Here is a 144,179-nt window from a genome sequence, read left to right on the forward strand (position 1 = left end):
GCTGGGTAAATCCGTGACAAAGTCCAGGGCCACCCTCTCCCACGGTTCGCTCGGTGTCTGCAGCGGTTCGAGCAGTCCCGCCGGTGGTTTGTGCACTGACTTGGCCCTTTGGCAGGTGTCGCACCTCGAGACGTAATCCGCGACTTCCCCCCGCATCTTGGGCCACCAAAAATCTCTGGCTACTAATTCTGCCGTCTTCTCTTTGCCAAAGTGCCCGGCGGTGGGTGCGTCGTGCAACTGCTGCAGTACTTTTGCGCGGAGGTCGTCTCCCGGTACGTAGAGGGCCCCTCTGCGGATGAGCAATCCGTCGCGTATCTGGAACTCGTTGTCTTTCGCCGTGCCCTTGTGCACCTCCTCCATCTTGGCTTGTGCGAAGGGGTCTTCCTGCAGCGCTCGACGGACAGCATCCAGGTCCACGGTTGCTGAAGCGCACGCCCACGCTTCCGGTGCGAAAATGTGCTTGGCCGCTGCTGGTGCCGCCTCTTCGAGGTATTGCGGCTTTCTGGACAGTGCATCTGCCATGATGTTGTTGTCGCCTGGGATGTACTCTATCCTGAAGTCGAAATCTGCAAAGAACTCCGCCCATCGTATGTGCCGCTGGTTCAAGAGCCTTGCCGTACGCCAGTACTCCAGGTTCTTATGGTCCGTGCGAACCTGCACTGTGTGTTTGGCTCCGATGAGGAAGTGCCGCCACGCCTTGAATGCTGCATGAATGGCCAGCAACTCCCTGTCCCAGATGGTGTAGTTCTGCTCTGACTTGCTGAGCTTTCGAGAGTAGAAGGCACACGGTCTCCAGTCCCCCTGCGGGTCTTGCTGCAACAGTACTGCTCCCACGGCTCTGTCTGAGGCGTCCGTTTCCACTCTCATCGGTCTGCTGGGATTCACATGCAGTAGCTGCTCTTCGGACGAGAAGAGACGCTTGAGGTTCTGAAAGGACTGCTCCGCTTGCTCCGTCCAGATGAACTTCTTCTTCTTGGAGCTGAGCGTGTCGGTAATGGCCGCTGTCTGCATCGCGAACCCCTTGATGAACTTGCGGTAAAAGTTGGCGAAACCCACAAACCGCTGGACCTCCTTCCGATTGCGCGGGCTCTTCCAGTCCAACACTGCGCGAACCTTGGCGCTGTCCATGGCGAGCCCCTTGTCCGACAACTTGTAGCCCAGGAAATCTACCTCCTTCCGGTCGAACTGGCACTTTTCCAGCTTGGCGTACAGCCTATGCTCCTGCAGTCTCTGCAGAACTTCCTTGACGTCTCCCTCGTGGGTCTCCTCTGATTCTGAGAATATCAGGATGTCGTCCAAGAAGCAGACGCATTTCTTGTAGAGGAGACCCGCCAGTACGTGATGCATGAAGGCTTGAAAACAGTGGGAGCCATTTTGTAATCCAAAGGGCATAACTCTGTATTCATAGGTGCCCAGGGGCGTGAACATGGCAGTCTTCCACTCGTCGCCCTCCCGTATGCGAATCAGGTTGTACGCCCCTCGCAGATCCAACTTTGTGAAAACGCGTCCTTTCCTCACCGTTGCGAGCAGGTCGTCTATTTTGGGCATAGGAAAGGCCGTGGGCTTGGTCTTGGAATTTAAGATCCTGAAGTCCACCACAAGTCTTTTTTGGGGCGTGTCCTTCTTCTTCACAAAGAATACAGGACTGCCCCCCACTGCCTTCGACTCCCGGATGAAACCGCGCTTCAAGTTGAGGTCTATGAACTCCCTGAGTTCCTGCAGCTCGTCTTCAGACATGGAATACAGTTTCCCTGTTGGCAGCGTCGCCCCTGGCAGGAGGTCAATCTTGCAGTCATAGGGCCTGTGGGGAGGCAGCTTGTCCGCTTCTTTCTCGCAGAAAACCTCCAAAAACGCTGCATACTTGAGAGGCACTGCTTGCAGCGTGCCTAATTGTAGCTGCGGGTCATCCTCTTCCCCTTCCGGGCTAGGCAGAATGCAATGTTCCGCACAGTAGGAGGAGCCGAAGGTCAGTTGGCGCTGGTACCACGCCAAAGCTGGGCTGTGCCTGTGCAGCCAACTCATGCCCAATACTACAGGCGTGTCCGACAGGTGGGTGACATTGAAGCTGATGACTTCTCGGTGATTCCCAATTTGCATCACCATAGGAGGCGTTTGCTGCACCACCTGCCCCCCCAGCAATTCCCTGCCATCCACCGTGACAACCTTCAGAGGCAGCGTGGCTGGCAGTAGTGCTATGTTGTGCTGTTGAATGAAATCCAGTCCTATAAAGTCTGCGTTACTACCAGAGTCAATGGTAATCGGCACTTCCATAGTGAGTCCATTGGGCAGTTGGAGCGATGCTGTAAGCTGCACCACTGGTTTGGGCGGGAGGGGGTCTGTGGGCTGCAAAATCTCTGGGGATTGCTTCACTGACTTGTCTGGCTGGACCCCAGTGCCTCTTCCTCCAGCCACACTCTGTCGTTTCCCTGCTGTGGTTCTCTCTGCTGAGTTGCGTCTGTGACTGTTGCAGAGGCTGCAGTGTGCTTATGGAGCCTCTGGGGACACTCTTTCGCCATGTGCTGAGCACTGTCGCAGATGTAGCACTTCCTGTTCCCTCTAGGAGGCTTCGCTTTGACTGCTCCCGGTGTTAGGGCTCTGGTAGCTGACTGAGCCCTGGCGCCTCCAATCTCCATCGGTTCTTCTCCCCCTCCCTGGGAAGGTGTGGATTGCGCACGCGCTGCATCCTTGGGAAAGAGGGGAGGTGCTCTCGCTGGCGTACGTCCCCAACGTCCTTCTCTGTTCCATGGACGTTCTTCCAGACGCACCCCAATCTCCAGCGCCCGCTGGACCACTTGCTGAGTGCTCTTTGGTCTCTCCCCCCTTGCAATCTCATCTTTCACATTTGCATTCAAGCCTTCCCAAAAAAGGTCTCTGACTGGAGCAGAATCCTTCTCCCATCCCAGCGCATGGACTAATCCAAAAAAGCGGGAATGGTACTGCCTCACACTGGCTCTGCCTTGTTTGAGCCCATGTATGTCTTTTCTGGCAATATCGATGTCTATCTTTGATAAAAAACACGAATCCATCGCTTTAATGAAAGCAGCCGCATTTTGGAGCGCCGGATCCTTATCTCTCCACAAATTCCTCAGCCACGCTTTGCCTTCCCCATGCAAATGGGACAAGATAAACCCCACTTTCTCACGCTCATCTCTAAAGTCTTTTTCCAGCAGATCCAGCGCAAACAGCAGGTCTGCTCGGAAGTTAGGGTACTGTTGGGAGCAGTAATGAGTTAGACTGCTGTGCCTCGGCTCTAAAGGGGAGGGATTTCCTGGGACGTCTGCCAGGAAATGACGTGAGCAGACTGGAATGTTCTTTGTGTGCTGTGAAAGCGAAAGTGCCAGTGTGTCAGCAGCTCGCTCGGTGAGAGGAGCTGGCAGAGATGGAGCTGAACTCTGATGGATTTTTGCCAATGTTATCGGAGCAATAAAAGACTTTAAGGAAAGAATCTGCCTTCGTTTAATTTAAGCCTTTATCACACTTATGCTGCGCTTATTCTGCTAAGGTGTTTTACTGCTGTAGGAGTGAAGCAAGAGTTCACGCAGCGGAGCGTGCTGGACTGAGGAGCCAATAAATCAATCAGGGAAGATTTATTGGCAGCACCGGACTAATTATCCTAACAAAGGTTATGGACTTCAGCACGTGTGGAAAAAGGCTTTGAAGCTGCGGAGGGCTGAGATCGCGTGTCAGATCTTCAAAGGTACAGCGGAGAGACTCAGACGCAAGGAGCCAACAGCCACACAGACTCCCGGTTTTGGCTGAGTGAGTATAAGCCGACAGAAGGGAAGGGCCATGGCTCAGGCAGCTTCAGAAAACTTTAATATCCCCTTTGAGAGACTGAGTGAGTAGAAAGGGGCTGAGAAGGGCGGAAGATGGCTCTGAGAGACAGTTTTGGCTGTGAGCCTTTAGCATGTCAGAAGCTTACCCCCAGCACGTGGCTGGCGTGGAGCTTTCATGTGGAGCTTTCCCTAGTGGGGGCAGATTTGTGGGGTGTTGTCCAGAAACCCCAGAAGGCAGCTGAAAGCACAGAGGTGCAGAAAGAAGAGGAGCAGCGTGTGCTAGCGTTTCTAGCAGAAAACGTGGACGTACACCGGTTACCCCTGGTCTTAGAGGCTAGAAGGCCTAGTGCAGCGTGGCGAGCACTCCAAGAAGCTTGTGAAGCAGGAGTGAGCCGAGACGTGGCCGCTGCGACGCCAGAAGGTGCAGAGAGCCAAGATGGCGCTGAGAGTCCAGCTGAGAGCAGCTGGGAGAAGCTCCCAAGAGAGGGGGGCAGTAGAGCTGCTGTGGTTGCTGCAGAGAGCTGCTTTGATGCTGAGATGAGTCTGTTTGAGAAGCCTGGAGAGGGGCCAAACCCAGGCTGGAACCCCAGACCCACCAGACCCACCAGAGAGGGTGCAGGTTATCGACCTGGGAGCCCCAGGGCTGCTGAGAGTGGGGGGGCAGAGGAAAGCAACAGCGCAGAGAAGCCTCTTTCTCCAAAGGCTACTACCAAGAGTTGTTTACTCCAAGGAGCACAGAAATCTTCCCGTGGGAAGCCGTCTACAGTGGAAGCCGTCAAGGTCGGACATCTGGCGAAAGTACAGATAAGGGCCCTGGACTTGCGTGAGAGAAGTCCAGTCTCCATGGCAACTGAGAGAGTTGCAACAAAGGCTACAGTGAAGAAAGTCAACACAGGCCCCAGCCAAGGGGGCAGTGAGAGGAGGGTTGTTGCTATGGCGACCCAGGAATGTCAACAACACAACTCTTTGACTGTTGTGATTGACAGTGGTGCCTCGAACTCGCTAGTGACATCTGGCTGTCTGCTGAGAGATTGCAGGCCAGTTGAAACTGAAAAATATGTGACGTTTGCGGATGGAAGCCGAAAGAGACTGACTGCGACTGGATTGTTTTACTGTCCTTTTCTTAAGCATGAAGTTAAGGCTTTTGCAGTGCCTGGTTTGACCAATTGTCTGTTAAGTGTACATGATTTGCTAACAGAGGGCTTTCAAGTTTCTTTTGCAGGTGACAAGTGCGAATTCTACAAGGATGGCAACCATGTCTATACAGTGCATGCCAAAGACAATTTGTTTACTGTTAACCTGTCTTTGTCCACAGGAGAAGAAGACGCAGAAGACGCCAAGGGGCAATGTGTGAATGTAGCGCCCCACAATGGTTGTGCTCATATTTGGCATAGACGCTTTGCTCATTTGGGGTGGGCATTTCTTAGAAAAGCACCAAGTTTAACCGAAGGGTGTGACTTTAAGAGTTGTGACAAGTTTTTAGATTGCAATGCATGTAAGCAATCTAAGATTGTAACTTGCTCCTATCCGAAATCAGAGAGACGTACCACACAACCTTTTGAGTTGATTCATGCAGATTTGTGTGGGCCAATGGCGGTGGAATCTTTGGGGAAGTCAAAGTATTCTTTGATTCTGGTTGATGATTTTTCGAGAAATTCTTGGACCTTTGCTTTGAAATCCAAAGCTGAGGCAGCTAAAGTGATTAGAGATTGGATCATAGCTGTAGAAGTGACATATTCCGCCAAAGTTAAGGCTTTACAGAGTGACCGAGGTTCGGAATTCACTGGATCCGCTCTGCAAGATTTTTTCAAGGAGAAGGGGATTAGCCACAGACTCACTGCTCCTTACTCTCCGCAACAGAATGGTGTGGCAGAGAGGAAAAACAGGACAGTGCAAGAGGCAGTTTCTGCGATCCTGTGGGATGCTCGGCTACCCCAAAAGTTCTGGTCTGAAGCTTGGAAGTATGTGGTACATACACAGAACAGAGTGTACAACTCTAGTGTGGGAAATACACCGTATTTCTTACTGCATGGAAAAAAGCCCAAGGTTAATTACTTCCGTGTGTTTGGTTGTGAAGCCTGGGTGCTTATTCCAAAGGCTCTACGCAAAAAAGGCGAGCCAAGGGCAAAGAAAATGATCTTTGTAGGGTATGAACCTGGCTCAAAGGCCTGGAGGTTTGCGTACCCCAGTGGTGATCAGTCAAGACTGGTTGTGAGTAATAGTGCAGAGTTTTGTGAGCAAGCAGGCTGGGAGCGTCTGCACGCAAACCCAGAGGTGGTTATGCAACAGTCCTATGACTCAGACGTTGAAGAGGAGGATGATGAAGTGGTTGCAAGGGACCAAGGTCCAGAGCAACAAAGTCCAAGACAGGGACAACTTAGACTCCCTCAGAGGGGGGAACCTAGAACACCTCCTCTGACAAGAGTCAAGCTTGAACCAAAGAGTGAGCCTTCTTCACCCGTTGAGCCAGCTGTGAAGCCCAAAAGGCGCAGCAGGTCAGAGGGGGAAGATGCTGAGGTTGAGGAAGAAAAAGCAGTGTCACCAAGAGTCACACTGAGGAGATCAGCGAGGACAAGGAGACCTCCTGATCGGTATGAGGCTTCAGGTGTCTGGGTAGGTTCAGCTAGATGTGAACCTGAGTCCTTTGAGGACATTCAGAGTTTACCTGAGGAAGAAGCAGCTGAGTGGCACAAGGCAATGGACAAAGAGTTGAAGTCCATGAAAGATCTAGGTGTGTTTTCACTCACTGAACTGCCACCGGGCAAACAGGCAGTAGGTTGCAGGTGGGTTTACCGTTTGAAACCCACAGAGGCTGGGCAACCAAAGTGTAGAGCAGAGGCTCAGAGAACGCTTGTAGCTTGTGAAGCACTGAGAGTTCGGAATGTGTGTCAAAGTGTTCAAGAGGGATTAGTAGCACTGAAGTATTGTCCCTCTGCGAAGAACCTAGCCGATGGCTTAACGAAGCCACTCTCCTTCCAGAGACATGGAGAGTTTTGCGTAGGTTTAGGTTTGGGACGACCAAGGGTCGATTCTACCCTCCGATCCGAGGCAAGAGGGGGTGTTGGGAGCAGTAATGAGTTAGACTGCTGTGCCTCGGCTCTAAAGGGGAGGGATTTCCTGGGACGTCTGCCAGGAAATGACGTGAGCAGACTGGAATGTTCTTTGTGTGCTGTGAAAGCGAAAGTGCCAGTGTGTCAGCAGCTCGCTCGGTGAGAGGAGCTGGCAGAGATGGAGCTGAACTCTGATGGATTTTTGCCAATGTTATCGGAGCAATAAAAGACTTTAAGGAAAGAATCTGCCTTCGTTTAATTTAAGCCTTTATCACACTTATGCTGCGCTTATTCTGCTAAGGTGTTTTACTGCTGTAGGAGTGAAGCAAGAGTTCACGCAGCAGAGCGTGCTGGACTGAGGAGCCAATAAATCAATCAGGGAAGATTTATTGGCAGCACCGGACTAATTATCCTAACAGGTACTGCTGTAAACTCCCGTCGAAATGAGATACAAGGCTGCCTCCTCTTCTCCCCAGCCCAATGCCCTCTGATTTGGGTCCCGGTTGCCCCTGTTTAGAAAGCACTTCCAACCTGGCTTGGAGATCCCTGCAGGCGGTATCCATTTCCTCCTCCCTTTTCCTGGACGCAAGTACCTCCGCGTTGAGTTGTGTCACTGCATTTCGCAGGGCTGTTAGTTGCTGTTCTGTAGTCATCTTGTCTGACTTGTGTGAGCTCGCGAAGCACCAATCCTCTTCCCTCGCTGCGTCGACTCACGTTACGAGGTTCTTGGTGCAAAACTTTTCCGGAGATGGAGCTTACTGTCAGAGCTGGCTCCAGGTCCCAGCTCACAGAGGACCAACGCTAGCCGGTAGTAATGTACAAAAGTCTTTATTGAAGTACAGTTTCCATTTTCAAACCGGAGCGCCCCAGCTCTACGTCTAGGGTTTAGACCGGCGAAGCTCCATCTGAATCTCCGCCCCCTGTACACCAGTTTAAGACTCTAGCCTTACTCCACCTCTTCCGTCTCTCCTTTCTCCTCTGGGTCCTGCTACCCCCCGGGGTTCCTTCCTTCCTGGATTCTTCCGACGCAGACGTGGACCCCCCTGACTCCTCCCGCTCTCTTCGGCGGGCTTTAGGACCTGGCTCCCTATCCGGGCTGCCAACTGCTGCACCCTCCTGTACATTTGAACTTGGCGCGCGCGCCCAGCCTTCAACCTTCCTCTCGACCGTTTCCTCGCTCCCCAATGGAGGCGTGGCCAATCCTGCCTCATGTCCTCCCGCTGGCAGCGCGCCGCCTGATCCCGATGCCTGGGACTCCTCCCCCCTACTGCACTCTGGTGTGGACGCTGGTCCGGATTTCCAACTGCTGCTCTCTGAGTCCCCTCTGGTCCCTTCTTCCTGGGGTGTCCCCCTAGGCACCCCCCTTCCCCTGACCATGGGAGCCCCTTTCTGTGAATCTTCCGATTCGCTGGAAAGACTCAGAGACCTCGGACCGCTGTCATCGCTGACATTTCCTTCGGACTCCTCCTCCTCGCTCTCCATTTCCTCCCTTTCCTGTGCCTCTGCTCCTGAACCCCTGACAGCGGGAAACAATTTACTTCCCGGTTCTGGAGGAAGCTCATGAGCTTGTTGCAGGTCGAGGTGGGGTTCTCGACGGCACGACACCCAGAAACCAACGGGCAGGCAGGAAGAGCGAATGGGATCCTCCAACAATACCAACGGTGCTACGTGGGGGAAAGGGAGAACGATTGGGTAGAGAAGTTGGCGCTGGCGGAGTTTGCATATAACAATGCCGGGCATGTATCCACGGGTATGAGCCCATTCATGGCCAACTATGGGTGCCACCCCAGGGCCTTCCCGGGGAGGGGGGAGGAAGGATGGAGTGTACCAGCGGCGGAACAGTTCGTGGAAGAAATGGAGGCCTTGCATCAACAACTCAGGTGGAATTTGGAGCGGGCAAAGGAAGTCTACAAAAGGCAAGCCGATAAGCACCGCAGGGAGGGCGAAACCATACGGGTAGGGAGACCGGGTGTGGTTGTCAACCAAAGGGTTACCCCTAAAGGGAGGATGCAAGAAATTGCAACCAAGGAGACTAGGGCCTTTCGAGGTAACACAGCAGGTGAACCCGGTGGCATTCGAACTCAAACTGCCCAACAGCATGAAAATACACCCTGTGTTCCATAGGTCCCTACTCTCGCGGTACAGGGAGGGGCGGGAGTTTCCAGGGCAGAGGGGAAGGAGCACCAACCACCCGCAGGTGGAGGAAAGGGAACACCAAATGCGAGCTATGGAAATACTCGATTCCAGGTGGCGAGGCCGCCAGGTGGAGTATTTGGTAGCCTGGGAAGGGGAACCCGAGTCAGAGAACACGTGGGTCCCGGCGGAGGCAGTCGAGGACGAGTACCTTGTGGAAGAGTTCCACCACCTGTTCCCGAGGAAACCCAAACCGCCAGTGAGGTTCTGGGAGGAGGAGTTTGGCACCACCAACGACGAGGAGGACTTCGTCGGCTTCCCGGCCTCCGGGGAGGAGGGAGGGGAGGTGTCCGAAGAAGAAGAGGCTAACTGGGGGGCTCCACCCACAGAGAGGTGCAGAGGTGGGTGGGAAGCAGGGTTAGAATCGTCGGAGGATGACGACAGCTCCTTTTGGGGATTCCCCACATCGTCAGCCGAGAATGGGGATGAGGGTAGGTCAAAAGGTCGGGCCGGGGGTGGAGGGGGTCCTGGGGGGGAGGTGGATGTCAGGGAACTGCCATCGGAGGAGGAGGAGGAGCTGAGAAGGCTCCAGGATGATGGCAGAGAAGCTTCCAGCAGAAGGAGGGGTAGCCCACAAGCTGGGGAAGGAAATCAGCATAGCACCAGTGGAGAAGGGGAGGAGATAGAGGAAGCGGAGAGGTGGCTCCAGGACTCTGCGCAAGAGACAAGCGGAGAAGGAACCAGTGCTCCCTTGCCAGCTTCCACATTGCGCAGAAAGTTGTCGCGCAGGGAGAGAGGGAGGAGACTGGGAGTAAAGGAGTTCTTATGTTGGAGAAGGTTTAAGAAACGCCCACTGACGGATTCTGACAGCGACTGAGGCAGCCACGAGATAGAGGCTCCTCTGTCAGAAAGGGTTCAACCATGCCAGACCACCACGAGTGAAGGCAATTTACGCACAAGCAATCCCTAGAACCATAACAATAATGGTTCTGGAGATTTTCCTAAATTCAATAAGGAGAAATGAAGCAATAAAAGGTGTGTCAGTAGGCCGTAATGAATATAAAGGAAAAGCCTTTGCTGATGCTCTGGTAATAACAGTGGAAGAACCGCCGGAAAGTTCAAAAGTTGTTTTGGAGGAAGTTGAACAATTTGGTCAAGTGGCAGGGTTTATATTGAATAAGAAAAAAACTAAAATGTTAGCAAAAAATATGGATCAAGGTATGATAGAAACAATACAACAACAAACAGGGACAGAAGTGGTGAAAAAGGTTAAATACCTGGGAATCTGGTTAACCCCCAAGAGTATTGATTTGTTTCAGAATAATTATGTGCCAGTATGGAAGGGAATAAAGAAAGATCTAGAGGTGTGGGGCCGAATGAAGTTATCCTTTTGGGGGAGAATTTCAACGATTAAGATGAGTGTGCTGCCAAAGATGTTATTCTTATTTCAGACAATTCCAATAATTAAGGGGACAGCAATATTTAAAGAGTGGCAAAGAGCAATTTCAAGATATATCTGGCAGGGTAAGAAGCCAAGAGTTATGTATAAGTTATTAACGGATGCGAAAGAAAGAGGCGGCTTCGCCCTGCCAGACTTGAAATTATATTATGAAGCTTCATGTCTCTGCTGGTTGAAAGAATGGATAAAGTTAAAAAATACTGAGTTATTGGACTTAGAAGGTTTTGATAACAGATTTGGCTGGCACGCATATCTATGGTGTGAGAAAAAAAAGATTCATAAAGGTTTCGAAAACCACATCTTTAGAAGATCTCTCATAGAAATATGGGAAAGATATAGAAGTTTATTAGAATCAAGAACTCCCCACTGGCTATCTCCGTTAGAAGTTATGAGTCTTAAGAAAGTCAATATGAGGGGGAACTGGATTACATATAAAGAATTGATTATAAAGAAAGGAGGAAAATGGAAACTGAAATCCTATGAAGAAGTGAAAGAGTATGTGTATGATTGGTTGCATTGTTATCAGGTTAACGAAATATTTAAAAAGGACTTAAAAGAAAGAGGTTATGAGGTAAAAGAATTGAAATTTCAAATAGAAATAATAAACAATGAAAATAAAATTTTGTCCAAGATGTATAAAATCTTGCTAGAATGGTATACAAAAGATGAGGAAGTTAAATTGGTCATGATACACTGGGCCAGAGATTTGGGTTATAATATACAGTTTAATGATTGGATAAAACTGTGGAATGAAAATATAAAATTTACGGCATGTACTGCGTTAAAGGAAAATGTTATGAAAATGATTTATAGATGGTACATCACACCTGTGAAACTGGCAAAAATGTATAAAACATGTAATAAGTGTTGGAAATGTAAAGAAAAAGAAGGAGCATTTTATCATATGTGGTGCGATTGTAAGAAGGTGAAGGGCTTCTGGGAAATGATATATAATGAGATGAAAAAGATGTTGAAATATACGTTTGTTAAGAAACCAGAGGCTTTTCTTCTAGGAATAGTAGGAAATGAAATAAATAGAATGGACTGTAAACTTTTCCAATATGCAGTAACAGCAGGGAGAATATTATTTGCCCAAAAATGGAAACAGGAACAACTGCCGAAGCTCGAAGAATGGAGAATGAAACTGATGGAGTATGCTGAACTGGACAAACTAACAGGAAAGATCAGATATATACAAGATCAAAAGTTCATTGAAGACTGGGGAAAATTTTCAGACTATCTGAAATGTGTATGTGATGAGTAAATAACGCTAGTGGGATTTCAAGAAGTTCTGTAAATGATAGAGGACTATTGTATTGATGAAAACTAAGTGTGTGAAGGTTTATAAAATGCAATATAAAATTAGGAAATGCGTATTTAAAAATTTGAATAATGGATGATTGTCAGAGAGGTTGAAGGAAGTCTAAAAGAGAAAATATGTGATAAATTTAGATTGGATACTATAAATGTATGTTGGAAAATTTAATAAAAATGAAAATGGGTAAATATTCCACATTATGTCCACGCCCTTCCTGTAAGCCAAATCGTTTTCCCCCAACTGGATGACAAGGGCATCCGATGGACCATATTTGGCAACTCTGGCCTTCACTGCTGGCAGAAATTCAGCCCAACGCATTCGACGCCGAGAAATCCAGGAGAGTTCTATGTTCTCAGGCAATTCCAGCGCCCTTCCTTGACCTTGATTAAGAGCATGAATTCTGGCCCAGTGCACAATACTATGGCCAATGATCCAGACACGCACAGCCCCACCACCTAAAAGAAAAAGCAGAACAAGGAGAGATCAGGGGGGTGTTGAATATCATCACAACGGATCACTGGACATACCCTTTAAAGGCATCTGATTCCCAACGCCCCATATCCTTTCTTCTTTCGGCCGGGAGGCCTAAGTGTACCGCTGTTGTGGCTGCCTCAATCCTAAATGAATGAGCCGCAAATTCCGCAGGGGGGAAAACGCATGCAGCAATTGCCTTGCGCATAACGCGTGTAAACTGATGCCTTGTGAGGCGAGAGCCATCCTCATGTATGAAGAAGGGGCCGGGGGCATTTGGTCTCAAATATAAAAATCGCCTTGTATCCTTTACTGGGCAAGGCCCCTTCTTTTGAGTTGCTATAAGGCGAATTAAGGCCCCTTTTCCTAGCTGATCCGTTTTGGAGCTTCGTATATGGAGAAGTAGGTCTGAGGAAGATAATGTCACATCCTTCAGTAAGATCCCTCGAGAAATAAGACTGGGCTGATTGTCGCACACCACCTCACCAATGTGCAAGGCGGCGAAAAAGGCGACGGAGTACGCTGCCGAAAATAGGCGTGCTTCATACTTAGACCAACAAACCACCCTTAGCTTTTTATGAATTGACTCAGGATGTCGAAGGTGATGGGTCTCCTGCCATCTGTGCTAGGAGGCTGGAGCCTACGCCAGCCCTCCAGCGCCTTCAGGACTAGGAAGTCGGCGCAAGGATCAACCGAGTAAAGGGCCTTACAAAAGGAAGAGATCGCAGAAGACTGAATATTAAGGGTCTTGGGTGCACGGCCCATTCCCCATAAATGCACTAAATATTTTAGCACCTCCGCCTTTCTCGGGGGAGTGTCCTCAGTAACAATGCCTAATTTAATACGGAATACCAAGAAACCAGCCCAAGCTTTCTTATAGGATCTAAGCGTTGATGGGGCAACTGAAGCTAATACTCCCTTTAGGTCTTCTCGCTCCCAAGGCTCCAGAGGTGTTCTGGAAACGGTTGAGGGAATTGCTGAGCATACGGCACCAACGAGAGGAAGCAATCCTTCTGGAAGCTGGACAAAGCATCCGTGATATCGTTATTAATTCCTGGAACAAACTTGGCTGAGAAATAAATGTTTAATTTCAGGCACAAAAGAACAAATAACCTCAATAGAGTTGCCACCCTCGGTGAACGCGAGGATTGCCTGGCGAGTACGGAAATCACGGCCTGGTTGTCCGTCCAAAAGCACACCCGGTGATCCTTGAACTCCTCTGCCCACAAATGCACAGCCACCGCTATTGGGAAAAATTCCAGAAAGGTAAGGTCACGTGTAATTGGTTTGCCCTGCCAGGAGGAAGGCCATGGTTGCGCGCACCACTGTCCCCTGAAATAAACCCCGAAGCCAAGAGAACCCGCTGCGTCTGATTGAATTTGAAAATCGGCCTGGAGTGACAGGTTGTCCTGCCATAGTGAAATGCCATTGTACATGCCTAAAAACTCCAGCCAAACCTCCAGATCAGCCTTAACTGCTTTTGATAATCGGACCCTGTGATGGGGAGAGCATAAGCCAGTTGATAATCTCACCAAACGCCCACAGAAGGGGCGGCCCGGGGCTGTAACCCGGCAGGCAAAGTTAAGGTGACCTAGGAGTGACTGGATTTGTCTGAGTGTAACCTTCGTAAGGGGAAAAAGCTGTACGATGAACTCCTTAAGCGCAGTCAATTTCTCCCTGGGTAAGTGAGATGTTTGGGCTAGGGTATCAAGTTCAATGCCTAAGTATGTCATGGTTGTGACTTGTCATTCGCTAACGGCACACCCAGCTCCTGAGTCAGTGATGTAAATGCTTGGAGCAGGGCTGGGCAGTCAGGCGCGTTACTGGCCACCAGAATAAAGTCGTCCAAATAATGCCCCACCCCCTCCGTACCTGTCCTAAAGCGGAGGGCCCAGTCCAGGCAGGTGCTAAAGGTCTCGAAGGCTGCGGAAGCCACTGAGCAACCCATGGGCATAGCCTTATCAATGAAATATGCCCCCTCAAACTTAAAGCCCAGCCAATGGAAGTCTTCCGGATGAACTGGAAGGAGGTGAAAGGCCGACTTGATGTCATACTTTGCCAGCATAGCTCCCCTCCCGAATTTGCGGACCAACTTTACCGCTTGATCAAAGGAGGCATATTTAACAGAGCATAGCTCTTACGGAATTGAATCATTGACTGAACTCCCCTTAGGATAGGAAAGGTTATGTATCATACGGTATTCACCTGGGGCCTTCTTGGGAACAATACCTAAAGGTGAAATATGCAATCCCTCAAAAGGAGGCTCCATGAAGGGGCCAGCTATTCTACCAGCGGCAATTTCCTTGTGTATTTTCTTCCTAGCCACTTCGGGTATGTCTTTTACTGATTTCTGATTAGGTGGGTTTCCGGAGTTAGGTGTGACTGAGACAGGAATTCTGAAGCCTAGGGAAAACCCCTCCCAGAGGTACCTAGCAGCTTGCCTATTAGGGTATAAGTCAAGGAGAATTTTTAATGGATGGAGTTTAATTGGAGAGAAGGAAGTACCTGATTCCTCCTCGGTGTCGGAATGCTTGCTCTTCTTGGTCTTTGACGTGTGTTTCTTCTTCGCCTTCTTTTCCCTCCCTGTTGTTCGGTGGCTGCTGGGGCCTGTCCTGCATTTCCCGAAGCTTCAGCATGCAGCTGGGCCTCCTCCTCCGAGGATGAAGCTGAACCGCCTTCAGAGGGCGCTGTTTGAGAGGAGGGATCCTGAAAAACACTAGGGACACCTATGTCTTCCCGCTGTTGGGCAGAGCATCTACGCCTAGCGGAAGAGGACCTACCCTCAGCAGCACTGGGTGTATAATTTTTGTTGCGTGCTGACTGAGAGCGCATGTTGGGTAGCTCACCTGTGCTGCCACCAGGCTGCGCATTACTCAGGTTAGAGGCAGAGGCCGAAGTACCTGGTTGCTCCAGCATGCTAGGTGGAGTATCTGGAATACAGTCCTGAGAACTTAAAATTGGCAAAGCGGACCCAGTGACCCTTGGCCTACATTGCAAATAGAAGGTTTCAAAGGCTGAGAAAAATTGAGCGAAAGCCTGAGGGTTGCAAGGCATTTAACGTTAATCAGGAATGAATTATACATAAAATAGGAATGAATTATACGGGCCACTAGTTATTTATGAATTTAAATACTGTATGAATTAATTAATCTCAGTAAACGTAATTTAATAAACGCTATATCAACAATTGCACTGTTTGTTAAATATCCAATCTATGCCAAATAAAATATTTATGTCTTAGACCACTGTATGAATTAATTAATCTCAGTGATTGAAATTAATGAGGCGTTGTATCAAACCAATGCAATGTGAGTAATGTATCTAATCCCTGCTGGATAACGTATTTATGGCTCAAGATTTTCAAATTAATTAAAGACAGTAATTGCAATTTAATTTATAAAACACTGCTTAATTAATAATTGTTTATTTTATTCCCTTCAATTGAATGTAATCTATGGTCTCTAATATTCAGTACAGAGAAAGCAACTCTCCCCAAGCATGCTCCACTTTAAAACCAGCCACTTCTCCCTGCACTCAGTACTTTGTTACTAATCCTCCGGCAGCACTAAGCATATGTTACAATAGCCAATGATACAATGAAAACGATGAAGGAGATACAGTCCTGGCACGCTGTAGAGTTTAAACTCTCTCTAAGCCCGGTAGCTAAAGCTCGATTTTGATAAAATTACCTGGCTAGTTAGAACAGCAAACTACAACTAAAGCGGCAGGGGAAAGGAGTGAAACCACGGGTGTAAACACAAAGAAAAATAGCTCCACTCAACCCTGTGGGGGGGGGGGGCTTGCCTCACCTAAGATGGCGGCTGCCCCTCGCCCACGTGGTCGCTCTAAAATGGCAACAGCACGACGCAGTAACCCTGGCAACCAGAAAACAGGACTCCTTGCTCTAAAACGTGAAGCCAACGATCTAGCCCCCTAAAGGCACTGGCTTGCAGAGATTTACAAAACAGTGGCTTTCATTAAGCCGCTAAAACCCCCACTCCGCAGCCAGGCTGCGCGTAGTTGATCAAAGGTCCCCTTTGTTAAGAGCGCACAGCGAGCAATCCAGTGATTGCCCAGGGAGGCGCTGGCTTACAGGGAAATTTAAACAGTAGCTTTCACGAGGCTGCAGGCGAGAACTCGGCTTTAGCACCTCAATCTCAGGCAGAAATGAAGCCCAAAGCCTCCCACCAAATTATCACGAAAGGAGTCAAACCTCCCGCAGGCGCTGCAGCACCCCGCGTTTAAAAGAGTCCCACAAGGCAAAGGCACTTCCCTTCCCTGAGCTACCCAAATAGCTCCCACCTCGAGCGGTAGCTGAAGCAAACCGCGTCTCCGGAGTCCTCCAGTTGAACAGCTGTGAGTGAGGTGCAGGAGCAGCAGTAGCGGGGGAAGAATTCAACGTGGTGAGGAGCTCCAAGAGGGGCAACAGGGTCACCCTAGGTGGACTTTACAGAAGGGAGCTTGGCACAGAAACGGGTGGACTGGCAGAAGGCGAAAGGCAGGCTCGATGTCACATTTGGCCAGGAAGGCATCCCTACCAAAACTGCGAACAAGCTTTACCACTTGATCAAAGGATGCATATTTCACTGAGCACAGTTCCTGGGGAATAGCATCGTTAACTGAGGTACCCTTTGGGTAAGAGAGGTTATGAATCCTCCGGAATTCCCCAGGGGCCTTTTTGGGCACGATACCTAGTGGTGAAATGTGTAGGTCTTCCGGGGGGGGGGTTCCAAAAATGGTCCAGCTACCCTCCCCGCCAAAATTTCCTTCTGTATCTTTTTCATGGCAATGTCAGGCCTATCTTTTACTGATTTTTGATTAGGAGGGTTACCTGAATTAGGTGTGAATGTGACCGGAATTCTAAAACCATGGGAAAACCCTTCCCAAAGGAGAAGGCCGGCTTGCCTATTAGGATATGAATCTAGGAGTCTTTTTAAGGGTTGTAGTTTAATAGGTGAGTAGGCTAAGGTAAGAGACAAATTAGTAGTGATTGCCTGTTGCACCCTGGGAGGGTCCGGGGGCACCTCGGTTTCCCTGATGGAGGTGACCCCTGCTGCCCCGAAAGGGCTGCTTACCTTTATAGCAAGCCGTTGCTGGATGGCTACCCAGACACTTTTCACATTCGTGTAAGTACTTACACGATGGGCGCAGGCAAGATCCCCGGTTATACTCCCCACACTGTTTACGGCGTTTTGCTTCAACCTTACTGGACTTAGCGGGGTCCTGCGTTTTCTTCTCCACGTAAGGATCCACGTGCTCCATCCAATAGTTCTGGTCCCTCAGGTCCCAGTGGGTGGTCAGCAGCAAGGAGGCGTTCCTACGGAAATCCTCATCATACGTTAGAGCGGCTGCCTCCCCAGCCAATTAACGGGCTCTTCTTATGTGCGCCATGTAGGCCGCCAAATGCATCCCGCGTTTGGGGTAACATGCTGAAACCACCCCCATGAAGACCTGGAACCCCTCCAGCCAGTTCTCAAAGGTGTGCTCCGCCCGGGGTGACCTATACCTTCTCTTACCGTAAGACCGCCTCCTTTCCCCTTTCCCTGACATTTTAGCTGGTGGGAGCAAAGTTGTTGTTGTTGTTTAGTTGTTTAGTCGTGTCCAACTCTTCGTGACCCCATGGAACAGAGCACGCCAGGCACTCCTGTCTTCCACTGTCTCCTGCGGTTTGGTCATACTCATGTTTGTAGCTTCAAGAACACTGTCCAACCATCTCGTCCTCTGTCGTCCCCTTCTCCTTGTGCCCTCAATCTTCCCCAACATCAGGGTCTTTTCCAGGGAGTCTTCTCTTCTCATGAGGTGGCCAAAGTATTGGAGCCTCAGCTTCACGACCTGTCCTTCCAGTGAGCACTCAGGGCTAATTTCCTTAAGAATGGATGCGTTTGATCTTCTTGCAGTCCATGGGACTCTCAGGAGTCTCCTCCAGCACCATAATTCAAAAGCGTCAATTCTTCGGCGATCAGCCTTCTTTATGGTCCAGCTCTCACTTCCATACATCACTACTGGGAAAACCATGGCTTTTACTATACGGATCTTTGTTGGCAGGGTGATGTCTCTGCTTTTTAAGATGCTGTCTAGGTTTGCCATCACCTTTCTCCCAAGGAGCAGGCGTCTTTTAATTTCATGACTGCTGTCACCATCTGCAGTGATCATGGAACCCAAGAAAGTAAAATCTCTCACTGCCTCCATTTCTTCCCCTTCTATTTGCCAGGAGGTGATGGGCCCAGTGGCCATGATCTTCGTTTTTCGAGCAAAGTAAACATGTCTATATAGTCTCCATTGAGTATCTTAGTCCTTTTTCTATTAGAAAGGTGATTTCCTAAGATGAAGTTGGTAGACACGTTAGTGGAAGTTTTAACATCTTCCACTAGTGCACCACCCTTCCATTCCAGGGTCCCATTAAAGGTTTTTCGGTGTGAATTGGCCCTCCTCTCGTGCACCCAAAGTGGGACCCCAGCAATATTCTCCCCCTCTCCCCAGTAGCTTTCCATGGGGGCGTTGCTATCATATTCTGATGAAGAGGTACCTGTTTCATCCTCAGAATCTGACGGCTCGCTTCTCTTACTCTTCTTAGCGACGTGCTTTCTCTTAGCTTTTCTCTTTCCTCCCTGGGTTCCGCTGACCTCTGGGGCTGGGTCAGTGGATGCTGGTGTTGACTGCTGAGGAAGTACCTCTTCCGAGGAAGAACCCGAGGCGCCCTCCAAAGGCATAGGCTGGGATGGTGTTTCCTGAAATATACTAGGTATATCAATTACCTGCTAGTTAGAAGTAGGGTGAACAGGCCTTGTTGATTTGGCGCTGGCCCCTGGAACGCTGGTTTTTGCGGCACCGGATTTTGACTTCTGAGCACACAAAGACTGGGAACGCGTTTGGGGCCAGTTGCCTGACCCACCCCCAGGTTGCATCGCACTGGGGGCCGAGGCTGAAGGACCAGCACAGACCTGCTCACTGGGAAGGGTGTCCGGGATGCAATTCTGGGAGGCCGCCACAGGAGTGGAAGTATTGGCAGCCACTGGCCTGCATTGTAAATAAAAGGTTTCAATCGCTGAAAAGAACTGAGCTATGGCTTGAGGGTTGCAAGGCATGGCGGGGTTTTGAGAACCACCCTGCCCCGCATTGGGTGCCTGAGAGTTGCCCCTGTTAGCCATAATAAAAGGAAATTTGGAAGCAAAAACAAATCACAACTGGGGAGCAAAGCAGATCACAATGTGAACCAAGAAAATGAGTGCGCCACAAAAATGTGGAAGCTGGTAATTGCACCGGAAATGCCCAGCCACCCGTGAGAAGACCAATTGAACCAGCCTTCGAATGATCCCTAATAATTAAGCATTTTAAATTAAAGGTATTTACTCTAAGCTAAGCCCAAAGGATAGTGCAACACAAATGAGCCGAATGAATTATGAGCCTTAAATAATACCTATGCACTGTGGACTTTGCCAATAAATTATTAAGAAGCCCCACTGATTTATAGACTATCTCATAAATTATTCACTGTGAGGATTATGTACTGTGAAATAAGCCCAAATGAATTATTGAGTACCTTGAGTAACCTTATGAATTATTGATTAACTAGGGCAACCTTATGAACTGCAGATATCAGATTGCACCACAGAGCTAAATCCCCTGTACCAACAGCGTAACTAAAGATGATAAATCCAATGCACTTTGCTTATGAATTACAAAATATGCACCTTAATTATGAGTAAATGCGCTTATTATGAGTCGCAATTTAATATGTACTTTAAACAAGCCCCAATGAATTAAGGGTGAAGCCTCTTAACTAAAGATGTTAAATCCAATGCACTTTGCCTGTAAATTACACAATATGCACCTTAATTATGAGTAAATGCGCTTTAATATGAATCACAGTTTAATATGTACTTTAAACAAGCCCCAATGAATTAAGACTGAAGCCTCTTAACTTAGAACACCTTCAGAGCAGACTGTAATGCAACGTTTTTACTGAGAGCGATCCCTATTGCAGCCCAACAGTAACTATGTAATATTAGTCAATAACCGGCACAGCTACAAATCAATGCCCAAGTAACTCCCATGGGAATCGGAAGCTCTGCAGGCACAATGCTGGCAACACTGTAAAATGTATCCGTAATAGACACAGAGTAACCCGAAAAGCGGATACGATGTAGCCCTTACGCTAGGAAAAATAATCACTAGAAAGCTGGGGGGTTGCCTCACTTAAAATGGCCACCGTAGAGTCACCACGTGGTCAACTCAAGATGGCAGCGGTGCGCGTGGCTGTAGCCTAGGCAACCCTCAACACTTTATCCACCACAGAGGCTTTTGAATAAAATCCGCCTGTAAAAGCAATAGAGAGAACCCCAACGGCAGAAAGCAATTCAACACCGCATACACGTTCCCAGTTAGCCCCAAGGAGTGAGTTTTAGGCACACCGGAATAAACGGGGAAGCCCACGTGCCTCCGTAAGCTTAGTAACCAGAGCTGCTGCACTCCTGAATGCGTAAAACCGCTTGCCAGTGAAGCCTTCCCGTTGGGCGAATTGATTAAATAAAGGGCAGCAAATGAACGTGCACGGCAAATAAAAGTACGCGCAGCAATGAGAAGCTCCCCCGCAACCCCCAATGACAGCCAACGCCGCTTAAAGCTAGCTCGCTCCGAAGCGATCGCGACCCCCAGCTGCTCTCAAACCCCGGTAATTTCAAACCTCCCGTGAGCACCGCAGTGGCTCACTACCACGGATCCGCTCCTAGATTCCTTGCTGCTGAATGGCGAGGTCAAAAGGGATGCCGGGGGGCACAACGACAAGGACCCAGTTAGCAGCTGCGGAGAGGAGACGAAGTGGAGGTTCAGGAGCTGCACAGCTGCGATGAGCTGACTGGCCAAGGTGCTGGTGATCCTCTGTGAAGCGTCGCGCTGTACGAGTGAAAGAAGCCCAAACAGTTTTGAGGCGGAGAACTGGAGCGCAGCGCACCGGGATGTGAAGCTGGACGGACTCGCGGCGAGCGCTGCAAGAAAACCTGTGAAAAGATCACCCGCAAAAGCAAAAACAGCAAGAAAACGACCAACCCAGAGAGCCAGGAACAACAAACTGAATCAGCTGGGACGAAAAGGGGAGATCCCGGGGCCGCGTGAGCCTTAAATGACCCAGGCCACGCCCCTGGCTGGCTCTGGTGCTGACGCGGCCCAAGGATTCCCCTGGTCGCGTGGGGCTGCAGCCAGCCCCGCACGATTGTTGGGGGCGTGAGCCCGCAACACCACCTCCTCCTTATGCTTTGCGAAGCACAGATCCTCATAGATCCTCAGGGCTTATGCACTGGCGTACCCCTAATTCACCATCAAATCACGCATTAAGTCCAGTAGCACAACCGGCACCACAAAAAGCACGGATTCAAGGCTTTCTGGGCATGCCATGGCCCCAAAACTTGGTTTCGAAGCACGGATCCTCATTGATCCTCATGCTTTTTGCATTGGGCCACCCCTACCTTATTGTCAAATCACACATCATAGCCAGGGACACAGACTGCACCTCAAAAAAGTAGGATCCAAGGCTTCCTGACCAGTCCATGGCCCATAAACATGGTTCTGAAGTACAGATCCTCATGGATCCTCACACCTTTTGCATTGGGCCAACCCAAACTCACCGTCAAATCACACATTAAGTCCAGGGGCACAGCCTGCACATCAGAAAACTCGGATCCACGGCTTCCTGGCCACTCCACGGCCCCAAAATCATGGTTTCAAAGCACGGATCCTCGTGGATCCTCAGGGGTTTTGTATTGGGGTATCCCTAACTTACCGTCAAATCACACATCATGGAAAAGGGAACATCCTGCACCACAAAAAGCACAGATGCACGGCTTTCTGGCAACTTCATGGCTCCAAAACGTGGTTCCGAAGCACGGATCCTCATGGATCCTCACGCTTTTTGCACTGGACCAACCCAAACTCAGCGTCAAATCACACATCATATCCAGGGGCAGAGGCTGCACACAAAAAACCCTATGATCCATGGATTCCTGGCTATACCGAGGCCCAAAAACGTGGCAGCGAAGCACAGATCCTCATAGATCCTCAGGGTTTATGCATTGGGGTACCCCTAACTCACCGTCAAATCACAGATTAAGTACAGTGGCACAGGCTGCACCTCAAAAAACTACGTTTCAAGGCTTTCTGGCCATACCATGGCCCCAAAACGTGGTTTTGAAGCACGGATCCTCATGGATCATAATGCTTTTTGCATTGAGGCAACCAAAATTCACTGTCAAATCACACATCATAGCCAGGGGCACAGGCTGCCCCTCAAAAAACTCGGATCAACGGCTTCCTGGCATACCATGGCCCAAAAACATGGTTCTGAAGCAGGGTTCCTCATGGAGCCTCACGCTTTTTGCATTGGACCATCCCAAACTCATTGTGAAATCACACATCAAGTCCAGGGGCACAGCATACCGTGGCGCAAAAACATGGACCCAAAGCACAAATCCTAATGGCTCCTCACGCTTTTTGCATTGGGCCAACCCAAACTCACCGTCAAATTACACATCAGGTCTAGGGGCACAGACTGCACCTCAAAAAAGTAGGATCCAAGGCTTCCTGACCACTCCATAGCCCAAAAGCATGGTTTCGAAGAATGGATCCTCATGGATCCTCACACTTTTTGCATTTGACCACCCCTGAATCACTGTCAAATCATACATCATGTCCAGGGGTACCGCCTGCAGCACAAAAAACTAGGCTCCATGGCTTCCTGTTCATACCATAGCCCAAAAATGTGGTTTCGAAGCACGGATCCTCACACTTTTTGTATTGAGGCAACCCAAACTCACTGTCAAAGCACACAGCATGTCCAGGGGCACAGTCTGCACCACAAAAAACTCGTATCCACGACTTTCAGGCCATTCCATGGCTCAAAATGTGGTTCTGAAGCACGGATCCTCATGGATCCTAACGCTTTTTGTAATTGGGACACCCCAACTCACAGTCAAATCACACATCAAGTCTAGGGGCACAGCATGCACCTCAAAAATCTCGGATCCACGGCTTCCTGGGTACTCTATGGCCCAAAAACGTGGCTACAAAGCAAGGATCCTCATGGCTCCTCATGCTTTTTGCATTGGGCCACCCCAAACTCACTGTCAAATAGCACATCATGCCCAGGGGCACAGCTTGCACCACAAAAAACTAGAATCGAAGGCTTTCTGGCCATACCATGGCCCAAAACGTGGTACTGAAACACAGATTCTCATGGATCCTCACGCTTTTTGCATTGGACCAACCCAAACTCACCGTCAAATCACACATCATCGCCAGGGGCACAGCCTTTATCTGAACAATCTAGTATCCACGGCTTCCTGGCCATACCAGGGCCCAAAAACATGGTTGCGAAGCACAGATCCTCATGGATCCTCATGCATTTTGCATTTAACAACCCCAAACTCAATGTGAAATCACACATCATAGCCAGGGGCACAGCCTTTATCTCAACAAACTAGGATCCACAGCTTTCTGGCTGTACCGTGGCCCAAAAACGTGGTTGCGAAGCACGGATCCTCATGCATACTCACGCTTGTACTGGGCCAACCTAAACTCACTGTCAAATCACACATTATGTCCAGGGGCACAGCCTGCACCACACAAAACTAGAATCCACGGCTTCCTGGCCAGTCCATGATCCAAAAATGTGATTTCAAAGCTCGGGTCCTCATGGATCCTCTTTTTTTTTTTTTTGCATTGGGCCATCCCTAACTCACTGTCAAATAATTCATTAAATCCAAGGGCACAGGCTGCACCACAAAAAACTCGGATCCACGGATTTCAGGCCATACCATGGCCCAAAACATGGTTCTAAAGCACGGATCCTCATGGATCCTGATGCTTTTTGTAATTGGGCCACCCCAACTCACCGTCAAATCACACATCAAGTCCAGGGGCACAGCCTGCACCTCAAAAATCTTGGATCCACGGCTTCCTGGCCACTCCATGGCCCAAAAATGTGGCTACGAAGCATGGATCCTCATGCTTTTCGCATTGGGCCACCCCTAATTCACCGTCAAATCAAATTTCATCGCCAGGGGCACAGCCTTTATCTCAACAAACTGGGATCCACGGCTTCTTGGCTTATGTTGTTGTTGTTTAGTCGTTCAGTCGTGTCCGACTCTTCGTGACCCCATGGACCAGAGCACGCCAGGCACTCCTGTCTTCCACTGCCACCCGCAGTTTGGTCAGATTCATGTTTGTAGCTTCGAGAACACTGTCTAACCATCTCGTCCTCTGTCGTCCCCTTCTCCTTGTGCCCTCCATCTTTCCCAACATCAGGGTCTTTTCCAGGGAGTCTTCTCTTCTCATGAGGTGGCCAAAGTATTGGAGCCTCAGCTTCACAATCTGTCCTTCCAGTGAGCACTCAGGGCTGATTTCCTTAAGAATGGATGCATTTGATCTTCTTGCAGTCCATGGGACTCTCAAGAGTTTCCTCCAGCACCATAATTCAAAAGCATCAATTCTTCGGCGATCAGCCTTCTTTATGGTCCAGCTCTCACTTCCATACATCACTACTGGGAAAACCATGGCTTTAACTATACGGATCTTTGTTGGCAGGGTGATGTCTCTGCTTTTTAAGATGCTGTCTAGGTTTGCCATCACCTTTCTCCCAAGGAGCAGGCGTCTTTTAATTTCGTGACTGCTGTCACCATCTGCAGTGATCATGGAGCCCAAGAAAGTAAAATCTCTCACTGCCTCCATTTCTTCCCCTTCTATTTGCCAGGAGGTGATGGGACCAGTGGCCATGATCTTCGTTTTTTTGATGTTGAGCTTCAGACCATATTTTGCGCTCTCCTCTTTCACCCTCAATAAAAGGTTCTTTAATTCCTCCTCACTTTCTGCCATCAAGGTTGTGTCATCTGCATATCTGAGGTTGTTGATATTTCTTCCGGCGATCTTAATTCCGGCTTGGGATTCATCCAGCCCAGCCTTTCGCATGATGAATTCTGCATATAAGTTAAATAAGCAGGGAGACAATATACAGCCTTGCCGTACTCCTTTCCCAATTTTGAACCAATCAGTTGTTCCATATCCAGTTCTAACTGTAGCTTCTTGTCCCACATAGAGATTTCTCAGGAGACAGATGAGGTGATCAGGCACTCCCATTTCTTTAAGAACTTGCCATAGTTTGCTGTGATCGACACAGTCAACGGCTTTTGCATAGTCAATGAAGCAGAAGTAGATGTCTTTCTGGAACTCTCTGGCTTTCTCCATAATCCAGCGCATGTTTGCAATTTGGTCTCTGGTTCCTCTGCCTCTTCTAAATCCAGCTTGCACTTCTGGGAGTTCTCGGTCCACATACTGCTTGAGCCTTCCTTGAAGAATTTTAAGCATAACCTTGCTAGCGTGTGAAATGAGTGCAATTGTGCGGTAGTTGGAGCATTCTTTAGCACTGCCCTTCTTTGGGATTGGGATGTAGACTGACCTTCTCCAATCCTCTGACCACTGCTGAGTTTTCCAAACTTGCTGGCATATTGAGTGTAGCACCTTAACAGCATCATCTTTTAAAATTTTAAATAGTTCAGCTGGAATACCATCATTTCCACTGGCCTTGTTATTTGCAATGCTTTCTAAGGCCCATTTGACTTCACTCTCCAGTGAAGGGGTGGCCCAATGCAAAAAGCATGAGACTCCATGATGTGTGATTTGAAGGTGAGTTAGGGGTGGCCCGATGCAAAAAAATTAGAGAATTTATGAGGATCCGTGCTTCACAACCACGTTTTTGGGCCATGGTATATCCAGGAAGCTGTGGATCCGTGTGTTTTTTTTGCGCAGGCTCTGCCCCTGGACTTGATGTGTGATTTGACGCTGAGTTAGGGGTGGCCCAACACAAAAAGCGTGAGTATCCATGAGGATCCGTGTTTCAGAACCACATATTGGGCCATGGTATGGTCAGAAAGCCTCAGATCCTAGTTTTTTGAGGTGCAGGCTGTGCCCCTGGACATGCTGTGTGATTTGACGGTCAGTTGGGGTGGCCCAATGCAAAAAGCGAGAGGATCCATGAGGATCCATGCTTCAGAACCACGTTTTTGGGCCATGGCATGACCAGGAAGCCCTGGATCTGAGTTTTTTGGGATGCATGCTGTGCCCCTGGCGATGATGTGTGATTTGACAGTGAGTTACGTGTGGCCCAATGCAGAAAGCTTGAGAATCCATGAGTATACATGCTTCGAATCAATGTTTCTGAGCCATGGAGTGGCCTGGAAGCTGTGGATCCGAGTTTTTTGAGGTGCAGGCCGTGCCCCTGGCAATGATGTGTGATTTGAGTGAGTTGGGGTGGTTCAATGCAAAAAGCATGAGGATCTATGAGGATCCGTGCTTCGGACCCACATTTTTGGGCCATGGTATGACCAAGATACCGTGGATCCCAGGTGTTTGTGGTGCAGGCTGTGCTGCTGGACTTGATGGGTGATTTAACGGTGAGTTGGGGTGGAGAAAACGTGAGGATCCATGCAGATCCATTCTTCAAAACCATGTTTTTGGGCCATGGTGTTATGGTTCCAAGGGGTTGCTCGAGAGCAAGCAGGCAAATGCCTCCCTGCTCGGCTATGAAGCCTTGCTTTTGATGCCAAAATAAAATTTGGCTTTTTTTGTAATATTTTTTATTAATTTTAGCATACAAAAATTTTAAGACATACCACACAAATTATTATACATATATCCTTATTTGGACTTCCTTCAGCATCTCTGATAGCCTTCCGTCTTAATTATTTCCCCTGCAATTCTTAACTTAATATTGCCTTTACATTTTCTAACATTTATTGCTAACTTTATACATTTTTGCTAACTTAACTGGCGTGATGTACCATCTATACATCATCTTCATCACATTTTCTTTCAAATGCATTACATGCAGTAAATCTCAAACCTTCTTTCCATAATTTGACCCAGTCACTTAATTGAATATTATATCCTAGATCTTTTGCCCAATGAATCATCACTGATTTTACCTCCTCGTCCTTCAAGTGCCACTCCAGCAGTAATTTATACATTTTTGACAGAATTTTAAAATCGTTATTTAATATTTATTGTTGAAACCCCGATTCTTTTTCACAGAAACCATTTCTTTGATATCTTGTTTAAACACTTCATTCACCTGATAATAGTGTAACCAATCATTAACATACTGTTTCACTTCTTCGTATGGCTTCAATCTCCATTTTACTCCTTCTTTAATTACTAATTCCCCATATGTTATCACTTCCCACTCATATTAACCTTTTTTACACACATCATTTCTAATGGAGACAACCAATGCAGTGTTTTTTGTTCCAATAGGTTTTTATACTTATCCCAGATTTCAATAAGAGATCTTCAAAATATGTGGTTTCCAAATCCTTTATGGACCTTTTTCTTGTCATACCACAAATATGCATGCCAACCAAATCTATTATCATGACCTTCTAAATCCAACAGTTATGTATTCTCCAATTTCATCCACTCCTTCAACCAACAGAGGCACGATACTTCATAATATAATTTCAAGTCCGGCAGGGCGAAGCCTCCTTTCTTTCTTTCTTTCTTTCTTTCTTTCTTTCTTTCTTTCTTTCTTTCTTTCTTTCTTTCTTTCTTTCTTTCTTAATAATTTTTATTAACAGACCAATCAAATCAAATCAAATCACATAAATTCCAAAGTACAAAGCTGAATTTTAAATTTTTGTTCGGGGTACCCATATTTCAAGTTCCAAAAGGGATCCAATCCTCTTATTGCTGCTGCTTTAAAAGTCCACAAATCTGTCCAGATAATGTTCACAATTCTGTCCAATCCTTTCTTCTTGTTTTCCACATCTTTTCTAGTTGTTTTCATATATTTTTTCCTTTCTCTTTGTCTTTGTGGCCTCTGATAGTCTCCCAAGCAGGTTGAAACAAATTTGTATTCCTGTGTGGATTTTTCCGTTCGTCCAAGAGTCGTATTTCAGACGGCTACCGTATTTCATCGCTTCCATAAAGAAAAACATTCTTGCCGTCTACTCGTTAACTTTTCACAGGTCTGTCACACCCTTTCTCAGCTCTCGAGGAGGTTCTGCCAGGAATCCAATATGAAAACAAAACTTCCTCCTCCCGATCATGAATCTTTCGACAGGACCTGTCAAGATGGCGACTCCCTTTTTGTTGCTGCATCATCAAAAGCCCTTGTTCTTTTCTCGATCTCATAAACCAAACTTTTGGTAGTAAATCATTTCCACACAGTTTTTAATCATCCTGATGAGGTCAGTTATGCGACAGTTCTTTCTTGGGGAGGAATTATTGGTTAATCACATAGAAGAAGAGGGGGTGAAAAGTCCCGTCTCCCCATCCAGTCCCGCTCCGGCATACTGAACCTTTGATGTATTTTCTTCATATTTTGTTGTGTTGTTTAGTCGTTCAGTCGTGTCCGACTCCTGTCTTCCACTGCCACCCGCAGTTTGGTCAGATTCATGTTTGTAGCTTTGAGAACACTGTCTAACCATCTCGTCCTCTGTCGTCCCCTTCTCCTTGTGCCCTCCATCTTTCCCAACATCAGGGTCTTTTCCAGGGAGTCTTCTCTTCTCATGAGGTGGCCAAAGTATTGGAGCCTCAGCTTCACAATCTGTCCTTCCAGTGAGCACTCAGGGCTGATTTCCTTAAGAATGGATGCGTTTGATCTTCTTGCAGTCCATGGGACTCTCAAGAGTCTCCTCCAGCACCATAACTCAAAAGCGTCAATTCTTTGGCGATCAGCCTTCTTTATGGTCCAGCTCTCACTTCCATACATCACTACTGGGAAAACCATAGCTTTTACTATACGGACCTTTGTTGGCAAGGTGATGTCTCTACTTTTTAAAATGCTGTCTAGGTTGGTCATTGCTTTCCTCCCAAGAAGCAGGCGTCTCTTAATTTCGTGGCTGCTGTCACCATCTACAGTGATCATGGAGCCCAGGAAAGTAAAATCTCTCACTGCCTCCATTTCCTCCCCTTCTATTTGCCAGGAGGTGATGGGACCAGTGGCCATGATCTTCGTTTTTTTGATGTTGAGCTTCAGACCATATTTTGCGCTCTCCTCTTTCACCCTCAATAAAAGGTTCTTTAATTCCTCCTCACTTTCTGCCATCAAGGTTGTGTCATCTGCATATCTGAGGTTGTTGATATTTCTTCCAGCACTTCTGCAGCTTGCACTTCTGGGAGTTCTCGGTCCACATACTGCTTGAGCCTTCCTTGAAGAATTTTAAGCATAACCTTGCTAGCGTGTGAAATGAGTGCAATTGTGCGGTAGTTGGAGCATTCTTTAGCACTGCCCTTCTTTGGGATTGGGATGTAGACTGACCTTCTCCAATCCTCTGGCCACTGCTGAGTTTTCCAAACTTGCTGGCATATTGAGTGTAGCACCTTAACAGCATCATCTTTTAAAATTTTAAATAGTTCAGCTGGAATACCATCACTTCCACTGGCCTTGTTTTTTGCAATGCTTTCTAAGGCCCATTTGACTTCACTCTCCAGGATGTCTGGCTCAAGGTCAGCAACCACACTACCTGGGGTGTACGAGACATCCGTATCTTTCTGGTATAATTCCTCTGTGTATTCTTGCCACCTCTTCTTGATGTCTTCTGCTTCTGTTAGGTCCTTACCACTTTTGTCCTTTATTATGGTAATCTTTGAACGAAATGTTCCTTTCATATCTCCAATTTTCTTGAACAGATCTCTGGTTCTTCCCATTCTGTTGTTTTCCTCTATTTCTTTGCATTGCTCTTTTAAGAAGGCCTTCTTGTCTCTCTTTGCTATTTTTTGGAATTCTGCATTCAATTTCCTGTATCTTTCTCTATCTCCCTCGCATTTTGCTTGCCTTCTCTCCCCCGCTATTTGTAAGGCCTCATTGGACAGCCACTTTGCTTTCTTGCATTTCCTTTTCATTGGGATGGTTTTCGTTGCTGCCTCCTGTATAATGTTTCGAGCCTCCATCCATAGTTCTTCAGGCACTCTGTCCAGCAGTTCTAAATCCTTAAACCTGTTCCTCACTTCCACTGTGTATTCATAAGGGATTTGGTTTAGATTGTATCTTACCGGCCCAGTGGTTTTTCCTACTTTCTTCAGTTTAAGCTTGAATTTTGCTATAAGAAGCTGATGATCTGAGCCACAGTCAGCTCCAGGTCTTGTTTTTGCTGACTGTATAGAGCTTCTCCATCTTTGGCTGCAGAGAATATAATCAATCTGATTTCGATGCTGCCCATCTGGTGATGTCCATGTGTAGAGTCGTCTCTTGTGTTGTTGGAAAAGAGTGTTTGTGATGACCAGCTTGTTCTCTTGACAGAACTCTATTAGCCTTTGCCCTGCTTCGTTTTGAATTCCAAGACCAAATTTGCCAGTTGTTCCTTTTATCTCTTGATTCCCTACTTTAGCATTCCAATCCCCTATAATGAGAAGAACATCCTTCTTTGGTGTCAATTCTATAAGGTGTTGTAAGTCTTCATAGAATTGGTCAATTTCAGTTTCTTCAGCACCAGTAGTTGGTGCATAAACTTGGATTATTGTTATGTTAAAAGGTCTGCCTTGGATTTGTATCGAGATCATTCTATCATTTTTGATATTGCATCCCAGTACAGCTTTTGCCACTCTTTTGTTGACTATGAGGGCCACTCCATTTCTTTTGCGGGTTTCTTGCCCACAGTAGTAGATATGATGGTCATCCGAACTGAATTCGCCCATTCCCATCCATTTTTAGTTCACTGATGCCCAGGATGTCAATATTTATTCTTGCCATCTCATTTTTGACCACATCCAACTTACCCAGGTTCATGGTTCTTACATTCCAGGTTCCTATGCAATATTTTTCTTTACAGCATTGGACTTTCCTTTCGCTTCCATGCATATCCGCAACTGAGCGTCCTTTCGGCTTTGGCCCAGCCGCTTCATCAGCTCTGGATCTACTTGTACTTGTCCTCCGCTCTTCCCCAGTAGCATGTTGGACGCCTTCTGAACTGAGGGGCTCATCTTCCAGCGTCATAACTTTTATATGCCTGTTGTCTTTGTCCATGGAGTTTTCTTGGCAGGGATACTGGAGTGGCTTGCCGGTTCCTGCTCCAGGTGGATCACGTTTGGTCAAAACTCTCCACTATGACCTGTTCATCTTGGGTGCCCTGCTCGGCATAGTTCATAGCTTCTCTGAGTTCTTCAAGCCCCTTCGCCATAGCAAGGCAGTGATCCATGAAGGGGCAGTGATCCATGAAAGGATCTTCATATTCTTCATATTATATTCCGTTAAATCCAACCCATCGCTCTCGTTTCACAGAGGTCACTTCAATTAGCAGTCTTCACTCCCTTTCTTCACTTGAAATATGTGCATTTGCTTCTATTTCCAATTATATATTTCGAGCTGATGCAGCCAGTGCGCGATCAGAGACAGCGTCCAGGAGAGCCGGACCCTTCCGAGGGCTTTGTGCCTAGTGCCCTCACCCCCTTCTTTCGAATCCGGGGGTGAATTATGGACACAGCAGGCAAGGCAGTGTTCCCCATTCCCTTGGGGCAACAAAGGGAGGCTGCATACTCCCATATCAGCCTCTTAATTACCTCGGGTGGGTCGGAGAGATGTTATTGTCGGCCATCTTCCAATGCGCCCCCTGGTGGCCCCCTGAAGCCTCCTCTTTCTTTAGCATATGTTAATAACTTATATTGTATTCTCGACTTCTTACCCAGATATATCTTGAAATTATCTTCTGCCACTCTTTAAATATTGTTGCCCCTTTGATTATTGGAATTGTCTGAAACAAAAATAACATCTTTGGTAGCACGTTCATCTTTATTGCTGAAATCCTTCCCCAAAATGATAATTTCAACCTTCCCCATACATCTAGATCCCTTTTAACACTATTCCACATTGGTGTATAATTATTTTGAAATAGATCAATATTTTTCAGGGTTAACCAAATTCCCAAGTATTTAACTTTTTTAACCACATCTATACCTATTTGTTGTTGTAATGTTTCAACCAATTCTTGTTCCATATTTTTAACCATTATCTTAGTTTTCTTTTTATTCAATTTAAAACCCGCCACTTGGCCGAACTGTTCTATATCCTCTATTACTTCATTGATACTTATTGATGGTTCTTCAATTGTTAATACCAAGTCATCGGCAAAGGTTTTTACCTTATATTCATTCCGACTGACTGTAACGCCCTTTATCCGCTCATTGTTCCTTATCGACCTTAGAAGTACTTCCAGTACCGATATGAACAATAATGGAGAAAGGGTACATCCTTGTCTTGTGCCTTTAGCAATTACTATATTTTCTGTTGTTATATTATTTACAATCAATTTTGCTTTTTGTTCAGTATATATAGCTCTTAAACCATTTAAGAAGAATTGACCTATATCCATCAGTTCCAAATTTTTTAACATAAATTCCCAAGATATATTCTGCCTTGTTGTGCCTCAAGAGGCAGGGCCCATTCCTCAAACTCTGTTCAATTACAGAAGACAAACCCATTCTTGCCAGCTGTCAATTTACCCCTTCCTCAAATTACCCCTAATTAATTTTTACCCCTTCTGCTTTCCCCCCATGTCAATGACTTAGTCAGGGCAGCTCTCTTTCCCTCCTAGAGTCCCAGATGCATTAATGTCATCTCTGGGGCTGAATGGAGGAGGTTGACATTTTGTACAGATGGTCCCCAAGGCTCACCTCCCACTTTGAGCCATAAGCGTTAACAGAAAATCTAGAAAACTCTACAAAGGGTGGAGATGGACGTTTGCCCTACTGTATGTTGGGAACAACAAAAGCTCATGCAGCAGGCACAAGACCCACCCACAAAAACCACAGTCAAGCGAGAGGACAAAGATTTAGCACCAAAGTACACAGCAAAAAAAACCCCATAAACTTTTGTTATAGGTGTTTTTGTGGGTTTTTAAAAATATAAGTATCTGGAAAGGTTTATGAATCATGCAAGGAAAGATGAAACAAGCATGCATTTTATAAAGGAATGCAAGTATTTTAAGTGTATGGAGCAGATCTAATATGACATCTACTAGGAGGAATTGTTGTTGTTGTTGAATGCAAACATGGTACCATGAGAAACAAATTCTTTCACTTTGTATGATCCATTCATTCAGCTTCAGCCAATTTTTGGAATGGATCATCTTCATGATTGTATTTTTTGAGGAGGGTGGGGAGTTGTCTTAAAAAACAAAACAAACAAAGCACAGATGGCAGCTGCATCCCAATATTCTTCCAGGTTGGATAGGTGGGGTGGAGGTGGAGGTGGAGGTTGGGTGAAGGGAAATTACCAAAGTCATGACAAGGGCTTGAATTGTGAGGAAATATCCACCATTTCTACAGCACGCCCCCCCTCCCCCAGCAGTCATCCTTTGGCTGTACTTGAATACTATCAACATGGCTTTTTGTTCATACTGCTTGGTTTTGTTTTTTAAATAAAAGGGACAATGAGCCCCAGAAGCATTCAGGAGGCACCATTTACCAAACACTTACAAGGCTGGTTTTCATCTTTGTGTAGTGAAGATCAGGCGCACGCCACTCCCAAGTACTGTGATGTGCTCCATATGGAGCCTTGTAACACTTTAAGACCAGGTTGGACAGCAGAGGTGGGGAACCATCCAGGGCTCTTTATCTGGCCCTTAAGACTTTCTCCCTCTCTCCAGGCCTTAACCCTCACTAGCTCTACTTCACACTGTGAATGGTTTTGGCTGGCTGGAATGTGTCCTTAAACTCTGATAATGCCTCTTGCTTGCGTGGATGGAGGCTGGGTGTTTGTGTGTATTATTTGTGCATAGAAACTAGCCTACTGCACAAAGGTAAAAATTCACAATCATTGTTCCACCCACCAGTGGCATGTGGCCCTCAGGCTGAAAAAAGTCTTTGTTGTCCACTCTTATCTCCCTGGGGCATGAAAGGAGAACCAGTGTGGCTAGAGTGTTTGTCAGACTAGGACCTGGGAGGCCAGGGCTCAAATCCCCACTAAGCTTAACCTACTTCACAGGGTTGTTGTGAGGATAAAATGATGAGAGGGAGAACCATGTAAACCACCTTGAGCTCCTTGGAGAAAAAGGTGAGAGAGAAACTAATGGAGACGTATGGGCATTTGCTGGGCACCACGCAGTGTGCATGGCATAGGAGTCCGTACACCCCACTTCTTCACCACACAAAGAAGATCTTCCAGCCCAGTAAAGCACCTGAACCGGGTAATAACGTTTCCAACACCTGAAAAATCTTAAGGTGTGGCACAAAGGTAGACATGAGAGGAAAATCCAAACGCCACTTCCTGTTGGGCAGCCATACCCAGCAAAGGCAATGCCAGCCCACAGCTTATTCTCCAAGAGAAAAAGCATTTGGAGGCTTCCCCCATCAGATTGTGGATAATAATAATAATAATAATAATAATAATAATAATAATAAATTTTATTTATATCCCGCCCTCCCCAGCCGAAGCCGGGCTCAGGGCGGCTAACAACAATAAAACAGTACAAAAGTACAGCACAAACAACACTCTAAAATCATTCATTATAAAATTAATTAATTCAAGCCACTGGCAACCATTGGGCCAGAGCTCCGCGAAGATTGCCGAGGGAGGGAGTCAGGCTGTGCCCTGGCCAAAGGCCTGGTGGAACAGTTCTGTCTTGCAGGCCCTGCGGAAAGATGTCAAGTCCCGCAGGGCCCTGGTCTCTTGTGACAGAGTGTTCCACCAGATCGGAGCCACGGCCGAAAAAGCCCTGGCTCTAGTTGAGGCCAGCCTAACTTCTCTGTGGCCTGGGACCTTCAAGATGTTTTTATTTGAAGACCGTAAGTTTCTCTGTGGGGCATACCAGGAGAGGCGGTCCCGTAGGTACGAGGGTCCTAGGCCGTATAGGGCTTTAAAGGTTAAAACCAGCACCTTAAACCTGATCCTGTACTCCACCGGGAGCCAGTGCAGCTGCTATAGCACCGGGTGAATGTGATCTCGCAGCGAAGACCCCGTAAGGAGTCTCGCTGCAGCATTCTGCACCCGCTGGAGTTTCTGGGTCAGTCTCAAGGGCAGCCCCACGTAGAGCGAGTTACAATAATCCAGTCTGGAGGTGACCGTCGCGTGGATCACAGTGGCTAGGTCAGGGTGAGAGAGGTAAGGAGCCAACTGCTTAGCTTGGCGGAGATGGAAAAATGCCGCCTTTGTTGTAGCTGCAATCTGCGCCTCCATGGAAAGGGAGGTGTCGAAGATTACACCCAAACTCTTAACGGACGGTGCTGGCACTAATTGCGCCCCCGCAAGAGATGGGAGTTGCCCCCCCAATCCCATATCGTCCCTTCCCAGCCACAGGACCTCTGTCTTCGAAGGATTTAGCTTCAACCAGCTCCCACGTAACCATCCAGCCACAGCTTCCAAACACCTGGTCAGTGTGTCTGGGGCCGAGTCAGGATGGCCATCCATCAACAGATAGAGTTGGGTGTCATCAGCATACTGATGGCAACCCAGCCCAAAACTCCGGACAAGCTGGGCAAGGGGGTGCATAAAGATGTTGAAAAGCATCGGGGAGAGTATCGCACCCTGAGGTACTCCACACACCAAGGCGTGGCGCGATGACAATTCCCCCCCAAGCGCCACCCTCTGTCCCCGACCAGAGAGAAACGAGCGCAGCCATTGAAGGACTGTGCCCTGGATCCCCACGTCGGCAAGGTGGTGGTCCAGAAGTTCGTGATCGACCATGTCGAAAGCTGCTGACAGATCTAGAAGAATCAGCAGCCCCGACCCACCTCGATCCAGCTGTCTACGAAGATCATCTGTTAGGGCAACCAGAGCCGTCTCGGTCCCATGACCAGCGCGGAATCTGGACTGGAATGGATCCAGAGCCGATGTTTCATCCAGAAACCCACCAAGCTGTTCAGCAACCGCTCTCTCAATCACCTTACCCAGGAACGGAAGATTCGAAACCGGGCGGTAATTGGATAGATCTAAAGGATCTAATGATGTTTTCTTTAAGAGCGGGCGCACCACTGCCTCCTTCAGTTCCCCTGGGAATATCCCGATGCCAAGGGACAAATTGATGATATCCCCCAGAAGGGCCCGCACCTTGTCTGGACACGCTCTAATCAGCCAAGACGGGCACGGGTCGAGAGGACAGGTGGTGGGCTTTCCAGCTCGGAGGAGTCTGTCCACATCGGCTGGGGATATCCGGTTGAAGTGGTCCAATACTGGACCCGAGGACAGTCGAGGGGCCTCCAGTTCCTTTATTGTATCCAAATTGGCAGGGAGGTCATGGCGGAGCAACAAGACCTTCTCCGCAAAAAAGCTCGCAAATGCCTCACAGCTGTGTGTCAAATTGTTATTTAAATTTGGCTGTCCCTCAAGGGACATTAAAGACCTGATTATACTAAATAATTGCGCCGGGCGAGAGCTAGCGGATGCAATGGAGGCCGAGAAGTAAGACTTCTTAGCAGCCTTCACCGCCATCTCGTAGGTTTTCATAAAAGCCCTATAAGATGTTCTTGAAGCTCCGTCACGGGCACCCCGCCATACTCCCTCTAGCCGTCTGAGGTCCTGCTTCATTTTCCGGAGCTCCTTGGTAAACTAGGGAGCCCGGTTTCTGCGGGGTCGCAGAGGGCGCTTAGGTGCGATCTCATCGATGGCTGCCAGGAGCTGGATATTCCAGCCCTCAACAAGCTCAGTCAATGAGTCGCCAGGGGGAGCAAGGTCCCGCAAGGCTTGGCAGAATCTATCAGGGTCCATCAGCCTCTGCGGGCGAGCCCAAATCGGCTTGCCACCTAAGCAGGGTGGTGGTGGAAAGTCAATCCTGGCTTTCAGAGCGTAGTGATCAGACCATGGCACCTTCATCGAAGGAGACATGATCACATCTATACCTACACCAAAGATCAAATCCAGCGTGTGGCCTGCTTGATGTGTGGGGCCCGAAACAAACTGGGAGAGCCCTAGTGTCGCCATGGAAGACATCAGGTCCAGAGCCTGTGAGGAGGGAGTGGCATCAGCATGGATGTTGAAGTCTCCCAATACCAATAGGTTAGGGAACTCCGAGGCCCAGCCAGCCACCGCCTCCAATAGGCCTGACAGGGTGGCTGCTGGTGCGCTAGATGGCCGGTACACCAGCCAGACAGCCAAGCTCTCCTCGGAGCCCCACACTAGGCCAACACATTCAATGCCGGGGATCGATGGCGATGGTAGAGCCCATAAAGAGAATTCAGGCCCTGCTCATGACAGAGAGCATTCCTTTATTTGTACCTTCACTATCCGAACGACCTGAAGGAAACACGCCAGTGGCTGACAGGTAGATGAGCAGGACACTATCTGCAGGCAGCTCCTGAAAGTTTGACAGGAGAAAGGGGGGGGGGAGTTAGTGAGGGAATATTGGAGAGGGAGAGGTAGGCATTTGTTTATTAATGCACAATACAGATACATATCATTTATTTTAAGCTGTCTGTATCAAGCATAACCCAATATTAATATTAAAAATGTTTTTTTTAAAATAAATGTAGCAGTAGGTTTTGCACTGGATTGAAGAAATATTCCATTCTTAATAAGATAATAAGAGTGCTGCTAGAAGCACTCGCCCCTCATGTGGCTTCCGGCAACTGGTATTCAAAAGGTTGCCGATCAGAAGGTTGGCAGTTTGAATCCCCGCAACGGGGTGAGCTCCCGTTGCTCTGTCCCAGCTCCTGCCTACCTAGCAGTTTGAAAGCACACCAGTGTGAGTAGATAAATAGGTGCCGCTGCAGCTGGAAGGTAAACGGCATTTCCATGCGCTCTGGTTTCCGTCACAGTGTTCTATTGCGCCAGAAGCAGTTTAGTCATGCTGGCCACATGACCCGGAAAGCTGTGTGTGGACAAATGCCAGCTCCCTCAGCCTGAAAACGAGGTGAGCGCCACAACCCCATAGTTGCCTTTGTCTGGACTTAACTGTCCAGGGGTCCTTTACCTTTACCTTTTTATTCAGAAGCATTTACTGCCTCTGACCATCGAGAAACAGCATAGCCTTCGTGGCTAGTAGACATCAATGGTCTTATCCTCCATGAACTTCTCTAATACTCTTCCAAAGCCATCCAAGTTGGTGGCCATTGTTGCCTCCTGCAGGAGTGAGTTCCATAGTTTAACTATGTGGCGTAGAAACACTTCATTTTATTTGTCCTGAATCTTCCAACATTCAGCTTCATTGGATATCTGTGAGTTCTAGTGTCCTTCCCACTGCTAGCTTCATCGAGACTCCTCTCCTGTTTCCACACAACTGGGGCAAAGGCTCTTGTCCACCGTTACACTCATCTGGAAGTTGCTGGTAGCTTACGTCTTAGCCCTCTGGTCCAATGGTGCTGTTATTGAATGCCAGGTCAGTCTGTTGGTTTCTGTTTGTGCCACTGTGCAGTGCTTAGAGTCACAAGACTCTGTTTACATTCCAGAGACATTCCAAGCTGTTGGAAGTCTCACGGAAGACGGGAGACAGATGTGATGTTACTGTTTCCTGTTCCTTTGTTTTTCAGTTGCTCTCTGCCTTTCACAGAGAGAGCATGTATATTTCTTTTCTGTCTGCATAGTTAGGAATAAAACTCTTCACAATGTAGCTCGTGTTTCTCATTCTTCCCTGCTGCTGGATACTCTACGTAATGAGTGAAAGTGCTTGGAGCCTCATCAACGGCTCAGGTCGTTAATCACTGTCGGAGGAGATTCCGAAGGCTTAACTGGAGGATGAGCTTTATCAGCTTGGTCATAGCGGAGGCTCTGACAGTCCACAAGAAGACCATGCTCACCCACAAACTGGTGGTGAATAAAAGGGCAGATGTGGTACGCGTTACCAAGACTTGGATTGGCAAGTTGGGTAGGCCTGACGTAACTCAGCCGTGTCCATCTGGGTACTTGGTACAGCACTAGGCTAGACTTGGGCAGAGGAGGACAAAGTGGAGGTGTTGCTATTGTCTGTAAAAAATCCTATCTCCTTTACCAGAAAACCTATTGATCTTGGAATGGGCTTAAGAGATCTGCACCTGGTGCTGGGCCAGAGAGATGGACAGGGGATGCTGTGGTCTATCGTCCACCCCGTTGCACAGCAACGGACGGAAGGAAGGAAGGAAGCCCAGAGCCCTTTTCAAAAATTATGCTTAAAATTACTGTTGGGGGCCTATATCACTACCAGCTAATTAATCACTCTCTCTTCATAGATAATTCTAAAAATTATAGGGGTGTGTGTGTTAGGAATCGTCAGTATACTTCATAGCACCCTCATTAAACTACTATTCCCAGAATTCTTTGGGGGAGCCATAGATACTTTATGCTATAGCACAGGGGTAGCCAACATGGTGCCCTTTCCTGTCATTGGACTACAACTCCCATCATCCCTTACCACTGGCCATGCTGGTTGGGGATGATGGGAGTTGGGGTCCAGCAACATATGGAGAGTGCCTTGTTGGCTACCTCTGCTATATTAGAAAGCCAATTATGTTTGTCAAATAGATATACCCTTTGTCTCATTATTTTTAAAAGCCTGTTCATATGGTTAATGCAGCTTGCAACATGGCAACTGGCTTTTTAAAGCTCAAGTTGTGATTTTGACATGTGTGACTTTTATAAATTAATCAGCATCTCTATACAGAGCCTGATCAATGGTTCTTTCAGCCCGGTGCCATCTGTTTCTGACCTGCGATGACTCTCTCCAGGGCCTTGAGCAGAGATTTTCCTCCTAGTTTGTTTAAAAGAAATGTGGGTGGTAGGAAGTGTCAAGGGCTGCTTTATGCACCTGTGCTCTACACTCTGTGTAGCCTGGAACACCACGTTCATCCCTGAGGACAAAGATTGGTTCAGTTCAGACATAACACTGAGCCATGATTCAGTATGATGTCCAAGCTGACAAGAGTAGAAGCACTCTCAGTGGCCAAACTTTTCCAGTTTGATAAATCTCCTATAGTGTGCATGTGTGCATGCACGTGCATGTACACACACACAAAACACACATCTGGCGATATATATACATTTCCCAAGTCCTGTTGGAGATTAAGTATACTAACTGGGAAATATGCACAACTCCCTCTTCACAGACAGCTGATGTGCATGTTCTCCACAAGATCTGGTGAATGTGTGCCAGGTGTGATGCACATTAATTTTTTTAATCACTTTTTAAAATTTAGAATTCTGTAACTTAAATTTAAAATACGTCCATCTTGTGACCTATCATATTAAAGCCCATGAAGTTCTGAAGAGATTGGTGTTTTCAGTTTCTCAATGCTGTACTGAGCTTTTAAGGTTTTTGTGTAGTCCAAAAAAGCCAAAATTGTCATTTTTTTTTATTTCCAACCCTCATAACTCAAAAATGGGATGAGCTAAAAAGCTAAAATTTTAGATTTAAACTTAGTTTTGATCATTCAACAAGTATACAAAGTATTAAGGAAAAAACTGGATGACATGAGGTAAAAAAGTTGGATCGCTTGATATAAAATGACCCCACTTGTGACATGGGACGAAAGTCTTGTGTACAGGATCCCACCTGGTTGTTGCAGTGGCCAATAATAAGCGCATCTGTGAGAGTCAGCTGCCCTACAATCATCCCCTGCTCCAGCAGAGGGGCTCCCGTTTCAGAGAGGCGGTTGGAGAGGATCACAAGGGTGTTGTCATCATTCAACACCATCACAGGGTCTGCCTGGAAATAATAATAATAATAATAATAATAATAATAATAATAATAATAATAATAATAATAATATATTATTTATAACCCCGCCCATCTGGCTGGACTTCCCCAGCCACTCTGGGCGGCTTCCAAAAGAATATTAAAATACTGTGATACATCAAACATTAAAAGCTTCCCTAAACAGGGCTGCCTTCAGATGTCTTCTAAAAGTCTGGTAGTTGTTGTTCTCTTTGTCATCTGGTGGGAGGGCGTTCCACAGGGAGGGCACCACTACCGAGAAGGCCCTCTGCCTGGTTCCCTGTAACTTGGCTTCTTGCAGTGAGGGAACCACCAGAAGGCCCTCGGTGCTGGACCTCAGTGTCCGGATAGAACGATGGGGGTGGAGACGCTCCTTCAGGTATACTGGACCGAGGCCGTTTAGGGCTTTAAAGGTCAGCACCAACACTTTGAATTGTGCTCGGAAACGTACTGGGAGCCAATGTAGGTCTTTCAAGACCGGTGTTATATGGTCTCGGCGGCCGCTCCCAGTCACCAGTCTGGCTGCTGCGTTCTGGATTAGTTGTAGTTTCTGGGTCACCTTCAAAGGGAGACAGGCATGAGAATGAGGGTCCCCGGCATGAATAATCTGGACTTAGGTTAAGCCTTTCTGAAAGTAATAAAAAAACAGCAACAAAAGATCAAGCAATTAGCAAGCCTCGTATTTTCCCAAATATTCTGCTGGGAGTGTGTGGGTGTGTGGGTGTGTAGAAATTCAGAAGCTCTTTCCCATAAAGCCAGCTACATTAAGCTGGATGAAAGGGGCAATGGAGCAGGTTAATACTAATGCTAACTGCCACTGTGATTTGAGATTCTGTTTGCCAATTATCCTGTACTAAGCTTAGAATCATAGAGTTGGAAGAGATCACAACGGCCATCGAGTCCAACCCCCTGCCAAGCAGGAAACACCATCAGAGCACTCCTGACATATGGTTGTCAAGCCTCTGCTTAAAGACCTCCAAAGAAGGAGACTCCACCACACTCCTTGGCAGCAAATTCCACTGTCGAACAGCTCTTACTGTCAGGAAGTTCTTCCTAATGTTTAGGTGGAATCTTCTTTCTTGTAGTTTGGATCCATTGCTCCGTGTCCGCTTCTCTGGAGCAGCAGAAAACAACCTTTCTCCCTCCTCTATGTGACATCCTTTTATATATCTGAACATGGCTATCATATCACCCCTTAACCTCCTCTTCTCCAGGCTAAACATGCCCAGCTCCCTTAGCCGTTCCTCATAAGGCATCGTTTCCAGGCCTTTGACCATTTTGGTTGCCCTCCTCTGGACACGTTCCAGTTTGTCAGTGTCCTTCTTGAACTGTGGTGCCCAGAACTGGACACAGTACTCCAGGTGAGGTCTGACCAGAGCAGAATACAGTGGCACTATTACTTCCCTTGATCTAGATGCTATACTCCTATTGATGCAGCCCAGAATTGCATTGGCTTTTTTAGCTGCCGCGTCACACTGTTGGCTCATGTCAAGTTTGTGGTCAACCAAGACTCCTAGATCCTTTTCACATGTACTGCTCTCAAGCCAGGTGTCACCCATCTTGTATTTGTGCCTCTCATTTTTTTTGCCCAAGTGCAATACTTTACATTTCTCCCTGTTAAAATTCATCTTGTTTGTTTTGGCCCAGTTCTCTAATCTGTCAAGGTCATTTTGAAGTGTGATCCTGTCCTCTGGGGTGTTAGCCACCCCTCCCAGTTTGGTGTCATCTGCAAATTTGATCAGGATGCCCTTGAGTCCATCATCCAAGTCGTTGATAAAGATGTTGAATAAGACCGGGCCCAAGACAGAACCCTGTGGCACCCCACTAGTCACTCTTCTCCAGGATGAAGAGGAACCATTGATGAGCACCCTTTGGGTTCGGTCAGTCAGCCAGTTACAAATCCACTGAGTGGTAGCATAGTCAAGACCGCATTTTACCAGCTTCTTTACAAGAATATCATGGGGCACCTTGTCAAATGCCTTGCTGAGATCAAGGTAGGCTACATCCACTGCGTTCCCTTCATCTACCAGGCTTGTAATTCTGTCAGAAAACGAGATCAGGTTAGTCTGATATGACTTATTTTTCAGAAATCCATGATGACTATTGGTGATCACAGCATTCCTTTCTAGGTGCTCACAGACTGTTTGCTTAATGATCTGCTCCAGAATCTTCCCTGGTATTGATGTCAGACTGACTGGGCGGTAATTATTTGGGTCCTCTCTTTTCCCCTTTTTGAAAATAGGGACAACATTTGCCCTCCTCCAGTCTGCCGGGACTTCGCCTGTTCTCCAGGAATTCTCAAAGATGACTGCCAGTGGTTCTGAGAGCACATCTGCCAGTTCTTTTAATACTCTTGGATGCAGTTCATCTGGCCCTGGAGACTTGAATACATCTAAACTAGCCAAGTATTCTTGTACTATCTCCTTAGTTATTCTGGGCTGTGTTTCCTCTGCTGAATCATTTGCTCCAAATTCTTCAGGTCGGGCATTGTTTTCTTTATCGGAGAAGACGGAGGCAAAGAAGGCATTGAGGAGTTCAGCCCTTTCTGTGTCCCCTGTTTGCATTTCACCATCTTCTCTGAGTGACCCCACTGTTTCTTTATTCTTCCTTTTGCTACGAACATATCCATAAAAGCCTTTTTTGTTGCTTTTAACCTCTCTAGCAAGCCTGAGTTCATTCTGTGCTTTAGCTTTTCTGACTTCGTGTCTACACGTGCTGGCTATTCGTTTGAATTCCTCTTTGGTGGTTTCCCCCCTTTTCCATTTTTTTTTATATAATATTTTTTATTTTAACAATCAATAAACAGACAATACAAACAAACAAATACAAAACAAAAAATAAAAACAACACATACAAACAATATAAAATACAGTACACAAGAAGAAATAAAAGAAAAAAATTAAAAACAATTATTGTGTCTTTGTATTTTTTAACATTAACCTAGGTCTGCGACTTCCCCAGACCTTCCCACTCTGTTTTCTAGATCTTATATTCTGACAGTAAATTCTTTCCTTCTGACATATCTTTGGTTCAACTTAAGCTTAATATCTTAACATAATTGCATTTCCATATGTCTTAAAAGATTAGTCTTTCTTAATCGTTAAATTTTTATGCTAATATTCTTTTAAATTCAATCTGATGTCCTCAGACATTCTTTATCTTATAGTGCTTCTGTAAATAGTCTTTAAACTTCCTCCAGTCTTCCTTCACCGTCTCTTCTCCCTGGTCTCTGATTCTGCCAGTCATTTCTGCTAGTTCCATATAGTCAATGACCTTCATCTGCCATTCTCCCCCTTTTCCATTTTTTGTACACATCCTTTTTTAATCTTAACTCAGTTAAAAGTTCTTTAGATAGCCACCCTGGCTTCTTTAGGCACCTTCCATGTTTCCATCTCATTGGTATTGCCTGAAGTTGTGCTTTTACTATCTCCCTCTTAACAAACTCCCAGCCATCATGAACTCCCTTTCCTTTTAGTATTACTGCCCATGGGATCTCACCCAGCACTTCCCTAAGTTTTATGAAGTCGGCTTTCTTAAAGTCAAGAAATTGAGTCCTAGTATGCTTGGCTGCTCCTTTCCGCTGTATAGTCAACTTCAGAAGAGCATGATCACTCGCGCCTAATGATCCTTCCACTTCTACCCCACTAACCAGGTCATCAACATTGGTTAGGACCAGATCTAAAATGGCTGTTCCTCTTGTTGCTTCTCCCACTTTCTGGACAATGAAGTTGTCTGCAAGGCCAGTGAGGAATCTGTTTGACCTTATGCTCTTGGCTGAGTTTGACATCCAACAAATATCCGGGTAATTGAAGTCCCCCATTACTACTATCTCCCTTCCTTTTGCATGCTTGGCCATCTGTTCCAGGAAGGCATCATCTATGTCCTCCGTTTGGCTTGGGGATCTATAGTAAACTCCCACAATGAGGTCTCTGTTATTCTTCTCTCCCTTAATTTTGACCCAAATGCTCTCACTTTGGCTTATAACGCCACTCCTCCTCCTTTCTTGTCTGGTCTGTTTCTCTGAAATAGATTGTGTCCCTCCATTATTACATTCTATTTTTTAAAAAATGATATTTATTAAAAGTTTTATAATTACAGAAGAAAGAGGGAAAAAAAGAAAAAACACAGTATATATATATAAAAGAGAAAAAGATAAAAATATTAAGAAATACACCAAAAAGCAAAAAAGAAGGCAATACCCCCACCCAACTAGAGAAAAAACAAAAACATTTGAAGAAGAAATAGATCTACTGATGATGCTATTTCCATCGTTGTCCACACTGTACTGAGTCATTTAGAACGACAGGGAACCTACGCAAGGCTGTTGTTTGTGGACTACAGTTCTGCCTTCAATACAATTTTGCCAGACAGGTTATTTCTTAAAATGATCAATTTGGGTATACATCAGAAGATCTGTCTGTGGGTAAGGAATTTCCTGACTGACAGGCCGCAGACAGTGAGAATGGGACCTTACTATTCTTCTACTCTAGTATTAGGCACAGGAGCTCCTCAGGGATGTGTGCTAAGTCCCTTTCTCTATTCCCTGTACACATCTGATTGCACCCCACTGTATAAGTCCAACACAATCATCAAATTTGCAGATGATACAACAGTGGTGGGGCTCATTAGTGAGAACGATGAGACTGCTTATAGGAAAGAAGTACAGGGGTTAATTCAATGGTGTAAAGAAAACAATCTTATGCTTAACACCAAAAAAACCAAAGAACTCATAGTTGATTTTAGGAGAAAGAAAAGTGTATTTTTACCATTGCATATAAATGGCGAGGAGGTGGAGAGGGTTGGTAGTTTTAAATACCTGGGCATTTATATCTCTGAGGACCTCTCATGGACTGCAAATATTAACATGGTTGTGAGGAAGGTGCAGGGGAGGTTGTATTTCCTGAGAATGCTCAGGGGACTGAATCTATCTCAGCACCTACTCCTGTCCTATTATCACAGTACCATCGAGAGTGTCTTAACTTATAGTATATTATCGTGGTATGGAAGCAGCTCTGAAACGGATAAAAAAGCTTTACTGAGAATAACTAAAATTGCCCAGAATGTTATAGGGCTCCAGCTACCAACCCTGGATGAGATCTTCACATCTCGCACTTTGAAGAAGTCACACAATATCCTGAGAGATCCCACCCATCCTGCTCACAACTTCTTTGAACTGTTGCCTTCGGGCAGAAGATATAGGACAATGAAAACACGAACCACACGCCTTCTGAATAGTTTCTATCCAAGAGCTCTGATTGCACTAAATAATGATCTCAGGGCCAGTTGTAAGAAATAGCAAGCAGGGAGTAGGAAGGAATGAGATAGGGTTTAGGTTATGTTATGTTTTTAATAGGTCATGTTATATTCTGGATTATGTATGTTTTATAGATTATGTCTGAATGGGATGAGAGTGTTGGAGGTACGTGCAAATGTGTATGTGAAGCCGGTCTTTGGGTGGGTGTTTGATTTTCGTTGTTGTGTATACTGTGTATATACGGACAATGACAATAAATAATCTATAAATTTAAAAACACATCCTTTTTTCACATCTCTATCCTTCAATGACTTATTTCCTCGACCTCCTCCCACCTCCCTTTTTTGTATTCCAGTTAATAATTAAGTCAGCAAATCCTTTCCATCTTTCACTGCTTACTATCGTTTAATTATCTTAATCTATTTTAACCTTATCTTCCCATAAAAATCTTAAAATTTATCTATACTTCAATCTAAAATAAAAAAAACCCTAAATATTAAAACCTTAAATCCTAAAATCTTAAATCCTTATCATATTTCTACTAAAGTCATAAAAGTTCATTCCACCATCTCCCAACATTCCTTAATTATACTATATTATACTAAATAATATTTTAAAAATTTCCGATCTTCTTCCACCGTCTCTTCTCCCTGGTCTTGGATTTTGTCAGTCTTTTCTATCAGTTCCGTATAGTTCATCAACCTGGTGCTCTTCTATCCGAGGCTCTTAACTCTTCTCCCTGTCCTGTCTGCAAGTTTCTTTTAGTGCCAAAAATTAAGTCCCAAAGGGCTTCCTCCCTAGCAGCTCCTTGATCCCATCTCAGCAAATTTGCCCATACTCCATATTCAAAGTTGTAATCCAAAAAATGTTCCAGGGCATACTCCACGGGCCCTTTGAGACTGAAGAGCTCCACTTTTCCAGTCTCTCCCTCAGTGCCTCCCTCCATCGGAAAATCTGCCCATCTTCCCTTCTTCAGTCCAAGCGGGGCACCGTCTCTCCGATTCTGACTCTCAAACTCCATCACCTCAGAATTCAACTTATGTCCATCAATTTGTTTCTGTGGGTCCAGGGCCTCCACTTGAATTTCTTGGGGTGCAGAAGCAGTTTGTTCCATCTTCTTCTCCAAAACTTGCCGTTTCAAAATTGGTTCCTGAGTCACATCCCGAGTGGTTCCTATAAAAATGTTCACTTTTTGTTCCAAATCAGATACACTTTGTCCCAAAGTGTCCATTTTCTTTACCGTCAAGTCCGTCTTCTCATGTAATTGTTCCAACAGAGCATTTATTTTATCAAATGCATTCACTAGAGCTTCTTGTTTTTCCATTCTTATCCAGAGACTTTCCAAGGTCACTTATTTCACAGCCCTTGGTTCTTAGTGGAAAGTTCCACTTCGCAGTTGCAAGTTGCATCAGTTTCAGAAGCTCCCTCTATAGGCAACACTTTCTATTTGTATCTATTCTTGTTATTCCAAATCAAAATCCAGTATCAAAGTTACTGTTCAACTTTTCTTCTTTTTAAGTGCCACAAGAACAATGCAAAAAATATATATCTCTTATTCAACCGTCCATCAGGATGTATTCCATTCCCAGTTATTAATTTTCTCAGATCATAAAACTTTTTGACAGCCTGATCCCAGGCTCGAAACAGTGGTAAATGATCTCGTCTCCCTCACTCTCCTGCAGGTTTGAACCGTCCACAAAAGATTCCCCCCTCTTCTCCTGCTTCCAAGGGGGTATTCGATATCTTAAATAGTGAAAATTTAATACTTTACAAAGTACTTTTCCCAGGCTTTAGCTTGCGACGTCTTTGCTTTGATCTGTTTACAAAACGGAAGGTGGACTTCCTGTTTAGACCTTCACGTTCAAATGCCAAATTTAGATGTTTAAATAGTCCAATTTTCTGTTTACTTACGATTATTTACTTAGAGTCCAAATGTCCACAGGAAAAGTCGGCGCTTTCTGGCAACAGCAATGCGGCTTCACTCCTTGAAAGAAGCGGTTGATTCAATGTACTGCGCCGCTCACCCCACGTCGCTCCGGAGCCCTGAAACTGGGTCTCCCCGCGAGTAGGGGAGGCGCAAAAGGTACCTGCCGAATCCCAAGTCCACGAGCTTCTTCCGCTTGTGGTTTCTAGCGGGTCTCCGCCTCGCCGTGGCGGTCAGACCCTGATTTCCAAGGAGCGGATTCCTCCGAAACGGAGGAAATCCACCATTACCAGAAGCGGCAACCCGGAAGTCCCATTATTACATTCCAATCGTGGGACTTATCCCACCAGGTTTCAGTGATGCCTATTATGTCATATTTAGTTTGCTGTACCAAGAGCTCGAGCTCATCTTGTTTATTTCCCATGCTTTGCGCATTAGTGTACAGACATTGAAGTCCATTAATCATTCCCCCGTGTCTCTTATTTAAGGATTTTTTCCTCCCACCACTAGGTCTGCGTGCTGTTTGCTTGTTTCTTTTGGCGAAGACTCGCTTTACCACGAGGATGGAGCAGCACCAGGTGAACTGCAAATCAGCCTCTGATGTATTACTGCGAGCTTTGATATATTACTGCGAGTCCAGGAGTAATAAGAGCAGCTGCGATCAAAGGAATTTTCCCTGCAAGATTCTAGTCTTAATTACACATATTTCCCTCACAAGATTTGGCTTATGAGTAGGGCTCTTGCATTCTATTCCTGCCCACTCAGGAATAAATGTTTTTTTGTATATATACACATACATGCTGGCAAAAATTATATTACCTTAGGAACACTGGAAGCTACCTTATACCAAGTCAGACCACTGGCTCATCAAACTCAGTATTGCCAACACTCTTTGGTCATGACTCCCTATGGTCTCAGACAGGGGACATCCCTGGAAATGCCATATTGGGGATTGAATCTGGGATGTTTTGCATGCAAAGCAGATGTTCTACCACTGAGTGATGTTGCTTCCCTTGTATAATGTTGCTCAATTTACTTTTTCTAACACTATGAAAGCAATTGTTCCTATTTGGAAAAGGCAAAGGACAATATAGAAGCAGGAGGTGAGTTACTAGGAGGGGGAATGGGTAGTAGGAGATGACTTGAAGGCACAGAGGGAAGACAATGACCTCCCGTTTCTTTCAGCGTTTAAAAGCTTCTCACTAAAACAATGAGAACTAGAAGCATGGGTGTGTGGTTTGCCTTTTAAACAAAAACTCTGCTTCCCATAATAGCAAACTACAATAATGGTAACTAGCTCAGATGGCTTGCTAAAAATACCAATTAACAGAGAAGACAAGAGGTATTAGTTGTAAGAATTAAGGGCCTACATATTCCGCAGCACCCTTTAACTACCCAATGTTGGGAACAAATGGGAAAACTCCAACATTCTTTGCTTGCCAATTTCTTAGGGGATTTGCCTAGCTACTGTAGAAGATATAACACTGAGCTAAATGCCCCTTTTGCCTGAGGATTGTTGCAGAAGATGTAGGATATGTGTCAAGATCCGGGAAGATACTGAGCTTTTTCAGAAAGAAAGGAAAATGCAGCGATTCACTTTTAAGTCCTCACCTCAACAAATGCAACCACCTCTTGGAGAACCAGATTCCACTCCACTTGGTCGTCCGTGCTGAAGTGGTGGGTGTAGTCTTCAATCTCATCTGACAATTCCTAGAAAGCACAGAGAGCAACAAATGAGATGATTTAGTGCTGCTTTGAGTCGGGGGGGCTAACTTGATTAGATTTTGTGAGTAGGCATGTGCAGTAAGTAAGCAAACATGTGGCAATGCTAAAAAATAATTGTTTAGAGTGTTCAGGGAAGCAGTAAGAGCAGTAAACTAGAGGTGAGAAATCGAGGATCCATGGTGCACAGCCACATCCACGCTGGTTGGCACATTTGCGCTTCCTAGCAAGCTGTGCTACATCATCATCATCATTATTGAAATTTTTCAACATACAATATAATAAAAACAAAAGTAAAAGCAAAAAACAAAAAAGAGAGAAAGAAAAGAAAAAGAGAAAGTGGGGCAGGTGGATGATGAAAAAAGCCCTCTCCCAAAGGTTGGGACCCATAGAAAGGGGTTGACCTTCCTGTCTCACCTGGGAGCTTCCCTTTCTTCTCCCAGCCTCCAAACCTGGGAGATCTTCCCTTCCCTGCCTCTCACGCAGGGTCTTTCACCTGCGAACCATCACCTTCCAACCTCATTAAGCCAGAGTAGAGGACATAATGAACAAAAAAAAAAGCAAAAGCATAGAGGATAAAAGGAAAAAGGAAAACTACATGAAGAAAAAGATAATAAAACATAAAAAGAGTGGTGAGAACTTCTGATTCTCAGTCTCTCAATTATGTAAATAAAGATTACTCAGAATATTCAAAGTGTTCACTGCAGGAAGAAGAAGAGGAGGAGTTTGGATTTGATACCCTGCCTTATCACTACCCGAAGGAGTCTCAAAGCGGCTAACATTTTCCAACCCCACAACAAACACTCTGTGAGGTGAGTGCTAGAATATTCCATTCCACCTTAAGAACAGACGTGTGGAATTGTTGTATGTCACATGTCTGTTTACACTCCAACATCTGGGTTGTTTGTTTACTGACCGAGGCGGTGAATTCACTTCTCAGCAGTTTGAAGCTTTTCTGACTGAGAAGGGAATGTAGCATGACCTCTCAAGTCCTAGGTCTTCCTGGGAGAATGGACTTTGTGAAAGGGCGATCAAACTTTGCTGCAAGACCTAAAAACCTTGTTGCATGATGCCAATCTTCCTGAGCAATATTGGGCAGAGTCACTCTCTAATTTTGTTTACATGTATAACAGGAGATTGTCTTCACCTATTGGCTGTACTCCCCATGAGAAGATGTTTGGTAAGAAACCCTACGTCAAACACATGAGAATCTTTGGTTCTGACATGTGGGTCCACACCCCACAGAGCAGCAAGCTTGGAAAGCGTGGGTGTTAGGGAGAGCCAGCACCCCTTGATTTGTAGTGCTCAGAGGAGATAAAAATCCAGGCACCCAGCCATAATCTGTTATCTTTATTGCACTTGGCATATTTACAAGCAGTTCAAGAAAAACAGTCCGTTCATCATGGCAAGTTGTTCCTTCTGACACTTCTCTTTTTGAGGTGGGGCAAACACCACCAACTTCTCAGCCCCCTCCTCCTCCTGTGACAAGAGGCATTAACACTCGGAAGTTCCTCCTCCCTCTCAGTGTCACTCCCCTCTTCGTCTTCCCTTTCCTCTGAGGGCGAGAAACTGCTGATTAAAGGAAATCTTTCCCTGTAACCTCCCCTCTCTACCTGCAGTTCCCTGACAGTGGGGCACATGGTTTGTTCATGGGGTACGAAAAAGGTGCATACAGGGTACTCATGACTGACACTAAGACCATATGGTTTACAAAGAGTGTTGAGTACAATCCCAAGTGGGGGGTGTGGTGTGTGGGAATTTTCCAAAGTCACTCAGAAGATGAGGATGATGAGGTAGCAGAGGAAGCTGAGGATGATGATCAGAGTTCGGATTCCAGCTCAGTGGGCGGTGCAGCTGCTGATGTCAGCGACAGCGATGACAAAGCAGACTACAAAAGCACAAATGCCTCTCTCAGACCATCTGATGCGTCTGACACTGAACTGGAAGAACCACTGTTCACCATTGGCCACCATTCTCCTAAGAAAGAGGAGATGAGTGCAGAAGACTTGCATCTAGTACGCAGATCTGAAAGGGCCACAAAAGGCAAACCTCCAAAGAGGTATCCTGATGAGTTTGCTAAAACAGCAGTTGCTGTTATTAGTAGCTCAGAGAAGGTATGGGAACCTTTAAGCTTCTAAGAGATCCAGGAGTTAACCTCTAAAGATGCTGAGCCTGAAATTCATCTAAAGATGAAGGCTGAAATTGATTCCTTGAATAGGAACTAAACCTGGGAGCTGGTGCCAATAGTTCCAGGAATGAGGCTGGTGGACAGCAAATGGGTCTTTAAGGCCAAGACAGACCAGAATGGCAAGGTTGTCAGGCACAAAGCCAGATTGGTCACCAGAGGTTTTTCACAGGTACCAGGACAGGATTACCACGAGACCTACTCATCCACCGTCAAGTATAAGAGCATTAGGCTAATGTTCACGATTGCTGCAGAGGAGAAACTGCACGTTTCTCATCACGACGTGAACACAGCTTTTTTGTACGGGTTTTGGGGGGAGAAGCTGTATATGCTTCCACCTGATGGAATGCAGACACAGAAAGGAATGGTCTGTAAACTACGGAAATCCTTATATGGTCTCAAGCAGAGTGCCAGGTGTTGGAACACAGAACTCACTGAGACATTGCTTTCTCTTGGTTTTCACCAAGGCAAAGCTGATTCATGTGTCTTTGTCAAGGAGGAGGGGCAAAACAAACTGTATTGTTTGTGTTTTGTTGATTATATTCTTCTGTTTTGGATGAATCAGGCTTTGTACCAAAGCACCCTAGCTCAGCTGAAGGAGCACTTTGACATGAAGCATCTTGGTGAGGTATCCAACTATCTTTCTCTGCAGGTGGAGAGGCACCAAGCAGGTTATTTTCTGGTACACCAAACACAGAAAATCGTTGATGTATTAACCAGGCTGAATTTGGTTGATGCAAACCCAGCAGACACACCGATGGTGACAGGTTACCAGGTAGATAGTACTGCTGAAGCGTTTTCTGACACCACGCTGTACAGATGCATTCTAGGCAAGCTGAATTTCATTGCTAGATGTTCAAGACCTGTCATAGCTGTAAGCACTAACCTGCTTACCAGACATGCCAACAATCCTACTGTTCAGGACTGGAAAGCTCTGAAGCGCATAGCCCGCTATTTGAAAGGGACTTTGCACTACAGCTTGAGGTTCACCAGTCAGAAGGCTGGAGGTCTTGAAATCTTTGCAGATGCTAGTTTTGGAAGTGACACCACGGATGGTACAAGCACTTCTGGAGTATGCTACATGTACAACCACTGTCTGTTTGACTGTGCAAGAAGCAGACGACAGTAAGCCTAAGTCCCTATGAATCAGAACTCAATGCCCTGCCATTTTCACTCATGGGTTGTGAATGGTTGATGCAACTGTTTCAGGATGTCAGGGTCAAAGTGACATGTCCTATACAGGTGTATCAAGACAACAGTTCCTGTCTGGCTTTGCTGGCCTCAGAGAGTTGCAAGCAAAGGACCAAATACTTGCAGATAAAGTTACATTGTGCAAGGGAGTGTATCCAAAAAGGACTCATTCAGGTGTCCTACATGCCAGGAAACGAAATTCCTGCAGATCTGTTGTCTAAGGTTGTTAACAGAGAACAACTTCAGGTTAATGTACAGAGGTTGCAGTTGGGTTGAAATACTGCAGCACAGGTGACACAGGTTACAATGAAAGATGTTAGAATATTCCATTCCACCTTAAGAACAGACGTGTGGAATTGTTGCATGTCACATGTCTGTTTACACTCCAGCACAGCTTGCTGGGAACTTCCGTTTGTTATAGCTTTTGCTTTTAGCTGCCTTGCTCTGGACACAAAGGAGATCAGACATGTTTCCTTTTGTCCTGATGTATTATGAATAAACTGCTTGTAAATATGCTCACACAGCCTCTCCTGCCACTTCTGTTTGCGCGTTTACTCTGCTGAGTTGCATGCCCCAGCTTTTGAAGCTCGGGTCGCAGATGCTGCAACAAGGACTGGAGATCGCCCGGCACACTGGCCGGTGGGCTGGAGCCAGCTGGGGGGCCTGCCAATTGCCCCCGTTTCCTTGATTTCATGCCAACAACAGGGTTATGGGTCCAGATCCACGGCGCTTACACGAGAGTAAGGCTGCTCATGGCTGTTGTATCGACCTGGCAAGTAGAGAGGTATGTGGAGTGAAGCATTTCCCCACATAGAGGGCCTTTGATGTCCGTGCCAAGCAATTAATGCCAGAAAGAAGCAGGCTGCATTGATTTACGACGTGCTAAGATTTATGACCTGTGAAGAGCTCAGTTCCTGGCTGAAGTAAAAAGCAGGAATGGATCTTTTACAGACTGCGTCTGATGGGGCTCCCTGTCCACGTTTAAATGGACAAAATTATCAGACCTGGGCAAAGTACTGCAAGGGTCAATTGAGACGGCTTGGAGTGTGGCACACTGTTTCTGTAGATCCCCCGGCTCAAATCACAGAAGCATGGTCTGCAGCCAGCTCCAAGGCCATGGGGGCAATTCTCCTGTCAGTAGTTCTGGAGGAGTTAATTACACTGGCAGGCAAGACCACTTCGTGCCAGATGTGGGACGGGTTGCGCGATTTGCATCTGAGAACAGAAGCTGGGTCTGTATTGCTTTACTTCAGAAAGTTGCACAGAAAGAAGCTTGAGCCAGGGGGAGACCTGAGAGCCCATGTATTGAACTTGCAGAAGTTAAGACAGGAATTAGTGCATAGAGGCTTCACTATGCCTGAGTCTTTATTTGTTGTCCTGATTTTGGACTCCCTGGATGAGATTTACCATGCTGTGACAAGCCAGCTGGCTACTCTACCTGCCCAAGACCTGACTGCAGCAAAGGTTTTGGCTGTCCTCCAAAATGAGTATGATCAGAGGAACGCAGCGGACCCTGGTTGCATGCTTCAGGGGGAGCAGACTGCGACATCACCTGGAACAGCATTGTGTTAGGATATTTCCGTTCCACCTTAAAAAGGAGCAGGATGTTTGTGTCACAGCCTGCGTATTTCCTGTCTCACAGGATGTTTCTGTTGTGTCTTTTGCTTTCGTTTCTCTCTCACTGCCAGACATCTCTAGCAGGCAGTCATGGATTTTCTTTGTTCTGATCAACGCTGAATAAACTTGTAAATCATGGAACTTTGAAGTGTCAGGCATAGCTCTAATGGCTTTAGCCCAAACGTAGCAGAGTTTTCCTGCACAGCGAAAAAGCTAGTTGAGGTGGAAATGACTAGTCAGCTAGACTCAGAATAACTATTTACAGGATTTATTAAAAGGGAAAAGAAACCAGCAGAGTTTCTGCATACAAAACAAAGCAAAATAAATCCTTTCTTTCTCTCTCTCTCCTAACCATACACAGCACTCCTACTCCTAACACACCTAACACACCAAACTGTGCTAGCATTCCTAGATAACAGAGTTGAGTGCTGGTCGTTAACCAATCAGAGTAAGTAGTTTCTAGGTCAAGCAGACCTTGGCTTTCTGCCAAGAGTAAATTGACACTGCCTTGAGTTAATTGTGTGAAGCCAGAATCTGTAAGTTTTCCATGAGAATCAATTAACAGAAACTGAACACCCCCTCACAGATTCTGCTGGACAATTAACATCAAATAACACCTATGTAGGAGATTATTTTTCCAGCAAACCTAAACTCTTGCACATTTGCTTGTTCTTTATCTTTGCCAATGGTTTAGTTAATACATCTGCTACATTTTCTTCACTTGATACATAAGTACATGTGATTATATTGTCTTGTACACAGCAACGCACATTTTGGTATTTTACAGAGATATGTTTGGAACGTGATTTGAAACCCTCTGTTTTACTTAAGGTTATACAAGCCTGATTATCAATGTAAACTCGTACTGGTTCTCCACAATTTACATTTAAATCTGCTAACAAATGCTTGAAATAAACCACCTCGTTGCACAATTCACTCAATGCGGCGTACTCTGATTCTGTTGATGACACACTTACAATGTCTTGCTTGCGTGACCGCCAGCTAATTAAAGCTCCACCGACCATTATGACTAGTCCTGTGACAGATTTTCTATCTGGCAAATTTCCCCAGTCACTATCACAATAGCAAACCAACATTTCATCCTCTGAAGAATTTAATTGTAACATATAGCCAATTGTCTGTTTAAGGTATCTCAGAACTTGTTTTACCCCTTTCCAGGCATTTAGTGTGGGTTTTGAGACCAATCTACTTAATATGCCTACTGCATAGCTAATATCAGGTCTGGACCACTGTGCTAGATACAATAAACTTCCAATTACAGAATGATATACATCAGGATGTTCAAATTCAGGACTCTCATCTATATGAAGTGTTTTTATGAAACCTGGATCCATAGGCACCACTGCCCCTTTGCAATCCTGCATCCCGTATGTAGTCAGTAGTTGTTTAACTTTGTTCTGCTGACTAATTAGGCAGCTGCCATCTTGGGCCCAGCACACTTCCAACCCTAGATATGTCCTAACCGGGCCTAAGTCTTTCATTTTGAACTTACTGGACAATTGCTTGGCAAACCTTTTAGTTTGTTTATCAGTTTTGCAAGCATACAATACATCATCTACATAAATCAGACAAAACTCTTGATCACTGCCTGTACCACGTACATAAACACAATTGTCAGCTGTACTCTGCTTGAAACCAAATGACACTAAGGCCTCATGGAAACATTTGTTCCAAGATCTTGCAGCCTGTTTGAGACCATATAGAGCTTTGTTTAATTTCAACACTCTATTGGAACCTGTCTCATAACCAGGCGGTTCGGCTAGATACAGGTCTTCTGATATTGATGCATGTAAATATGCAGTCTGGATATCAAAATGGTTTAACAGAAGTTTTCTCTTTGCTCCAAGCGTTAGAATCAGCCTTACACTTTCCGCCTTAGCAGTAGGGGAAAAAGTCTCGTCATAATCTTTTCCAGGCCTCTGAGAGTATCCTTGAGCCACTAAATGAGCTTTGTATTTGTACTTTCCTGTCACCAGAGGTTTAAGTTTGTACACCCACCTGCAGCCTACAATCTTTGCCCCCTCAGGCGCTGCTACTGGTGTAAAGACCTTGTGCTCATTCAGAGAGGACACCTCTTCCTCCATTGCCTGTTTCCAGAGCTCTGCCTCCTCTTTTGGCAATTTTAACACCTCCTGGAAACTCTTGGGCTCTGCAATTACACTAAACACATTTGCAGTATCCGGAGAAAAACGCACCGGAGGCACTCCTTTGTTTTGTCTTTTAGATCTTCTGGGAGAAAATTTTTCTTCTGACCCACTTTCCTCCTCAGAACTACGACCTCTCTTTTGTTGCTTAGCGACTGGTCTCTGGCTAATTCCACTTTCTTGAGAGCTCTTATCTGAACTTTCCTCCCCCTCAGACTCTGATTCTCTATTGTCAGGGGTTCAGGAGCAGAGGCACAGGATAAGGAGGAAATGGAGAGTGAAGGGGAGGAGTCCGAAGGAAATGTCAGCGATGACAGCGATCCGAGGTCTCTGAGTCTTTCCATTGAATCGGACGATTCACAGAAAGGAGCTCCCATGGTCAGGGCAAGGGGAGTGCCCAGGGGGACACCTCGGGAAGAAGGGGGCAGAGGGGACTCAGAGAGTAGCAGTTGGAAATCCGGGCCCACGTCCCCCCCAGAGTGCAGTAGGGGGGAGGAGTCCCAGGCATCGGGATCAGGTGGCGCGCTGCCAGCGGGAGAACATGAGGCAGGATTGACCACACCTCCGTCGGGGAGTGAGGAAACGGTCATCAGGAAAGTTAAACGCGCGCGCGCGCGCCAAGTTCAAATGTACAGGAGGGAGGCACAGTTGGCAGCCCGGGAAGAGAGCCAGGTCCCAAAGCCCGCCGAAGAGAGCGGGAGGAGTCAGGGGGGTCATCGTCAGCCTCAGAAGAATCCAGGGAGACAGGGGCCCCGGAGGGCAGCAGGACCCAGAGGAGAAAGAAGAGGTGGAGTAAAGCTAGAGTCTTAAACTGGTGTACAGGGGGCGGAGACTCAGATGGAGCTTTGCCGGTCTAAAGCCTAGACGTAGAGCTGGAGCGCTGCGGCGTGGAAATGGAAACTGTACTTCAATAAAGACTTTTGTACATAAATACCAGCCAGCGTTGGTCCTCTGTGAGCTGGGACCAGGAGCCAGCCCTGACAGTAAGCTCCATCTCACGAAAAATTTTCCACCAAGAACCTCGCAACGTGAGTCTACGTAGCGAGGGGAGAGAAGTGGTGTTTTGCGAGCTCACAAGAATCAGGCAAGATGACTACAGAACAGGAATGGACAGACCTGCGAAATGCTGTGGTTCAACTCAACGCAGAGGTGCGTGCCTCCAAAAAGAGGGAAGAGGAAATGGATACAGTCTGCAAGGATCTCCAAGCCAGGTTGGACATGCTTTCTAGACAAGGGCAACCGGGACCCAAACCAGAGGGCATAGGGTTGGGGAAAAGGGGAGGCAGCCTGGTATCCCATTTCGACGGGAGTTTACCACAGTACCCTAACTTCCGAGCAGACTTGCTCTTTGCGCTGAATCTGCTGGAAAAGGACTTTAGAGATGAAAGAGAAAAAGTGGGGTTTATCCTATCCCATTTGCATGGGGAAGCCAAAGCGTGGCTGAGAAATTTATGGAGAGATGATGATCCGGCGCTCCGAGATGCGGATGCGTTCATTAAAGCGATGGATTCGTGTTTTTTATCAAAGATAGACATCGATATTGCCAGAAGAGATATACATGGGCTCAAACAAGGCAGAGCCAGTGTAAGGCAGTATCATGCCCGCTTTTTTGCACTAGTCCACGCGCTGGGGTGGGAGAAGAATTCTGCTCCAGTCAGAGACCTTTTCTGGGAAGGATTGAATGCAAATGTGAAAGATGAGATTGCAAGGGGAGAGAGACCTAAGAGCACTCAACAAGTGGTTCAGAGGGCGCTGGAAATCGGGGTGCGTTTGGAAGAACGTCCATGGAACAGAGACGAAGGGCGTTGGGGACGTACACCAGCGAAAGCACCTCCCCTTTTTCCCAAAGATGCAGCGCGTGCGCAATCCACACCCCCCCAAGGAGGGGGGGAAGAACCGATGGAGATTGGAGGTGCCAGGGCTCAGTCAGCGACCAGAGCCTTACCACCGGGAGCAGCCAAAGCGAAGCTTCCTAGAGGGAACAGGAAGTGCTACATCTGTGACAGTGCTCAGCACATGGCGAAAGAGTGTCCCCAGAGGCTCCATAAGCACACTGCAGCCTCTGCAACAGTCTCAAACACAGCTTACCAGGGAGAACCACTGCAGGGAAACGGCAGAGTCTGGCTGGAGGAAGAAGCACTGGGGTCCAGCCAGACAAGTCAGTGAAGCAATCCCCAGAGATTTTGCAGCCCACAGACCCCCTCCCACCCAAACCAGTGGTGCAGCTTACAGCGTTGCTTCAACTGCCCAATGGACTCACTATGGAAGTGCCAATTACCATTGACTCTGGGAGTAACGCGGACTTTATAGGACTGGATTTCATTCAAAAGCACAAAGTAGCACTACTGCCGGCCACGCTGCCTTTGCAGGTGGTCACGGTGGATGGCAGGGAATTGCTGGGGGGGCAAGTGGTGCACCAAACGCCTCCCATGGTGATGCAAATTGGCAATCACCGAGAAGTCATCAGCTTCAATGTCACCCACCTGTCAGACACGCCTGTAGTATTGGGCATGAGTTGGCTGCACAGGCACAGTCCAGCGCTGGCGTGGTACCAGCGCCAACTGACCTTCGGCTCCTCCTACTGTGCGGAAAACTGCATTCTGCCTGACCAGGAAGGGGGAGAAGATGACCCACAGCTACAATTAGGAACGCTGCAAGCAGTGCCACTCAAGTATGCAGCGTTTTTGGAGGTTTTCTGCGAGAAAGAAGCGGACAAGCTGCCTCCCCACCGGCCCTATGACTGCAAGATTGACCTCCTGCCTGGGGCGACGCTGCCAACAGGGAAACTGTATTCCATGTCTGAAGACGAGATGCAGGAACTCAGGGAGTTCATAGACCTCAACTTGAAGCGCGGTTTCATCCGGGAGTCGAAGGCAGTGGGGGGCAGTCCTGTATTCTTTGTGAAGAAGGACACGCCCCAAAAAAGACTTGTGGTAGACTTCAGAATTTTAAATTCCAGAACCAAGCCCACGGCCTTTCCCATGCCCAAAATAGACGACCTGCTGGCAACGGTGAGGAAAGGACGCGTTTTCACAAAGTTGGATCTGCGAGGGGCGTACAACTTGATCCGCATACGGGAGGGCGACGAGTGGAAGACTGCCATGTTCACGCCCCTGGGCACCTATGAATACAGAGTTATGCCCTTTGGATTACAAAATGGCTCTCACTGTTTTCAAGCCTTCATGCATCACGTACTGGCGGGTCTCCTCTACAAGAAATGCGTCTGCTTCCTGGACGACATCCTGATATTCTCAGAATCGGAGGAGACCCACGAGGGAGACGTCAAGGAAGTTCTGCAGCGACTGCAGGAGCATAGGCTGTACGCCAAGCTGGAGAAGTGCCAGTTCGACAGGAAGGAGGTAGATTTCCTGGGCTACAAGTTGTCGGACAAGGGGCTAGCCATGGACAGCGCCAAGGTTCGAGCAGTGTTGGACTGGAAGAGCCCGCGCAACCGGAAGGAGGTCCAGCGGTTTGTGGGTTTCGCCAACTTTTACCGCAAGTTCATCAAGGGGTTCGCGATGCAAACAGCGGCCATTACAGACACGCTCAGCTCCAAGAAGAAGAAATTCATCTGGACGGAGCAAGCGGAGCAGTCCTTTCAGAACCTCAAGCGTCTCTTCTCCTCCGAAGAGCAGCTACTGCACGTGAATCCCAACAGACCAATGAGGGTTGAAACGGACGCCTCAGACAGAGCCGTGGGAGCTGTACTGTTGCAGCAGGACCCGCAGGGGAACTGGAGACCGTGCGCCTTCTACTCTCGAAAGCTCAGCAAGTCAGAGCAGAACTACACCATCTGGGACAGGGAGTTGCTGGCCATTCATGCAGCATTCAAGGCGTGGCGGCACTTCCTCATCGGAGCCAAACACACAGTGCAGGTTCGCACGGACCATAAGAACCTGGAGTACTGGCGCACGGCAAGGTTCCTGAACCAGCGGCACATACGATGGGCGGAGTTCTTTGCAGATTTCGACTTCCGGATAGAGTACATCCCAGGCGACAACAACATCATGGCAGATGCACTGTCCAGGAAGCCGCACCAGCAGCGGCCAAGCACATTTTCGCACCGGAAGCGTGGGCGTGCGCTTCAGCAACCGTGGACCTGGAAGCTGTACGTCGAGCGCTGCAGGAAGACCCCTTTGCACAAGCCAAGATGGAGGAGGTGCACAAGGGCACGGTGAAGGACGATGAGTTCCAGATACGTGACGGATTGCTCATCCGCAGAGGGGCCCTCTTCGTACCGGGAGACGACCTCCGCGCGAAAGTACTGCAGCAGTTGCACGACGCACCCACCGCCAGGCACTTTGGCAAGGAGAAGACGGCAGAATTAGTTGCCAGAGATTTTTGGTGGCCCAAGATGCGGGGGGAAGTCGCGGAGTACGTCGCGAGGTGCGACACCTGCCAAAGGGCCAAGTCAGTGCACAAACCTCCGGCGGGACTGCTCGAACCGCTGCAAACCCCGAGTGCATCGTGGGAGAGGGTGGCCCTGGACTTTGTCACGGATTTACCCAGCTCGACGGGCAAGACAGCAGTGCTAGTGGTGGTGGACATGTTCACCAAAATGGCCCACTTCATTCCGTGCGCGAAGGTGGCCACGGCGGAACAGACCGCCAAACTGTTCATAGACCACGTCTTCCGGGTGCACGGTCTGCCACGGTCTATCTTGTCCGACAGGGGGCGGCAGTTCATCTCGAACTTCTGGCAGAAGCTAATGGGTTTCCTGAACGTCAAGATCAACCTAGCATCGGCGAGACACCCGCAGACCAACGGACAAGCGGAGCGAGTCAACGCCATCATGCAGCAGTACCTGAGATGCTATGCAAATCAGCAGCCGGCAACATGGGTGGACTACCTGCCGCTCGCTGAGTTCGCCTACAACAACACGAAGTACGTGTCCACGGGCGTGACACCGTTCTTCGCCAACAACGGGAGGCATCCCAGAACCTTCCCGGGATTAGAGAGACTGGGGGAGGGGGAGCCACAGGCAGCGGAAGTCTTAGCGTCAGAATTGCAGGAAGTTCATGAACAGCTTCGGAGGCAGTTAGAATTAGCAAAGCACGCATACAAACTGCAGGCTGATAAGCACAGAAGGGTTGGGGAAGACATACAGGTGGGAGACTGGGTTTGGTTAGCAGCCCAGGCAGTGCCGACCAGATCGTTAGCGAAGAAGAAGCTCGGACATAAGCAGCTAGGACCTTACCAAGTCGAGGCACGGATCAATCCAGTGGCCTTCCGGTTGACACTTCCGGAGGGGTCCAGAATGCACCCAGTGTTCCATAGGTCAGTGCTCACGCCCTACAAAGCACCTCACAGATTTCAAGCGCAGGGCACAGCACCAGACCAGTATAGGGAGACGCCCACAAGGAGGGGGTCGCCACGAGGGGAACCCATCAACCAGGTCACAGAGATTTTAGACTCGAGATGGGGGGAAGAGGGAGTAGAATATTTCCTCGCCAAAGAAGGTACCCCGGCCAGCGCCAACAGTTGGGTGCCGGACTATGCCTTGGACGAGCCTCTTCTCAAGGAAGAGTTTCATGCCTTGTTCCCGCACAGACCCATGCCAGCCGAGTATTTCGACGACTGGCTTTTCACACCCACGCTTTCAGCCAGCACGTTCCAGGGGTTCACCTCGGACGACGAACCGGCACTGGACACACGCTCCCCGGAGGGATCGCCCTCAGGGTCTGCCTCAGGCCAATCTTTGTGGTGGGACGATCGACCAGAGGAGCGGTGGAGCAGGAGGTGAATGGGGGGTCCTTGGCAGGCAACGGCCCCAGAGGTGAACGGGGGAGAGATGGACATGGACGTGCTGGGGGAGGACCTTGGGTTCGAGCACGGCGGCACAGAGATGGAAGCAGAGGAAATCGAGGTCGGCGAGAGCACGGAGGACGAGCTGGACTTATCCGGTTGGATGCACGCCAAGGGGGACGAACTGTATCCGCCAGCCACCCCCACAACGACGGAGCACCCGGCACCCGCGCCTGAAGGAGGGGAGGGGGGAAGGGGGGGCTTCGAGGGGGGGATGGATGTCAGGGGTTCAGGAGCAGAGGCACAGGATAAGGAGGAAATGGAGAGTGAAGGGGAGGAGTCCGAAGGAAATGTCAGCGATGACAGCGATCCGAGGTCTCTGAGTCTTTCCAGTGAATCGGACGATTCACAGAAAGGAGCTCCCATGGTCAGGGCAAGGGGAGTGCCCAGGGGGACACCTCGGGAAGAAGGGGGCAGAGGGGACTCAGAGAGTAGCAGTTGGAAATCCGGGCCCACGTCCCCCCCAGAGTGCAGTAGGGGGGAGGAGTCCCAGGCATCGGGATCAGGTGGCGCGCTGCCAGCGGGAGAACATGAGGCAGGATTGACCACACCTCCGTCGGGGAGTGAGGAAACGGTCATCAGGAAAGTTAAACGCGCGCGCGCGCGCCAAGTTCAAATGTACAGGAGGGAGGCACAGTTGGCAGCCCGGGAAGAGAGCCAGGTCCCAAAGCCCGCCGAAGAGAGCGGGAGGAGTCAGGGGGGTCATCGTCAGCCTCAGAAGAATCCAGGGAGACAGGGGCCCCGGAGGGCAGCAGGACCCAGAGGAGAAAGAAGAGGTGGAGTAAAGCTAGAGTCTTAAACTGGTGTACAGGGGGCGGAGACTCAGATGGAGCTTTGCCGGTCTAAAGCCTAGACGTAGAGCTGGAGCGCTGCGGCGTGGAAATGGAAACTGTACTTCAATAAAGACTTTTGTACATAAATACCAGCCAGCGTTGGTCCTCTGTGAGCTGGGACCAGGAGCCAGCCCTGACATCTATGTTTACCTTCAGAGTCATGAAGCTCCTGAGAAGGTTCAAACCAAACCTCAGTATTGGCATGTAGTCTCTCCCAGCCACTATGTTCACAAAAATTGGCATTCCTGGAGATCACAATGCCATTTGTCCCCTCAGCAAAGCGGAAACCTTTTCCCAGCTCCTGGTAACCCACAAACACTAACTGTTTGGTCTTAGGATCTCCCTTCTTTCTCATTTGTTTTGGAATTAATACCCAGGCTTTTGACCCAAACACATGCAAATGGTCAATTTTGGGTTTTTTGTGAAACAATTTAAAGTACGGAGTTGTACCTATTGTTTGATGAAAGAGCCTATTTTGGAGATAACACGCGGCGAGCATGCTCTCCCCCCAATAAGACATGGGCAAATCAGCATCATCAAGCATGGCAAACATCATATCTTGTAAAGATCTATGTTTTCGCTCTGCAACGCCATTCTCCTCTGGGGAAAAAGCGTTCGTTTTTCTATGCCCAATGCCACGCTTTTGTAACCAATCTCTAAAAGCATTTGACATAAATTCGCCACCTCTGTCTGTCTGAATCCTTTTGAGTTTAATGGACAGAAATCTTTCCACAGATGCCACCCAGCCTTTAAACTTAGTGAACACATCACCCTTATTCTTCATGGGGAAAACCCAAGAGTAACGTGTGGCGTCATCCACAATTGTTAATGAAAAACGCGATCCACCCCTGCTTACAGGAAATGGACCAATTACGTCCATGTGAACCAGCTGTAGCGGTGACTCACTAACTCTGTCACTTCTGGGGTAAGAGACTCTGTGGGTTTTAACCTTTTTACAAACATTACAATCAAGGTACTTGTTACAACTCTTTAAATTACCCCCATCAGCCAATTCAGACATTTTTAGTACACTTTTCCAGCCAGCATGCCCCATTTTCCTATGCAATAAGTGCACACAGTTGTCATGTATAGCTTTGTTATTCACTGCAGGCTGAGATTTACTGACTACTGCTGCAACTTGAGATCCTGCTTTAAGCCAAAACAAGCCTCCCTCTGACTTAGCAGTGCCTAAAATCTCACCAGCCTTCTTAATAATGCAACTGTCTCCTTCAAAATACACTTTAAACCCAGCTTTTAGCAAACAATCTACAGACATCAGATTGCTCCTTAATGAAGGTACACAAAGTACATTTTGCAGGCATTCACGAAGACAAGGAACAAAAACTGCACCCCCCGAAATCACTTCGGAAGTACTTCCGTCTGCTAGAGTCACCTGGCTGCGCTGTGCTGAGTTCTTGGAAACAAACAATTCATCTGAATTTACGATGTGCCGAGACGCTCCCGAATCGACCACCCAGACAGCTTGTTTCTCATCAGCAATCTTGACCTCTGCGGTCACCAGCTGAGCTGACTGTTTTCGTTTGAAGAATTTCTTTTTACGCTGCTGCTGCTGCTGATCTCGTCTCTGCTCCTGCACCGGCCACTGAGACTTGACCAACTCCGGACATTGTTGTTTTAGATGCGCTGAAGACCCACAGCGGAAACAACGCCTAACAGCAAACGCTGACTCCTCACCGGTACGCTGCTTTTGCGTCACCTCTGGCACGGCATGAGAACTCCTTCCAAACCGCCCGCCTGTAGAAGCCTCTGCAGCAAACGACCTTTCTTGCCTCTTCTGCCATTCTTCAATCAAACGCCCAGTGACATAACTGACTGATAAATCACGCTCCTGTAAACCTTCTAGAGACAAAACTAAATTATCCCAGCTTTCCGGGAGAGAACTCAAAATAATAGCCACCTTCTCCTGCTGGTCTAACGCACAGTCTCTTTCCTGTAGCGCAGTAAACTTTAACTGTAAACTGTGTAGGTGTTCCTGCATTGTAACCCCAGGCTGTAACATTGCCTTGTACAATGCCTTGCGAATGGACAGCTTGGAAACCGCTGTCTCACGCACATGGAGTTCTTTAAGTGCTTGCCACACACCTCTAGCTGTCTTGATTCCCCTCACATACGGCAACTGGGAATCTTCCAGCCCCAAGACAATTGTGGCCCTTGCTCTTTGATCTTTATCAAGGTCTTCATCATCAGGCTTCGCAGGACACTTACTCACCACTTGCCAGAGACGATCCCTCTGCAGCACTGCCTGCATGCGTTCCGACCACAGCAAGTAATTGGAGTCATTCAGACGCTCAAAAGCCATCTGAACTGGTTGTGAGGCCATCTTGAGAGTGATGTCCCTGGAACCCGGAACCAGCTACTCACGACCACCGAGAGAGAAAACAGGAACCACAGCAACCAGCATTCACACGCTGCGTCTGTTGTCCTTGTGTCCACTGCGTCACCAGCTCACAACAGTCAGGAACCAGCCAGTGTCCATCTGCTGCACCAACAGGAACAACAACTTCTGGAACTACTGGAACCAACACCGTTGATGCTGACACCACCACAACTCAGGCTGGCAGCACAATACCCATAACCTCATGGAACTTTGAAGTGTCAGGCATAGCTCTAATGGCTTTAGCCCAAACGTAGCAGAGTTTTCCTGCACAGCGAAAAAGCTAGTTGAGGTGGAAATGACTAGTCAGCTAGACTCAGAATAACTATTTACAGGATTTATTAAAAGGGAAAAGAAACCAGCAGAGTTTCTGCATACAAAACAAAGCAAAATAAATCCTTTCTTTCTCTCTCTCTCTCCTAACCATACACAGCACTCCTACTCCTAACACACCAAACTGTGCTAGCATTCCTAGATAACAGAGTTGAGTGCTGGTCGTTAACCAATCAGAGTAAGTAGTTTCTAGGTCAAGCAGACCTTGGCTTTCTGCCAAGAGTAAATTGACACTGCCTTGAGTTAATTGTGTGAAGCCAGAATCTGTAAGTTTTCCATGAGAATCAATTAACAGAAACTGAACACTCCTGGGTGCATCTTTTGCTGTGTGAACTCTGCTGATAGAGTGTGCAAGAGCTCTGGACCTTTGGCAAGCTATTTCTGGAGCTCCTGTCGCTAATTGCTGATACTGCGTGTCTATGGGAGATTGATGGACGTCCGGAGACGACATGGGGGTCAAGATGGACTTTGTCTCCCTGGCAGTATCCCAACAACAGGTTTCGGGCCCAGATAAACAGCACTTACAGGAGAGTAAGACTGCGGCAGACTGCTAAGGTATGTGGCAAAAGCAAAAGCAAGTGAGGCTTTTCGTTGCCGCGGCAAAGTGCCTTTGATGTCCGGCTGGCTTAATTGGCCTGGGAGTCGAGCCAAAGGCTTCGTGATTTATGGGCAGCCAAGATAAGAAGCCTCTGAAGTGAAAAGGGGCTTGGCTAAAGTGAAAATCTGGGATGGAGTTTTTCCAAGCTTCTCAAGCTGCTTCTGAAGCTGCTGAGTGCCCAAAGCTAAATCGGCAAAATTATGAGGCCTGGGCTGTGTGGTGTCAGGGTTTACTTCGACAGTTTGGAGTGTGGCATACTGTGAGTGAGGCCCCTCCAGTTCCTCTGACAGAGAGATGGAAGACCCAAGATTCAAGGGCCATTGACATAATAGTCTTGTCCGTCTCTCTGGAGGAAATTGCCACGCTAGCTGGCAACACCACTGCTCGTGGGATGTGGAATGCTTTGAAGCTGGCCCATCTGCCAGTCATCCCAGCCCAGAGTTTGACTGCATCGGAGGTCCTGGCTGTTTCCCGGAATGCAAGTGAATGCAGGGATGCCGAGGGCACCGGTTGCAAGCTGCAGGGGGAGCTGACTGTGATGTCATCCCAAGCAGCATTCCAGCCTCCAGGGGGAGCCAAGGAGTCGGCAGCTGAGAGCTCTGTTTCCCGTGGGAACCAAGGTCATCGTCTTTGCAGAGGCTGGAAGGCCAGAGGTAAACAGAGTCAGAAGCCAGCAGATGGCCAGAAGCAGAAGGGGGGGGTGAAGAGCCCATGCCAGTGGAAAACAAGGCTTTGTTTGCTGGCACAGCTTCACCAAAGGCTAAAGGCAAGTCTCATGGCCAGGAGCAGGGGGGCAAGCAGTTTAAGCCCACGCCGGTTGAAAACAAGGTTTTGCTTGCCAGAAAAGCTGCTCCAAAGGCCCAGCCCAGATTTGTTGTTGATTCTGCTGCGACCCAGCATTTGACGAAAGATAAGCATCTGTTTATCTCCTTCAAACCTCAAGATGGTGAGGTCCACCTGGCTGATGGAAGGACGTTGCGGATCGCAGGAGAAGGGACTGTGAAACTTGCAAGTCTGCGCACGACCATCAAAAATGTACTTTATGTTCCAGGTGCTGTGAACAATTTGCTCAGTGTCCCACAGCTGATTGGGCGTGGTTTTCAGGTTTCCTTCAAGAGGAGCGGCTGTGTCATCAGGAAAGGCAAAGAGGACATTTTGCATGCAAAGTTTATGGATGGCTTGTTCTGTATAACTTAAGATGACAATGCTGTTGATGTGTCAAATGTCGATTCTTGTTGTGTTGCACAAACTAACAAGGTTCTTCATGCAGGTTGTGTTCATGAAGCACACAGAAGATTTTGTCACATGTCTTGGCAGGCGCTGGCCAAGATGCCTGGACTGGTTGAGGGTTTGAACATCAAACCCTGTAAGTTTCACATGAAATGTGTATCTTGTGCAGAGAACAAGGTGAAGGTTGCTCCAAAAGGCAAGGAGTCTAGCAGGCAGGCTTCCAAACCCTACCAGCTAGTTCACGCAGACCTGGTTGGTCCTCTTGCGCCCTCTTTGGGTGGAGCAAGGTACTTCATGGTTCTAATTGATTCCTTTTCCAGGTACATTCATGTGTTTATGCTTGAGCAGAAATCTCAAGCGTTTCCTAGGTTCAAGGCATTCTGTGCTTGGTTGGAGAATGCTCACAGTAAACGTATCGGCTGTCTCTTTACTGATCGAGGCGGGGAATTCACTTCTCAGCAGTTTGAAGCTTTTCTGACTGAGAAGGGAATTCAGCATGACTTGTCAACGCCTAGATCTCCATGGATGAATGGGCTTGCGGAGCGAGCAAATCAAACATTGCTGCAAGGACTGAAAACAATGTTGCATGATGCCAATCTCCCTGATAAGTTTTGGGGGGAGGCTCCGTCGACGTTTGTTTACACTTTTAATCGCAGACTGTCATCACCTATTGGTTGTACTCCCTACGAGAAGATGTTTGGTAAGAAACCGAATGTCAAGCACATGAGAATCTTTGGTTCTGACATGTGGGTACACACCCCACAAAGCAACAAGCTTGGGAAGCGTGGGACACATGGTTTGTTCATGGGGTACGAAAAAGGAGCATACAGGGTATGGATGACTGACTCTAAGTCCATTAAGTTCACAAGGAGTGTTGAGTACTGTCAGAGCTGGCTCCTGGTCCCAGCTCACAAAGGACCAACGCTAGCCGGTAGTAAAGTATCAAAGTCTTTATTGAAGAATAGTTTCCATTTCCAAGCCTCAGCGCCCCAGCTCTACGTCTAGAGTCTAGACCGGCGAAGCTCCGTCTGAATCTCCGCCCCCTGTACACCAGTTTAAGACTCTAATCTTACCCCACCTCTCCCTTCTCTCCTTTCTCCTCTGGTCTCCTCTGACGCAGACGTTGACCCTCCTGACTCCTCCCGCTCTCTTCGGCGGGCTTTAGGACTTGGCTCCCTACCCGGGCTGCCAACTGTGCCGCCTTCCTGTACATTTGAACTTGGCGCGCGCGCGCGTTTAACCTTCCTCTTAACCGTTTCCTCGCTCCCTGACGGAGGCGTGGTCAATCCTGCCTCATGTTCTCCCGCTAGTAGCGCGCCGCCTGATCCCGATGCCTGGGACTCCTCCCCCCTACTTCCCTCTGGTGTGGACGCTGGTCCAGATTTCCAGCTGCTGCTCTCTGAGTCCCCTCTGGCCCCTTCTCCCTGAAGTGCCCCCCTGGGTACTCCCCTTGCCCTGACCATGGGAGCCCCTTTTTGTGAATCCTCTGATTCACTGGACAGACTCAGAGACCTCGGATCGCTGTCATCGCTGACATTTCCTTCGGACTCCTCCCCTTCGCTCTCCATTTCCTCCCTCTCCTGTGCCTCTGCTCCTGAACCCCTGACAAGTACAATCCTAAGTGAGGGGAAAATGTGGGAATTTTCCAGAGTTACCCAGAGGAGGATGAAGGTGATGTGAAAAAAGCAGGTGATGCTAAGGAAGCTGAGGAAGCTGAGGATGATGATGAGGACGATGATCAGAGTTTGGATTCCAGTTCAGTGGGCGGCGCTGCTGCTGGTGTCAGTGACAGTGATGACACAGCAGACTACAAGAGCGCAAAGGCCTCAGTCAGACCATCTGATGCGTCTGACAATGAACTGGAAGAACCACTGTTCACCATTGGTCACTTTTCTCCCAAGAAGGAGGAGATGAGTCCAAAAGACTTGCGTCTAGTACGCAGATCTGAAAGGGCGACCAAGGGCAGACCTCCAAAGAGATTTGCTGATGAGTTTGCTAAAACGGCAACTGCTGTTCTTAGTAGCTCAGAGAAGGTATGGGAACCTTCAAGCTTCAAAGAGGTTCAGGAGTTAACCTCTAAAGATGCTGAGCCTTGGCTTGATGCCATGAAGGCTGAAGTTGATTCCTTGAACAGGAACCAAACTTGGGAATTGGTACCGGTAGTCCCAGGAATGAGACTGGTTGGCAGCAAATGGGTCTTCAAGGCTAAGACAGACCAGAATGGCAAGGTTGTCAGACACAAAGCCAGATTGGTTGCCAGAGGTTTTTCACAGGTACCAGGACAGGATTACCACGAGACCTACTCACCCACAGTCAAATATGAGAGCATTCGACTGATGCTCAAGATTGCTGCAGAGGAGAAACTGCATGTTTCCCATCATGACATTAATACAGCTTTTTTGTACGGCATTTTGGGGGAGGAGCTGTATATGCTTCCACCTAATGGAATACAGATACAGAAGGGAATGGTCTGCAAACTGCGGAAATCCTTATATGGTCTCAAGCAGAGTGCCAGGTGTTGGAACACAAAACTCACTGAGACATTGCTTTCTCTAGGTTTTCACCAGGGCAAAGCTGATCCGTGTGTGTTTGTCAAGGAGGAGGGACAAAACAAACTGTATTGTTTATGTTTTGTTGATGATCTTCTGATGTTTTGGAAGAATCAGGCTTTGTACCAAAGCACCCTAGCTCAACTGAAGGAGCACTTTGACGTGAAGGATCTTGGTGAGGTATCCAACTATCTTTCTCTGCAGGTGGAGAGGCACCAAGCAGGTAATTTTCTGGTACACCAAACACAGAAAATTGCTGATGTATTAACCAGGTTGAATTTGGTTGATGCAAACCCAGCAGACACACCGATGGTGACAGGTTACCAGGTAGATAGTACTGCTGAAGCGTTTTCTGACACAACGCTGTACAGATGCATTCTAGGCAAGATGAATTTCATTGCTAGATGCTCAAGACCTGACATAGCTGTAAGCACTAACCTGCTAAGCAGACATGCTAATAATCCTACTGTTCAGGATTGGAAAGCTCTGAAGCGCATAGCCCGCTATTTGAAAGGGACTATGCACTACAGGCTGAGGTTCACCAGTCAGAAGACTGGAGGTCTTGAAATCTTTGCAGATGCAAGTTTTGGAAGTGACACCACAGATGGTACAAGCACTTCTGGAGTATGCTACATGTACAACCACTGTCTGTTTGACTGGATGTGCAAAAAGCAGACAACAGTGAGCCTAAGTTCCTGTGAAGCAGAACTCAATGCTCTGTCATTTTCACTCATGGATTGTGAATGGTTGATGCAACTGTTTAAGGACATCAGAGTTTCTGTGAAATGTCCTATACAAGTGTATCAAGACAATAGATCCTGTTTGGCTTTGCTGAACTCAGAGAGTTGCAAGCAAAGAACCAAGTACTTGCAGATTAAGCTACATCGTGCAAGAGAGTGTATTCAGAAAGGACTTATTCAGGTGTCCTACATGCCAGGAAATGAAATTCCTGCTGATCTGTTGTTGAAAGTTGTTAACAGAGAACAACTTAAGGTTTATGCTCAAAGGTTGCAATTGGGTTGAACCACAGGTACTACAGGTTACACGGAAAGGGAGTGGATGTTAGGATATTTCCGTTCCACCTTAAAAAGGAGCAGGATGTTTGTGTCACAGCCTGCGTATTTCCTGTCTCACAGGATGTTTCTGTTGCGTCTTTTGCTTTCGTTTCTCTCTCACTGCCAGACATCTCTAGCAGGCAGTCATGGATTTTCTTTGTTCTGATCAACGCTGAATAAACTTGTAAATCATGCTCTCCTGGGTGCATCTTTTGCTGTGTGAACTCTGCTGATAGAGTGTGCAAGAGCTCTGGACCTTTGGCAAGCTATTTCTGGAGCTCCTGTCGCTAATTGCTGATACTGCGTGTCTATGGGAGATTGATGGACGTCCGGAGACGACATGGGGGTCAAGATGGACTTTGTCTCCCTGGCAGTATCCCAACACATTGCAGCCACCAGGGGGGAGCTAAGGAGTTGGCAGCTGTGAAGTGCCTGTTCTGTGGGAACCAAGGTCAAATCCAGCAGGATTGTCCAAAGGCAAAAGGTAAACAGAGGAAAAAGTCTGCAGATGGCCGGAAGAACGGGGGCCAAAAGCCCAAAACAGTGCAGAACAAGGCTTTGGTTGCTAGCACTGCTTCTGCAAAAGCCAAAGCCCGATTTGTTGTGGATTCAGGCACGTCGCAGCACATTGCGAGGGACAGACACTTGTTTATCTCCTTTATGCCACAGGATGGAACAATTCAACAGGTTGATGATAAGACTTTGCGGGTTGCTGAGATTGGAACAGTGAAGCTGGCAAGTTTACACACCACCATCAGTAAAGTACTGTATGTTCCTGACTAGGCAGATAATTTGCTCAGTATCCCACAGCTGACTGAGCAAGACCTTGAAATTTCCTTCAAGAAGGGGATCTGTGTCATCAGGAAGAACAATGAGGACATCTTGCATGCTAGTTTTGTAGATGGATTGTTCTTGATAACTTATGATGACACTGGTGTTAATGTGCCTAATGTTGAATCTTGCTGTGTTGCACAAACTAACAAAGTTCTTCATTTAGATTGTATTCATACACACCATCGAATAATTGGTCACCTGGGATGGCAAGCGCTAGCCAAGATGCCAGAGAAGGTTCAGGGTTTAACCATCAAACTCTGCAGGTATTAAATGAAATGTGTCTCTTGTGCAGAACACAAAGTTAAGGTTGCACCCAAAGGCAAAGTGTCTAGCAGGCAGACTTCTAACCCCTATCAGCTAGTCCACGCAGACCTGGTTGGTCCACTTGCACTCTCTTTGGGTAGTGCAAGGTACTTCATGGTTTTAATTGATTCTTTTTCCGGGTACATTCATGTGTTCGTGCTGAAGCAGAAATCAGAAGAGTTTCTAGGTTCAAGGCATTCTGTGCTTGGTTGGAAAATGCCCACGGCAGACATCTGTGTTGTTTGTTTACTGACCGAGGCGGTGAATTCACTTCTCAGCAGTTTGAAGCTTTTCCGACTGAGAAGGGAATGTAGCATGACCTCTCAAGTCCTAGGTCTTCCTGGGAGAATGGACTTTGTGAAAGGGCGATCAAACTTTGCTGCAAGACCTAAAAACCTTGTTGCATGATGCCAATCTTCCTGAGCAATATTGGCCAGAGTCACTCTCTGATTTTGTTTACATGTATAACAGGAGATTGTCTTCACCTATTGGCTGTACTCCCTATGAGAAGATGTTTGGTAAGAAACCCTACATCAAACACATGAGAATCTTTGGTTCTGACATGTGGGTCCACACCCCACAGAGCAGCAAGCTTGGAAAGCGTGGGTGTTAGGGAGAGCCAGCACCCCTTGCTGAGTTGCATGCCCCAGCTTTTGAAGCTTGGGTCGCAGATGCTGCAACAAGGACTGGAGATCACCCGGCATACTGGCCGGTGGGCTGGCGCTAGCTGGGGGGGGGGGCTGCCAATTGCCCCCATTTCCTTGGTTGCATGCCAACAGTGAGTGGGGCTGAGAGACTTCAAAGAAGTGTGACTAGCCCAAGGTCACGCAGCAGCTACATGTGGAGGAGCGGAGACACGAACCTGTTTCACCAGATTACGAGTCTACCGCTCCTAAGCACTACACCACACTGGCTCTCAATGCTAGTATCTAGCTGTATTCCATGATTATATCCAGCTGTTTCTCATTCAGCTAGACGATGTTTTCCCAATCTTCAACCCCAGACACCCCAAGTTCATTCTCATTTCCACAAAAAAGTCCAAAAGGGGCTCCCCAGTTGTTATTATCACTACATGCCTAGAATAGTCTTCTTCTAATCCGGTATGTGGACCTTATCTCAAAAGCAAAAATAAAAAACCAACATCCATTATAAGGATAATAATCCATAGTTATCCACTTGTTGTATATTCATTAATTTGTACCCAGTTCCATCTCTTCCAATCCCATTTCCTGTTGGCCATGATTTTCCGTCCTAATTTGGAAAAAAGTTCCTTCCATTTCCTCTTCTTCCACCCCCCCCCCCCAGAGAATTGGCACAGGCTTGGTAGTTTTTTCCTCTGAATTCACTCCACCTTGTACACAGGATCATTTCTCTCAGCTCTATCTCTGCCATCTCAAGATGTTTCTTAATGTCTGTTAATGGTTTCATTCCCCTCCTCCAGGATCACAACTTAATCATTTGTCTGTTCCACTCCTCCAGCCACCTGTGTGAAGGTCCTTTCCATTTCATTATCTGCTACCTCTCACTTTACCATTCTACTCTCATATTCAGGCAGATCTTGATCAGTATTTTTTTCAAAGGCTCTGTGTATTCTTTGGTCTGATCTTCTCTGATCCGTCTTCGTTCACCATATTATGCATCTCAGCTGTGAGCTATCATATTCTCAAATGTGCAACTGTTCTCACAGAGCAGTGGTTCCCAAACTTCCACTGCTCCCACCCGCAACTACTTGGAAAGTGCTATGGGTGTTTGTTAGTTTCTGTTTGCCACTGAGCAGTGCTTTGGAGTCACAAGACTCTGTTTACATTCCACACATTCCATACTGTTGGAAGTCTCATGGGAGATGGATGTGACGTTAGTGGTTTCCTGTTCCTTTGTTGTTCAGTTGCTCTCTGCTTTCACAGAGAGAGGATGTGTTTTCAGTCTGCGTAGTAAGAAACAAACTCTTTAGCCATGTAGCCCAAACCTATCATCACTTTCGCATGCTGCTTTGATTCTCTGCTGGATAGGAATGTGCCTGGGGCTTCATCAAAGGCTCAGGTCGTTAATCCCGTCGGGAGGCGATTACGAAGGACTCGGCCAGAGCAAAATGAGCTTTATCAGCTTGGCCGAGCGAAGATCCCAACATTTTTGGTTCCGAGCCCTGAATAATGGAATGCAGCTCTTATCTTCTCTGCGTGTCAAGACGATTGATGAGAGGTATGTGCTCAAGGCCACAAGGCCAGTGGAAGTGATGATATTCCAGCTGAACTATTTAAAATTTTAAAAGATGGTGCTGTTAAGGTGCTACACTCAATATGCCAGCAAGTTTGGAAAACTCAGCAGTGGCCAAAGAATTGGAGAAGATCAGTCTACATCCGAATCCCAAAGAAGGGCAGTGCCAAAGAATGCACCAACTACCGCACAATTGCACTCATTTCACACGCTAGCAAGGTTATGCTTAAAATTCTACAAGGCAGGCTTAAGCAGTAGGTGGACTGAGAATTCCCAGAAGTGCAAGCTGGATTTAGAAGAGGCAGAGGAACCAGAGACCAAATTGCAAACATGCGCTGGATTATGGAGAAAGCCAGAGAGTTCCAGAAAGACATCTACTTCTGCTTCATTGACTATGCAAAAGCCTTTGACTGTGTTGATCACAGCAAACTATGGCATGTTCTTAAAGAAATGGGAGTGCCTGATCACCTCATCTGTCTCCTGAGAAATCTCTATGTGGGACAAGAAGCTACAGTTAGAACTGGATATGGAACAACTGATTGGTTCAAAATTGGGAAAGGAGTACGGCAAGGCTGTATATTGTCTCCCTGCTTATTTAACTTATATGCAGAATTCATCATGCGAAAGGCTGGGCTGGATGAATCCCAAGCCGGAATTAAGATCGCCGGAAGAAATATCAACAACCTCAGATATGCAGATGACACAACCTTGATGGCAGAAAGTGAGGAGGAATTAAAGAACCTTTTATTGAGGGTGAAAGAGGAGAGCGCAAAATATGGTCTGAAGCTCAACATCAAAAAAACGAAGATCATGGCCACTGGTCCCATCACCTCCTGGCAAATAGAAGGGGAAGAAATGGAGGCAGTGAGAGATTTTACTTTCTTGGGCTCCATGATCACTGCAGATGGTGACAGCAGTCACGAAATTAAAAGACGCCTGCTCCTTGGGAGAAAGGTGATGGCAAACCTAGACAGCATCTTAAAAAGCAGAGACATCACCCTGCCAACAAAGATCCGTATAGTTAAAGCCATGGTTTTCCCAGTAGTGATGTATGGAAGTGAGAGCTGGACCATAAAGAAGGCTGATGGCCGAAGAATTGATGCTTTTGAATTATGGTGCTGGAGGAGACTCTTGAGAGTCCCATGGACTGCAAGAAGATCAAATGCATCCATTCTTAAGGAAATCAGCCCTGAGTGCTCACTGGAAGGACAGGTTGTGAAGCTGAGGCTCCAATACTTTGGCCACCTCATGAGAAGAGAAGACTCCCTGGAAAAGACCCTGATGTTGGGAAAGATAAAAGGCACAAGAAGAAGGGGGCGACAGAGGACGAGATGGTTGGACAGTGTTCTCGAAGCTACAAACATGAGTCTGACCAAACTGCGGGAGGCAGTGGAAGACAGGAGTACCTGCCGTGCTCTGGTCCATGGGGTCACGAAGAGTCGGACACGACTAAACGACTAAACAACAACAACAACAACAATGTGCTCATTCCCCCGGGAAGCCTGCCAGTCCCTAATTAATGGCAATAAGGGTGGACTTTGAACTTTTAGCCAGAGCACTGACCGGCTGCGGCAGGAAAGCAAAAGTCTCATGAGTGTGCTTTTGGAATGCAGCTGCTTGTAAAAAGACACAAGATGGCTAATCCAAAAGTACAGGAGGCTCTTCATTTTGCGTTGGGAATTCCTAAGCTCTCCAAAGGTAATTATCAGGACTGGGTGCAGTATGCAGAAGCTCTGCTAAGAAAAGAGGGTCTGTTTAATGTGATAACAGATGCCCCCCTCCCCCAGCTCCAGTAACCGCAGAATGGGAGGCTAAGGATTCCAAAGCAAGGGGAACTCTGACGCTTATTGTGTCCCCTGAAGAGTTATGTCTTTTGCATAACAAGGCCTCAGCCAAAGAGATGTGGGACAGTCTCCAACAGTCACATTTAAGAACAAACACGGGAGCTTCTTTGTTCTTTTATGCCAAGTTGCATGATATGGCACTTGCAGATGGAGCAAACGTACGTGCTCACCTCATGGAAATGCAGAATCTCAGGCATGAGTTGCAACAGCGTGGAATCACCTTTCCAGAGGCTGTGTATTCCTTCATGATTCTACATTCTTTGGGTTTAAGTTGGGAAGCAATTGCCAGCCAGCTTGCTGTTTTGCCTACTGCTCAGCTAACAGTAGAGCATGTTACTGCTGTGGTGTTGAATGAAGCGGATCGGCGTAGTGCTAGATGCATCACCAAGGGGGAGTCCTCACAGATGTCATCCCAGAATGCAGTGCAACCACTAGATGGCGCCAAAGCTTTGAAGGCAGCTTTATCAGCTTGGCCGAGCGGAGATCCCAACAGTGTTGGCAGATCACTTAATTACTGTGTAGCTATTGTAATGCAGAGCCAGTGTGGTGTAGCAGTTAGAGTGCTAGACTAAGACATGGGAGACCAGAGTTCTAGGCCCCACTTGACCACAAAGCTCACTGGGTGACCTTGGACCAGTCATAGTCTCTTAGTCTAACCTACAAGGCTGTTGTGAGGATAAAATTGAGAGAGGAAGAAATATGTACACCACCTTGAACTCCTTGGAGGAACTGTGGGTATAAATGTAACAATAACCATAATAATAATGCACTATGCTAGATGATTTTTAATTTACTCAAGAATTAACTCCTTAAATCCAGCCTTCTATTAAATCCACTGCTTTCCACTCCTTTCAAGTGCCTCCTCCCTCCATCACTTCAGGTCCATACCACCTGGCTTCCAGGTGAACTGCTGAGTTCTGAGAACAACAGAGCAGTAAGTTGCACCCTCCATTCACAACTGCTTCTCCTGCAGACAAGCTGTGGGCCACCTGAATGAAGCTTGCAGACCAGACCCTGTCATAGAATACTGTGCCCGATATTCTTTTTATACAGGCAAGACAAACTTCACCACTTCAAATTAATAATGGAAGCACTGCTGTTTCACTCTTACACCTGGAGAGGTTTACGCCTTTACAGTATACCAGAATCATTACCCCACTCTCCGATGTTTCTGCATGCACTATTGTACTCGCACAACTTTCGTAACAACCCTGTGAAAGAGGAAAAACTGAGAGGGAGAGAGCAGCCAAAAACCTGATTGGAAAAAGAAGAAAGCCCAGAAAAGCCATTTAATCCTAAGAGTGGGCAGTTCTGAGGCTTCTTCTTCTTTCTTCTTTGGCAATCACTTGTAGCCGAGTAAGATTGACTTCCATAAACACGGTTTTAACAGTGAGTCCATAAGTGACTGTGGAGGCCAATTCTGGATCCACATGTCCTTCCACAGTGGGGACATTGGTTTCCAGATGGGAGTAATCCAACTGCACTTTATACCCAAAGTACAATCTGCACCAAGGCAGGGGCTGACTGGAAGGAGGCAAGAATAGGGCAATGATTCATACAGCAACACAACAGCCTCCTCCATGGGTGGATACCCTGAGATTCCAGGACCCTTCCATTAATTTCTCACTGCACAGAATTTGGGAATTGCTATTGGACAGTCAAGGTGGCATAGTGATTAGAACGCTGAGCTTCAGTGGGGGAAAAGCGAGGCACAAATGCTTTCTGGCCATCCTCAACTTAACATGCACTCACATGGTCGTTGCAAAGCTAATACAAGGCTCCGAGCTCCTTGGAGCATGTGCAAAGTCTTAACTACACACATCACAATGGTACTATTGGTTTTACCTTTACAAGATCCTTGATGACATCCATTTTGTTCAGTAAAAGGCAAACCACAATGAATCTTGCATAATAATGCAGCTTCTTAACTACCAATTCAGGCCTGGCAGGGAAGAAAAAAAGAGGAAATAAAATTGGAGAAGGGAAAATTATTTAGCAGATGGGAAGACAAATGAAGAGGAGAAGATGGTGAAATGCAAACAGGGGACACAGAAAGGGCTGAACTCCTCAATGCCTTCTTTGCCTCAGTCTTCTCCGATAAAGAAAACAATGCCCGACCTGAAGAATTTGGAGCAAATGATTCAGCAGAGGAAACACAGCCCAGAATAACTAAGGAGATAGTACAAGAATACTTGGCTAGTTTAGATGTATTCAAGTCTCCAGGGCCAGATGAACTACATCCAAGAGTATTAAAAGAACTGGCAGATGTGATCTCAGAACCACTGGCAGTCATCTTTGAGAATTCCTGGAGAACAGGCGAAGTCCCGGCAGACTGGAGGAGGGCAAATGTTGTCCCTATTTTCAAAAAGGGGAAAAGAGAGGACCCAAATAATTACCGCCCAGTCAGTCTGACATCAATACCAGGGAAGATTCTGGAGAAGATCATTAAGCGAACAGTCTGTGAGCACCTAGAAAGGAATGCTGTGATCACCAATAGTCAGCATGGATTTCTGAAAAATAAGTCATATCAGACTAACCTGATCTCGTTTTCTGACAGAATTACAAGCCTGGTAGATGAAGGGAACGCAGTGGATGTAGCCTACCTTGATCTCAGCAAGGCATTTGACAAGGTGCCCCATGATATTCTTGTAAAGAAGCTGGTAAAATGCGGTCTTGACTATGCTACCACTCAGTGGATTTGTAACTGGCTGACTGACCGAACCCAAAGGGTGCTCATCAATGGTTCCTCTTCAACCTGGAGAAGAGTGACTAGTGGGGTGCCACAGGGTTCTGTCTTGGGCCCGGTCTTATTCAACATCTTTATCAACGACTTGGATGATGGACTCAAGGGCATCCTGATCAAATTTGCAGATGACACCAAACTGGGAGGGGTGGCTAACACCCCAGAGGACAGGATCACACTTCAAAACGACCTTGACAGATTAGAGAACTGGGCCAAAACAAACAAGATGAACTTTAACAGGGAGAAATGTAAAGTATTGCACTTGGGCAAAAAAAAATGAGAGGCACAAATACAAGATGGGTGACACCTGGCTTGAGAGCAGTACATGTGAAAAGGATCTAGGAGTCTTGGTTGACCACAAACTTGACATGAGCCAACAGTGTGACGCGGCAGCTAAAAAAGCCAATGCAATTCTGGGCTGCATCAATAGGAGTATAGCATCTAGATCAAGGGAAGTAATAGTGCCACTGTATTCTGCTCTGGTCAGACCTCACCTGGAGTACTGTGTCCAGTTCTGGGCACCACAGTTCAAGAAGGACACTGACAAACTGGAACGTGTCCAGAGGAGGGCAACCAAAATGGTCAAAGGCCTGGAAACGATGCCTTATGAGGAACGGCTAAGGGAGCTGGGCATGTTTAGCCTGGAGAAGAGGAGGTTAAGGGGTGATATGATAGCCATGTTCAGATATATAAAAGGATGTCACATAGAGGAGGGAGAAAGGTTGTTTTCTGCTGCTCCAGAGAAGCGGACACGGAGCAATGGATCCAAACTACAAGAAAGAAGATTCCACCTAAACATTAGGAAGAACTTCCTGACAGTAAGAGCTGTTCGACAGTGGAATTTGCTGCCAAGGAGTGTGGTGGAGTCTCCTTCTTTGGAGGTCTTTAAAGCAGAGGCTTGACAACCATATGTCAGGAGTGCTCTGATGGTGTTTCCTGCTTGGCAGGGGGTTGGACTTGATGGCAAAGAAGGCATTGAGGAGTTCAGCCCTTTCTGTGTCCCCTGTTTGCATTTCACCATCTTCTCCTCTGAGTGACCCCACTGTTTCTTTGTTCTTCCTTTTGCTACGAACATACCCATAAAAGCCTTTTTTGTTGCTTTTAACCTCTCTAGCAAGCCTGAGTTCATTCTGTGCTTTAGCTTTTCTGACTTTTTGTCTACACGTGCTGGCTATTTGTTTGAATTCCTCTTTGGTGGTTTCCCCCCTTTTCCATTTTTTGTACACATCCTTTTTTAATCTTGACTCAGTTAAAAGTTCTTTAGATAGCCACCCTGGCTTCTTTAGGCACCTTCCATGTTTCCGTCTCATTGGTATTGCCTGAAGTTGTGCTTTTACTATCTCCCTCTTAACAAACTCCCAGCCATCATGAACTCCCTTTCCTTTTAGTATTACTGTCCATGGGATCTCACCCAGCACTTCCCTAAGTTTTATGAAGTCGGCTTTCTTAAAGTCAAGAAATTGAGTCCTAGTATGCTTGGCTGCTCCTTTCTGTTGTATAGTAAACTTCAGAAGAGCATGATCACTTGCGCCTAATGATCCTTCCACTTCTACCCCATTAACCAGGTCATCAACATTGGTTAGGACCAGATCGAAAATGGCTGTTCCTCTTGTTGCTTCTCCCACTTTCTGGACAATGAAGTTGTCTGCAAGGCCAGTGAGGAATCTGTTTGACCTTATGCTCTTGGCTGAGTTTGACATCCAACAAATATCCGGGTAATTGAAGTCCCCCATTACTACTATCTCCCTTCCTTTTGCTTGCTTGACCATCTGTTCCAGGAAGGCATCATCCATGTCCTCCGTTTGGCTTGGGGATCTATAGTAAACTCCCACAATGAGGTCACTGTTATTCTTCTCTCCCTTAATTTTGACCCAAATGCTCTCACTTTGGCTTTGAGGTTCTAAATCTTGGATCTCTTCACAGGTATACACATCCCTGACATATAACGCCACTCCTCCTCCTTTCTTGTCTGGTCTGTTTCTCTGAAATAGATTGTATCCCTCCATTATTACATTCCAATCGTGGGACTTATCCCACCAGGTTTCAGTGATGCCTATTATGTCATATTTAGTTTGCTGTACCAAGAGCTCAAGCTCATCTTGTTTATTTCCCATGCTTTGTGCATTAGTGTACAGACATTGAAGTCCATTAGTCATTCCCCCGTGTCTCTTATTTAAGGATTTTTTCCTCCCACCACTAGGTCTGCTTGCTGTTTGCTCCATTTGGTCTATGACATTTGGATGATCATCTTCATCAATTGATAGACTCCTACCTTCAGGAGCACTGTCTCCCTCCCCCACATTAGTCAGTTTAAAGCCCTCCTGATGAGGTTTCTGAGTTTTTTGGCAAAAACATTCCTCCCAACCGTTGTGAGGTGCAGCCCATCGCTTGCCAGAAGTCCATCTTCAAGGAACTGCAGTCCGTGATCTAAGAATCCAAACCGTTCCTGTTTACACCATTTGCGAAGCCAGCTGTTTACTTCCACTATTTTCCCCTCTCTCCCTGGGCCACGTCGTTCAACTGGGAGGACAGATGAGATGACGATTTGTGCATTTAATTGCTTCAATTTCCTGCCCAGAGCCTCGTAGTCTCTTTTGATCTTCTGGAGGCTATTGCTTGCAGTGTCATTGGTTCCCACATGAACCAAGAGGAAGTGGGTCAGTGGGTTTTATGATTCCTTGCAGTCGTTCAGTTACATCTTGGATCTTAGCCCCGGGGAGACAGCACACTTCCCGAGACATCTTGTCAGGCCCACAGATCACTGCTTCTGTTCCCCTCAGTAGGGAATCCCCTATCACCACTACACGCCTCCTCTTAGGTTTGGTCGGGGTTCTTCCATGAGCGGTCCGTTCCAAGGTCGCCTGCACATTCCCTGAGGACTGACTTTGCTGCTCATCTTCATATACCTGATCGATTGTAATGAGGGAGAGATCCTCAAATGGAGTCTGCTCTTCGTCTTCCATGCTAGGGGAGAGGACCTGAAAGCGATTGTGTATTTCTAAACAATCAGAGCGAACCCTGGGCCTCCTACTTCTTTGAGTCACGTTTCTCCACATATCGGGCTCCTGTGTTGGTGAACTAGCCTCCTTCCCAGGGGAGTCTCCTGTCTCCTCCTTGGTGGAGACGGTGTGCTCTGCTGCTTCCAAGAATAGCTCCAGCTCTCTAATTCTTTGGAGTGTAGCTACACGTTCCTCCAGTTGCTGGACTTTGTCTTTTAGGAGGGCAATCAACATGCAATTGCTGCATGTAAAGCTGCCTGCAACCTTTGGCAAGATGGCAAGCATTGCGCAGGAACTGCAGGCGACTGCAGCTGTTCCCTCCCCCTCCATCTTGAGAACGTGTCGTTGGGGGCGGCTACAGCGGTCCTGCATCATAAAAAGTGTGAAGACAGGACTAATAACTCCCCCCCAAAAAACCTAGGTCTCCCCCAACAAACGTTTGAGACTAGCTCCCCTAAATCTAAAAGATGGATCAAACTGCGCGCGCCTAGCGGCGCGCGCCGCTGGCCTGCAAGGTCTGATAAGCTCCTCCCACAGCTAATCCCCTGCCTCAACAGAAACCCTGCCCCCTCTGACCTTTGTACAGGGAGAGCAGCTAATTAGCCACAAAGAATCACACACACAAGAAAACCCTTTTGGCTCCTTCTTCAGCCGCTGGCCTGCAAGGTCTGATAAGCTCCTCCCACAGCTAATCACCTGCCTCAACAGAATCCCTGCCCCCTCTGACCTTTGTACAGGGAGAGCAGCTAATTAGCCACAAAGAATCACACACACAAGAAAACCCTTTTGGCTCCTTCTTCAGCCGCTGGCCTGCAAGGTCTGATAAGCTCCTCCCACAGCTAATCCCCTGCCTCAACAGAAACCCTGCCCCCTCTGACCTTTGTACAGGGAGAGCAGCTAATTAGCCACAAAGAATCACACACACAAGAAAACCCTTTTGGCTCCTTCTTCAGCCGCTGGCCTGCAAGGTCTCATTATGTTTCAGGAGGCCATTGCACCCTGAATGCTTCTCGGATGTTTTGCATTACTTTCTTTTTTCTTTTTAGATTCTTTAGGTTTCTTTTGGTGGTTTAATTTAGTTCTTAAATTATGTATATGGTATAGCTTATTGTTGTAAGCCGCTTTGAGATCTAGATGGTGAAAAGCAGGATACAAACTTTGAAATAAAAATAATAATCTGGAGTCTAAGAGCAAATGGAGAGCCACAGGTACCCATGTAGTACAGTTTTGGATAATAATAGATTTCTCCTGGATCTGGCTCACATAAACTCTTGGCTTCTTCCTTGATTGACTCACTTGGCTCCTACTCCTGGGCCTTCATTCAACAGCTGCCTATGACTAATCAGGGATAGGGAACTTGTAGCCCTTCAGATTCTGCTGAACTGCAACTCCTTCACCCCAGCCCCCAGCTGGGTCTTGATGGGCATTACGGTCTAATGACATCTGGAGGGCCACAGGTTCCCCCATCCCTGCTCCTGCCAACACCTGCACCTCAAGGGAGGAGACACACAGGTAGCCAAGGGATGCCAACTGAACTGAAAGTGGCTGCCCACCGGACTTCCGGTTGATTCACAGAGCTGAAAGCAAGCGGGATTCAATCCTCAGGGGAGAATCCAGCTTCTCGGGGGGGGGGTTGCATAGGCGCTGCAAGCCCCCAAAAACCTCAGAAGGCAAATTCTGAGGGCAGGTTCCCAGCGAGTCGAAGAGCGGTCTCTCCGCCAGACAAAACATTCCTTTTAGGAGTGAGAGAGTTGGTGAGATCGAGACGCCGGCTTGGGGTCGCCATATTCTACTCCCGAGAAGTGCAGCCTCGAGCTTGCCCAGCACAGTGATCGACTCCAAAGGAAAAGAAATCCACATTTGAATTGGTGAGAGACAAAAGGCTTTTAAATTTAAAAACAATTCGGATGCAGCGGGGTGGAAAAAAGGGAGGTCAGCCCTGTCTGGGAATTGCATTGGGAAGCAGGACGCTCTTACGGAACAGAAAAGGCTTGATGTTCCCTACTGTGGAATTTATTGCTTTAAAGTAAACACATTTGCTGGAGAAGAGGATTATATATAATAAACTTAAAAGAGGTGAAAGCCTCTGTTTGTGGATATTAGCGATCTGTCTGGAATCTCTGCTTTTGCAGGAAGAGAACCTCCTGAAAACTTTTACTTTCAGTTTTAGTAACTGCGTAGCAGAAATTAAAACTCTGAAGTGCAGCCTTTCTTTTTAACTTTAAATGGTCCAAACCACAGAAGCTTGGAGATACTACTGAGACCAAATTGAAAGTAACTTGGATATTTATTTATCTATATAAGGTATAAAAGCTATATACTCTGATCAAAAAGCAAAATTGATAGTAAATAATATAATAACTGAAAATATTGAAATTACGAAAGGTACAAGACAAGGGTGTCCGCTTTCACCGTTATTATTCATATCAGTACAAATTTCAGTTGGCCGGAAAGAACATAAAGTGAAAGCCTTCACAGACGACTTGGTACTAACTATAGAAGAACCATTAAATAATGCCAAAGAAGTTATTAAAGAAATAGAACAATTTGGACAAGTAGCAGGTTTTAAATTAAACAAAAGCAAGACTAAAATATTAGTTAAAAATATGAAACAAGACTTGGTTGATATGTTGCAGCAGGAAATTGGTATAGAAGTAGTTTAAAAAGTTAAGTATTTAGGAATCTGGTTAACCACAATGAATATAGATTTATTTCAAAATAACTATACACCGGTGTGGAATGGAATTAAGAGAGACATGGAAATATGGGGAAGAATGAAATTATCATTTTGGGGAAGGATTTCAACTATAAAAATGAATGTGCTACCAAAGATGTTATTTTTGTTTCAATCAATTCCAATAATCCAGGGGGCAGCAACTTTTAAAGAATGGCAAAAAGCAATTTCAAGATATGTCTGGCAGGGGAAGAAACCGAGAATACAATATAAATTGTTAACAGATGTTAAAGAAAGAGAGGGCTTTGCCCTGCCAGACTTGAAGTTGTACTATGAAGTTGTATTATGAAGCGGTTTGCCTCTGTTGGTTAAAGGAATGGATGCTGTTAAGAAATACAGATTTGTTGGATTTGGAAGGCTATGACAATAGATTTGGTTGGCACACATATTTATGGTATAATAAAACAAAAATCCATAAAGGATTTGGTAATCACATATTTGAAAGATTTTTATATGAAGTATGGGACAGGTATAAAAACTTACTAGAACGTAAAACACCATGGTGGTTATCCCCATTAGAAGCTATGAGTGTGAAAAGGATAAATATGAGTAAAAATTGGGTTACCTATGAGAAATTGTTGGGGGGGGGGAGGAAATAAATGGAAAATGAAACCATATGAACAGGTTAAAAAAAATGTAAATGATTGGTTGCACTATCGCCAAGTCAATGAAATATATAAAGAGGATTTAAAGGAAAAAGGATTTGATGATAAAAAATCAAAATTTGAAATAGAAATATTAAACAATGAATGTAAAACAATGTCTAAAATGTATAAAATACTGTTGGAATGGCATTTGAAAGATGAGGAAGTGAAATCAGTAATGATACATTGGGCAAAAGACTTTGGATATAATATACAGTTTGAAGAATGGGAAAGGTTGTGGAAGGAAAGGATAAAATTTACAGCCTGTAATGCTTTGAAAGAGAATATGATGAAAATGATGTATAGATGGTATATTACACCAGTGAAATTAGCTAAAATGTATGACAAATAATAAATGTTGGAAATGTAAAGAAAAAGAAGGAACATTTTATCATATGTGGTGGGAATGTAAAAAAGTAAAGAACTTCCGGGAAATGATATATAATGAGATGAAAAAGATGTTGAAATACACATTCTTAAAAAAACCAGAAGCATTTTTACTTGGTATTATAGGTCAGGACATTAATAGGCAAGATGTTAAATTGTTTTTATATGCAACAACTGCGGCAAGAGTATTATTAGCCCAGAAATGGAAACAAGAACAAATTCTGATGAAAGAAGAATGACAGACAAAATTAATGGACTATGCAGAACTGGACAAAATGACAGGAAGGATTCTAAACCTGCGGGACCAGAGATTTACAGAAGATTGGAAGAAGTATATGAATTATTTGAAGAGCAACTGTAATCAACAAATTACGCTAGTAGGATTACAAGATGTTTTGTAAGGAAAAATATACAAAGTGTTACAAAGTAGAAAAAGATAGAGATATTGGTTATGAGTTTGAAATCTAATAGGGAGGATACGAAATGCATACTGAGAGATTAGATTGGAAAATTTTCAGACAGGATTGATGGAAGTCAAGAATTTGAATAAGATGTAAAAGTATGTTTAATTACTGTTGAAAATGATATGTTAAAAAAACTAATACAAAATTATATTAAAAAGAAAGAAAGTGGCTGCCCACCAGCTGCCAAGTCACACAAGTTTGACAATCCAGCACTTCTCATTTTTAAATTACAAAAAACTCACAAGACTGAGGCATGGCCTGACCTGTCTTCTTTGTTGACTTGGGAGTAGTAAGACCTCTGGCAAATAGCAGAGTAAAAGCAAAAGGCTTCATTCAGGTAGCTGGTTTCAGACGTGCGAAGGCTGTGTAGGAAGAAACACAAAGGGCTCAGTGCTCTGCTAGATAAACATGTACCCCTCCTGCCCTTGGCTGAGAGGGCTGCCCATCTCACAGCAGTCCTCCTGGCACCTCTGACATTCCACTGAACTTTTTGTCACTCTTAATTGCTAAGGCCAGCAAGACTTTCACTATAGAGAGACTGAGACAGACAGACAGACACACACACACACACTGCATCCAGGAAGGGTTGTCACTTGCTAGTAGTGGTAGTAAAGCTGCCAAATCTTGGAAGTGTTGTGGTTCTGGACAGTGAAGAGTTAACACTCCAGGAGCGTTCTTATCAACTGGGTGCACTGCTCACATGACCCGGGCATTTTCCTTTGATCTGTGCTCTCTGGGGGTTGCTGAGAGCAGTCTGTCTGGGAATGTGAGCAAGGTAGTTTTGTGTTGTTAGAGACAGAAAGCTGCAAGCATGCAGCTAGATTCTGTAGGTTTTTCTTTTCTGTTTTTGTATGCTTCTAAATAAAGAGTGATAGAATAGAAACACTGGTGTCGAGCTGAGTTATTGAAGACACCACGCAGACACAGAAAAAGCCATTTTACGCTGCGTGTGAACTGTGCTAACGTCCGACAACTGAGAAGAGTGGCAGTGCACGAGTGGAAGAGTGTGGGCGCCATTGAAGTTTGCCGGAGTGGCAATAAATTTATTGCAGTGCCATTGCAGCAGACTTTACGACGCACAAACTTTAACATTTTGCCAATTTGCCAGTGCATTAATCTGTACCAATTGTCCAGAACCTGCCTTTATTTTTGTGGAGAAGAAAGGGAGAGTGTCACATTCTATATGTTTATACACATACATATATATTAATTAAAAATAACAAAATATAATACTGAGTACCCAAAATAAAAGGAATATCTAGAACTGAAAGAGATGAACAACAATACAGGATCAACAGATCAAAAGTTGGATAAGATGGGGCAAAAAATAGAGGAAAATGCAAAAATGGTGTTAGAAATGATGGTTAAAATCAATGATCTGGTGGTTAAAAATTTGGAAATAACAAAGACTGTACAAGAATTAAAAGGGAAAACGATAAGTTTAGAGGAAGGGGTAATAAAAGTACAGAAGGAGAACAGAGGAGAAAAAAGGGGAAACAGAAAAAAATAAGAGCGAGCTGGCAGATATGAAAGAAACCCATGAGACAGTCCTAGATGCCATCTCTATGACTGAAATGCACAGAAGAGAAAAAACATTGAGATTTAGATCTATTCCAGAAGAACTAGATGAAGTGATAGAGCAAAAAATATCATCAGAATTAGCCAAATGGATTGGAATAGAAGAGCAGGAAATGAAAAACAAAATTAAGAGAGCCTTTAGAATCAGATCAAGAATTGCAAGAGCAAATAATTGGCCTGGGGACTGTCTGGTAACTTTTGTGAATATGGATATTAGAGATAAAATACTACAAATTAGCAGTAAGACAAAACTTAAAATTCAGGAAACAGACATAATCATTCATAAAATTGTTCCATCAAGGCTTTTAAGAAAAAGGGAAAAATATAAACCGTCGGTGCAAACCATAAATAAAAAATCAATTGTGCACAGATGGGAATTCCCTGAGGGAATTTCCTTTCTTTATAAAGGGAAAAGGAGAAGATTTTTTACATGGGAGGACACTGACAAATTTTGGAGAACATATAGAGAAGAATTAGAAGGCAAAAGACAGCTGGGAGGAGGGGCGGATGATCTTAAAAAACAACCAGAGGAGGACAAATCTTAAGCATTAAGGACAAGTGACTTCTCGGAATATTTTTTTTTTTATTATTATTATTAAGAAGTTGAATCACTGTGTAGTAAATAATGGAATTAAGGATTGTTACTTGGAAGGTAAATGGTTTAAATGATAAAAAGAAAAGAAACAAGGTGGAATATATACTCAGCAAACAGAAATTGGTTTTGATATAACAATAATAATAATAATAATAATAATAATAATAATAATAATAATAATAATAATAATAATAAATTTTATTTATATCCCGCCCTCCCCAGCCGAAGCCGGGCTCAGGGCGGCTAACAACAATAAAACAGTACAAACAACACTCTAAAATCATTCATTATAAAATTAATTAATTCAAGCCACTGGCAACAATTGGGCCAGAGCTCTGCGAAGATTGCCGATGGAGGGAGTCAGGCTGTGCCCTGGCCAAAGGCCTGGTGGAACAGTTCTGTCTTGCAGGCCCTGCGGAAAGATGTCAAGTCCTGCAGGGCCCTGGTCTCTTGTGATAGAGTGTTCCACCAGATCGGAGCCACGGCCGAAAAAGCCCTGGCTCTAGTTGAGGCCAGCCTAACTTCTCTGTGGCCTGGGACCTTCAAGATGTTTTTATTTGAAGACCGTAAGTTTCTCTGTGGGGCATACCAGGAGAGGCGGTCCCGTAGGTACGAGGGTCCTAGGCCGTATAGGGCTTTAAAGGTTAAAACCAGCACCTTAAACCTGATCCTGTACTCCACCGGGAGCCAGTGCAGCTGGTATAGCACCGGGTGAATGTGATCTCGCAGCGAAGACCCCGTAAGGAGTCTCACTGCAGCATTCTGCACCCGCTGGAGTTTCTGGGTCAGTCTCAAGGGCAGCCCCATGTAGAGCGAGTTACAATAATCCAGTCTGGAGGTGACCGTCGCGTGGATCACAGTGGCTAGGTCAGGGCGAGAGAGGTAAGGAGCCAACTGCTTAGCTTGGCGGAGATGGAAAAATGCCGCCTTTGTTGTAGCTGCAATCTGCGCCTCCATGGAAAGGGAGGTGTCGAAGATTACACCCAAACTCTTAACGGACGGTGCTGGCACTAATTGCGCCCCCGCAAGAGATGGGAGTTGCCCCCCCAATCTCATATCGTCCCGTCCCAGCCACAGGACCTCTGTCTTTGAAGGATTTAGCTTCAACCGGCTCCCACATAACCATCCAGCCACAACTTCCAAAAATCTGGTCAGTGTGTCTGGGGCCGAGTCAGGATGGCCATCCATCAATAGATAGAGTTGGGTGTCATCAGCATACTGATGGCAACCCAGCCCAAAACTCCGGACAAGCTGGGCGAGGGGGCGCATAAAGATGTTGAAAAGCATCGGGGAGAGTATCGCACCCTGAGGTACTCCACACACCAAGGAGTGGCGCAATGACAATTCCCCCCCAAGCGCCACCCTCTGTCCCCGACCAGAGAGAAACGAGCGCAGCCATTGAAGGGCTGTGCCCTGGATCCCCACGTCGGCAAGGTGGTGGTCCAGAAGTTCGTGATCGACCATGTCGAAAGCTGCTGACAGATCTAGAAGAATCAGCAGCCCCGACCCACCTCGATCCAGCTGTCTACGAAGATCATCATTTAAGGCAACCAGAGCCGTCTCGGTTCCATGACCAGCGCGGAAGCTGGACTGGAATGGATCCAGAGCCGATGTTTCATCCAGAAACCCACCAAGCTGTTCAGCAACCGCTCTCTCAATCACCTTACCCAGGAACGGAAGATTCGAAACCGGGCGGTAATTGGATAGATCTAAAGGATCTAATTATGTTTTCTTTAAGAGCGGGCGCACCACTGCCTCCTTCAATTCTCCTGGGAATGTCCCTGTGCCAAGGGACAAATTGATGATATCCCCCAGGAGGGCCCGCACCTCGTCTGGACACGCTCTAATCAGCCAAGACGGGCACGGGTCGAGAGGACAGGTGGTGGGCTTTCCAGCTCGGAGGAGTCTGTCCACATCGGCTGGGGATATCCGGTTGAAGTGGTCCAATACTGGACCCGAGGACAGTCGAGGGGCCTCCAGTTCCTTTATTGTATCCAAATTGGCAGGGAGGTCATGGCGGAGCAACAAGACCTTCTCCGCAAAAAAGCTCGCAAATGCCTCACAGCTGTGTGTCAAATTGTTATTTAAATTTGGCTGTCCCTCAAGGGACGTTAAAGACCTGATTATACTAAATAATTGCGCCGGGCGAGAGCTAGCGGATGCAATGGAGGCCGAGAAGTAAGACTTCTTAGCAGCCTTCACCGCCATCTCGTAGGTTTTCATAAAAGCCCTATAAGATGTTCTTGAGGCTCCGTCAAAGGCAAGAAACTCATATCACAAAACAACACGCAATAATTTTATCCAATAAGGCTTGATTTTGTTTCTTCAGATAAATCCAAGAAGAACCGAGTTGTAATATACGCAAAAAAGCATTTTGAGCCAAAATTGATCTATAAAGATTCACAAGGAAGGGTTGTTGCGATAGAAATAACAGTTCAGGGGGAGAAAATTAAAGTTATCGGCTTCTACGCACCGAATGAAAAAAAAGAAGTTAATTTTATCAAAAGCTGGAACGAGAGTTTGGGGAGTTTATTGGAGAGAAAATTATATTTTTAGGAGACCAAAATGGCGTGGTAAATCCTGATTTAGACAGATCCAAAAAGACTACTAAAAACAGCAAATAAAACTCCCAAAAACCTTTTTTCAGTTAGTAGATTTGTTAAGTTTAGAGGACGCATGAAGAATACAAAATCCGACAGTGAAAGAATACACTTTTTTCCCCTACCCCAATAACTCGGCAGGAAGAATTGATGCCATCTGGCTAACAAAACATTTGACAGTCAAAATATGTAAATCTGAAATTCAACCATAGACAATAGCTGACCATAATGCAGTACAAGTAACGCTGACTTGGGGAAAGAGGAAATCTATAAGATGGAGATTAAATGAAACTTTATTGAGAGATGAAACAATAATAGAAAAAGCAAAAAAGACCTTCAAGGAATTTTTTGAATTGAATTTAAATAAGGACACTGATTTAAAAATAATCTGGGATGCTAGTAAAGCTGTCTTAAGAGGTTTCTTTATTCAACAAAACGTAATTCAAAGAAAACAAAAGGAAAAAACCAAACAAGAAATCTTAGAGGAGATTAGAAAAAACGAGTTGGAATTATACAAAAGACCTGTCAGGGAACTGCCATCGGCTCAGGGCGAGAGATAGAAGGGCAGTTGTGTTACAGGGAGCCTCCGAAAATCTTGCGAAGCAGTTCTTCTTCCAGTGAGGAGGAAAGCCCCACCTCTGAGTGGAGAAGAGGTGTAAGGACGAGAGGATGCTAGGAAGAGCCTTAACACCGTGCCTGAGCAAGTCGGAGAGGCGGGAAGCACGCCCTTGCCATCGCCCATCCTGCGCAGTAGTCTGAAGCTCAGGGAGGGGCGGAAATGGCTGGGGGTGACGAGGCTTTTATGTTGGGGGAGGTACAAAAACAGACCACTCCCGGGTTCTGGTAGCGATTGAGCCAGACATGAACTTATGACGCTCTTCACTGTAAATAGTTTGCACCAAAATAAAGCCTGTAAAAGACAGGTTGGAGTCCTGCCTGGTTACTCTTGAGCAACTACAACAGCACCTGACAAAACCAAATAGTGTAGAATTAAAAATAAATATTAAGATACTACAATCTCAATATTTAATGCTAATAAACACAGAAATGGAATGGAAATTAAGATTATTGAAACAAAAACCTTTGAACACGCTAATAAACCAGGAAGGTTATTAGCATGGCAATTAAAAAAGAGAGAGGCAGAAAGGCTTATAAATAGAGTTAAGTGCGAAGGCAACATAATAAACAACCCTAAAGAAATAGAGAAACGATTTGTCAAATTCTTTCCCCCCCCCAAATAATATTTATTATTTTCAGTAGGTAAACATAATAAAAAAGAAGAGATTAACAATAATAAAGACAAACAAAAAATAGGAGAAAAAGAGAGAAAAGTAAAAAGATACATACAACATATTGCCACTTAATTAATTAAAATTAAGTACCATCCATCTTCATAAACATAGTATTTGACTTCCTCGAATCTTTTCCATCCGAATTTCTTAGTAATTATATGTAGCAGTTTCCAATATCAGTGTTTCAGAAAACCATATCACAGTCCTAATCATGTTACATAACTTTCCTTATTGTAGATTTTCTTATTTGTAAATTTAATTCCATTTTAATACTAGGCCTAATTGTTTCTTTCAAGTGATTATATATCTTTAATATTACAATATTTATTCAAATAGTCTTTAAATTTCTTCCAATCTTCTTGGTGTTCCTCTTCTTTCTGGTTGCAGATTCTTCCGGTGAGGTCAGCCAGCTCCATAAACTCCATCATCTTCATCTGCCATTCTTCTACCGTTGGTAATTCTTGTGTTTTCCATTTCTTGGCTAATAAAATCCATGCAGCAGTTGTGGCATACAAAAATACTTTTACATCTTTTGGGGGCAGTTCAGAACCTGTTATTCCAAGGAGAAAGGCCTCTGGTTTCTTCATAAATGTATATTTCATCATTTTTTTAATTCATTATAATTTTTTCCCCAGAAGTCTTTTACCTTGGAGCAAGTCCACCATATATGATAGAAAGTACCTTCCTTTTCTTTACATTTCCAGTACAAATTATCACAATTGTGGGAGATCTTCGGCAGTTTAACAGGGGTTAAGTACCATCTATACATCATTTTCATAATATTTTCCTTTAGCATTGTACATGCAGTAAACTTAACCCCTTTCTTCCAAAGTCTCTCGCAATCCTCCATCATTATATTATGTCCCACATCTTGTGCCCAATCAATCATAACCGATTTTACTTGCTCATCTTTTGTATGCCACTCCAATAACAAACTATACATTTTAGACAAATTTTTAACATTAATATCTAACAACTCCGTTTCCATTTTGGTTTTCTCAATTGCAAAACCTTTTTTCTTATCAATCTTAAATAATTCATTCATTTGGTAATATTGAAGCCAATTTACTTTATCTTTGATTTATTCAAATGATTTTAACTTAAATCCCTCCCCATCTTCAACCAATAAATCTGAGAATCTCAACCACTTACTTTCCATATTAAGCTTTTTTTGTGCCTGCGCTTCCATTGGTGAAATCCATTTGGGTGTTTTTCTTACCAAAAGATCCTGATATCTAGACCAAACATTAAAAAGTGCCTTCCTAATTATATGATTCTTAAAGCCACTGTGGACCTTTATTTTGAGGCCGCAGCCTCAAAATATATCTTTAAATCAGGTAGGGAAAAGCCTCCTCTTTCTTTTGAATCTGTAAGTAATTTATACTTAATTCTCGGTTTTTCCCCTTGCCAGATAAATTTGGACAGGGCCTTCTGCCATTCTTTAAAACATTTGACATTATCACTTCCGGGTTGAGCGCCATCGGTCATGGCTGCCTTCCTCTGATCTGCGGAGGAAGAGCTCTGAGAAGGATGGGGTTTTTACCACTACGGCGACGCGGTAACCCCCTGAAACCGTAGGCGGAGGAAGCCTACGGCCGTGGGACTCGGCGGGCACCAAGAGCGCGGCTTCAGAGATCGGTGAGGGGGCCAGCACGGTGCTGTGAGTCAATCGCTACTTTCTCGGAGCGACGTCGCACTGCTGGGATCGGAGAGCGCTCAACTTCTTCTTGAAACAATTCGGATTACAAAAAACAGAACAATCGTGAGTAAAGGAGATTAAAATTTAAAGAAACTATGTTTGGGAATTTGGAAGAGAATTGGAACTTTAAATTTCTTTTGGAAAGATCTGAACTGAAGCGGAAAGGCTCAAACAGGAAGTCAGCCTTCCGCTCTGTAAATAGCAGAAAGTAAAGACTGTGTCGCTAATATTCAAAAAAGAAGGGACTAAAATAACAAATCGGAAGTCTTTGAAAGACCAGCCCCCCCTTAGGACGAAGGGAAGGAGGGGGGGGGCTTTAAAAAGACTTTTAATTCTGAAGGAAGCAAAAGCCTCGGAAAGGGATCGTGGACTGCTTTAAAAGAGAAAAATAGCTACAATTGAACTGAAATTGCTACAATTAGAACTTCGGTGTTAAAATACTTATACAATATTGCTTTAAGGGGGAAGCAAAAGACGAAAGATACTTTATTTCTTCTGGCTTCGTGATTGTTGGGTCCCCCTGGTGGGCATGGACATTGTTACAAAGTAACTGAAGTTCCTTGGTAACTTTCCACCGTAATCCTCTACTGTAACTTTCCATTGTTTGGATTTTGGAATTGAAAACAAGTGCAGCTGCAGTCTGACCGTGAGACAACAGCGTATCTTATGGCAGAAGGGAAAGGGAAAGGAGAATTTTATCAGGAGAAAACTACAAGGTCAGGCAAATCTTTCCTGCCAGGAAGAAGGGGATCTTTAGACCCAACAGGAGGTGCTTCTGCACAACCAAAAGGAAAAGGAATGCCAACCACAGACGAGCTGATAAGTGCAGGTTTTGCAAGACTACAAGGAGCAATAGACAAACTAACGGAAGAAGTTGCAGAAACGAAAAAAGAGGTGGCAGAAACAAAAAGACAAGTGGCAGAAACGAACAAGGGGGTAGCAGAAGCATCCTCTAAAATAGACCAGAATACTATAAGTATTAAACAGAATACGGATTCAATTAGACAATTGCTAGAGGAATCTGCCAAAACAAGAAAGATTGCAGAAGAAGCTAGAGAAGCTGTGGCTGCTACTGAGGAGAAACTACCACCAATGAACAGGCAACTTGAGGATCATAGAGCAAGGTTTTCTATGATCGAATTGAAAGATAAGCAGACCAATCTTAGGATCAGAGGCGTGCCAGAAATTGAGAAAGAGAGCCTACGGGACCTCCTCACACAAGAATTTGAAAAATTTTGGGAATTGGACTCGGAAAAAGAAGAATTTAAAATATTAAGTGCCTTTCGACTGGGAAAAACAAATAAAAGGATCAAAATCAGAGACTGTTTGGTTACATTAAGATCTAAAGAAGAAAGGGACAAGATTTTGGGACTGCATTTTCAAAAACCTTTGGAAATTTCCCAGTCCAGAGCTGAAATTTTCTTTTTTTAATAAATAATTTTTATTCACTTTCCAATAAACATTTTTTCCAGATTTAACATTTGTTTTGACATAAACATCTTTTTTGACTTCCATCAGCCTATCTGAGAATTCTCCATACTCTCACTACGTCTCACATTTCTTACATTTATATTGCACATTATATCTCTTAATCTTAACCTTTCTTTTTAAACAACATTTCTATCAGTCTTTTTCACAAAGCCTCCTGAAAGCCAACAAGCGTTAGTTGCTCCTCACATTCAGTTTTGATATATTCTGTAAATTTACTCCAGTCCTCGGAAAATCTCTGATCACGTTGGTTCCTTATTTTTCCAGTCAATTTGTCCATCTCTGCATACTCCATCAATTTCATTCTCCATTCTTCCTTGGTCGGCATTTCTTCCTGCTTCCATTTCTGGGCCATCAAAATTCTTGCTGCTGTCACTGCGTATCTAAACAGTTTCACATCTTTCTTACTAATTTCATTCCCTACTATCCCAAGTAGAAATGCTTCTGGTTTCTTGATAAATGTATATTTCAACATTTTCTTCATCTCATTATAAATCATTTCCCAAAAGCATTTCACTTTTTTACATTCCCACCACATGCGGTAAAATGTTCCCTCTTTTTCTTTGCATTTCCAACATTTATTACAGATTTTATACATCTTACCAAGTTTCACTGGTGTTACGTACCATCTATACATCATTTTCATTACGTTTTCTTTTATTGTAGTACATGCAGTGAATTTCATTCCCTCCTCCCACAATTTTTCCCATTGATCAAATTGAATATTATATCCGAAATCTTTGGCCCACTGGATCATAACCGATTTCACTTCCTCATCTTTCGTATGCCACTCAAGCAATAATTTATACATTTTTGACAGAACTTTAACATCAGTATTCAAAATTTCCTGCTGAAACCTCGATTGCTTTTCTTGGAAACCTCTTTCCCACACTGTCTTTTTAAACATCGCATTTATCTGGTGGTAATGCAGCCAATCATATACATTTTCCTTAACTTCTTCATATGGTTTTAGTTTCCATTTATTACCTTCTTTCCCCATCAAATTCTCATATGTAATCCAATTCCCTGACATATTGACCTTTCTTACACTCATAATTTCCAATGGTGATAACCAGTATGGTGTTTTGAATTCTAAAAGGTTTTTATACCTATTCCAAACCTCATTCAGCGGTCCTCTAAAGATGTGGTTTTCAAAACCTCTATGCACTCTATTCTTTTCACACCATAAATATGCGTGCCACCCGAATCTATTGTCATACCCTTCTAGATCCAACAATTGTGTGTTTTCTAATTTTATCCATTCCTTTATCCAGCAAAGACACGAAGCTTCATAGTACAGCTTTAAGTCTGGCAGGGCAAAGCCTCCTCTTTCTTTCACATCTGTCAGTATCTTAAATTTTATTCTTGGCCGCTTGCCCTGCCATATATATCTTGATATTGTTCTTTGCCATTCCTTAAATATTGTCACACCCCTGATTATTGGAATTGTCTGAAACAAAAACAACAGTTTCGGTAGCACGCTCATCTTTATCGTTGCAATTCTTCCCCAGAATGATAATTTCATTCTTCCCCACACCTCCAGGTCCCTTTTGATTTTATTCCATTCTGGTACGTAATTATTCTGATACAGGTCAATATTCCTGGGTGTTAACATAATCCCTAGATATTTTACTTTTTTAACCACATTCATCTCAGTTTGTTGCTGTATTCTTTCAGTTATTTCTTGGTCGATGTTTTTAGCCATTATTTTGGTCTTTTTCCTATTTAATTTGAAACCAGACACCTTACCAAACTGTTCTATCTCTTCCAACACCTCTTTTATACTTTGCTCAGGATCCTCAATAGTTAAAACCAAATCATCAGCAAAGGCTTTTACCTTGTATTCATTACATCCTATTGTTACACCTTTTACATTTCCATTGTCTCTTATTGATCTCAAAAACACTTCCAGGACCGAGATGAACAATAACGGAGACAAAGGACACCCTTGTCTTGTACCCTTAGTTATGGCAATATTTTCAGTGATAACGTTATTCACAATCAGCTTCGCTCTTTGATCTGAATATATTGCCTTTATACCATTCAGAAAAGCTTGACCTGTATCCATATATTCTAAATTCTTTAGCATAAATTCCCATGAAATATTATCAAAGGCCTTCTCTGCATCCACAAATATTAACATTGCTTGTTTGTCCTTCCCGCTTGACAGATATTCTATTACATTAATTACATTCCTTATGTTATCTTTCATCTGTCTTCCGGGAAGGAAACCTGTTTGATCATTGTGGATCATTTCCTTTAATATCTTTTTCAATCTGCTTGCTAGTACACTAGCAAACATTTTATAATCATTATTCAATAGTGAGATTGGCCTATAATTCTTTACTTGTGTCAAATCTGAATCTTGCTTGGGAATAAATGTTATATATGCTTCTTTCCAGGTCTCCGGTATTTCTCCTTTTTCCAATATGTTATTCATTACTTCTCTTAATGGTACAAGCAGGGTGTATTTCAATTCTTTATAATATCTTGCACTAAATCCATCTGGTCCCGGTGACTTCCCGCTTTTCAAATCCTTTATTGCCATTTGAATCTCCTCTAATTCTATTGGTTTGTTCAGTTTGTTTTTATTACTCTCCGATATTTTTTGCACCTTTTTCTTCTCTAGATATTCCTCTATTAATTTCATATTAATTTTCTCCTTTCTTTTATACAGTTCACGGTAGAAGTCCACAAAACCTTTCCTTATACCTTTCTGACTCACAATTTCCAGATCCTCTATCTTTATTTTGTTAATCATATTTTGCTCTTTCCTTTTCTTAATTTGCCACGCCAGCCATTTCCCTGATTTATTTGCAAATTCAAAGTTCTTTTGTTTCATTCTTCTTATATTCCATTCTACTTCTTTATTGATTATCATTGCGAATTGCGTCTGGAGTATTTTTATACTTTGTTTTACTTTTTCATCTTTTGGTCTTATAGTCAATTTTTTCTCATTTTCCATTATTTGTCTGAGAATCTCTTTCTTTCCTTTTTCTCTCATTTTATTCTTAATCGCATTTTGTTGAATGAAGAATCCTCTCATGACCGCTTTACTTGCATCCCAAACCGTACTCATTTCTGTCCCCTTATTGACATTGTTTACAAAATAGTCTTTTAGACATTTCTGAGCATTATCTACTATTTTCTGGTCATCAAAAAGACTCTCATTCAGCCTCCACCTATAAGATCTTTCTTCAAATCCTTTCAAAATGGCTTTTACCGCGTTGTGATCTGATAATACCTTTGGTTGGATCTCAATTTTTTGCATTCTTGTAGTTAATTCATTGGACACCCAAATCTGATCAATTCTTGACATTGATTGATTTACCTCCGAGTAGAAGGTAAATTGTTTTTCCAGTGGGTGTCTCAATCTCCATATATCCACCAAATTACAATTTTCTACCATATCGAAAAAGGTTTTTGGTAATTTCCCTTCCTTTTTTCTCTCTTTATCTCGTAGTCTGTCCATTTCTATTGAAACCACTCCATTCATATCACCCATGATTATCATTTTTTGATCCAAATATTCAAATAATTTTTCCTCCAAACTTTTGAAAAATTCTGCTTTACTTCCATTCGGTGCATACACTCCGATTACTACCAACTTCTCGCCCTGCCAATTGACTTGTACTGCAATATATCTTCCTTCCTCATCTTTAAAAAGTTGTTGTGCCTCTAATTTACTTTTTATATACAAAACCACCCCTCTCTTTTTGCTTTTATCTGATGAAATATATTCATTCCCCAACTTTTTGTTGACCAAAATTTTTCTATGTGATTTTTTAACATGCGTCTCTTGTAAACAGATAATGTCCAAATTTTTTTGTTTTAAATATTGTCCCAATTTATTTCTCTTTTTTTTATCGTTCATTCCCTTCACATTCCAAGTCCAAAGTTTCAGTGCCATGTTGTCTGCCAATTAAATATTTTTACTTTATTTCTCTTCCTCTTCTTCGTCTTTATCAATATCCTCTTCGTCTTCTCTTTTTTCTCCTCTTCCCCTCCTCCTGTCCCTTTTACTTCTTTCTTCATCCTCCTCCAGCTCTGCTGAGTCCCCTTCATCACCTCCTGTCCCCGGTTCCTCTGTCTCTTCTTCTTCCCTGGTCAGCTCTTTGTATCTTCTATAAAATTTTTCTACTTCTTCCTTTTTTATCAGCCTGTGCCTCTTCCCTTTATATGCAAATGACACGCCTTCGGGAAATTCCCATTTGAATTCAATCCCATTCTTCTTCAATGTTTGAACCAATTGTCTATATTGATCCCTTTTTTTCAAAAGCCTCATCGGCACATCTTTAAAGAAAATTATGTAATTCCCGTCGATGTTCAAACGTTTTTCTCTGTTTTTTTGCAAAATCAGATTTCTCATTTCTCTATCTTTAAAAATAATCAGGCAATCCCCTGGGAGTTTTTTCGCTCTGACTGTTCTTGTTTTAATCCTGAAGGCATTCTGTATTGCCTTTTCCACGTCTTCTATTTTCATATCCAACCATTGGGCAATTTCTGCCGTCAATTTCTCTTTAATTTTTTCTCCTGGGGCTTCTGGCACCGCCCTCAGTCTCAGATTCGTTGCCCGTTGCTGAAGTTCGTTCATCGCAATCGCGTCCCACACCTCATCCTGCATCCTATTTACTTCTGATATTTCCGCTCTCATTTTCTCCTCTTCCTTCCTCATCTCTCTCATGTCTGACTTTGTCCTTTTCATTCCTTCCTCTAGATTCTGTGTCCTTTTGACAATCTCAGTATTTTTCTTAACAATGTCCTTCATCTGGTCCCTCAATTCACTCACTGTCACATCTATTTTATTGTCCATTTGCTCCAGTTTTGTTTCCATTTGACCTAATTTATTCTCTAAATTCTTCTCACTACCCTTTATGTCCGCCTTTAATTCTGTAAACATCTTAACAATATCTGCTTTCCACTCTGGTTCTTGTCTTGAACCCTTTCTTTCTCCTGGTGTTGCACCCTCGCTTTTTTTCTGTGTATATGCCATTCTCAATTATCTGCCACCTTAAGTATTCAATATTCAATATTCAATATCAATATCAATGTTCCAAATAGGTTTTCCAATATCAATATTTCAAATAAAGTTCCAGATATTTCGAATAATTTTTCAATTAAATTAAATATTTCCAATAAAATTTTCAATTAAATTAGATTTCTGTAATACTCAAGACAATTCCCAATATTCAAAACAATTCCCAATACTCCCAATACTCTTTTCCCTTTCACGTTAATTTCAGAAATTATTTCAGAAATTTCAGAAATATAACCAAATTTTTCTATCTGCAACAAATGGAACAACAAGTGAATTAAATATACCAAACTCCTTGGAGAGTCAAGACAGAAAGTCAAGAGATCAGAGAGTCAGAAAGTCAGAAGCTCGCCAGGTTCACTGTAAATCCACACTCCTTTTATCTTCCTGCCACTTGGCTGGCCATTTCCTTAGGGTTTGTTGCCAAATTCCAAATAGTACAAAGAGCTTCCCTCATGCACCTCTTACCATATCCTGCAGAGGTCGCCTTATTAAATCCCAAAACAATACGGTGATAGAAAGACCCAAAGTGCAGGCTGGAGTAGGGTGGAAAGTTCAAATCCTTCACTCCAGGGACAAGGGAGAGAAAAAAGGGGGAGAAAAAATATATCTCCCACACAATAACGTCTCCAACACAGCACTTCCCAAAGTTTTGGATACAGTAGCACGAAGAGAAGAAATTCTTTTGTTGCCACAAAATGGCTACAGGAAGCTCCTGCCGCAGCGTCAAAATGGCACTTTGTATCTCTTTCTTTATAACTCCAAAGAGAGCAAAGGAGAGGGGGGGGGTGCTCCCGTAACCAATTTACAATCCCCAAATTCTTAAAGACTCCCCTCCTGAAGCCAAGCAAAAATTGGTGTCCGTCTTATTTCTTTCCTGGTTGCTTGAACCGGCCACTTTATTTTTAATCCAAATCTTTATCTTAACGACCATAAAATAGATTGCGCAGTTTCTTTTAGAAGTGAAAGTAATCCCGTCTCACTATCTCCGGTAACTCCCCAGCGCTCACAGCCGACTCTCCTCAGGCTGTTTTTCTCTCACTTCCCCACAAATCTCCTTTTATCATTTCAGCATAACTCAGTTCATTTTGTGTGGGAAGTTTTCTAAGAAAGGGTCGTAAATATACCCATTACTCTCCGCTTGTCAAAAAAAACTTACAGTTCTCCGCTCCGTGAATTTCTCTTGTGCCTAGATAAAATTCCCGGCAAGGCTGACCTCCTTTTTTCCACCTTACCGCCTCGAATTAGTTCCAATCAATCTTTTTTAAACTCCAATTATAAGTCCCAATTCGTTTTCCTTCTTTTTGAGAACGGATCGCTCTGTGCGCAAGTTTGGGGCTTCGCTTTTGAGAGGTAGAAATGGCCTCCCACTGCCGACGTCTCAACCCCGTCGCTCTCGTCGCCTCCTAAAAGAAGGTTACTTGGCGACCGGGGGAGAAATTAACTGGCAGTGCTGGGATCCCTGCCTCTTGAATTCCCTTCCAAGAGTATTTGGGAGGCTGCATCACCCTTGCAGACCCCCCCTTTCCCCCTCAAAAGCTGGATTCTCCTGCACGCAGGAGATCCCACTTGCTTTCACTTTCACGATCCGCCGGAAGTCCCAAGGATATTCCAAAACATCTTCTTGACCTTAGAGCTAGATATAAAGATTTGGTCACTCAGCTGAGGAGAAACAACATCATCTTCAGGTGGGAATTTCCAGAAGGACTCTCTTTCAATTTCAAAGGAAGAAAGATAAAAATAAAATCAGTGGAAGACAGAAATAGTTTTTTGGAGGCCTACGGGGAAGACCTACAGAAAGGAACTGTGGACCTGCTAGAGGAAAGAAGGAAGAACGCTGTAGAAGCAATATTGAATTTGAACTTGGATAAAAAGACACCACCTGGATCGGAAGAGGAGAAGGCGTCGGAAGCATCTGGAGGAACACAATAGAAAGAAATACAACATGTCTCTGCAACTTTTGAGCTGGAACTGCAATGGTCTAAACTCGGTTCGGAAGAGAAAATCAATTTTTCACATATTAAAAAAAGAGCAATTAGACTTGATTTGTTTACAGGAAACACATGTGACTAGGCTCCATAGATAAATTCTAATTAATAAAAGATTGGATCAAGAATTTATCTCGTCAGATAAAGTTAAAAAAAGAGAAGTTGTAATTTATGCTAAAGAGAGCCTGTCACCAAAGTTTATTTTCAAGGATGAGCAAGGAAGATATTTGGCAATTGAAATTCAATATCATGGACAGAAATATTTGATAGTGGGTGTATACGCACCAAATGAAGGAAAATCAGATTTTTTCAAAAGGTTGCATGAGACATTGATGGACTATTTGGAATACAATGTGATTTTGATGGGAGACATGAATGGGGTAGTTTCAACGAATATGGACAAGGCACAAGGACAGGTAGTCAGCAAAGATGGGAGACTACTGAAAACCTTTTTTGAATTGACGGACAACTTGGACTTGATTGACATTTGGAGAACTAAAAACCCTCTAGGAAGAGAGGGAACCTTCTTTTCTGAAGCCAAGATGACTTGGACACGAATTGACCAAATTTGGATCACTAGAGGACTGGCACCAAAGACAAGAAAGGTGGAAATCTGCCCAAAGACTTGCTCCGACCATAATGCTGTAAAGATGGTAATGAACCTACAACCAACTGGTTCCTTCAGATGGAGGATGAATGACTCTCTCTTTAGAGATGAGGAAATAGTTAAGAAAGCCCAGAAGACCTTGAAAGACTATTTTGAGATAAATCTGAACACCACAGTCGAGAAAAGAATCATTTGGGACGCAAGCAAAGCTGTTATGAGAGGATTCTTGATACAACAGAATGCACTCAAGAAGAGATTACAACAGGAAAAAAGAGAAAAGATATTGGAAAAGATCAAAGAAGGTGAAAAGAGATTGAGATCAAAACCAAAATCACAAGAAATTTTAAGAGAGATAAAATTATATCAAGTACAGTACATGCAAATGATAAATCAAGAGATTGAATGGAAGATCAGACAGATGAGACAAAGAACATTTGAATCGGCAAATAAATGTGGAAAGTTATTGGCATGGCAAATAAAGAAGAGACAGAAAATGAACACAATAACAAATCTAGAAGTGGAAGGAAGAAATGTACAGCATCCTGACGAGATTAGGAGTGCTTTTCAAAAATACTTTAAACAGCTTTATTTTCAACAACCACAGAAAGAAGCAGATATAGAGGAATTTTTGAAAGTAAATGGGCTACCGAAAATATCTCAAGAAAGTAAATGTAAACTGAGTTGCAGAATAACAGAACAAGAGGTGGAGAGTGCCATTCAAAATACGCAATTGGGCAAGTCTCCAGGACCTGATGGGCTGACTGCAAGATATTATAAATCACTGAAAGACTGGCTAATTCAACCCTTAAAGGATGTGTGTAATGATATACTTCAGGGGAAAAGGGCACCAGAGACGTGGAAAGAAGCTTTTGTGACTTTAATACCAAAGACAGAATCTGAAAAACATCAACTTAAGAACTATCGGCCTATATCTTTGCTCAATGTGGATTACAAAATTTTTGCAGATATCTTGGCTAGAAGATTGAAGAAAGTCTTAATAGAGGAGATTCATAAGGACCAAGCAGGCTTTCTCCCAGGAAGACACTTATCAGACAATGTGAGGAATATAATTGACATTTTGGAATTCTTACAGGAGAGGATAAATACGAAAGCGGTTTTGATATTTGTGGACGCGGAGAAAGCCTTTGACAATATTTCTTGGGGTTTTATGAAGAAGAATCTCCAAGGCATGGGGGTAGGCCAAGAATTCGAAAATGGTATAGGAGCAATCTATTCTGAACAAAAAGCTAAATTAATTGTCAATAATGTTTTGACTGAAGAGTTCAGAATAGAAAAAGGAACACGACAAGGTTGCCCTATTTCCCCTTTGCTTTTGATATCAGTCCTGGAGGTGTTGCTGAATATGATTAGAAAGGACCAAATGGTCCAAGGGATACAGGTCAGAGCTAAACAATACAAACTAAGAGCTTTTGCAGATGGCCTGGTTTTGACATTACAGGAGCCAGAATCTAGTGTGAAAAAGGTCTTAGAACTGATTCATGAGTTTGGTCAATTGGCAGGTTTTAAATTAAATAAAACAAAAACTAAGGTTTTGACAAAAAAATTAACAGAAATTGAGAAAGAAAGGTTTCAGAATGAAACAGGATTGACAGTGGTGAAAAAAGTAAAATATTTGGGAATTACCATGACTGCTAAAAATGGGAATTTATACAAAGACAATTATGATAAATGTTGGACGGAGATAAAGAAGGATCCAGATACATGGTCAAATTTGAAACTATCACTTTTAGGCCGTATTGCTGTGATAAAGATGAATGTGTTGCCAAGAATGTTATTTTTATTTCAAACATTGCAGATTATTGATAAAACAGACTGTTTCAAGAAGTGGCAGAAAGATATATCCAGATTTGTCTGGCAGGGCAAAAAGCCAAGAATAAAATTTAAAATATTAACAGATGCAAAGGAAAGAGGAGGCTTTGCCCTGCCGGACTTAAAACTTTACTATGAAGCAGCAGCTTTTTGCTGGCTGAAAGAATGGCTACTTCTTGAAAATACAGATATATTGGATTTAGAAGGATTTAATAATGTATTTGGTTGGCACGCATACTTATGGTATGACAAGGTTAAAGTGCATAGAATGTTCAAAATTCACATTGTCAGGAAAGCACTGTTTAATGTATGGACTAGATATGAAGATCTCTTGGAAAACAAGACTCCAAGGTGGTTGTCTCCAATGGAAGCAAAAGCTTTAAAGAAACTCAATATGGAGGCCAATTGGCCAAAATATTGGGAGATTTTAGAACAAGATGGAGATAAACTGAAACTACAGAGTTTTGATAAGCTAAAAAGCAAAGTCCGTGATTGGCTTCACTACCATCAGATAATGGAGGCATTTAAATTGGATAGGAAAATTGGCTTCCAGGTGGAAAAATCAAAATTGGAAACAGAATTATTAGAACCCAAAACTAAGATATTGTCAAGAATGTATAACTTGCTGCTGAAATGGAACACACAGGATGAGGAAGTGAAATCAGTAATGATTAAGTGGGCACAAGATGTTGGTCACAATATAATGCTAGCTGACTGGGAACGGTTATGGACCACTGGTATGAAATTTACGGCATGTAATGCCATAAGAGAGAATATAATGAAAATGATTTACAGATGGTACATAACACCAGTCAAGCTAGCAAAAATGTATCATATGCCTGATAATAAATGTTGGAAATGTAAAGAGGTAGAAGGTACTTTTTTTCACCTTTGGTGGACGTGCCCAAGGATTAAGACCTTCTGGGAGATGATCTATAATGAACTGAAAAAGGTGTTTAAATACACATTCCTGAAGAAACCAGAAGCCTTTCTTCTGGGTATGGTCAACCAACAGGTGCATGTGAAGGATAGGACATTCTTTATGTATGCCACAACAGCAGCAAGAATACTCATCGCACAGTATTGGAAGACGCAAGAATTACCCACGCTGGAAGAATGGCAGATGAAAGTCATCGACTATATGGAATCGGCAGAAATGACTGGCAGAATCAGAGACCAGGGAGAAGAGACAGTGAAGGAAGACTGGAGGAAGTTTAAAGACTATCTACAGAAACACTATAAGATAATGAATGTTTGATGACACCAGATCGAACCTAAAAGACTATTAGCATAAAAATTTAAAGATTAAGAAAGATTAATGCTTTAAGATATATGGAAATGTAATTATATTAAGACACTAAGAGTATGTTTAATTTAAGATATGACAGAGGGAAGGAATTTACTGTCAGAATATAAGATCTGGAATACAGAGTGGGAAGGTCTGGGGAAGTCGCAGATCCAGGCTAAGGAAAAAAATACAAAGACACAATGATTGATTTTAACTTTTTTTTGTTTATTGTTTATATTTTCTTTTATATGTGTTGTTGTACTGTATGTATGTTGTTGTATTGTTTTTCTTTTATCTGTTTATTCGTATTGTGTGTTTATTGATTGTAAAATCTAATAAAATATTATTATTTTTTTTAAAAAAAACATTTGACATTATCAATAATAGGTAAAGTTTGAAATAAAAACAGCATTTTCGGCAATACATTCATCTTAACCATATTCGTCCCATAAGTGAAAATTTTAAGTTTGACCAAATCTCTAAATCTCTTTTTATTTCATTTCATACTTTCTCATAATTATCTTTATACAAATTCAAATTCTTAACTGTTAAATTCACACCCAAGTATTTAACCTTCTTCATAAATGCTAGGCCTGTTTTTTCTATTAGGGTTTTTCTTTCAACTTTATCTAAGTTTTTATCGATTACTTTGGTTTTGCTCTTGTTTAATTTAAAACCAGCCAGCTGCCCATACTCCTGTATCATCTCCAGTGCTTTTACTGCACTGGTCTCTGGATCCTGTAAGGTTAAAACCAATTAATCAGCAAAGGCTTTTAATTTATATTGCTTAGTACCCACTACAATGCCCTTGACTTTCTCTTCTTTTCTCAAACTGTTCAGCAAGACCTCCAGGACCACAATAAATAATAGAGGGGAAAGTGGGCACCCTTGCCTGGTTCCTTTCTCAATTTTAATTGCTTCCGATACCACATTATTAATAATAATTTTAGCTTTTTGTTCAGAATAGATCGCTTTGTTACTATTTAAAAATTGTTGACCAACCTCAATACTTTCCAAATTTTTTTCCATAAAAAGCCAAGAGATATTATCAAAGGCTTTCTCCGCATCAATAAACATTAATAATGCTTTGGTGTTTCTCTTAGTCTCTAATCTTTCCAGAATATCCACTATATTTCTAATATTATCTTTTGATGAGTAGTTGTCTTTCTATACATTCCTTTCTCACCACCCTGGCACCAGCCTGGAATGTTCAGTTCACATCGTCCTGACCTGTTCTTATCTATCTGTTTACATTCTCTTCTTATCACCCTGGAATGTTCAGTGCACATTGAGTTCCTGACCCGTACCTATCTTTCTGTACGTTCTTTGACTCTCGCTATATCAATCATTATAGATTGTTTACTAAGGAGGTCTTCATGCCTGTCTAACTCTGTGTTCCTTTTATCTATTGATGATTAATGTCTTATATGCAACCCTTGTAAACGCATTTGTGTTAACCAATCAGCAGCAAGCACATACAAGGCAATGCTGTAATATTCAATAAAAGAGACTCCCCGAGGCATGCTCAAGAGATGCCTCCCAGATGACACTTGCTACTCGTCTGTCGTTTATTCCAACCCAACATCTGGTGACCCCGACGTGATCGCCAGATCCCTTCACGCAGCCACCTCCGTACTTCACTCGACTGGAAAAGTCTCAGCACGCTACTTTGTGAGTATGGGGGGGGGGGACTGACAAAGTTCCAGCGAGAGCATGCTAAAGAGCTGCTTCATCTCGTTAGACAGCGGGTGACGGGTGCTCATATTTCTTTGAAGGAAATTGAACAAATGTTATGTGAGATTGCTTGCCAGTGCCCCTGGTACCCAGAGGCAGGCTCTCTGGGGATAGAGGCTTGGCAAAAGATCGATAAAACCCTCTTCGCAGAACCGAGGGCTCTGATTCATTGTCTGCTCACTTGGCAGAAATGTGCAGATGCCGTCGCAAAGTTAGGACCTCAGGCATTACAGGCATCTCCGTCGGCCCCTGCTATTTTAGCCACAGCAGACAATCCCCCACCTTACCCAAAGCTTTTGCCTCCATTGCAATCCTGCCAACCCCTCCCTACGCCTCAGCCCACATCCACCCCCCCATCCCTCTTTCGCCTGCTTCAGCCCCTGCGCGCTCTCTCCTACAGGAGCTGTGCGCGCTGCACTTTCTCACGCTAGGCAGCAAGGAACCCTGTCCTTAGAGGAAGAGACTGAATGGGCTAGTGAAATGCCATCTGCTTTCCCCATCCTCTACACAAACCCAGGAACTGCTCAACAACAGGTGATGTACGGAGAACTTCCGGGTTGGCGCCATCGACGAAAGGAGGAACTTCTCCGCAGGGAGAAGTGCGCTCCGTGGAAATCGGGTCTGGCTGCCGCGGCGAAGGCAGAAACCCTTTAGAAATCACAGGCGGGAGAAGCCTGTGAGCCTGGGATTCGGCGGGCACTATTTGCGCCCCGCCCCAAATGTAAGGGAACCCCGTTTTTCAGGGGTGATCCTCGTCAGAGTGGGGGGGTGTGGCGCGGTGCTGTGAATCGATCGCTACTTCTGTGGAGTGAAGCTGCTAATCTTTCGTCGGAGAGCGCTGACTTTTTCCTCGAAATTCGGAACATTTGACAAGAACAACCCGTGAGTAAAGTGGAATTTGGAACTTTTAAAAGGAAAAAAATTATTGAATTTGGCTACGACCAGGGGAGGTCAGAAACAGGAAGTCCGCCTTCCCCTTTTTGTAAATAAACGGAAGCAAAGAGACTGAGCTAAAACCTTTGAGAATAAATAACAAATTACTAAGTTCTAATATTAAAATTAATAAACCCCCCCTTGGAAGCAGGAGAAGGGGGGGGGACTTTTTAATGAGACTGAATTGGCCTGCGAAGAGGCAAGAGAAGGGCTAAAAGTCCCATCACTCAGACCCTGGAACCGGGCTGCCATTGGAATGCGTACCGGCTGTATTGGAAACGTTCATTGACAGTTCTTTAAATAAGAGGGCAACATTGTTTAGGCCTGTCTTTCTTTGCTACAAAAAGGACAAGGGACTGGAAACAATTGTGAATTATCTTTACTGTTGCAGCTAAGTTTTTTTTTTTAAAAAAAGAGTGGACTTAAGAGAAACTCAGTCAGTAACTTTGTCCCTCTAGAGGAAACTTTTGGAATTGCTACAACTGACAAGTGTTACAGTGGAATTTTCCTATTGTATGTTATGACTTCGGGGCCGTGAGATTTAACCTTGAGCTGTGGAATTGTTATGGCAGATGGGAAAGGAAAAATAAATATATCAACAACAAGGTCTGGGAAACAGCTGCGAAGAGCTTCAGTATCTGGATTTACAACTCCACCTGCCTTACCTCAACCAAAATTAAAAGAAATGGCTTCTGATGAAGCTGTTGCTAATGCTTTAAAAAAGATAAATGACACATTAGAACAACTTACTAAAAAAGCAGAAGACACAAATAAAAAAGTTGAAGAGACCAATAGGAAAGTGGATGAGACAAACCAAAAGGGGAAGCTATTAAAGATCTGAAAAGGGGAAAAGCTCCAGGGCCAGATGGATTCACCGCAGGATACTATAAAGAAATGAAATCTATTGTACTAACGCTGTTGAAGGAAGTTATGAATAACATCTTAAAAGAAAGAGACATCCCAGAAACTTGGAAAGAAGCATTTATTACATTTCTACCAAAACAGGACTCAGACTTAACCCAAGTTAAAAATTACAGACCGATCTCATTGTTGAACACAGATTACAAAATATTTGCAGGAATACTTGCGAAGAGATTGAAAAGAATATTACAAGACTATATTCATAAAGATCAAGCTGGTTTCCTTCCAGGCAGGCAGATGAAAGATAACATAAGAAATGTAATCAATATAATGGAATATCTGTCTGTCAGGATTGAGAAACAAGCTATGATGATGTTCGTGGATGCAGAAAAGGCATTTGATAATATAGCTTGGGACTTTATGTTGAGAAACTTAGAGCATATGGAAATCGGTGAAGAGTTCTTTAATGGAATCAAGGCAATTTATACAGAACAGAGAGCTAAGCTCATAATAAACAATGTTATTACAGAAGAATTGAAAATCTGTAAAGGAACAAGACAAGGATGTCCACTTTCGCCACTATTATTATAACGGTGTTAGAGGTCCTTCTGAATTCAATAAGACAAAATGGAAATATAAAAGGGGTAACGATAGGACAAAATGAATATAAAATCAAAGCATTTGCAGATGACCTGGTGGTAACAATAGAAGAACCAACAATTACGGCTAAAGAAGTCATAGAGGAAATGGATAAGTTTGGAGAAGTGGCAGGTTTCAAGTTAAACAAGAAAAAAACTAAAATGATTGTGAAGAATATGGACCAAAGTGCAATTGAAACAATGCAACAGCAAATTGAAATAGAAGCGGTTAAAAAGGTGAAATACTTGGGAATATGGCTAACTCCGAAGAATATTGATTTATTTCAAAACAACTATGTACCAGTGTGGAATGCAATAAAGAAGGACCTGGAAGTGTGGGGAAGAATGACATTCTCATTTTGGGGAAGAATATCTACAATTAAGATGAACGTGTTGCCAAGAATGTTGTTTCTGTTCCAGACTATCCCTATAATTAAGGGGAGTAGTCTGTTTAAAGATTGGCAAAGAGCGATTTCAAGATATATATGGCAGGGCAAAAAGCCGAGAATACAATTTAAACTTTTAACAGATATAAGACAAAGAGGAGGCTTTGCCCTGCCTGACTTGAAATTGTACTATGAGGCATCATGTCTTTTCTGGCTGAAAGAATGGATAAAACTAGAGAACAAGGAACAGTTAGAAGGATATGACAATAGATTTGGTTGGCACGCGTACTTGTGGAAAGACAAGAAAAAAGTACATAAAGGTTTTGGGGACCACATCTTCCGAGGTCCATTAGTCGAAGTTTGGGATAGGTATAAAAACCTATTGGAACCTAAAGTACCACACTGGTTATCACTATTAGAGGTTATGAGTGTAAAGAAAATCAATATGAAAGGTGATTGGGCAACATATAGCCAATTGTTAGTGAAAGAAGGAGGAAAATGGAAAGTGAAACCATATGAACAAGTTAAAAAGCATGTATACGATTGGTTGCATTATTACCAGGTAAATGAAATGTTTAGGAAAAATGCAAGAGAATGGGGCTATGCAGATAAAGACTCAACATTCCAGTCAGAAATAGTAAATAAGGAGGTTAAAATTCTGTCAAAAATGTATAATTTGTTGTTAGAATGGAATCTAAAAGATGAAGAAGTAAAGTCGGTCATGATACTTTGGGCCAGAGACTTTGGTTATAATATACAGTTTGAAGAGTGGGAAAAACTGTGGAAGGAGAACTTAAAATTTACAGCATGTATGGCATTGAAAGAGAATGTGATGAAAATGTTTTATAGGTGGTATATCACACCGGTAAAATTGGCAAAAATGTATAAGACCTGTAATAAGTGTTGGAAATGTAAAGAAAAAGAGGGCTCTTTTTACCATATGTGGTGGGAATGCAAGAGAGTGAAAGACTTCTGGGAAATGATATATAATGAGTTGAAGAAGATTTTGAAATACACTTTTACAAAGAAGCCAGAGGTCTTTCTGTTAGGTATTTTGGTAAAGGAAATTAAGAGAAAGGATAGTAAATTTCTCCAATATGCAGTGACTGCAGCAAGAGTCTGGCACAAAAATGGAAACAACAGGAAATACCGACAATAGAAGATTGGAGGTCCAAGTTGTTAGACTATGCTGAACTGGATAAAATGACTGGAAAGATTAGATACCTAAGAGACCAAAAGTTTACAGAAAACTGGGGGAAATTTGTTAAGTATCTGGAGAGTATAAGTGATGGTCAGATAACGCTAGAAGGTTTTAAAAGAGCACTGTGAATATATGAGAGACATTGTTAAAAGGAATGAGAGGGGGGGAAATATAACTAATGACAATGGTAAAAAAGGAAATGTGGAAATTAATAGTGACTACGAAAGATTTACGGAAAAGCTGAAGGAAGTCCAAAATCAAAGACTTGGAAATTGAAATGTGAAATGTGAAAATAATGTATGTTTTGTTTTGTTGTAAATTAATAAAAATTATTTATAAAAAAAGAGACAAACCAAAAGGTGGATGCTACTAATCAAAAGGTGGATGACACAAATAGGAAAATTGATAAGAACTCAGAAAGACTAATTAGTTTGGAACAAAAAGCTAATAGCAACGCAGAATTTATTGAAAAATTGATTAAAGAATCTCATTTGACACGACAGACTGCAGAGGAGGCTAGGGAAAAAGCTGCTGTTGTGGAAGCTAAATTAGATCAACTGGAAACAGAAAGTGTCCCAGACTTGGTGAGACAATTGGAGGACCATAAATTAAAATTTTCTATGCTTGAGCTCAAAGACAAACAGGTCAACTTGAGGATCAGAACGATACACGAGGTGGAAAAAGACAACTTGGCAGACTTCCTCATGCAACAATTTGCAGAATTTTGGGGGTTGAAACAAGAGGATTTTAGAATCGTGAGAGCCTTCAGGCTTGGAATAGGAGGGAGGAAGGAGAAGAACAGAGTAAGAGACTGTCTGATCACCTTAAGAACCAAAGAAGAAAGAGACACAATCTTAAGCCGGCACTACCAGAACTCCTTAGTAATAGAGCAGTCAAGAGTGGAAATATTCAAAGATATTCCAAAACATCTGTTGGACCTTAGGTCCAATTACGGTGGACTAGCTGCTTTGCTGAGAAGGAACCAAATTATTTTCAGGTGGGAATTTCCCCAAGGCCTCTCCTTTACCTTTAAAGGAAGAAAGATAAAAATAAGATCAGAAGAAGACAGAGATAAATTTCTGAATAAACACGGGGAAGATCTGCAGAAAGAACTTGGAAAAGTGGACCCGACGAGTACACCACCGACGGAAGAAGAGCAAGCACTTGGTGCAGTTGGAGGCAAGAAAAAAGTAACTACATAATGGCGCTAACTCCCCTGAAAAAAGGAAGAGGGTCTTCCATTTACTTAAAAAAGAACATTTGGACTTGATTTGTTTGCAAGAAACACATGTGACAATCCTACACAGGAAGATATTAATTAACAAAAGATTGGGCCAAGAATTTATTTCATCAGATAAAGTTAAAAAAAGAGGAGTAGTCCTATATGCAAAAGAGAGCCTATCACCAAAATTTATGTTTAAAGATGAACAAGGAAGAATTGTTGCAATTGAAATACAATCACAGGGAGAGAAATTTTTGATAATAGGTATTTATGCACCAAATGAAGGAAAATTGGAATTTTTCAAGAAGTTACATGAGACCCTTATGGACTATATGGAATATAATATGATTTTGATGGGGGACATGAATGGAGTAGTGTCTACAAATATGGACAAGGCACAGAGACAGGTAGTCACCAATGATGGCAGACTACCAAAAACCATTTTTGACATGACTGAAATTATGGATTTAGTGGACATTTGGAGAACAAAGAATCCCTTAGGAAGAGAGGGAACTTACTTCTCGGAGGCTAAGATGACATGGACAAGAATTGACCAAATCTGGGTAACTAGAGGACTGGCACCAAAGACTAATAAAGTAGAAATCAGCCCTAAAACTTACTCCGACCATAATGCGGTCAAGATGGAAATGAAACTGACACCAACTGGTTCCTTTAGATGGAGAATGAATGACGCCCTGTTTCGAAGTGAGGAATTGACCAAGAAGGCCCAAAAAACTCTGAGAGACTACTTTGAGATAAATATGAATACTACAGTGGAAAAAAGAGTTATTTGGGATGCAAGTAAGGCGGTCATGAAAGGTTTTTTGATACAACAGAATGCAATTAAGAAAAGATTACAAAATGAGAAAAAAGATAAAATCCTGGAAAAAATAAAGGAAGGAGAGAAAAAACTGAGAGTGAAACCAAAGTCGCAAGAGATTCTGAAAGAGATAAAGTTATACCAAGTACAATATACGAAATTGATGAACGAGGAAATAGAATGGAAGATCAGACAGATGAGACAAAAGACATTTGAATCGGCAAATAAGTGTGGGAAACTTTTGGCATGGCAATTGAAAAAAAGACAAAAACAACACAGTTACGAATTTGGAAGTGGAAGGAAAGAATATACAGAATCCAGTGGAAATGCTTCCAGAGGTATTTCAAACAATTGTATACGCAGGAGAAGCAGAAAGAAATGGACATTGATAGATTTCTGGAAGTTAATGGACTACAAAAAATCTCTCAGGAAAATAAGTTAATGTTGAACTTTAAAATTACAGAGCAGGAAGTAGAAGGGGCCATACAAAACATGCAATTGGGGAAATCTCCAGGACCGGATGGACTGACTTCAAGATATTATAGATCTTTGAAAGAATGGTTAATACAACCTTTAAAGGAAGTCTGCAATGAAATATTGGAGGGGAAAAAGGCACCGGAGTCGTGGAAAGAGGCCTATATTACACTTATACCAAAAACAGAGACTGAAAAGACACAACTTAAGAACTACCGCCCCATATCACTGCTTAACGTGGATTACAAAATTTTTGCAGATATATTGGCTAAAAGACTAAAAAAGGTATTAGCAGAGGTAATTCATAAAGATCAAGCGGGCTTTCTCCCAGGCAGACACTTGTCGGACAATACAAGGAACATAATTAATATTATTGAAAAACTACAAGTGAAGATAAATACTAAAGCAGTTCTGATATTTGTGGATGCGGAGAAAGCCTTTGACAACATTTCTTGGAGTTTTATGAAAAAGAATTTACAGGGGATGGGGGTGGGCGAAGGTTTTGGAAATGGTATAGGTGCAATTTATACAGAACAGAAGGCCAAACTAATTGTGAATAATGTGGTGACGGAAGAATTTAAGATTGAGAAAGGAACGCAACAAGGGTGCCCAATCTCTCCACTGTTCTTTATATCGGTTTTGGAGGTTTTGCTGAATATGATAAGAAGGGACCAACTGGTTAAAGGGATACAAGTGGGGGCTAAACAGTACAAATTGAAAGCATTTGCTGATGACCTGGTATTAACTTTACAGGAGCCAGAATCTAGCACTAAAAGAATATTGAAATTAATTCAAGATTTTGGTCAGGTAGCAGGCTTTAAGTTAAATAAAATGAAAACAAAGGTGCTGGAGAAAAACCTAACTGCAATGGAGAGAGATATGTTTCAGAAGGAGACAGGACTAACACTGGTTAAGAAAGTGAAATATTTGGGGGTGAATATGACTTCTAAGAATGTAAATGTATTTAAAGACAATTATGAAAAATGCTGGTCTGAAGTGAAAAAGGACTTAGAAATATGGTCAAATTTGAAATTATCATTGCTAGGTCGAATTGCTGCTATAATGATGAATGTATTGCCAAGGATGTTGTTTCTGTTCCAAACATTGCAAATTGTGGACAAAATGGATTGTTTCAAGAAGTGGCAGAGAGATATATCTAAATTTGTCTGGCAGGGCAAGAAACCTTGAATAAAATTTAAGATACTAACAGATGTTAAAGAAAGAGGTGGATTTGCCCTGCCAGACCTTAAACTTTATTATGAATCAGCCGCCTTTTGCTGGCTGAAAGAATGGATGCTTCTTGAAAACACTGATGTTCTGGATTTGGAAGGTTTTAAAAAGTATTTGGTTGGCATGCATACTTGTGGTATGACAAGGTTAAGGTCCATAGGGCCTTTAAGAACCATATTACCAGGAAAGCACTGTTTAATGTTTGAATAAGGTATAAGGACTTGCTAGAAAATAAAACCCCAAGATGGGTGTCACCAATGGAAGCGAAAGCATTGAAAAAACTCAATATGGAGGCCAAGTGGCCGAAGTATTTGGAAATTCTGGAGCAAGAGGGAGACAGGCTAAAACTGCAGAGTTTTGAAAAATTAAAAAAACAGAGTGAGAGATTGGCTCCATTATTATCAAATAATGGAGGCATATAAATTGGACAAAAAAGTAGGCTTCCAGGTGGAAAAATCAAAATTGGAAACAGAATTGTTAGAACCCAAAGTTAAAAACTTGTCAAGAATGTATAACTTGCTGTTGAAATGGAATACTCAAGATGAAATGGTGAAATCGGCTATGATTAAATGAGCACAAGATGTCGGACACAACATTATGATGGTTGACTGGGAACAGTTATGGACCACTGGTATGATATTTATGGCATGTAATGCCTTAAAGGAGAATTTAATGAAAATGATTTATAGGTGGTACTTAACTCCAGTCAAGCTTGCAAAAATGTATCATTTGCCCAACAGCAAATGCTGGAAATGTAAAGAAACGGAAGGTACCTTCTTTCACCTTTGGTGGATGTGACCAAGGATTAAGACCTTCTGGGAAATGATATATAATGAAATGAAAAATGTATTTAAATATACCTTTCTGAAGAAACCAGAGGCCTTTATCCTGGGCATGGTCGGCCAATTGGTGTTAAAGAAAGATAGAACCTTTTTTATGTACGCCACAACAGCAGCAAGAATACTCATCGCAAAGTATTGGAAGACACAAGAGCTACCCACTCTGGAAGAATGGCAGATGAAACTGATGGACTACATGGAAATGGCGGAAATGATTGGCAGAATCCGAGACCAGGGAGAAGAGTCGATGGAGGAAGATTGGAAAAAATTTAAAGTATATTTACAGAAATATTGCAAAATTAATGAATGTTAGAAGAATATTGGAATGAAGTTATATGGTTTTAGCAGAAGTGTTACTAAGAACTATATGAATATTAATTGTTAATGTGTTAAAGTGGAAAATTTAAAGTTAAATTGTGTTAGGATAAATTATAGAACAAAAATTGTAGAAGAGGGAAAGGATTTGTTGAATTAGCAAATTTGAACTAGAATACAAAAAAGGGAGGTGCGAGGAAGTCGAGGAAATAAGCAAATGAAAGATATAGATATGAAATTTGGATGTGTGTTTAAATGTTTTTGTTTTGTTTTTGTTGTATTGTTGTATTGTATCTTTTTATCGTGGATGTATTGTTTGTTGAATCTATGTATTGTTTTTCTTTATTGTCTTTCTTTTCATAATTATAAAATATTTAATAAATATTATTTTTTAAAAAAAAACAACAACAGGTGATGTACGAGGCGCTTCCTTATTCTGTCCTGAGAGAATTAAGGAAAGCCATTACTGATTCTGGCCTAAAATCCTCTTATGTGATAGGGATGCTGGAGGGGATAGCAAATGGTTACACGTTGCTACCTCAAGATTGGAAAGATTTAATGCGCATGCTTTTATCTCCGGCTCAATATGTAGTTTTTAAAAGTGAATTTAAGCATAGCGCAGTAGCCCTGGCTGATCAGCAGCATTCAGCCAACCAACTCTTTGGCGCTGGTCCGTATGATAACATACCAGCCCAGGCAGCATTGACACCTTTACATTTCAGTCGCACCGCGACCTGTGTACAACGCACCTTTCGGAAAGTCCCTGTCTCAGGGCAACCGCTGAGCTCCTTTGTTAATATTAAGCAACAACATTCGGAGACTTACCATCAATTTATAGATAGATTGAAAGAATCAATCACTAGGCAGATTGATAACACTACAGCTCAAAATGAATTGATGAAAAAATTGGCTTTTGAAAATGCAAACACCGATTGCAAGAAGGCTTTGCAGTCAATCATACATCGCCCTAAATATGACCTGGCCGATATGATTCAAACCTATGCAGAAGTTGGCAGCCAGAGCCATGCGATGTCTTTGCTTGCCGGCGCTATCCAGGCTAGCAATAAGCCTACGGGCAATTGCTTCAATTGCAAATGCCCCGGTCATTTCGCTAAACAATGCAGAGCCCCTGGCGGGGGAGCAAACAGGAATGGTGATGCCAATAAGGCTAAACCTTCAAAAAAATGCCTGAAATGCGGAAAAGGCTATCATTGGGCAAATCAGTGCAGGAGCTCGGGAAACTCCATGGGGGCCCAGCTCTCGGGCCAGGACAAATAGAGAGCCCTCTGCCGTTTTCTATTGAAAATTTTCCTAAGGATACACCCTCTGATTTCACAATTGATTTAATCAATCAGGAAACCAAAGACGCTGTGTTACCTGGTGAAATTGTGCTTATGCCCACCCAATTGGCGGGCCCACTACCACCTAAGGTCGCGGGTTTAATTTTACCCAAATTCTCTGTGGCCAAAGAAGGAATCATGGTTATTCCAGGAGTCCTAGATCCTGACTATGTGGGCACAATCATGGTTCAACTTTGGAGCCATATGCCCATGCAGTTAAGCAAGGGTGAGTCTTGGGCGCATTTGGTAGTGCTCCCTTCTCATCCTACTGCTTCTATTATGGATAGTAATTTGCACCAGCTCTCTCCCCTCTCTCCACAGCTGTTAGCTGTAATCCAGAGGATTGGTAAACAGAAACTTTTTCGTAAGTATAAAATCAATGGCAAAGTTCTGGAAGGTTTGATTGACACGGGTGCAGACATTTCTGTCATATCCAGCAATTGCTGGGACCCCACGTGGCCCCTTGAGTCTCCCTCTGCAGTTTAGGGTGTGGGTGGACCTCAAACCTCTTCCAAAAGCGTACAGTGGTTGCCTGTTTCTCTGCCTGATAGCTCTGAAACCATTGCATACATCCAGCCCTGTGTGCTGAAAATCCACCTCAATCTGTGGGGCAGAGACCTATTACAACAATTACAAGCTACCATTCAATTTAATGAGTAAGCTTGCACTCCCCCTCAACTGGCAATCCACCACCCCTGTATGGGTGGAACAATGGCCCATAACGGGGGGAAAGCTACTTGCTTTAAAACAATTGGTGAATGAACAATTATTGGCAGACCATATTGAGTTCTCTGTTAGCCCCTATAATACCCCCATCTTCGTCATAAAAAAGAGAAGTGGGAAATGGAGATTTCTCCAGGATTTAAGGAAGATTAATGACATCCTTGAACCCATGGGGCCCTTGCAGTGTGGTCTGCCTACAACAACAACAACAAATGTTTATTCGGCTTTTACGCCCATAATGAACACAACACAACAAAGCAAAACAAATCAAATAAAACAGCAGACTCGTACAAATCACAAGTAGTATAACACAGTTCACTACTCACAAGGACAGATATTTGTCATTCATAGGAAAAAATTAAGATTAAGATTAAAAATTTAAGGCACTACACTAAAATCAATATCTGATGTCATTATAAAAATTCTTATAGCTATCAATAATCGGCTAACATTCCATTCCGTCTTTTATACGAAAGGACGGCTGTTAGGAATTTAGCAACCTGTAAGGTAATATGAGGATCCACATCTTGAAGAACCCAGGCAAGCTGTAGGTCCACTGGTTTGTCAGCAATAGGCTGGGTTATGGGGTTTAGTATACTAGCACGGGCTGAACTGTACAAAGGGCAGATAAACATAACATGATGAAGAGATTCAGATGTTTTCATTTCACAGGCACACATTGAAGGGACTTGGCCCTTAGAAAATCTATGTCTCAGCACGTTTGTTGGAAAGACATTGAACCTAGCTCTAATGAAGGCATAACGGTGAGACGCGGCCATAAGCGATGTTAAGTAGGATGGAGCACGGTAGATAGGGGTTATGCCGAGATTTAACGGTGAGCATACTCCACCACCAGCTATGAAATTTTGGTATAGCTCCGCATCATCCAGTCTTTGATTTATACACCTTTTTGCCACATTTAGATCCAGCTTGAGCAATTCAGTGGGCGAGATCTCATAGGACAGCAGTTTGGCATGGATTTTTCCTGACCACAAATTTGTGAAGTTATCTCGCCACATGCATTGAATGAGATAGTGGTCCGGGAGTTTATGCCAAAGTGATATCCAATAAATCAAAACTCTCCTCCACATAACTAACTCCACTGAGGGGATCTTCATTTCTAGGCGAATAGCCGCATTACTTACGCATGTTGGTAATTTTAGAAGTCGGCGTAAGAATTGGCTTTGAAGTGACTCTAAAGGTGAGAGGTTTGCAAAGACAGCCCATAGAGGTGCAGCATAGGCTATTGTAGCCATCACTTTAATGCTATGCACTTTCAAGGCCGCAGGGATGAATAGGGCCCCCTCAGAGTAGAAAAAACGGAGGAGGGAGTATGAAAGGGCTTTTGTCTTATTGTGAAGATACTCAACGTGCGCTTTCCACCCTAAGTTGTATTGAAAATAAATTCCTAAATATTTTAATTTATGTACTTGTTCGATTTTCGTGCCCTCCAGTTTCCATGAATAAAGTTTTCGACTCCTTGAAAATATCAGTACTTTGGACTTGGTGTGGTTGATAGACAGGTGATTAGAGTGGCAATATGTCGCAAAGATCTTTAGTGCCCTCCTTAAACCCACTCTGGAGTAAGAGAGTAGTACCGCATCGTCTGTGTAGAGAAGTAAAGGGCAACGGTAATCTGCTATACGAGGGGTGTGGATAAATTTTTGTGAGGCGGCTAATGGGTTCCTCATATCACTGATAAATAGGTTAAAAAGAAGAGGCGCTAGAATACAACCCTGGCGGACACCCCTATTTTACTGGCACTGGATTGGTCAGGTCTCCAGCAGGGGATAATCTCACCCTGGCCACGGACCCAGCATGAAGTTGGGAGATAAGCCACAGGAGCCTTCCATCTATTCCCCAACAGGCAAGTTTATCCCAAAGTAAATTCCTCGGAATACTGTCAAACGCAGCTTTCAAATCTATGAAAGCTGCGCAAAGTTGGCCCCGTCGAGGTGCCGAGTATTTCCGGGCTAAGTGATAAAGAATAATTGCCTGATCTGTTGTGGATCGGTTTAGTCTAAATCCAGCTTGCTCAGGTCCAATCAGGTCAGCCTCAACTGACCACTTCATCAACCTTGCCAGCAAGAAACGGGCATATATTTTCCCAATGGTCGAAAGCAGACTGATGTTCCAATAATTCCCTGGGTCGCCGGGAAGGCCTTTTTTGTAGATAGGGATTATAATGGCCTCCTTCCACGTTCCTGGTATTAAGCCCGTGGCATTTACTGCGTCGAACGTTTTAGCTAAAATCCCTGCCCACCATGCAGAATGAAGCTTTATAGCCTCAACAAGGACCAAATCTGGCCCAGGGGCCTTACCTGTTTTCAGCTCAGCTATCAAATCTAGGATTTCAGCAGGGTCGGTATTGGACCAAACGGGAAGGGGTTTAGAAGGACTCCAATGAGAGGCCGGAGCTTCTGCCACTGAGAAATATTTCCTCAGGAACTGCTCCCATGTAGGGGCCGGGATCACCGTTAGGGGATATTTCGTGTTTCTTCCCTTTATTAAAGACCAAAATTTCCGGGAGTTATTAGATTTTGAGGCAGAAATTATAGTCTGCCAACGATTTAAATGCCATTCCCTTTTGGCCGATTTCTGGGCCTGTTTGTATGCTTTTTTGGCCAGGGAATAAGATGGAGGTAAGGCCGGAGCGCCGGAAAGTTTATAGTCCTTATAGATTATATGCAAATGGAGTCTGGCTAGTTTGCAAGCAGAGTTAAACCAAGGGGAGCCAGATTTGAAATGAATGTTTTTAACACTGTAGGTAGGAGAAGTAAAAAAGCAAGTTAAAACTTCTATCAGGCAAGAAAAAAATTTCATACAGGTAATAGGATCACGCGGGACTATTCTTACGTCTGGTTGGTCCCCAGAAAACATTTCTCGGATAAAATCCGTATATCTATGATCAAGAGCAGAGGACCATCTAGTCCCCTTTATTTTAGTGGACGACTCCACCATCACCGGGATTGGGTGGGAGCGGTCGAGCAATTGCCAGTCAACACATAACTTGGTTGTCAGGGGAAGATGGTCACTAAAATGGGCATTATCAATTTTAAAAGAGGTGACGTACAGGAATAGATCCCGGGAAACCAATACATAGTCTAGAACACTGTTTGATTTTAACCCCAGGTGGGTGAACTCTCCTGGTATGTCTGGAGGGCACCTGCCGTTTAATATAATTAAATTAAGGCGTAGAGTCATCTGATAAAGCAACACTCCTGCCTTATTAACTTTGACATCCTTTGATATTCTAGAGGGGGTGTATGCTAGATCGTAAATATGAGCGCCGGGGTCAACCCACCACTTAGACTTTTTAAGAGCTTCCCTATTTGAGGCTATCCGAGCGTTAAAATCACCTCCAGTAATGGAGGGGACATTGGGATATTTAATATAACAGGAAAGTAAAAAATCCTCTAGGGATTCCCATCTGGGAGTAAGATCAGCTGCTAACCCTCCCGGAGGTAAATAGACATTTGTAACCAATAAAGAGAAGTTTCCACCAGAGATCAGTCCGGTAATAGCATAAGGCGGAAGTGCGTGCACTAGTGAAAGTTTGGCCCGAAGTTTAAGGGAGTTACCAATTGTAAGGCCGCCTTTTGGGCGGCCGCCATTCACTGACGGACTAGCAGGCAAACATATAAACTCAAAGCCATTTAACTCAATTTCTTCCTCCACCCAGGTTTCTTGTAATAGTATGATAAGGAAGGAATTAATATATTTTTGGAATTCTGGATCTAATTTTTTGCTTTTCCATCCAGCAATGTTCCAGCTTAGTATTGAAGGCTGGGGTTTCCCCGATCCTCCAATTGACTGTCAATCGGAAGGTTGGCTCAACTTTAATGCGGGAAGAGGGGAGCCAGTAAAGAAATCAGTTATCTTCCTCTGATGAAAAACTGCTCGTAAAGGCTGAGTGGGATTTGCAAAGTCATCAGGCTGTTGAGCTGGGCCACTCGATCGAATAGGAGTAGGACCATGAACAGGGGTGGACCCCTTTTCCAAGAGAGTTTGGTGGGCCGCCCGGGGTGGACCAGCTATCTCGTCAGAAGTTAGGTCTCTCAGTAGCCTGCTGCTGGTCTTTTGGGCTACTTGATTTATGAGGCCTGTTGGGTCTTCAATCAGTTCTGTCACTGGTCTTGCTGTTGAGTCCATAGTACTCCGCAAAAAGGGATAAGACTGGGCGAGAGGGCTATTTGGGGAAGTTGGCAAAGGCACCTCTTCTCTTGATTGGTCATTGCTATAAGAAGGTTCCAGGTCTGGCATCGATGAGTGTGTAGAAGGAGATTTTTCCAGTTGAGTGCTGCTTTCTTCAGGTATGTTTTTCGATGGACGGTCATGTAAATCTATTAAGAGCATTGAAGATTGTTCTGCTTGGAGGGAAGGACTGGTAGTTGCTACTTGAGGGTGTTTCTTATCCTCCATTGCCGACATACTGTTAGCATTTGATATTGAGAGATCCATATGATCTGCTGGGGGGACATGTTCGCTGTACGGGAGTATTCTGGTGCTAAGCTTCCTAATAAGTAGGGTTTTAAGCGATTCCAGTCTATTGATAATTTCTCTTTGTTCCACCACTGGTAAATCTGCAAAGGAGGCAACGAGTTCGATCACTTCTGGAGGTGTCAGGCCACTACCCGGATGTACCTTGTTCTTTGTTAGGGGTGTGGAGGCCACATAACTCTTCTCCTGGGGTAGAACACCCACTCCGCTGTCCACTGATGGATCGGGTTTAGTAGATTTTGAGCCCTCTATGGTTGTTGCCACTAGCAGTAGGGGTTTAGGCGTAGGATCTATAAAGGCTCTCGTTGGTGCTATCCCACAGCGAAACAAAAATGTTTTCTTTCGTAATATGATAGTGGGAATATTTGTGGATTGGAACGCAAGCAGGACTCTCTGAGATTTATGGTGATGGGCAAGGGGGAGGACTGCACAGAGGTCAATTTGTGTTGCCTTCATGTTTAAAAGCACCTTTAGGAGTTCCTTGGCACCAACCAGAGTTCTCCATCTTGGGTCCCCGTTTTGTATAGATAGGCACACTTTCCTTGGTGTTAAGATCAAGGATTGATGACTTAATTGAAGGTTAAGGTTGTATTTAAATTTGTCAGTACGTTTGTTATTTAAGGTTAGACTTCTCGTCTCCATCCTCTCTTCAAGGGACTTAACACCGGGTGACGCTGGGAAAGTAGTGACTAGCTTTTGTTGGAGGCTGTGCAGCTGGGACGAAAGGTCATCTAGTCTTTTGAATATATAGTGCAGAGTTTTGATTATTAAATGAGACTGTTCAAATGTCATATGATTGGCCATGCCAAAGACCTGTTCCTCCTTCTGAGGAGAGGCTGCACTCTTACTATTGGGCACATCGCTTGTTAATTGTGGAGCTATTCGTTCTTCGTCTTTAAGCTCTGACGCACAATCAAGCAGAGGGTTGAAACGGTTCTGAGTTTCTACCATGTAGGAACAGTTCAGTAGATTACTCCCTTCTTTAATGTGGCATGGATCAACCCTTGTTTGCTTTGATCTCGGAAAGGGAACGGAGGCTATCTCCTCGGAGTCTCTAAGAAGTTTCCCATGTCCCATGATTTGGATATCAAGAAGAGGGGGGATAGTATTTCAGCGTCAGCTCAATTCTATCCTACCGGCACTTACAGTGGGAGTATATTTCACTGCCTGAACATATGAAAGTCGGCGTCTTCACCATCACCCAGGCCGGTAATTTAGTTTTACAAGGAGACCTCAACGAAGTTATAAATGACTAATAAATCAGGAAGGTTTACTGCAGCAAAATAATAGGGCTTGTGCCAGGAGATAAAATGAAGCAGAACTTGCCTTCAGTATCAGCCGCTCCGTATTTCTCGGCGTCCTTCGTCTTTTCCTTTGTAGATTAGTTAGGGAACAGCTGCCAAATGTTGTAGATAGAATACTGAGGCCGATAAAAGCTAAATAAAAACTGATAAAATTAATAAAAACTGATAAAACTAATAAAAACTGCACAACTGCTGCGGAGCTCAAGTCAAAGCTTCCACTAACGACGCCATCTTAATTGCTAGTCAGTGGTCTGCCTAGCCCTCTGTCTTTCTGTCAGACCCCCCCCCCCCAAAAAAAAAAAAACCAGTTCATAACGCTGAGTGGCCGGGGATGGGTGGGGTATAAATAATAAATTATTATTATAAATTGTTTCAATGGGAAAAGAGGAGTAGTCAAAACTAGCTAATTGCATCAGGCTCAACAACTTTGATCAATCCAATGGGTAGATCACTGCCAGTTTATCTTAGATTTTAAGCTTTAAGCTGTTGTTGTACGCTGCTTTAAATGTATATTTTATTCTTGTGAAAGCTGTTCCAGTTGTGCTTTACAAGCTTGTCTTTGACCATAATAAATGATGATGATGATGATAGTGGGAGTAGATCGCAGTCTCTTGGGAGTTGGACATGCCTGGCCTAAGGAGAAGGACCATCAAGGTGTAATTGCTGGACAGTGGCCAGTCAATGATGCACTGCCTGAGCCCTGGGTAGATAGGTAACAGCGGACGTGATGTCACACAGTAAAAATGTGTCCCTTTCAAATTTAGAGATGGGCTTGATAAACTGCTGTGAAAGCCAAAGCCTTCTTGGCAGACTGGCTGAAGGCAGGCTGGGAGAGAGACATGGAGATGTCTGGAATCCAGTGCTGGTCTGCCTAATCCAAATGTGATCCCTCATTCTTATCAATTGGCTATTATAGATTTGCAAGATTGCTTCTTCTCCATCCCCTTACAGGAGAAGGATCGTAAATTCTTTGCTTTCACTGTTCCTGTGTTAAATAATAGCCAGCCCACGGAACGGTATCAATGGAAAGTCCTACCGCAAGGAATGCTGAATTCCCCTACCATGTGCCAATATTATGTGAATCAAGCCCTCCAGCCTTTCTGTCTTCAATATCCACACCTTTTAGTCTATCATTACATGCATGATATTTTGATTGCTGGCCCCCACCTTCCTCCTCAAACATGATATGGTAGCCTGTTTGTCAATTTATGGTTTGCAAATTGCTCCTGAAAAGGTGCAGGAAACCTCTCCTTTTCATTACCTTGGACACAAAATGATAGCTAGTTATTCCATTCCCATAGTCCCTGAGCTTCATGTTCCGAAAACAATGAAATACGTCCAGCTGCAGCAATTGCTGGGCAATATCAATTGGATAAGACCATATTTTAAAATCCCTCTGGAAGTCTTACGGCTGCTTTTTTCAGCCTTAAAAGGCCATCAATCTCCTGGTGAGCAAATTACCTTGACCTCCTCTCAACAGAAAACCGTTGCCCAGTTAAAAGAAATTATGCGTCTCCACTGGGTTGATTGAGCAATTCTTAATGTTTTGCCCGATGTAGTCATAATGACAGATTCTGTCCAACCTTTCACGGCTCTTATTCAGTCAGGCCCATCAAAAGTTCATATTATTGAATGGTTGTATTTACATCATACGCCAAAAAACACGGTGACTCCCTTAGTGGAACTTCTTGCTCAGCTCATCAGCAAGGGACGCCGTCGATGCAAAAGCCTCTTTGGCACCAATTGTCACAAAATTATTGTGCCCATGCCCCTGGAGCAATGGGAGACTGTTCTTTCCACTAGCCTGGATTTGCAGTGCGTGTTAGCCGATTTTGTCGGTTTGGTGGACTGCCATGTCTCCGCCGACCCTCACCTGCAAATGGGTAGGCAATTTTCCCTATCCTTCTCTTCCATATTGTCTCCTGTCCCTTTGGATGCCCCTACTGTTTCACTGATTGAGCCCCCTCTAGGGGGGTGGTTGCATGGCAACAAAATGAGGAATGGCACAGCCTCTATACTCTCCCACAAAAGTCAGCTCAGCGTTCTGAGTTAGCGGCTGCAGTTAAAGCTCTGCATCATTTCTCCTCACAGCCAATTAATTTGGTAGTGGACAGTCTTTATGTTGCCAATGTTATAACTCATTTACAGGGCAGCTATGTAAGTCCCTTATTGGATGACAATCTTTTGAGCCTTTTTCTGTCCTTACAATTGCTTCTCTCCAATCGCTCCCACCCACTATTTGTGGTACACATTCGCTCTCACCAACCCTTCCCAGGCTTTCTCACTGATGGTAATGCTAAAGCAGACTCTTTGCTTAGGGCTTTGCCTGTTTCCCCCATTGAAAATCATGCTTTCCATCATCAGAATGCAAAAGCTCTTAGCTGCCAGTTCCAAATTCCGTTGGAAGCGGCTCGTGCAATCATCCAACAATGCCCTCAATGTTCTAACCAGATTGGCCACCCCAGCCCCGGTGTCAATCCCCGTGGGCTGCAGGCCAACCAGTTGTGGCAAATGGATGTGACTCACTTTTCCCCGTTCTCACCTTGGAAGTTCATACATGTCTGCATTGATACATTTTCTGGGTTTATTTGGGCCACCCCTCAAAGGGGAGAACAGGTTAAACATGTTTGCAATCATCTTGTTTGTACCATGTCAGTCATGGGTAAGCCTCATTCTTTAAAAACTGACAATGCCCCAGCGTACTGTGCTAAAACCTTTGCTCAGTTCTGTGAAACTTGGAATATTCACCATTTATTTGGCATCCCCTACAATTCTCAAGGCCAAGCGATTGTTGAACGTGCCAACCGCACCCTAAAAACTGCCTTAATTCGACAGGAAAAAAAGGCCGGAGTCCCAGCCTCACTTTCAGAAAAGAAGGGCTGGCTGGCTAGTGTTCTCTTTACTCTCAATCATTTGAATGTCTCCATACAGGATCATCAATCTTATAATCGCCTTCAAAAACATTTCCAGCAAAAAGAGGTACTTCCAGCCCTGCTGGTCCGTTATAAAATATTACCCTCCAACGAATGGAGTGAACCAGTAAAACTGATTACCTGGGGAAAGGGTTATGCTGCAGTTTCTACTCCACAGAGTGCTTGCTGGGTTCCAGCACGCTGCGTCCGCCTCTACCATGGCGTGGCAACAAGCCCTGCAGAATCCGATACCGCAGTTCAACTGTCAACTCCAGATCGCCCAGGATGCGGCGCCCAGCCCCCCCAGGACTCGCAAGCGTGGAAATCGTAATGGACCAGTGACGTGGGGCCAAATAAAATCACTCTCCTTTCAAGCTGAACAACTTAGAAAGGAAAAGCAGCTAGAAGCAACCCCTGATAATTTGCTTCTGTGTCTTATTTCCTGCCTTAATATAAATTCCATGATAGTGCTCATTTTCAGCGTTTTGTTTTTGCCCCTTTCTGCTTCCGCTCCTAATAGCGGTGGCTCCACACCACCAAATGTGTGGGACTCTTTTGCAAAAACCCTCAATGTTTCTTCCTTTTACCTAACCCAAGGTATCCATAGGTGAAATCCTTGGCTCTTGCCTTATCCCTGTTTGTCATGACCCTTTTGATATACAAAATGATACCTGGTTTTATTCATCCCTACCCCAAAATGATTCTCTCCGTACCCTTGGTTATTCTGGTTACCATACCTGGGGTACTCAAGTGCGCCGACACCCACCTTTGGCCATTGATTTGTTGACCCCATACATGGCTTCCTTTAATGTCACTTGTGATAGTATGGTCAATTGCACAAAAACCAACTGTGTGAAAATGGGCAAGGATAATTTTAATTGCTCTAATTATCTAAATACTTCCTATGTATATAAATATACAGAGTTGCCTGAAGGCTGGTTCTGGTCGTGTCCAGGCTATACATTCAATTATATTCCAGCAAACATCAGCCATGGCACACCCTGCTGTTTAAGCCGTTTGTCCATCATATTGCCCAAAAAGCATCATCTGCCCCGCTCTAGATATCGCCGCTCTGTAGAATTGACTAATGATTGTGATGATTCTGTTTCTCTTCCCAGTAGATCTGAATATATTTCTTTAGCTGTTTCTCTCTTAGGAGTCCCTGGATTGGCTGTACGGAATAGTAAAAACATTAACTCTTTAGCTTGTTCCGCAGCAAAGGCCTTGAATTTTACTTCACAAGCTCTTCACCTTTTGAATAAAGAACAGAGTGAACTCCAGGATGGACTTTTGCAAAATTGTGCTGCTATTGACTATTTGCTGATGCTTCATCATTATGGCTGTGAACAAGTGGATGACATGTGCTGTTTCAATATTACTGATAATTCTGAAGCCATTCAAAAGCAAATCTCTCATTTGCAAAATCTCACTCACCACATTAAACAGGACGTTGGACTCTCTGGCCTCTGGGATTCATTCACCCAGTGGCTCACCGGTTGGTTGCCAAATCTGGGTTGGCTTCGTAATCTTTTTCAATATGCTATTGTCATAATATGTATATTAATTTTGCTATGCTGCTTCATCCAATGCATTCCTGGTCTCACACGTCTCTGGTCTCGGCTTTTCTCTCCCCCTCAACCACCCAATAAAATTATTGCCGCCCACTTTGCAAAGTGGCAGCACCAGCCGTAAATGATAGGGGAGATGTGGGCGAACTTACTTTGGGCATGCGCTGGCATACCACATATCCTGAAGTATTCTAGTCCCATCCACCCTGGCGAACATATTTCGGGCATGCGTTGGCATACCATGTATCCCGAAATATTTTTGTCTTATTTACCCTGCAATCATATAGTAACAATCTTTCATATGTCTCAGTCTCAGTCAGTTTTATTGCACATAGCCAAAGGCTGCCGCAATGTACACAGAATTATTTGACAATTAAAAGAAAATATACTGAATTGATAAAAAAAGACTTAAAACATTTATATTATTAAAACATTACGTACTCTAAACAAAGCTATAAAAGTACCCCAATGTACAAATTAAAACATTAAACAATAAAATTCATGAGCTAAAATCATCACATGGTCACTAATGTTAAAAACAATATCAATTAATACAGTGTGCAATTTATGCTCAGAGTTTGGTGACAAAGATAGAGCATAGCCTGAGGTAGATAGATAGGATCAAATAAATTAATCTCCTTTACAGTTAATGGCTACCTTGGCTATATAATTTGCTCTAATTTTCCTAGCAGCAGTTGCAAAAAGTGCTACCCGCCAGGTCACATACTTATCTGTGTCTGCAAGGAGATATAAAATCATGTCAAGGGGGTTCTGGCCAGGGGACCCTGTTATTATAGGTACCAAAAATCTTTTTCTTGCATCATTATATAACGGACAGTGCAAGATATAATGCATAAGGTCCTCTACTTCAGAACATCCCCTAATGCAAACACGTTTGTTTTTTGGTATGCCTCTGTGTCTCCCGTCTCTATAAGAAGAGCTTATTGTATTTAGTCGTAGCTCTGTAAAAGCTTTTCGAAGCTGTGCAAAAGTCAATTCATTAAAATAAGATATGTGTTCATTGACCTCTCTAAGTTTAAAATACAATGGGGCGCATGTAGATGTGCACATAGAGTTTAGATCATTTTTAGTTGCCACTGCCCTTATGGTTCATTTAAAAATATTTTTCTGTGAATATAAGGGGAGTTCTTTAATCTCACTCACTGAGAGGTCATATTTGCCCATCAGTTGGGCAGCATGATGTACCCAGTTTTTAAGGGGTAATCCATTTGAGAGCTCAATCAGACATTTTTTTGGTAGCCTAGTGTTGTCCATCTGTTGAACTCTAAACCAGTAACAGAGAATTCTTTTATCTATTTAGCTCTCTATGCTTAATTCTTTAACCATTAATATAACCATTTTATATTAATGTCATTAATATAAAAATTGAACAGGAAAGGTGCCAAAATGCATCCCTGTTTGACTCCAGTAATGGTCTTAATTCTAGTGGTGAGATGGCCAGCCAGATCCACCTTTACTTGTATTGATGTGTCAGTATATAATGTTTTGATGAGAAACAATAGACGGAGTTCTATATTTGTCTTTTCCAATTTTTGCCACAATGCGTGTCTTGGGACCGTATCAAAAGCTGACTTTAGATCGATAAAAGCAACATATAATTTTTGCTTCAAATTATGGATGTATTTACATAGCAGAAGGTTCAGCACAAAGCACTGGTCCAATGTGGATTTCCCTCTTTGGAAACCTGCCTGGACTTCAGATATCACCTTATTTGTATCTGCCCATTCTTCTAGTCTCCCAAGGAGGAGCCTGGCATATAGTTTGGAGGCTACATCTAACAAACTAATGGGTCTATAATTGGCAGGGTTTTTCTTATCACCCTTTTTATATATTGGGGCAATTATACTCAACTTCCACCCTTCAGGTATGCGACCTGAGCTGTTAATGTATGAAAACAATTTTGCAAAAATGGATGACCAGAAATCAGGTCTTATCTTATAGATCTCCATTGGGATCATGTCTTCTCCTGGAGCTTTATTAGGCTTGCGATTAGCCTCTTAATCTGATTGGGTGTGACGTCTGGCCATTCTGGCAGTTCTGATAACTGAGTATAGTAAACTTGTGGGGGTGGGTCAGGACAGGGGCCATATATTTCTGTAAAATATGTCACCCAATCCTTTCCTTGGACAGATGCTTCTAACGAGTAGCCCAGTCCATTTGTGCCTTGGGCAACCAGATGCCAAAATTTCCGTGAGTCCTTTTGAAGTGCTGCATCTCCCAATTCTTTCCACTGTTGTTCATAATTGTCAGGGGTTCAGGAGCAGAGGCACAGGAAAGGGAGGAAATGGAGAGCGAGGGGGAGGAGTCTGAAGGAAATGTCAGCGATGACAGCGGTCCGAGGTCTCTGAGTCTTTCCAGTGAATCGGAGGATTCACAAAAAGGGGCTCCCATGGTTAGGGCAAGGGGAGTGCCCAGGGGGGCACTTCAGGAAGAAGGGGCCAGAGGGGACTCAGAGAGCAGCAGTTGGAAATCCGGACCAGCGTCCACACCAGAGTGCAGTAGGGGGGAGGAGTCCCAGGCATCGGGATCAGGCGGCGCGCTGCCAGCGGGAGAACATGAGGCAGGATTGACCACGCCTCCGTCGGGAGCGAGGAAACGGTCAAGAGGAAGGTTAAAAGATGCGCGCGCGCGCCAAGTTCAAATGTACAGGAGGGCAGCACAGTTGGCAGCCCGGATAGGGAGCCGGGTCCTAAAGCCCGCCGAAGAGAGAGGGAGGAGTCAGGGGGGTCGACGTCTGCGTCGGAAGAGTCCAGGAAGGAAGGGACCCAGGGGGGTAGCAGGACCCAGAGGAGAAAGGAGAGAAGGAAGAGGTGGAGTAAGGTTAGAGTCTTAAACTGGTGTACAGGGGGCGGAGATTCAGATGGAGCTTCGCCGGTCTAAACCCTAGACGTAGAGCTGGGGCGCTGCGGCTTGGAAATGGAAACTGTACTTCAATAAAGACTTTTGTACATTACTACCGGCTAGCGTTGGTCCTCTGTGAGCTGGGACCAGGAGCCAGCTCTGACAATAATATATTTGTTTCTTGCTTTTAAGTAATAATTTATAATTGTTTCGTAACTGGGCTACCTCAGCTTGTAGAGCAAGATTGTGCTTATCCTGTTTTAACTTCAATTTTCTAAGTACCCTAGCTAGGCATTTTTTGCTATTCTGACATTCCTTATCAAACCAAGTCTGTCTCTTAAACTTTTTGTTTTTTATCACACTAGCTGTGGTCATCAGTGGGTGCATTCATTGATTGATTGATTGATTGATTGATTGATTGTGTTCTCATAAAGTACAATTATGTTTCCTGTTTCTAACAACATTTCCCCCTTTAATAAAGCAAATTCATGGGAATCCAGGATCTGAATGATTTTTTCTTGGACCTGTGCATTCCATTTTAACCTTCTATTTCCAAGTATCAGATATTCTGTTTCATCCAATAATTTAGGAAAGGCAGGAGAAAAGAATAATGTCAGAGATAACTCAAGTGGAAAGTGGTCACTTTCAGCTCTGGGAATTATCCTGAAGGTATCTCGGTTAACTGGCACATTATTAGATGTTAGGATATAATCTATGGTGCTAGTAAATCCTCTGGGGGAGATAAAAGTAAAATAACCCTCTTGATCCCCTTGACCGTGCCCATTGCATAACAAAAGGTTATGCTTTCTTATAAGTTCACAAATATATTTCCCAGCGCGATTAGAGGTGGTGTCCATTGCTGCCCTCTGACAGATTTCAGGTTCGTCCTCCAAGTTTAGACCAGATAATATTGTATTTTGTGGGGAAACAAGGCCGATCCGGGCATTGAAGTCGCCTCCCAAGATAAACCGAGGGTTAGGTGACAGAGAGTCTATACTTTGGAGTAGTTGGTCAAGTTTATCCCAATATGATCTCAGTTCCCCACAAGACTTTACTGGAGGTATGTACACACAGATGCAAGAGGTATTGTTCAGGAGACTATCAGAAAGGGACAACACTAAAAAATTAGGGGTGGTCAACGAGGGACACTGTTGAATTGATACATTAAGAGAAGTTGACACCAGCACCGCCAGCCCCCCACTAGGCCTTCCATACTTTACAGTTTTAAGAGCTGGTTGAGTGTAACTTGTAAAACCCTGTAATTCAACCATAGTGCCCTCTTTTGCCCAGGTTTCTTGAAGAAAGATGATATCATGTGTTTGTAGATAAGAACAGAAATCACTGTCTTGGATCTTGTTCATCCACCCTGTTACATTCCATGAGAGAAGTTTAATTGTTTTACAGTGATTTACTCTTAGTCAATTGTTGGCCAATGTACTCGCGGAGTTTACCAGTTTTTGAGGCAACAGAGTATTGCTAATGCTAGTGGAATAATCAAGATGTTCAATTATTTCAGTCGTCGTACATAAAGTACTCACATTTGTAATCACTGGGCCTTTTCTTTGCAAATTGCTTGCCAATGGGGATTCCTTGGGTGTATTTCCTGACTCCTCCTCTTCTAAATATCTCATCTTTGTCCAATACTCCAGTGGTTCTATAGTTATCATTCTGTTGTGGCCATTGGGTCTATTATCAATCTCTGCCTCCGGTTCTTTAATCTCTTTCAATGTCTGGCTCATAAGATCAAGCCTCTTGATAACTGTTTGTTGCTCTTCCTGAGGGAGATTCCTAAAGGAGCTGAGAAAATCCTCTTCCAAAGGATTTACAGAGTGCTCAGATTCCTGAAGATAATTGTCTAGAGGAATCGGCTGTTCCTTTTGGCTCACCTGGTTATTTTGATGTTGGGCATGATCCTGTGAATTCAACTCAGGCATGTCTGTTTCCTCCCCACCTGTCAAGTTTTTTTGTGATGTCATTACTTCCATTGGGGATCCAGGCTTTGGTTTTGTGAGCCCCTCTGAAGCACCAGTCCTCATCTTACATAAGGGTGCAACAATAGAATTGTGAAATACCCAGGTTGGAAAAACTCCTCTGCTTGACAATCTGAATTTCAGCTTGTGAATCAGTGAGGGCAGTCTAGTAGAGGAAAAAGTTAACATACTTTTTTGGCTTTGATTTGTGGTATTCAATAGTTCAGTCCTAATGAGGTCGATCTCTGTAAGTCCAATGCCAAGTAAGTCTGATAAATGTTGTTTGGAACGCTGGGCACCTTTCCAGCTAGGAGTTGTCATGCAGATCTTTTTTGGTTGGAAGATTAAATAAGAAGAGTTTGTTTTGAGAGCCTCTGCACGTTCTATGTTGAGCTTAGGGGTCTGCTCTTGTTGTCGCCAATTTCCTTTGGTACTATGGTGTTCTGTTGATGCCTGCTTGTTATTAACTGATAAACTGTGGACCTCTCTGGATAATTGGGTTATTTGAGAGGCAATACCTCTAATTTGTTGGAAGATATGCTCAACCGTTCTTGCAATTAGAATTAATTGGGTGCTCTCCCTACTTGTTATTCCTTCCTCTCTGAGGAGCACAGGATCAACTTGCCCCATTGCTGGATCCAGTTCCATGCTCTCACCTTGAATACTCTCCCCACAATCACAATCATCTTCAAGAGGAGAAAACGGTTTTTTTGTTGGAACTATGAAAGCAGATTTGTTTAAAAAGTCCTCTATTTTAGATTGTTTGGGAACCGGTGAGAGAGCTACATCCTCTGGGTCCCTGTGGCGTTTACTAGCAGGCATAGCGTCACCGTGGGGAGTAAACAATGAGAGGTTTCGCCAACCAAAAAAGAGAGAAAAAATAGAAAGTGCTCAGTTTGTTCAATTTAAGAGCTTCTCTGTGTGGAGACTGCCAGGAGTTTCAGGAACAAAGTATAGAAGGGAGTTGGCAGTTAATAGCTAGCAGCTGGCGGCCTGCCCAGGATGCTTCACAGAACTTGCCCAAGATGTTTCTCATAGCATAGACAAGAAGGTGCTGTTAGAATCTCAGTAGGTTGGTAAGTTAAAAAGTAGAGAAGTAAAAGAGGAAAAATTACTTCCCTGGGTGGCAGTCAATGATAATTACTGTCCTGTTATCTGCGGAGCTCCGAAGCCTGCTTGCTAAGCCGTCACCATCTTGCTCTTTCATATGTCTTCCAGGCAGAAAACCTGCCTGGTCTTTATGTATATATTCTGATAAAACTTTTTTCAATCTATTAGCCAGGATATTTGCAAATATTTTATAATCTACGTTCAGTAGTGAGATTGGTCTATAATTCTTTACATCTGTCCTATCTTGTTCAGATTTCGGTATCAAAGTTATAAATGCCTCTTTCCAGGTTGCAGGAGCCCTCCCTCCTTTCAATATCTCACTACAAACCTCTGCCAAAGGTTGAATTAACCAGTCCTTAAAAGTTTTATAGTATTTGGCAGATAATCCATCCGGTCCTGGGGTCTTGCCCAGTTGCATCTGGTTTATTGCCATCTCAACTTCCTGTCTAGTAATCTTGTCATTGAGTAGTGGTTTTTTATCTGCGGGAATTTTCTGCAATTCATTTGTCCTAAGAAATTGCTCAATTTTATCTGTATCCTCTTTACCTTTTTTATACAGCTGTTTAAAATATTTCTGAAAGCATTTTCTAATATCCCCAGGGTTTTCTACAGATTTCCCCTCCAATACAATATTTGTAATTGTGTTTTGTTTCTGTCTCTTTTTTAATTGCCAAGCCAACAGTTTTCCACATTTGTTTGCAGATTCAAAATTCCTCTGTTTCATTAGTTTTATTTTCCATTCTATTTCTTGGTTTATAATTTGAGAAAATTGAGTCTGCAACACTTTAATTTCTTTTTGTATCTGTTGGCTTTTCGGCTTTGATCTTAAACTCTTTTCTTTCTCTTTAATTTGAGATAGAATTGTTTCCTTTTTTATTTTGTATCTTTTTCTTTATCGCATTCGGTTGTATGAGGAATTCTCTCATCACCGCTTTACTAGCGTCCCAAATGACTCTTTTTCCTACCTCTGTATTTATATTTAGCTCAAAATAATCTTTCAGAGTCTTTTGGGCCTTACCCACCACCTGATCATTCCTCAGCAACCCATCGTTCATCCTCCATCTGAAGGAATCCTGCAGATACAATTTCATTTCCAATAACACTGCATTATGATCAGAGCAAGTTCTAGGACATATTTGGATTTTTGTTACCCTTGGAGCTAAATCCCTGGTAATCCTTGGCAATTGATTCGCGAAAATGTCTGGGACGAATTTGAAAAAAAAGTATAGTCTTTCTCTATAGGATTCCATAGTCTCCATATGTCTGACAGGTCATATTTGTCTACCATATCAAAGAACAATTTTGGAAGTCTGCCTGCATTTTGCACTTTCTGCTCTTGTTATTTATCCATAAATGTGGAGACTACCCCATTCAAATCTCCCATTAGTATTATTTTATATTCCAGGTAGTCATTAAGTTTAAAATCCAAATTTCTGAAAAATTCTACTTTTCCATCATTTGGTGCATAAATTCCCAATAAAAGACATTTATCGCCTTGTGCTGTAATTTCCACGGCAATGTATCTTCCTTCCTCATCCTTAAACAACAACTTGGGGTTCCATTTTTCTTTAACATGAAAAACCACTCCCCTTTTTTAAACTTTGTCTGATGAGATAAAGTCCTGACCAAGTTTTTTATTCTGTAAAATTTTTCTATGCAATCTTGTAACATGTGTTTCTTGCAAGCAAATTATATCCAAATTATGTCTTGCCAAGATATGAAAGACTTGGCCCCTTTTTTTGGGAGAATTTAAGCCATTAACATTCCAGGAGTAAATTCTTAAAGACATCTTAATTTTTTAGGGCCCTTTGGCCCCTGCACCCAAAAGGGGGAAACTTTCCAAAGCAAGTTCTTTTGCGTTTTTCTCCAGAAATCTCTCCTTCTCTCCAACCGTTCTGATTTTTTGTTTCCTCCCTTGGAATTTGAAGGAGAGGCCCTCTGGGAATTCCCAGCTAAAGAAAATATTTTTCTTCCTTAGGGCAGTTGCCAGATCTGTATAAATATTTCTCAAAGATAAAAAAATGCTCTCCCATCTATCTTTAAACTTTTTTTATAATGATGTCCCAATATCGTGTCTCTTTGTTCCTTTGTTTTAAAAATCACCATGCAATAATGTGTGATTTTAGAATCCTTTTTAGGACCGAATCTGTATGCTTTGTCAAATCCACAAATTTAGTTCTTCTTTTGAGATCTCCCAATAAGTTGAAAATTCTTCAATAAGCCACCCCTTCAAATTGTCCTGTTCCTTCTGGACTACACCTCTCAATCTCAAATGGGCCTCCTTCTGCTTTAATTCCAGAAAGAAAATCAAATTTAACGCTTGCTGCTGGACAGTTTCTAAGTCACGGACCTTTACCGTTTCCAGTTGTGAAATTCTTTCCTCATGTGAAGTAATATCAGACTTCAGTGTCTTCAGGTCCTGTTTCAATTCAGAAAAGTCATTCCTCAATTCTTCAATAGTTTTTTAATTCCCTCTTACTTCTGTTTTAATTTCCTGAAGAAGTTGCATTACTGATTCTTCAAATGTTGGTGTTTTAGAGTCTCTTCTTGGTTTAATTTTTGCCCTCTCTAATCTCTCTGACTTTTCTGTCGTGTCTCCTTTGTCTCCCCCATCCATAGTTCCCCCCCCCCCCAAGGTCAGCTACAGTCAGCTACAGTCACAAGGGGGAGATAATAGGATAAACAGACTGTTTCCCAGCTGCAGTAATCCCCACTCCAAAGTAAAAGTCTTTCCTCGCCACAGTCTTTCAATCTGACAAATACAAGTCTTTAAAAATCTTTATATTTACTCCTTTAATCAAATCCCCAAAAGTTTGTTTCAATCCTTTGGCTTATTAGCAGAAGGTGGAGATACAATTCCAAATATTTTTGAGCTCTGGCAGCTGTAGTTACTTTGTATTTTTCCAAAGTGGTAAACGAAAGTTGAAAGTATCCAATCCCTTTGTTACATCACAATGGAGTCTAGCCTTCCCTCACCCCGGGAGGTCTGCTTCCACAAAGAAGATATAACAGTTCAAACAAATCCCCAGTTCTTCTGCAGGGAAGTTTACTTTTTGTCTTTCCCCCCTTCTCCTGCTAGAAAGGGGGTGCAGGAAACACTTGAAAGTTTCTAAAAGAATGAAAAGTTAAAGTTGCAGCTTTTGGTAACGTTAGCTGCTTTTCACTTTTGCTTCAGTGGAAGGGACCGACCTCCGTTTTTAAGTCCCTTTCCTTCCCAATTTGTAGTTCCAAATTAGATCACTTTACTCACGGTTTTCAGAAGAATTAAGACCACATTTCTTATTTTTTTTCCTTGGAGGAATTGGCCGGTCATGATCGCCAGACTCAGAGCTCGATTTGTCGAATTCTTTAGAGAACTCTATAAGGAAGGAAATGAAGCAACAGAAGAGGTTAAAGAATATTTAGAACAGAACTGTCTTCCGAAACTTACTAAAGAAGAAAAAGAACTGTTGAATGCCCCTATTACATCGTACAAAATTCAAAGAGCAATTAAGGAAGCAAAGAAAGGAAAGTCACCAGGGCCAGACGGCCTACCGGCAATATATTATAAAAAAATTGAGGACATACTGTCTGACCCATTAAGAAGTATCATGAACAACATCTTAAAAGACAGAACCATACTGGACTCTTGGAAAGACAGCCTTATTGCATTAATTCCGAAACAGGGTATGGACAATCCACTTATTAACAACTATAGGCCCATCACACTTCTAAATAACAATTATAAAATATATGCAAATATTTTAGCCGAAAGATCAAAAAAAGTCTTCCAGATGATTATACACAATGACCAAGCTGGCTTTTTGCCTGGGAGGCATATTTATAGCAACACTAGAAACATTATAAACTTATTAGAGTATTTAGACTTAAGAATAGAAAAGAAGGCAGTCTTAATGGCTATAGATGCTGAAAAAGCTTTCAACAGGGTCTCCTGGGAATTTATGAAAGGTCTATTACACCATATGGAATTTGGTATACAGTGGTACCTTGGGTTAAGTACTTAATTCGTTCCGGAGGTCCATTCTTAACCTGAAACTGTTCTTAACCTGAAGCACCACTTTAGCTAATGGGGCCTCCTGCTGCTGCCGCGCCGCCAGAGCACAATTTATGTTCTCATCCTGAAGCAAAGTTCTTAACCCTAGGTATTATTTCTGGGTTAGCGGAGTCTGTAACCTGAAGCGTATGTAACCTGAAGTGTATGTAACCCGAGGTACCACTGTACAGTATATAAAAGGGATATATTCAAAACAAAAAGCTAAAATCATAATAAATGGAAATTTATCACAGGAATGTGAAATCAGTAAAGGGGTCAGACAAGGTTGTCCACTATCCCCCTTAATTTTCATATTAACATTGGAAGTTTTATGTAAACGAATTAGGGAGGAGAAAGAAATAAAAGGGATTATGCTGGGAAATAGAAGTTACAAAATGAGAGCATTTGCTGATGACTTAATTATAACTACGGAGCAACCAAAACAGAGTTTAACAAAGGCGTTGGAAATAATATATGGCTACGGTAAAGTTGCAGGGTTCAAACTGAATTTAAAGAAGACAAAACTATTAGTTAAAAATTAGTTAAAAACTATTAGAAAAAAATAATACAAATTAAAATCTACCCCCAAATCAAGTATTTAGGATTATGGATAAAACCAAAGAATATTAACTTATATGAAGGTAATTATACCAGTTGCTGGAAAGATATCAAAAGACAGTTGGAGACATGGACAAGGTTAAATTTATCATTCCTGGGCTGTATTTCGGTAATTAAAATGATAGTCTTACCAAAGCTACTCTTTCTATTCCAAACAATTCCAATTATAGGAAAGACCAGCAGTATTGACAAGTGGCAAAAAGAAATTTCTAAATTTTTGTGGAAGGGTAAAAGACCAAGAGGAAAGCATAAGATAGTAATAGATACTGTAGAAAGAGGTGGCTACGGGTTACCGGATTTGAAGCTATATTACGGAGCCTCATGTCTTCTCTGGTTGAAAGATTGGTGTTTATTAAAAATTGGGATATTTTAGATCTAGAAGGTCATGACACCCGTTTTGGGTGGCATGGCTATCTTAATTATGGGAAAATAAAGGTGCACCGGAGTTTTTCAAATCATATAATAAGAAATGCTATATATAAGGTGTGGGAAAAATACAAAAGACATTTGGAAGAGAAAACCCCAAGAACTCTCCATTAGAAGCAATCGCTGTTAAAAACAACAACAACATCAAAGAGAACTGGATAACGTATAACACAATATTAAGGGGGGAGGAGGAGGGTCAACTAATATTGATAAGTTATGAGAAAATAAAAGATCACTTTTCTAGTTGGCTAGATTACTTCCGGGTGAATGAAGTGTTCAGACAGGATAAGCAGATAGGTTTTGAAAAGGAGCCTTCAAGATTTGAAAGAGAAATACTGAATAGTAAAACCAAAATAATCACAAAAATGTATAGACTTCTTTTAGATTACGAAGTAATGGATGAGGAGATTAAGGCTTCAATGATAAAGTGGGCCCAAGATGTGGGCCGTCCAATTATGCTAAAAGATTGGGAAAACCAATGGAATGTAAATTTGAAATTTACAGCCAGCTATAATATAAGAGAGAACATGATGAAAATGGCTCATAGGTGGTACCTCACTCCTTCCAGATGATCAAGAATGTATAAAAAATTGGCGAATGCTTGTTGGAGATGTGGAGGAAATAACGGTGACATGATCTACATGTGGTGGGCATGTGAAAAGATTAAGATTAACAGGAGGCATTTCTATTAAGTATTTTAGATAAAGAGATCCCAAAAAATCTAAGAGAGATATTCTTGTATGCAACTGCAGCAGCTCGTATACTTGTGGCCAAGGGATGGAAAGATCACGAATTCTCCAAAAATAACAGATTGGCAAATCAAATTACAGGAATTGGTGGAGACAGCTCAATTGACTAGCAAACTCAGAGGAAGCTCAAAAAACAATTGCGGAAAAATGGGATGGTTATAGAAGATATGTTCAAAAATATAATAATAGTTTTGACTCCGTGCTAGCATTCGAGTGATAAAGGAACTAAAAGGAGGTGGACAACAGTTAAGGATTTATTATGTTTTCAGAATGTATTGGAAAATTTATATAGAAAGGTTTATTGTTTTGTGTACATTCGATTGTAAGATAAAATATATGCAAAGGGACTTGACAGGAAGTCAAAGTTGAAGAAAAGATTTTGTAAGATAAAAGGGGGAAAATATTTACTTTCATTATCATCATTTTGTGTGTGGGTGTCTGCACATATGTGTGTTTTTGTATGCAATGTTTGGGATGAAATAAGATGGTAAATAACAAATAACAAACTAAATATTGATGTGTGTAATTTTTATTTCTTAATTATATTTAGTGGTAGTATTGTTGTATTGTTTTTTGTAACATAAAATCATTCAATAAAAATTATTTTTTTAAAAAATAGAACTGAACATAGCAGGATATATTTATGTACCAAAATTATTTACAGCAGATCAATATTACAAGGTTCCAAAAAACACAATTATTGCTCAAGTACATTATGATGAGACTCCTTTCTCCATTATCTTGCTGTCTTCCCTCTCTGGTTCTGATTATTACTATGCCCCCAGATTTTAGTCTTCCATTCTCTCATGGATAGTGTACTCATTTCCCCCCAAGATTGTCAATAATAATTCTGGAACCAGTCAAGAAATGTTGCACTAATTCCCTGAGAGATCCTCAAACTCTCAGAAGGCAGTATTAAGCTCATTTGCTGATAACCACATTTCTTCCCGCCCCCCCTCTCATACACACACACCACTTCAAGGGGCATTTCTATACTACAAGCTTCTACCAATTTAACTGGCATAGTATCCCCTCCTCCCCAAAGACATTTCTGGGAATTGTAGTTTGGCAGAGGTGACGAGAGCGTTTCATACAGATTCGTAGCTTCCAACAAGTAACTACCTACTCTGTGAGAGAAGATGAATGACAAGGGAAGCAATTTTGTTGTTGTTGTTTAGTCATTTAGTCGTGTCCGACTCTTCATGATCCCATGGACCAGAGCACGCCAGGCACTCCTGTCTTCCACTGCCTCCCGCAGTTTGGTCAGACTCATGTTTGTAGCTTCGAGAACACTGTCCAACCATCTCGTCCTCTGTCGTCCCCTTCTCCTTGTGCCCTCCATCTTTCCCAACATCAGGGTATTTTCCAGGGAGTCTTCTCTTCTCATGAGGTGGCCAAAGTATTGGAGCCTCTGTCAGTGTTTGTAAAAAGCAAAAAAAAGAGGAAAGGGTTCTGACCTCCCTTTATCTCCTCATTCTCCTTGTCGGCACAAAAAGAGTCCACGAGAATATCCTTGCAGAGTTTTATTCTTAAAAGTCTTTGTGCAAAACACGACTGAATAACTATACACATCAGCACTAACCAACCCAAACACCAGCCTCAGCACAAACTAACATTTCTAACCTTATATATACAACCTGCTGCAGGCCACTGAGTCATGCTGACCCAGCTTTATTCGCATTAAAGAAACAGCGGCCATTTTAGCCGTGACACCCCTTCTGTTTCTTAAATGTGAAAAACCCCAACAGAAACAATACATACATGATTATATACATAGACCCAGTTTTGTCATCAATTCATTATGACATGTTGCTGGCAAAGACTTGGTAAACAAATCAGCAATATTATCTTGTGATTGACAATACTCCAGTTTGATTACCCCATTCTGTACACAATCTCTCACATTTGCATGACGAATAGCAATATGTTTTGATGCGGATTTCATTATTTCCGAGCCCACTAATGCAATGCACGATTGGCTATCTTCATACACTTGGATAGGCAAATCAACTTTACAATCTAGATCTTTTAGTATCTGTATAAACCACATGATTTCGTTGCATGCTAGCGATAGGCTCCCATATTCTGCCTCACAGGATGAGGTCGCAACAAATCCTTGTTTCTTTGACCTCCATCCAATTATGGAATTGGCAAACATCATAACCATTCCACTTGTAGATTTTCTAGTAGCTACACAGCTTCCCCAGTCCACATCAACAAATACTTTGTGTTGTGTACTAGATATCTTCAAACATACATTTAATGTCCCTTTTAGATATCTGATAAGCCTTTTCAAAGCACACCAATCAGCAGTACTGGGTTTAGATACACGTTGGCTCAGAACATTTGTAGCACATGCAATGTCTGGCCTTGACCACTGGCTTAAGTACAGCAGTGATCCTATTTTTGAGTGATACAACTCAGGCTGATCAAATTCATCATCACACACTGTCTTTGGGAAATCTGGTGTCATGGGAGTTTGAACTGGCTTGCAGTTTTCCATGCCAAACTGCTCTATCAAATGAAGAATTTTCTCTTTCTGACTCAATAGGAAGCTTCCATCAGCTTCCTGCCTTACTTCTACTCCCAAGTA

The 144,179-nt window shown here is 44.0% G+C and overlaps 1 long non-coding RNA gene across 1 annotated transcript; it reads right to left on the minus strand.

Annotated features, from left to right (window-relative positions):
- Positions 1 to 49,589: 49,589 nt before the first annotated feature.
- Positions 49,590 to 87,121, minus strand: LOC310668891. Its single transcript, XR_014506876.1, has 3 exons — positions 87,082 to 87,121; positions 78,693 to 78,789; positions 49,590 to 49,684 (listed from the first exon to the last, which is right to left on the minus strand). It is a non-coding gene; the product is annotated as an uncharacterized lncRNA (long non-coding RNA).
- Positions 87,122 to 144,179: the final 57,058 nt, after the last annotated feature.

Source organism: Podarcis tiliguerta, assembly GCF_965153285.1.
Source record: "Podarcis tiliguerta genome assembly, chromosome: W".
Classification (NCBI taxonomy): Eukaryota; Metazoa; Chordata; class Lepidosauria; order Squamata; family Lacertidae; genus Podarcis; species Podarcis tiliguerta.